Genomic DNA, 142,322 nt, shown 5'->3' on the forward strand with positions numbered 1-142,322 from the left:
ACTACAAAAGGAACGGTCTCACCCGAGTAATGAAGCTGAAGGGTTGTCATTCCACACGTGAAGTCTCTGGACACAGACTGAGGTGAAGCATGATGAGGTGGCAATCGTTGCGTTGGTTAGGTTGTGATCGGCGGATGCAATATTATTTGATATGGATTGGGAGAGGCATATGGGAAAGTGGGCCCTATCCAAGGGTTCCAGGACTGGGGGAAGTAGGGGCTCTATAGTGGAGATGTGAGGTTCCTGCTGTCTTAGGGTTCAAAAAGACAATCGATAGTTAATGTTATCATCACATTATTTGGTAATTGGGTTAACTTTGAAAAGTCCTTTTGTTATGGTTTGCTGTACAGTATCCAGTATCTTGTATATAGCTGTGCTATTGGATGCTTCTAATCTACTTGGTCTAGGCTTTTGAGAGAGTCTGCATATCAAATACACAGCCTATATATTAAAAAGATTCAGTTTGTGTTTTGAAAAACTTCGAGACATACAACTGATTTTCCCCCTCTCATATTAATTAACTACTGATTTATATGTCTACATTTTGCTAGGAGTGTACATAAACACCATTCCCACCACCAAAAGACTGTGACCCATCCCTCCCACCCACTCCCACCCCCCACTGTCCCAGGAAGCTGCATGTCTACCCCTCACCACTGGGTTTTTACTTTGGTGCCCTACTTACAATTTGATCAGGTCCTGCTTTTAGTTTCCCTTTCAGATCTTCTTACTCAACTTCTGTTGATGAGTGGAATCATCCCATACTCATCTTTATCTTTCTGACTTAGTTCACTTAACATAATTCCTTCTAGCTCTATCCAAGATGGGTCAGAGAAGGTGGGTTCATTGTTCTTGATAGCTGCATAGTATTCCATTGTGTATATATACCACAGCTTTCTCAGCCACTCATCTGTTGTTGGGCACCAGGGTTGCTTCCAGGCCTTAGCTATTATGAATTGTGTTGCTATGAACATAGGAGTACACACCTCTTTTTGGTTGGGTGTTATGGAGTCCTTGGGGTATAACCCCAGGAGAGGAATTACTGGATCATATGGAAGGTCCATATCTAGCCTTCTGAGAATTTTCCAGACTGCTCTCCACAGAGGCTGGACCAATTTACATTCCCACCAGCAATGTAAAAGGGTTCCTCTGTCCCCACATCCTCTCCAGCATTTGTTGCTGCTGTCCTTTTTGATGTATGCCATTCTTACAGGAGTGAGGTAGTATCTTAGTGTTGTCTTAATTTGCATTTTTCTGACAATCAGTGACCTAGAGCAGTTTTTCATATGTTTGTTAGCCTTTTGGATCTCGTCTGAGGTGAATGTTTTGTTCATATCCTCTGCCCATTTTTGAATGGGGTCATTTGCTTTTTTGGTGCTAAGTTTGCTGAGCTCTTTATATATTTTGGTGATTAGTTTCTTGTCTGATGTAAGGCATGTGAAGATCTTCTCCCATTCTGTGAGGGCTCTCTCTGTTTGTTTAATAGTTTCTTTGGATGTGCAGAAGCTTTTCAATTTGATGTAGTCCCATTGGTTTGTTTCTGCTTTAGTCTTCCTTGCAATTGGGTTTGATTCATCAAAGATGTCCTTGAGGTTTAGGTGGGAAAGTGTTTTACCAATGTTTTCCTCTAAGTATTTGATTGTTTCTGGTCTGACATCTAGGTCTTTGATCCATTTGGAGTTGATTTTTGTTTCTGGTGAGATAAAGTGGTTCAATTTCATTCTTCTGCATGTTTCAACCCAGTTTTCCCAGCACCATTTATTGAAGAGAGCCTCCTTTTTCCATTTAATCCTTTGGGCCCCCTTATCAAAGATTAGGTGCCCATAGGTGTTGGGATTTATTTCTGGGCTTTCAATTCTGTTCCACTGGTCTGTGTGCCTATTTTTGTTCCAGTACCATGCTGTTTTGATGATGATGGCTTTATAATATAGTTTAAGGTCTGGGAGTGTGATGCCTCCATTTCTGTTTCTTTTCCTCAAGATGGTTTTGGCAATTCTAGGTGTTTTCGTGTTCCAGATAAATGATTGTAGTGTTTGTTCTATTCTCTTAAAGAAGTTTGGTGGAACTTTGATGGGTATTGCATTAAATTTGTATATGGCTCTGGGGAGAATATTCATTTTGATGATATTTATTCTTCCAATCCATGAGCATGGAATATCTTTCCATTTCTTGGTATCAGTTTCTATTTCCTTGAGTAGCGACTCATAGTTTTCAGCATACAAGTCTTTCACTTCTTTGGTCAACTTTATTCCTAGGTATTTGATTGATTTTGCTGAAACAGTAAATGGGAGTGATTTCTGGATGTCTTCTTCTTTAGACTTAGTGTTTGCATAAAGAAATGCCACTGATATTTGTACATTGATTTTGTAGCCTGATACCTTGCTATATTGCCTAATAACTTCCAGTAATTTTCTGCTGGATTCTTTAGGTCTTTCTATGTATACTATCATATCATCTGCAAATAGTGAGAGCTTGACTTCTTCCCTTCCAATCTGTATTCCTTTGATTTCTTTTTCTTGCCTGATTGCTATGGCAAGAACTTCCAATACTATGTTGAAGAGTAACGGTGACAGTGGACAGCCCTGTCTAGTCCGTGATCTGAGGGGGAATGCTTTCAGCTTCTGTCCATTGAGTATGATGTTGGCTGTAGATTTGCTATATATAGACTCCACTATCTTGAGGAATTTCCCATCTATTCCCATTTTTTGTAGAGTTTTGAGCATGAACAGGTGTTGGATTTTGTCAAAGGCTTTCTCTGCATCTATTGAGATAATCATGTGGTTTTTGGCTTTGCTTTTATTGATGTGGTGAATGGCATTGATTGACTTACGGATGTTGACCAGCCTTGCATTCCTGGGATGAATCCCACTTGGTCGTGATGAACAATCTTTTTGATATGTTGCTGTATCCGGTTGGCCAAGATCTTGTTTAATATTTTGGCATCTATGTTCATCAGAGATATTGGTCTGTAGTTTTCCTTTTTTGTTCTGTCCCTATCAGTTTTTGGTATCAGGGTGATGTTGGCTTCATAGAAGGTGGAAGGGAGTATTCCTGTTTCTTCAACCTTATGGAATAGCTTAAGAAGTATGGGTATTAACTGTTTCCTGAAAATTTTGTAGAATTCATTTGTGAAGCCATCTGGTCCAGGACTTTTGTTGTTGGGGAGATTCTTAATAACGGTTTCAATTTCTTTGTCTGTGATTGGTGCATTTAGATTTTATAGTTCTTCTTGGTTCAGTTTTGGAAGGGCATATGCTTCTAGGAATTGTTCCATTTCTTCCAGATTCTCTAGCTTGGTGGCATATAGTTCTTTATAGAAGTTTCGCAGGATTCTCTGGATTTCTGTAGTGTCAGTTGTGATATCTCCTCCATCGTTTACAATTCTATTAATTTGAGTCTTCTCTCTTTTTTGTTGGGTGAGTCTGGCTAGGGGTTTGTCAATTTTGTTTAATCTTTCAAAGAACCAACATTTGGCTTCATTGATCTTTTGTATGGTTCTTTTATTTTCGATGTTGTTTATTTCTGCTCTAACTTTAGTGATTTCTGTCCTTCTGGTTGCTTTAGGGTTCCTTTGTTCCTCTTCCTCTAAGTCCTTGAGGTGTGCAGTAAGGTCGTTTCATTTGAGCTTCTTCTTGGTGTTTAATATGTGATTGTATGGCTATAAGTTTCCCTCTCAGTACTGCTTTAGCTGTGTCCCAAATTTTTTGATAGGTTGTGTCTTCATTTTCATTAGTTTCCAGGAACATTTGAATTTCCTGCTTGAGTGAGTCTCTGACCCAGTGGTTCTTAAGGAGCATGTTGTTTAGTTTCCAAATTCTGTGTCTTTTAATAATTTTCTGTTTGTTGTTAAATGTTAGTTTTACTCCACTGTGGTCTGAGAAGATACTTGGGATGATTTCAATGCTCTTGAATTTATTGATGCTGTCTTTGTGGCCTAACATGTGGTCTATCCTTGAGTATGTGCTATGTGGATTTGAAAAGAAGGTGTATTCCATTTTTTTGGGGTGGAGGAGTCTGAAAATGTCCAAGAGGTCTAGTCTGTCGATCTCTTCATTCAATTCTCTTGTATCTTTATTGGTTCTCTGCTTTGTTGATCTGTCTAAGTGTGAGAGTGGGGTATTGAAGTCTCCCACTATTATTGTATTACTATTGATGTATTTTTGAAATTCTTTCAGTAGGTGCTTAATGTATTTAGATGGTCCCTCGTTGGGTGCATAGATGTTAATGATTGTTAAGTCTTCTTGGCTGACTGATCCTCTAATCATTATGTAATGTCCTTGCCTATCTTTTATTACTTTATTTAATTTAAAATCTATCGTGTCTGAGATGAGAATGGCTGTTCCTGCCCTTTTTTGTGGTCCATTAGCCTGTATGATAGTTTTCCATCCTTTCACTTTAAGTCTGTGTTTATCTTGTTGTGAAAGATGGGATTCTTGCAAGCAGCATATGGTTGGGTTATGTTTTCTGATCCATCCCCCCACCCTGTGCCTTTTGATGGGTGAGTTTAAGCCATTGACATTTATTGATATTATGGATTTAATGTATTGTAGTGCCATTGTTCAAAAAAAATTTGTTTGCTCTGATATACTGCAAGTATTATAGTGATGTTCTTGTTTATAAGAGGTCTTTTAGAACCTCTTTCAGGGCCAGCTTGGTGATGGTTGCCTCCTTTAACTGTTTATCTAAGAAGGTTTTGATCCCTCCATCTAGTTTGAATGAAAGTCTAGCAGGATATATTATCCTTGGTTGAAACCCTTTTTCATTCAGGGCTCAATAGATATCTTGCCACTCCTGTTGCTGAGGAGTTATTCTGATGTAGTCTCCGCCCCCAGGTTTCACTACTCCGCGCGAAACCCTAGCATTGCCCCCTTCAACCAATCCTAGCCCTACACGTCACCCCTGGTTGTCGCCCAATAAAAAGCCCCCTCACCCCCCCCCTCTCTGGGCTCTCAGCTCTCCCTCTCTGAGGTCTCGCTCCCTGCTCTCCCCCCGTGGTCAGATAGTGGGGACAGCCATTGCCGGCTGGCTCCATGTGGTCTGAACCAAACCCCCCCATCCTATAATAAAGATTTGTGTACCCCTTTGCTCTGGACATCCGCTCTCTTCTCCGTGGTGCAGCCCGACAACAGACCGCCACAACAACACACTCCCTTCTGGCTTTTAGAGTTTGAGTGGAGAAGTCTGCAGATAATCTTATGGGTTTTCCCTTGTATGTGTGTTGTTTTCGACGGGTTATGTTGTTTTCACCGGGCTGGCTTCACGGGCGGGTAACAGATGACCAGGGACTCATGGCTGGGTTGTACGCAGTATCTCTTTATTCATGCAGGACACAGCACAATCTAAGACGAGCTAAGGTGAACTCAAGGTAAAGTACTCTAAAACTCACAATGCTGTCTTTATATATACTTCCCAAGTAGGGTGGAAACAGGATGTGACATAGAGAGGGTGGAGAGAAAAGTGACTGGTGAAAATCAGAGTGTGACAAAGAGGGGGCAGATTAGGTGAGAATCCTATCACTGAACCACAAATGCCCTGGAGGGAGGGTGGAACTTGTTAACAGTGGTTATGTAAATAGAATGAAGTGGTTATATAAATAGAATAGTGTTAAGCAGGGGGGATTTAAACCAAATGAAACAGAAGGGGTCTCATGCATACCAACATATGTGACTTCTTGTTTCTCTCTTGCAGCCTTTAGGATCCTTTCTTTATCCTTACTTCTTCTCATTGTGACTATGATGTGTCTTGGTGTCTTCAGGTCTGGGTTGATTCTGTTTGGTACTCTCTGGGCCTCTTGAATCTTGATATCCTTTCTGTTATTCAGGTCTGGGGAGTTTTCTTCTATTATTTCCTCTAGAATATTTGCTTCCCCTTCCTCTCTTCCTCTGGCAGGCCAATTATACGAATGTTACTTCTTTTGAGATCATCCCATATGTCTCTGTTGTTGTTTTCAGTGTCTCTCAATCTCTTTTTAAGCTCTTTCACCTCTTTCTTCGTTTTCTCTAACTCATCCTCTGTCTGACTAATTCTGTTTTCTGCTTCTGTTAGTCTGCTTTCCCTTGCCTCAGCTTCTTTCTTCATTACAGCTATTTCAGCTTTCAGTTCTCTAATTGCCTCAAGATAATCAGTATTTTCCTTGGGGGTCTCAACTGTTGTTTCCCTAATACTGCCATTCCTTTCCTCCAATGTTGTTTTCATTTCTGTGATTAATAAGTTTATTATTGCTTGCATACTTTTCTTATCTATGGTTACTTCTGGCTGATTTGTAGTTTCTTCTGGGCTCTTCTCTTCATTCACTGGAGTAGCAGTTTTATTTGTTTTTGATCTACCCATTTTTTTTATTTATGTGTTTCTTTTTTTTTATGCTCTGTTGTTCCTCAGTTGTTTTGTCTTGAGTACAAGTAACACTGTACTAAATACCTTTATGACAATTGCACTCACCAACCTCAGGAATTACAGTAGCAACTGAAGTAAGTATTGAAGTAGTTTAATCGTTACCAGTTAGCCAAACAATTTCTCCAGTCAGGAAAAAAATAGTAACCAAATACCAGTGAAGAAAGAGAAAAGAAAGAAGGGATAGCAAGAATGGACAGTTATGCAAATCTACTATCCACTGTATATTCTAGGGGTAACAAGAGGGGAAAGGGAACTAGAGCAGAGATACACACATAGAGAGTCTACTCTGAGTCAGATTTCTTCCCCAAAGTAATTCACAAATTCAGAAGGGCAAAGAAGAAGGAAGAAGTGTATGACAAGATAAAAAAAAAAAAAAAAAGAAAGAGAGAGAGAGAGACAAGAGAGAGAAAAGGGAGAAGATAAGAAAAAGAGCTGTAATTAAAGAGCAGTGAAAGGAAATGCCCAAATGTGTATCAGTGAATTCAAAAAAGCACCCTGTTTGGTGGTGTGGGGGATCCTGCTAGGAGCTGATCCCCAGGGACTGCTTATGGGGGGGGGCTGGGAAGGAGGTATGCTTGAAAATTAAAAGGAAGAAAACAAATTTTTTCCCCTTTTTTCCCTACTCTAATTCTTAACCCAAATTAAGTTATAGTCACCTCCTTGGTGTCACCGCTAGGACCCCTTATTGGCTGGCCTGCTAAAGGCAGAAAATCCTACCATTTCCAGGAGATGTGGTCAGAGCTCAGCCACTAGCAGCTTCTCAGTCCGCCGTCTTCCGGGAAACCCCCCAATTTTTAAGTCTTAATTTTCCCTTTTTTGATAAAGACAGAACTTTTTGAGACAAAATTTCTTTTGAAATTGTTATTAATTTTGGATGGAGACAGAGACAAGTTGAGAGGAGTGGGAGAGCTAGAAAGGAAGAGAGACAGAGAAGACACCTGCAGACCTGCTTCACCACTCAGGAAGCCCATTCCCCCTCACCCCCCAAGGCGGGGGAGCTGAGGTTTGAACTTGGATCCTTGAGCATGGTAATGCTTGCACCCACCCTGGTGTACCACCTCCCAGCCTCCTGACCCATCCTACAGATCTATGGCAAACTCACTCAAGTCTAGACAGCTTCCGGTTGGCTCAGGATTCTGCTCAGAGCCAAAGACTGCCGAGGGGTCTGGAGGTGAGGAAGGCAAGGACCCACAGCTGTGCCTCTGAGTAGAAAGCGCCCCGCCCTTCTCTGGTACTTCTGCTCAGCGCCCCCTGAAGAATGTCCCATTACCCAGCCGCAGCCGCAACCACCATGGTTCTTTGTGCGTTTGCACCGCTTAGCGCACTGGTCTGCTCCATTCTGGGTCCAGACTAGAAAAGCTGCCCCTTCCTCAGCTGTGGCTCTGGCTGCAGCCCCCACCCTGGGGTTCCCCCTGCCCAGAGGAGGCCCGGCAGCTGTCCCACCCAACCCCCCCGGAACTATCAGGCTACTTCACCTTCATTAAAGAAAAACAGGGTTGGTTATTGCACCCAATAAAGCACTCTGTGGGGAGGGAAGGTGAGGGGGGAGGGGGGCTTCCAGGCCCTGGCGCATGATGGTGGAGGAGGGCCTAGGCTGGGGGGGGGGAGTGTTTCACAGAAAACTGGGAAATTTTACATATGTATCAACTACTGTAAACCATTAATTCCTCCCAATAATAATTTAAAAATATGGGATCATCTAATAATCCTGCAACACCATCTCTGGTATATATCAGAGGAGATGAAAACACTAATCAAGCCTATCTGGATCCCTATGTTCCTAGCTGCCTTAGCCCCCATATCTAAAATAGGCAATAAACTTAAGTGCCCATCAAAAAAGAAAATAGAAAGGGAAATGGGTATGGGGACGGGAGGTAGCTCACCAGGTAAAATTTACTTCCCAGCTCAGCAGTGAGAGCAGTGAACGCATGACAGCTTCAAGACAGAAGTCTGCCCTCCTTCTTTGGGGGTCCTCTCAACCAGTGGGAGCACACTCACCTGTCTCCTCTGTTGGCCCCTAAGGTCAGCGGCCTTTGGTTGACTCTGCCGCCCCTGAGAGGGGATTTCTACACCCGGGTGCCAGGTGGCAGTGCCAGGTGGCAGTGCCAGGTGGGCAGCCCCTCCTGACTGATCCTTGTGTCCTTGTCTCCCCAGTGGGTGACCTCCAGCTCTTTCTTCCCCTCACCACTCCCTTCTGGACCCCCTGCCAGGGACGCATTACATTATCTCCCCACATTACAACTTCTGTGTATTCACAAAATGCTTTCTGGGCTCCTCTTCTGCCTCCCCTTCTCCCTCTCCCCCCCACACCTCCCTTCAGGTGCAAACTTGCAGGTATTATTTCTACCCCACCTGTCTCCTGGATCTGACCAAAAGGGAATTGGGAAAGTGCCAGGTTCTTCTCAGTGACGAATAGGAATGTTAGCTTCCCTGTAAAACATCAATGCAATGAAACAAGTGTTACTTTGTAAAAATACAAGCTCCCCAGATAGAGCTAATTCAGGGGGGGAAATGTCCTGGTTTACTGCTGTTAACTGTAGTAGGATGCATCCAGCACAAGGGAAAGCAGCTTGACTGTATTGTATACAACTCAGTCACACAGTTCATAAAACCAAATACCTAAACCAGCTTTGAAATATAAAACAATGACATCGGAATCGAAGTGCCGCTGAGTAATATGGGTTTCAAGCTAGTAGTGAGAAGCACCTGTGAACTGACAAGTGATGCTATTGGTTAGAGGCAGTTTCTTCCAGACAACAGTGGCCCAGAGCACTAGCCCCTGAAAAATCCAAATCTTGGTTTTAAAATACCAGCTTTGGGCCAGGAAGGCAGCTCAATAGGACAGGATTTTCATCACAGAGGTCCAAGAAGTCCCAGGTTCAATCTCCTGCACCACCATCAGCCAGAGCTGAGCAGTGCTCTGATCTTTCTCTTTTTCTTTCTCTCTTACAAAGTAAACAAATCTTAAAATTAAAATAAAATATCAATCTTCTCTTAAAAGGAAGCAAAATGACTGATCTCAGGGCTGGAACAGGGTAAAAGACAAGATGACAACTAGGTATCTCTGGATTGAGAAAGTAAGAAAATGGTCAGAAAAGACACAGGTCAGAAGGACAAAGGAGTCTGACAGAAAGCTAAATATGTGACAATCTGAGCAACAAAAGAATCATGGTGACAGATTACAGTCCTTTGATTAAATTAGGAATCCATGACTCCACACTGATGCATTGGATAAGATATTGATTTCTTACGCTGAGTTTGACCCCTGGAATTGTAGGTGCCAGAGTGATGCTCTGGTTTCCTCTTCTTCTTCCTCCTCCTCCACCTCCTTCTCTTCCTCTTCCTTCTATCTCTCTCTCTCTCATTAATGAATATGTAAGTCTTTAAAAATGAATGGTAAAGAGGGGAAACTCTTCCTTACAACAGCATGCCAACTAATAAATGCAAAATCGAGTAATGGAAATAGATAGTCAACGTTTGGCAACCATCACAGTTGTGATTGAATAAGGCTGAAGTCATCAAAGGATGCTGAGGCTGGTGGGTGGAGATTGGATGAGGAACAGGATACTGGTGTGGTCTCAGAGTATTTCCCTACCACGCACTTAAATAAAGATAAAGAAAGAGATAGGGAGGCTTGGTGGAGAAACACGGCAGGCCCTGGCCTGACCTGTACAGGTGTCCTGAAAAAAGCAGAGCATCGTTCCTGCACTTCCTTTGCCAGGAACCAATGACCTGAGAGAGAGCCCACAGGAAAGACATTCTACAGCATACCCTTTTTAGCCAGGGATGGTCCTGTTTGCAGGAAACAAATGAAGCAAATCAACTCAATCCAACTCAGAAAGCTGCCTTGGATTCCATACCAGGAAGCCAAAGGAGGCCCTTGCTGCGAACAGTGGAGAGCTCTAGAATGGGGTCTGCCCACTGGATAATGGTGGTGTTAGGCCAGTCCTGGTGTCCAGATGAGGAGGACCTTTTGGAAGTCATGGGCAAGGGTGTTGTCTATGGGATTACTTAACTGACTGTTTGGGGGGGGTGGTCACAGGAGATAAGTCTATGGCTTATTCCTGAACAGTTCAGGAAAGAAAAGGTGTATTTTCATATACAGATAGGGAGGAGGAGGGGGAGACGTGAGCTGGCACAAAGATGGCAAAATGTTAACAGGGAGCCTCAGTAAAAGACACACAGAGGTTTCTTTGCACTGTTCTTGAAAAGCTTCAGAAAGTTTGCAGTTATGTCTAAATCAGTGCTCAGTGACATCACCTGACACCCAGTGACCTACAGATGGCTAACACACAGCACTGCCAGCAGATGCCACTACAATGTGTGGGGCATAATACTCACTAGGGAAGTCTACATCATCATCATCATCATCATCATCATCATCATCATCATCATCTCCCAGGGAGTGAACCAGGGTCTTGTGAATGGGTGTTGTCACTGCTGAGTGGCCTCCCTGGTCCACTTCTTTTCATTCTTCTTTAAGAGAGTGAGGGGGGGAAGGAGAGGGAAAAGGGCAGAGAAAAGGTAGAGAAAGAGACACGGGGGGGGGGGGGCAGGGAGTAGTGCGCCCGGTTAGGTGCACACATCACCTAAGGATCCGCTCCCTACCTGCAGGGGGGCAGCTTTATGAATGGTGAAGCAGGCCTGCAGGTATCTCCCTTTCTCTGCAGGTGTCTTTCTCCCCCACTCTCTGTCTCCCCTCCTGTCAATTTATCTCTGTCCTGTCAAATAAAAAAATAGAAAAAAAAAAAAAAAAGAACAAATGGCCACTGGGAACAGTGGATTCATAGTGCCAGCACTGAGCCCCAGCAATGACCCTAGTGTCAAAAAAAAGAAAAACAGAAATAAATAAATAAATACAGAAAGGAAGGCAGGCAGGAGACACTATAGCACCACTCCACCACTCAGATGTCCCTGATGCCAGGGCCCAAAACCTGAGCCTCACACACAGTAAGAAAATCCACTTCTGAAGCTTTCCCCCTGCTGGTGGGAAGCAGGGGCTTGAACCTGAGTCCTTGCACATGGTAATGTGTGCACCCTATGACTTTAAAAACACAGACTTATTGTCTTTACTTACTTACTTATTTGTTTGTTTGTTTTTAACAGAATACTCAGTCTGGCATTGAACCCAGAACCTTGAAACCACAGGCAGTCAAGTCATTTTGTGCTATCTGCTTGGCCATGTTGTTCTTGACATTCCTGTTAGGAAGTCTGATTTCATTGTAACTCTTGATCCTCTGTCTATAGCCTGCTTTCCTATCCTCTCAGGAAGATCTTTTGTTCTCATTATTCCCTCTCTGGAATTCCAGTGAGATGTTCCCTCTTTCTTTTTCCCTGCTGGGCATTTATCCTACTGCTCACACATGCCATTTCAGAGAAGTTCAATATTATATTTAATTGTTTTTCTTTGATTATTCTTTCCAAGTTGACTCCTTCATTGTCTCTTTGTAAAGCTATCTATAGGCAGTGGAACTCTTTGACTCACTCTTTAATTTTCTCTCTCTCTCTCTTTGCCTTTTTTTAAATTAATTTTTCTGGTAGTTTACCCAGTTTATTTTCTTTTGGCACATGGGTGCTTCGTGCCTGCACAATCCCAGTGCTCCCAACACATTGTCCTTCTTAACTGAAGATAGAGATGGAGAGAAGAGATGAAACCTCCGCTCATGAAGCAGATCCCCTGCAGGTGGGGAGCCAGGGGCTTGAACCCTAGTCTTTTTGCACTTGGTAATATGAGTGCTTAACTGGGTACACTACCACCCACCCTACCCCACCCCACTATTTCTCAAAGAAAGAACCCTACAAACACAGTCTTGGGTGCAGACCTCAGCCTCCTTCTCCATCAATGCCAGGGCTTTGATGGAAACAAGGGATTTTATAGGAATGCCTGATGATGAAGAAAGACCAATGAGGAAACTGCTTTGGGCAAGAGACATCTCTTGGCTCCCCTCTGTGGTAGGTAGCACATACTCCTCTCTCTTTAGGTAAATGTGTCTCGAAAGACAGAAATGGGTAAGAAATTAGAGGTTAGAGGGTCAAGAATTGAGAAAACTAGCTGATGTCACATTGGTAGCTTGAAGACAGTATTGGCAAGAGAATTTACACCGTGAAAATAGGTAAATGCTATACATCAGGGGTTTTATTGTTTGTTTGTTTTGTGAAGAGTATGTTACCAAACATTTACCACTGAATATCAGTGTCCCTCTGGGCTCTGGTTCCTCCGGGGTGAAGCTGAGAAGCAAGACAAGGGTCTAGAGTAGTGCAAGATGGCAGCCAGGGTGGAGAGTCGCGTCCAGAGGCTGGTCTGGCTGATCGTCTCTGTGAATGGCTGGAGTCCTGTGTTCATTTCAGTCTTTGTATTTGGAACCTCCGCTCATTATGCCAATGAGCACAGCCTATCTCTCAGTGACTAGCTCTGGCATACTTTTTTTTCCCTAGATGAGCCAGGTCCTCGGGCAGATGTGATTTCTCTGTTTCTGGGCTGCTTTTTGATTTAGACAGAGAGACCACGGCACCAGAATTGCCCCCTGGATGATGTAGCAGATGGAGGGAAGAGATGAAACCTCCACTCATGAAGCTCATCCCCTCCAGGTGGGGGCAGAGGGGACTCGAACCCCAGTCTCTGTGGTTGGTAATGAGTGCTTAGCTGGGTGCACCACCACCTACCCACCTGTGTGGTTCCATGGTTCAAAACTGGACCGCGTTCATGGCAAAGCAAGTGTCCTGCCCAGGGAGCTATTCCTTTGACCCCCACTTTTTTTCTTTTTTCTTTTTTCTTTTTTTTTTTTTAATAATCACCATATCCATATAACAGGGAAGCAGGGAACCAACCACAAGCTTGGGGCTCCTGTTGTCTCCAGCAGGCAAATGGATTCCAGAAAGGGTAGAGAGGGACTCCTGTCTGTGAGCCTTCGGGAGGGCAGGCAACCCAGAGCCTCCTCCCCCTGTAGGATGCTACTGGAGGAACAGCTTGAAGACTGGGCTGGCCTTGGTCACCCTAGTCTCAAGGTGATGGGATCCTGCTTCTCAAGGTGACAGGAACTTGAGGAGCTCTGAGAGCAAGGGGGAGGCCATGTCCAGGTCTGTGGAGCTTCTGTGTTCTGACCCTCCCTCTCCCTTTATGCTCTCTCCCTAGCTGCCCTCTTGCCAGTCCCCTTGATGCCAGCTCCAGCTGCCCAGGGCACACTCCCTGGAGTCAGTACAGCAAGGGAAGAATCAGGAGAATCTGAGCCCCTCACCACCCGCCTCAGAGTCCTCGCTGACTGGACGGAAGGCAGACGCCCAGCACTCCTGGGTGCCGAGGGTGCAAATGTCAGAGCAGCAGCAGGTTCTAGAAATCCTGGGCCAGGGCTCACCTCTTCTGCCTTGTTCTGATTTCACCCCTCTCTGTGCCTTGGTTTTCCCATCTGTGAAATGGGACTAATCACCCTCAAAACACCCCTGCAAGCTACTAATTACTGTCTGTCAGAGACTTTGAGCTCTTTGGATGGAATATAACAGTACTAATAATGGATAATAACACTCTGTCCTGCTCCAGGCCTTTCATCCGTGCCTCTCAAAGTCTTTTACAAACCTTAATTAATTCTCACAACACCCCAATGCAGGAGGCTGATGGTCATTAGCCTGGCTTTACTGGTGGGGAAACCAAGAGAAGCCAGGAGATTGGCTGGAGGCCACACAATGAGCAGGCTGCCCGGGGAGGGCTAGAACTCACAGCCCCTGGGGCCCCAGGGGAGGCCCAGGGGAGGCCCAGGCAGTGTGGTTTTGATCTGGTCGAGGCTGAGGTGCCAAGTGAGCAGAGAACCCCCAGCCCCAGTAGCTACCAAGGGGGCTCTGACCTCCCAGCTCTCTGAGATGAGGAAACAGAAGCAGGAGGAACAAGGGCCTTGGGTCTGCTGGCTTGGCCTAGAGACAGGACAGAAGTCACACTTACAGGGGACCCTGTGTGTGCCAGGCCTAGGTCACAGGGGTGCTCCTGGTCTCCTCCCACCTGTGAGGCCCAGCTTCTTGTTCCCATGTCACAGGGGAGGGGACTGGCTTGTCACTTACCATGGCCCCACAGCACACTTTGGCCTTCCTTGTCATCAGGCCACAACCCAGCCCAACCAGGTGGCACTGGGCATTGCTGTCATGCCAGAGATGGGGGAACTGAGAGACCCACAGGAAAAAGTGACTCACTCCAGGGTGTGAAGGGAGCCCTGCTCTTCCATCTGGGTCCTGACTCCCTTGCCACCAGGAAGTACTTTGAAGTGCCTAGAGGCAGCTGCTGGGGTCCTACCCTGAAGATGAAAGCCTGTGGCCTGAGGTCTGGGAGGGTAGGAGCAGGCAGGCTCATCTGGGCTGATCACTGGCAGTGAGGGGACAGTGACCCTACAGACTTCTGGGCTCCAGGGACTGAGGCCCAGCGGTATCCCACCCCTTGGGACAGGGCAGGAGTGGGGTCAGGTCTGCAGATGGGGGTGTCTACTATCCCTCTCCAGAGTGCAAGGCAGGGAACCCTGAGGTCTGAGGTCTGTGGGGTGTGAAGCAGGGAGAGACCCTGTGAACAATGAGCTCTTTTCCTCCTGGTAGAGCATGCCCTCTCTGCTGAGCCTTCCAGTCACCAAGGAGAGAGGGGTTAGCATTCCCAGCTCACAGATAAGGAAACTGAGGCCCCACAAGATGAAATGATCCGCTCAGGCCCTCCAACCCAGGTCTCACTGGGAGACATAGTTATCTAGAAAGCTCCAAGCCACAGAGTCCCCTCTGGAAGCAGGGATGAGGCAAATCTGTCGTCCTAGGTCTGTGGGCCTGCGTCAAACTCACTGGATCCTTTTTCTCCTCCTGGGACCCCTTGGAGTGGTGGGGGCCTGACTCCACTGGAGAAGTCTGGGAGGGTGAGGCCAGGCTGCAGTGGGTGGAAGGTGCTGGAAACTGCAGCTGGCAGGGTGGGTGGGGCAGGGCGGGCCTGGGAACAGCACGACCTGGACGGACTGACCTGAGATCATTGATCAGGGCACAGAGGCCCTGGTGGCAGGGAGGCTTCTCTGCCTGGGGCAGCCTCACAAAGACCAGGGTCCTCTGCAGCCTCCACCACCTGCCCAGCCCACCCCCCCACACACACACCCGCACCCTAGGGCTACAGCCATGGAGGACAGGCAGGCAGCTTCCACAAGGTGGTTCTCTCCCAAGGCTGCCCCACCGGAGAGCCTGCTCAGACCTGCCCTCCTCACAAAGCACGGTAGCAACTCCCTGGGGCAGAAAATGTCTCTCCTGAGAGCAAGACAAGAGCTTAATTAAGCCCTCAATGCACACAGTTGAGCCTGAAATTAGGGTGGTGGAGGGAGGGGGCAAGGAGGCAGCTGAGTGGGGGGAGTTCAGCCCCACCCCAGCTCCAGCTAGGCAAAAACAAAACCAGCTAGCAAACGCCTAGCATTCCCAGGGCCTGGTTCTAGCACCCTTCTGACCCACAGAGGGAGAAGCCATCCACCTTCCCCCAGTTCATGGGTGCACATTGTGGGGTCTGTGGAAAGAGTGTGAGACTGGGGTTCCCTGCTTTCTGGGGGGCTCACGGGCTCCCTGCTGTGCTTGGCCCAAGCCAAGCAGGTGGGAGACCAGCTGGGATGCGGGTGAGCGTGTCTGACAGCACACACAGGTGTGCCAGGCTGCAGCTCCTGCCTGTGGGGCCAGCCTGGCTTGCCTAGGTGGGCAAAGCTCATTCCATGCCCAGAGGAGGGAGGGAGGCAGCTCCAACGTGCCCGCTGGCCAGGCTCCTGGCTTTACACAGAGCCGCCCAGGCTGGCTTTCTGAAGAGTCACAGGCATGTGTGCAGCGAGTGAGCGGGTAGCTGGGAGGGCGGGGCACCGGCTCTCCTGTCCCCAGGTCTCCCTGCTGAGCCCTTCAAACCGCAGGCACAGCCTCTGCCAAGGGCTTGGCCTGACTGCCAGGAACAGCATTTAGGGGGGCAGGCAGGCAGAGATGGGCAGACAGCGTGTTCTTGCTTGTCAGAGGCAGGGAGGCTCTTGCGACAGAGGTACCCAGTGCGTGTGAAAGAACACGCGTGTGGCAGCCAAGGGACAGCTGCATGCAGGGTGTACCCGGTCCTCAGGCCCCAAGAGTGTCCCACTCAGGCAGGGGATCTGAGAACACATTGCCGACTGTCACAGAAGCCCTCAGCCTGCTCCACAGAGACTGGAAGTTGCTTGTCAATATTCTCTTCTTATATGGCACCTCTGTGGAGCAGCCTCCGTGGGCCAATTTTTGTTGTGTTTTATTTAGACGAAGAGAGTGAAAGAGAGAAGAAAGACATCCCAATACTGCTCCACCATCCATGGTGGCTCCAGGGCTCAAACCCAGAGTCTGGCACATGGCAAGACAGGCACTCTAACTGTGTGAGCTATCTCCCTCCCTCAGAGGGCATGCAGGCCTGGTCAGCCAGGGACCCCTCTGTTTGTCCTCCCTAATCTAGGTCTCGCACCTCAGGGTGGTAGGGAATCCTGGCACTGTTTGCCTAGCACTGATTCACAGGTGTCATCCAGAGGTGATGTCTGGTGGGTGGAGACAGGAGGCCTCAGAGCTGGCTCCTCAGCTTCCCCCCCCCCCCTCCCTGCCTGTCTTCCCTCTGCAGGGGCCCCTCCCCCAGCTTCTGGTGGCTGCTGTCAAGGATCACCCACATGGTGGTCAGGAGTGGGAGAAACCTATTCTCTCATGGGTCTGGAGACCTTTAGCCCAACATCCAGGTGTCAACAGGCCTTGACCTGTGCTGTCCTGTGTCTGCCCCCATCTGCAAGTCCTGTGTGTACGTGTGTGTGTGTGTGTGTGTGTGTGTTTAACACTGCCATTGAGTTGGGTCCACCCAGATCCTCAGCTTTTGTCACGCTTTTGTCATGCTCCATTCACAACCTCCTGGGCTGCTATGTGGAAAGGAGCCCCCTCCCCCCGCCCCACCCCCACTCTACCCATCAGTCTGTGGAGACTCCAGCACCTCCAGTGGTGGGAGCTCACTGCTCACTAGCCTGCTCAGCTCATGTTCAGACAGGTCTAGCTAATCATTTTAAAGTTCTCACTTGGGCGGGGTAGCAGTTTGACACAACAGGAACCTCTACCATGACCCTAGCTCCGGCCTTCAGAGAACAGAAAGGAGACTGGAGAAAACAGGGTCGGGCAGGTGGCACAGCAGTTGAGGATGTGCCCTGCGCGCACGTGTGGGGTCCTGGATTTGTTTCCGGGCACTGCATATGACAGGCAGACAGAAGCAGGCGGGACATTGTGAAGGGCAGAACAGTGTCTCTCAGTAATACACCCCCAACAGTCAGCTCTTCCAAATGGCCCCTCCCGGCTACAGTACAGACAGGAGTAGCTGGCTCCATCCTGGTGTCAAGACAGTTTTGAATGCAAGACACTTTTGACTCACTGGCAGCTTGTCCCCAGGTCCTGGTGCCTCAGTTTCCCTACAGGGCTGGCTGAGCCACTGTTGCCAGGGGACACTTTTGTGAAAGGCATCCTGGATGTTCAGAATTCACATGGGCATATAAGTCTTGAGAGAAATCCGGAGTAGAGAATCCCATTTATGTTAGAATTTTCTAAACTTATTTGATAGTAGGGTCTTTTTAAAAAAATTAAATTATCTTTATTTATTTATTGAATAGAGACAGCCAGAAATCAAGAGGGGAAAGGGTGATAGAGAGGGAGAGAGGCAGAGGGACACCTGCAACACTGCTTCACCACTCATGAAGCTTTCCTCCTGCAGGTGGGGACCAGGGGATCGAACCCAGGTCCTTGCACATTGTAACATGTGTGCTTAACCAGGTGTGCCACCACCCAGCCCCAATAGTAGTCTTTTTTTTTTTGTCCTCTCTCTCTCTCTCTTTACCTTAAATTATTTACTGGGCTTGGGAGATAGCATAATGATTATGCAAAATTACTTTAGTGTCTGAGGTTCTGATGTCACAGGTTCACTCCCCAGCACCACCAGAAGCCAGAGCTGAGCAGTGCTCTGATAAAAACAAACAAAGAAACAAACAAATGAAAAAACTACTTACTTTCTTACTTATGTATTTATTTATATATTGTCATGAGGAAGATGAAGAGACTGGAGATGGAGAGACTGCTCGGTTCTGGCATACTGCTGGTATCAGAGCTTAGGCCTGGCACTTCTACCACTGTGCGAGATCTCCCAGTATGATCAGCTGACCAGTATTTTTTTTTTTAACCACCTTGCAGAACTGACACCTGTGGGCCATTTGCAGATTTCGCCATCTGTGGAGTCAAACCTACCGGTTAAATCCTACTTCATCCTCTTTGGTTCTGACCCTCTCCCCACCCCCACCATTGCTGGGAAGGTGACATAAGGATGAAAGTCAAGAATCTGGAGAATGAGAAGCCCCTCCCTGGAGCAGCAGAAAGCCAGGACCAAGTGGACAGTGGACTCCTCTTTAGGGTCCTAGGCCCCTCTGGGTGTCTACCTGCAGGAGGAAGCTGGGGACATGTCATCATCACCCACTCTGCCCCTCAGACCTACTCCCCCTGGGAGTGAGGGTGGGGTGTAGACCTCACCTTGACTTCAGACTCCACCTGATGTTACCTGGGAACTTGGGGAGCAAGAAGAATGAATGTCTGGGCTTTGGAGGAGAGAGACAGGGCTGGGGTAGGGAGGGAGGGAAGGAGGGTGGGAAGGGTGTGGCCCAAGGGACAAGTGGAGAGAGCCTGAGTGTTAGGGGGGAACTGCTAAATCCAATTGTGAGCTCAGAGAAAGAGGGAGTCTTGAAATAAATAGATTGGAGTGGAGGAGAAGGCCACCCTTTATTCCCCTGCCTGAGGGGGGTGGTGGCTGGGGGGGGGGGGCTGAGATTAGTACCCCAAGCCCTAGGCACAGCTTTTAGCACTTAGCTTAACAGCAGAGCACTGAAGGGGCCTCCCCCCTCCCAGTTCTGGCCCATCTCTCCCATGTCTCCAGACTTGGATCCCCCAGGAGAACCAGGTAGGAGGTTGTCCTGTACAACAGCTCCTAGGGTGGGGAATGTTTGCCATCTGTTAATAAGAAAAAAAAGTGATAATAAATAAATGCCCAGCCCAGCACAGTAATCAGTGCGTGACAATAAGGCTCTGTTTTCTGGGGCCTTGGGTCCCTGCTCATTGGCTGGAGTCCCTGTTTGGAGCCTGGGGCATGGCAGGCTGGGTGGGGCCCCAGGCCTTCCTGACTCCCAGGATTCTCTCTGCAAAGAGAGGGCCCTGCGGGTCTGTTTTAGGGAGTACCAGACTGGAGTAAGGGAGACACGCTGGGGCCCAGAAGCTGGAGTCTGGGTGACTAGTTGCTGCTCTGGGCGACTCCAGGCAAGCCCACATCCCTCTCTGAGCCTCAGTTTCCATTTCTGTATAATCATGGATGTGGCTGTCAGTACTCTGTTCCTTGCAGCCAGTAGCTAGGGCTCTTCCCTCCTCTCTGTGATGAAGCGCAGGCTTCCTTGCTAGAGGGCCAGGGACATAAGATCCCAACATCTTCCTCCATAAGGGGCTGAACTTTCCTCCGTAACCCTAACCTTCCTTTCTTCCCTGCTCTGGCTCTGCTGAGTGTGGAACCTCCCAGGCAGCCTCTCCACAGCCTGAGATACAGGCCCTGAAAGGAATGCAGAGCTGTCAGCATTCACCGGGAGACCAGCCTTTCCTATGTCAGCTCACAGGAATCTTCTCTGGGGAGCAAGGCAGCTGGAGAAAAACTCCATGGCAGGGATGGGGTGGGGTGGGGGTGGCGAACCAGATCGGTTGAGTTGGATGCAGAAGGACCTAGGATCCACCCCCTACTCCTCACATGCAGGAGGGAAGAAGTTCATGAGTAGTGAAACAGGCCTGCAGGTGTCTTTCTCTTTCCCTATCTCCTGGGCCCCTCTCAATTTCTTTTATTCAAGAAAGAAAGAAGGAAAGAAGAAAAAAGAAGAAAGAAAGGAAGAAAGAAAGAGGAAGAAAAGGAAAGAAGGAAGGAAAGAAGGGAGGAAGGAAGGAAAGAAGGGAGGGAGGGAGGGAGGAAGGGAGGGAGGGAGGGAGGGAGGGAGGAAGACAGCTGGGAGTGGTAGATTCATACTGTCCTCCAGTGATAACACTGGTGGAAAACAAAAACAAACAAACAAAAAAGCACCTCATGGCAGGTGGGTTTTTCTGGTTAACAGTTCTGTGCAGGATCCTCGCTGGCCTTGAGGTTTTGGTGTCATTGTTCCTGCCACACCCCAGGGCAGAAGAGTAGTTACAGAGCTGCAGAGCAGGATTTGAACCAGGGCCTTTAGACCTCACCCCTGGCCCTTCCTGCACACTGAGCACAGGGCAGATCCACCTTCTCCAGCCCCCTTGGCACGGGAGTGAAAGTGCAGGCAGAGAGGATGTGACTTTGTCAAGGTTTCACAGCCCTGAGGAGCAGATATGAGGGGCTCAGCCTGCAAAAGCAGGTGGGCTGTTTCTGGAAACACCATAGCTCCCTCCAGAGAGAAACCAGCAGAGTCCCTCCCTTGCTTCCTTCTTTCTAGGAACATCCCCTAGCCAATCCTGGGTGCCTCCCCCACCCCCACCCTGCAGGAAGTCCCATGATGTGCTCACTTGGGGGAGGTGCCAGAACCACCCTCTGCAGCTCCTGTGGCTCCACAGAAGCGTGGGGGAGGGGTGTACATGCCGCGTGGCAGCCCACGTGCCCAGTGACCCACAGGTACCAGATAGGGGGTGGGTGCCGATACCTGGGGGAAGGCCTTCCCCCTTTGTAGGGGTATGGCCAAGCACGTACCTGCAAGCTGGAGGGGAGGAACCTGCCCTGGTGGGAGTCTGTAGCTTGGGCCTCCACACCTCCTGCCTTGACTGTTCCCCATCCTCTGTCCCTCCCTCCTCCTCTTCTCTCTGCCTCCACTCTGTGTTCTCTCTCTCTCTCTCTCTCTCTCTCTCCCTCTCTCCTCCCCCCTCTCCCTCTCTCCCTCCCCTGATTCTATCTATCCAGGGACCAGGAGCTAGTTCAGCAGGTAGAGCACACACTTTGCTTGCAGGAAGATCTGGGTGTGAGCACCAGCACCATGTGAGAGCTTCTTGAATTGCTCGGCACCCAGGGAGCCCCATTGATGGAATCAGTGCTTTGGTGTCTCTGTCTTTTCCCCCCACACCTCTTCTCTTTAAAATAAAGGAGGACAAGGAGTCAGGCTGTAGAGCAGCGGTTAAGCGCAGGTGGTGCAAAGCACAAGGACTGGCACAAGGATCCTGGTTCAAGCCTCTGACTCCCTACCTGCAGGGGAGTCATTTCACAGGCAGTGAAGCAGGTCTGCAGGTGTCTGTCTTTCTCTCCCACTCTCTGTCTTCCCCTCCTCTCTCCATTTCTCTCTGTCCTATCCAACAATGAAGACATCAATAATAAGTACAACAATAAAAAAACAACAACAAGGGCAACAAAAAGGGAAAGAAAAAAATTAAAAATAATAAAGGAGGACAAACTTGAGCTGGGGAGACCCCTTAGTGGTATTGTATATGTGTGGGCACCTAGTTGGTTCCCTTCAGAGTTTCAGATTTAAAAAAATAGATTTTTCAAATTTGCGCTGCAAGGCCTGCGTTCTACCCACCAAGCCACTTCACTGCAAGGGGTTTGGAAAACGGGCTTAGAGCCCAACTCAGCTCATGACCTCTTCATCTCTAGAAAGCCTCCTGGGCGAGTCCTGTTGTCCCTGCCAGGCCTGTCACTGCTCAGAGCTCGTTCCTCGTGATTGTGCATGTCATGTACATACACATGATTGCAGGCTCACATGTACCTATGTGTGTATTAAAATATAATTTGCCCTCCCATTTTTTGCTGAGGTAGCTATAAATCCACACCCAAATATTATACCATTCCTCTCCTAAGTTCTTCAGTACACAATTACAACACATAAATATTATCTTATACACAACAAGTGTAGTAATCCACCTAAGAAAATTAAAAACAAGTCCTGGGCATCATCTGACATTCAGTCCATATTCAAATTCCTTCAACTTTATATTTGCAGAAGAAATTCACAGGTGTGGGGGAGGCTGACTCTCTCCCTGCTCCTGCCTCCTTTCTCTTACTACACGAATCGGTATATGTCAGCATTGTCTTTAAGATGAAATCTACCCCATCCCAAGGTCATCTGCCAAGGTCACAGAACTGCAAGGACCAGCTGATTACAGTGTGGTTTCTGAAGCCCCTTTACAACACCCACCAAGGTCCAGCCTCTTTTTCAACTTCTCCTCCAAGTTTCCTGTGATGATTATTAGGCAACCCTGTCTCTCTTAAACTGATGTCAACACTCTCTTCCTCAAGTCTAACATCCACCCTGAGCCCAAGCCTGGTCCTTTGGAGCCTGAACAGTCTGAGCCCAGCCTTCTCTCCATAGGGAATGCCTGCAGGTATCTGGAGACAGTTTAGGACCTTCCTCTCCTCATTTCCCAGGCTACACCTCTGAGGCCATTTCCCTGGCCTCAGTCAATCTCATTCACTATTCTCACCCAACAAACAATACTGTTCTGACCCAGGTCCTCCCTAATGGAGTCTGTCTGCAGCCTCCTTATTCCTACCTGCTCACATCCCATCAGCCCAGACACTGCCAACACCCTCATGAAGCATTTTCTCTCTCTCTCTCTCTCTTTCTCTCTCTCTTCTTCTTCCTTTTTTAATGTTTATTTATCTTATTTTAATGAGAGATACAGAGAGAAAGAGGGAGAGATCAGAACACTGCTCAGCTCAGAGCCTCAGGTGTGAGAGCCCAGAGTCTTTTTTTTTAAGTATTTTATTTTTTTAATTATTTACTTATTCCATTTTGTTGCCCTAGTTGTTTTATTGTTGTTATTGATGTTGCTTGTTGTTGGATAGAACAGAGAGAAATGGAGAGAGGAGGGGAAGACAGAGAGGGGGAGAGACAGACAGACACCTGCAGACCTGCTTCACCGCCTGTGAAGCGACTCCCCTGCAGGTGGGGAGCCAGGGGCTCGAACTGGGATCCTTACGCCGGTCCTTGTACTTTGCACCACGTGCGCTTAACCCGCTGTGCTACCGCCCAACTCCCAGCCTAGAGTCTTTTTGCATAACTACTATGCTGTCTCTCCAGTCCTCAGGAGGCCTCTTCTGATGTATTTCTTCTGGCATAGTTTTATATTCTGAATTAGCCAGAAAACCCTGGTAGTTTCTACCTGGTCTTTATTGTGCTCAGACTGATTTTTATAGCTAGTGAATGTTCTTCCTCATTTCCTCACCAGACTTCAAATGTTCTGGACAGCTATGCACTTGTCTTTGCTTTTCTCAAAATGTATGGCAAGCAGTAAATGTCTTCACAGGGGCCTTTGTTGGGACTCTGTTAACACAGTTTCAAGTGACAGATCCCCAGCTGAGACTGGCTTTAGCAGAAGAGGCCACAGCCTGCCCTGTGATGCGGAGTCCAGGAGTGCAGCCCCTTCAGACACAGCAGGATCTAGGTGATCACTGTCCTTGGAGACCTGTTGTTTCAACAGTGTGGAGGTCTCTCAGAAAAAGGAACACAGGGCTACCATATAATCCAGCAACTGCTCCTCAGTATCTATCTCAAGACCACAAAGACACTTACTTACCTGAGCAGATGCCTGTAACACCTATGCTCACTGCAGCACAAGTTGCAAAAGACAGAACATGGAAACAACCCAAGCGTTCAACAACAGATGAGTAGGCTCGAAATATATGTGGTCTCTTTACTCCTACTCAACTGCAAGGAAAGATGTGATCTTCTCTCTTGCTCCAACATGGCTGGAACCGGAGGAGGACAAGCTAATGAGACAGGTCAGAAATGCTGAGTGATCTCACTCACATGTGGGATATAAAGAAGCAGAGCAAGGGAATTGGCAAAAAGCAAAGGACAAGCAATCCTTGGACTCTGCAGAATGGAGGTCACGTGGTAGGGGGTAGGGGTGGGGGTTTGCAAGAGTGGAGGGCGCCAGAAGGACTGTGGAGGAGGCTATTGGTGCTTGGTGCTAGGTGTGGTGTGCTAACATGCTTCAGGAAGGGGTATGGAGCTGTACCCCTTAAAAATAGCCTTGTAACAAACAAAGTCACCACAATAATAGTTTAATAAAGAGAGAGGGAGAGAAAGAAATAGAAACCCATTTTTCCCTGTCATGGGTCCTGTTATTGGTTCTCAGCAAGAAAGAGAAAGTTTCAGACCAAACCTCAGGGTTCTCTAAGGCCAGCCTTGGGCCAGTTCTGAACCAATTGCTTAGTACAGCCAGGAAGCGGGGTTCTGTTCAGCCAGGACATTGTCCATCCTTAGAGTTCAAGGTTAGATTTCATCCAAGGTACATGAAATATAGGCATAGAGATTTCCCAAAGAAAAATCAGGAGTCCCTCCCAGAAGAAGGGGTTGAGCGCTAATCAAATGACAGAGCTGAACAGGCTCCTGAAACAAGTTGTCTCCTGCCCAGGCCTCTCTCTGAGCTCCTCCTACAGCTCCTGCAGACCCAGCGTGTGAAGGAAAGAAGCAGAAGGCCTGGCCCCTGGGTATCAGGAGAGCTGGGCACTCCATTTCTACATGGAGGCTGCTGTGGCCTGTGTCACTCACTGCGCCTGGGCCACGGTTTCTTTTTTTCCTAGCCAGATAGGCATGTCAAAGCATTTACTGTGAAGCAGCAGTGTATAGCACCTTGTACCCTCCACCCCCACTGCCACCCCCTAACTGGCCTTCCTGGCCTGCTTTTTTGCAGGACTCAGCTGTAGATGACATGTCCTCCATGCTCCCCTAACTGGCCATGGAGTCAAGTCTCAGGGAGAATATGGGTTTGTTCTGCAGCTGTGGGCAACCATAGAAAGTAGGTCCCCACAATCCTGTGAAATAAGCACACTTACTTTCTTTAAAAAAACGTTTTATTGGTAGTTGGGCAGTAGCACAGCGGGTTAAGTGCAGGTGGCACAAAGCGCAAGGACTGGAGTAAAGATCCTGGTTCAAGCCTCTGGCTCCCCACCTGCAGGGGAGTCGCTTCACAAGTAGTGAAGCAGGTCTGCAGGTGTCTATCTTTCTCTCCTCTTCTCTGTCTTCCCCTCCTCTCTCCATTTCTCTCTGTCCTATCCAGCAACGACGACAACAATAATAACTACGGCAGTAAAACAAGGGCAACAAAACGGAATAAATAAATATTTAAAAATGTTTTATTTAGTTATTGGGTAGAGACAGAGAGAAACTGAGAGGACTGGGAGAGACAGAGACAGAGAGACACCTGCAGCACTGCTTCACCACTTGCAAAGCTTTCCCCCTGCAGGTGGGTGCCAGGAGCTTGAACCTGGGTACTTGGGGGATGGCAACATGTATACTCAACCAGGTGCATCACCACCTGGCCCCATGCAACTTACTTTCCAAAACCAGGTCACTTCTCCAAGGAAACACCCTTTCTAGAGGCACTGCAGCACCAGGTCTCAGGCAAGCTAGCCCCCCCAAAACCACTTCATATGTTGTCTTACAGTAGAGGCCACATCAGATTTAAAACTGCTAACAGGTACTGCAGTTGGCCCTCCCCAAAAGGCTGAGAAGCAATGAAACTTCAGTCTCTTTATCTAGACAACAGAGCTGGGGATGCAGCATTGCATGGGCTGTGGAGAGGACCCCAGGAAACCTTGTTTGTGTGCAGGGCTCCCTATGCACAGGGTTAGTTTACAAGGGCTCAACACCATACCCACCCGGAGAGGCAGCGGCTCCTGTGTCCCACGAGTCTGGCGCCTGGATGCCTGTGTTCCAATCCCAGCTATGCTTCTTTGCCCTGGACCCTGTGGTGAGGTCACCTTTCCCAACATGGGTCATCTCCTATGAGGATACTATTTGCAGCTGTATCCCAGAGTAATTGTGAATATTAACTGAGTTACTACACTTGACTTAATTAAGACACTATCTAGTATGAAGTAAGTCCTGTAAACGGTTTTAAAGGGACCCCCATTCTGATTGCCTCATGCCCCCATTATGGTGTATGTCACCTCATTCTGCCCCGGCAGCCTGAGGGCAGGGACCATCGCAGACTCTAGGATGTTCTCTGCAAATCTGCGGGCAAGCTGGAGAGGTGACTGGTCCCTGGCTCTGTCCAGCCTCTTGGTGGCAGAGGAGGAGGCAGGGGTCTTGGCACAGGGCAGGGCTATTCTCGGACCTGTTTCCCAGCTGGAAGTCCAACCCCAAGTGACTTCTGCTAGCGCAGTTTTTGGCCCCGGAAGAAAAGGCAGAATAGTTGCCCTCGTCTTCCTCCCTAGCCCCAACAGACACTCCTCCCAGGAGTGACTCGTGTTCTGACTCACGAAGATGCTGGAATAATAGTGCTGGCCACTATCTCTGGAATGCATCTGGCTGCAACATGGACAGACACCACGGTTGGGGAAGCACCTTCTTCCTGCCAGGCCTTTCTAGGGGCAACAAGCCTCATTTCCATGCATTTTCTGAGAAGTCTTTCGGGATCTTCAATATTACTTGAACCCTGACCACAAAAGAAATGTGATGTTGTTTGCTCTTTGTTCCCTTCTCCATTTTGATATGGTAACATCCAGAAAAGTGTCCTGATCATTTCAGGATAGAGCTTGATGACTTCTTCACCTGTGACCACCAGCTAGGGAGAGAGATCTGAGCTGTGATATCACTGTTGGATCTACCACTCACCTTTCCAGCCCCCAGAAATTAAAGAGAGGTGGTGTGAGGACCCAGAAGAGAGAGTTGCAGCTGCTGATGTGCTGATACCTTCAGCTCTTTCCACAGATGTATGTAACTGGCTCTTGCTCAGTGATTCCCAATAATTTTTTACTAACCTCCCCACACACAGAAGGGGGGGGGGACCTACAACACAGTCCTTTAGAATGTCAGAGATGTTCCAGGAGGGAAGGTGCAGCTTGCAAAAAGCTGTGTGGGCTCTTCAGAGTCTTCAGATGCCCACCTGTGCTCTGGTTGTGTGAAGGAGGGAACAGAGGCTGTATCTTCCCCAGGACTCCCCCACCCCCTTTCACTATCCTATCTGCATGCAGATTCTCTTGTGGGCTGGGCCTCTTCCGTGGTCTCCACGCATACTTGGCGCTAATAGCACACTGTTAGGATGGTCACAGTTTGCAGCTGCTATTGGCTACTGGGGGCCACAAGGTCCCTGGCTGTCTGTCCCCTTGGCCCTGCCCACCTCTCTGGAAGGAGGAGATTTGCCCTGAAAACTATTCCGCCATGAATGGTGGAGCGGCACTGCGGTTTCTCTGTTCTCTGTCTGCCTTTCTCCATCTTCTCTCCCTTTCTCTAAGTATACAGAATTTAAGAAATGGGCTTGATGCACGTAACACATGCATTGGCTCATGGCCCTGCACCACTTGATAACACAAAGCCACTCCCCTTGCACCATCCGGGTTGATGTTTGTTTCCTGATGGACTCCTGGTTGATCTAGGGAGCTCTGAACCAATGGAAGCACAGCCATATGGAATAATCATTGGTTTAAGGATGCATCCAACTTTCAGAAATGTCAAGGCAGCATCCCAAAGCACGGCTTACACTAGAGAAACAATGGCAGCACCTTCCAGACACCAAGTTGCAGATGCTACCATGATTCCATCCTGACTTCTCTGGGCAGATGACCTCACTAGTGTGTCCTGGAACCTCACCTTTCCAGAGCTCTGGTCCACTGGGGAAGGACAGAAACAGGCTGGGGGTATGGGTTGACCTGTCAACACCCACGTCTAGCAGAGAAGCAATTACAGAAGCCAGAACTCCTACCTTGTGCACCCTAAAAACAACCTTGATCCATACTCCCAGTAAGGGAGAAATGATAGGAGGAAGAAGATAAGAGGGCTCTGAACTCCAGCTCCATCAGCACCCAGAGAGAGAGAGAGAGAGAGAGAGAGAGAGAGAGAGGAGGAGGAGGAGGAGAAGGAGGAGGAGGAGGAGGAGGAGGAAGAAAAGGAGAGGGACATACAGAGGTAGTAGTATTGTCATGAGTGGCTTGGAGTGGAGAAGAGGATTGGATCAGGAAGAAAAATGAGGCAATTATGTATAACTGTAGGCAGATAGGTGTAGAGATGATGGCTGGCCCATGCTTATAACTTTAGGGGAACTTTGGTGAATTGCAGGGGGGGGGGGCAAGTGAAGGAAGATTCAGAACCCTGGTGGTGGGAATGGAGTGGATTTATACCCCTGTTGACATGTAATTTTGCAAATAAATATTAAATCACTAATAAAAATTAAAAAAGAGAAACAACAGCAGCATCCTTGTGGTATGGCAGAAGGGACTCTTGTCCTCAAGTAGGCTGGGGGTTGAGGTCCCAGGCAGAGAAGTGGGTGTTTGCAGGCTGCAGGGACTGGAGTCCAGGCTCTGACACCCTGACGTGGGCTGCTCAGAAGCCTCTTCCTCCACCTCATCCAGAAACACCGAGTGCTATCACCTTCCTGCCAGATGTATGAGGACGGGTGAAGCCTTGGGCTTAAAGGGGTTTTCTGGACTGCCCAGAACTCAGGTGTGTGAACAAGTGCAGCTACTCTGATGTGCAAGTTCAGGATCAAGGACAGGGGTGGAGGGCAGGCAGTCCGCTGCTGTGGGCCAGGGAGGTCCCAGAGGCCCCATTCTCTCCCAGCCCAGCTGCCAACCTCCACACCTTCCTGCTGAGAGATGGCGCCGTGTGTGTGTGTGTGTGTGTGTGTGTGTGTGTGTGTGTGTGTGTGTGTAAGGCACAGTCCAGGCTATCCAAAGGCCAGTGTGACAGTGACAAAGGCATTCCAGCCAGGCACCATGCTGGGTTAGGAGGAGGAGCCTGATGTCACAGGCCCAGCTGGGAATCCCACCAGCTCACTAGGCCACCAGCCCATCCTCCTGGGCACATTTCTTCATCTCACCGTCTTCCTCTGCAACCAGGGCGTCATACCAACCTCCCATGTTTGTTGGGAGCCTTGCAAGGATTTCCAGCCTGCTCCTCCCACACATCGTACCTGACTGACTCTGGGTGAGGCTCCAGGCTCTGGTGAAGGTTGGCCTCTAGTGGCACGGGGAAGTTGGGGTAGTGGACAAAGCCTTGGACACTCAAGCATGAGGCCCTGAGTTCGATCTCTAGCATTGCACATGCTAGAGCGAAGTTCCGGTTCTCCTGCTCGCTCATGAATAAACATACCATTAAAATAGAAAAGGCTGCCCTCCTCTCAACGTTTTTCTAGGGAGCAGGAACCCTCAGTCTCTTGGGACAGAGGTGGTAAGGAATCTCCCCCATGAGTGTGGCCTTGAACCCGGGTTTCAGCTGAGCCTCTCCACTCCCCGTGCAGTAAGTAGGTTACACCTTCTAACTCTAGAATGCTCCCCGCTAAGGGGCAGTGGCGTTGGCAGACTCAGCTGGGCCGGCCACAGCACAGCTTCACCAGCCAGCCGGCCAGTCCCGCCTCTGGCTCTCCCAGGGCTGGGGGGCGAGGGCCAGTAGCGAGCTGGGCTTCCGGGCGGGCGGGCTTGGGAGCCAGCGCAGGCTCCCGAGCAGGGGCCGGCGGGATCAAAGCGCGGCAGGCAAGGCAAGCAGTCAGGCAGGCAGGCCGGCCGGGGCGCACCAAAGCGAGGCCGGCGACTTGCATCAACACAGGTTCCGTGATGCTCTGCAGACGTCTCGGGGCTGCGGGGTTTTACTGGAACCCACAAGAAAGGAAAGGGCCGGGGAGCGGGTCGACGGGGGCGGGGCGGGCCGAGCGCGAGGGTGTGCTGGCCGCCCGCGCTCTCCTACCGGCGCCTGCCCGGCCTGGGCGCGCCCGGGACCGCGGAGGCCCGGGAGGAAGCTGGGCTCCTTTTCCTCTGCCCCCGCCCCGCCCCCCGCATTACTGGAAGGACTGCGTGGGAGAGACCCAGACGCACCCGGATTTTAGAGCGTGGGGTGGGGGGAGGGCCGCTGCTACTTACAATGAAAAAAAAAATCAAACGTGCGTCGGTGCGCACGGAGCCGCGCGGCTGCCTCCAAGGGGTGTGTGTGTGGGGGGGTCGCCCCAGCTGCGAACCCCCCAGCCCTCTCCCAGTTCCCCAGCCCCAGGCTGAGCTAGGGCGGCCGCGTGAGACACCCGAGGGGTCAGAGAATAGCCTGAGAAATGTCACGATTTTTTTGTCTCCAGCGCTTCGCCCTCCGTGTCCTGTCCCACCCCCGGCTGGCTGGGTTAGCAGCCGTCGCTGCTGGAAGGGCTGCTGGGTTTTGCGTCAAAGGGCCGCATTTACTCAGCCCTGCTGGGAGGGAGGGAGCGCGGGGAGGAGGGAGCGCGCTGGGCCGGGAGCGCGGGGTGGGGGGGGGGGGACGCGGGCCGGCGGCGGAGGCGCGGGGCCGGTCAGCCTCGCGCGCCCTTGGGGACCCAGCCCGGGACAGAATGTGTTTTATGTGTGTAAACAATGACCCCGAGTATTGTTTGGGATTACCGTATCTTGGGGCCACTGGGGCAGCCAGATGCCGCCAGCCGTCCCGGAAACGCCAGCGCTTTATATAGAGAGCCCCGGGAAAGCTCCGAGTTCCCGGCTCTATTTTTCTTTCCTAGCAAACACCCCCACTTAACAGAAAAGGAAACTGAGGACCGACCGCAACCATGAGACGGATGCAGGGCCAAGCGCTTCGCAGCCTTCACATATCTATCTGCCCAGTGGGTGCTCCCCAGCACCCAAGGGTGTGGGGTTAAGGGGTATTGAAGGCGCCACCCAGAGCCAGGTCTGGACCGCAAGCCATGTTCTTGGACTCCTAGTCCAGTGCTCCTCCCGATCCACTCTGCATAAGGCTGGACGTCTCAGAGGCTTAGGATGCCTTGCTGCCCTAACCCCTTCATTATCGAGGAAGAAACTGAGGCCCAGAAAGGTGAAGGGACTCGGCCAAAGACTCCCAGGTCTTAAGTGGCACAGCCTGGTGTGCGCACTCCCAGGCCAGACCCCCCCCCCCCCAGCCACCGCGCCCCGCCCCGCCCAGTGCAGGGAGGCGGGAAGTCCTGGCTCCTTGCTCCGTGAACTTCGTTCCAACACACTGCAGGGCTGCCTTGGGGCGCACCCTCTCCCTCCTTTTTCTCTTCATTCTCAAGTCTGGCTTTGTGTATCCCGTAGTGCCCGATAGCTGGTAGATGTATCTTAAACTGCCCGCAACCCCGGCCTCCCTTCTCTTTTTAAAGTTAATTTATTATTATTTTTAAATTCTCAAGTCTGGCTTTGAGTATCCCGTACTGCCCGATCGTTAGTAGATGAGTCCTAATTGCCAGCCGCCCAGAGCGGCCGCGCTGTCTTGACTGGTTCATTTCGTCTTTAAAGCAGCTCCTAACAAATTAATAGTAGGGCCCGGGGGATGAGGGGGGAGGGAAGCAATGGGCAGCCCGCCACCTAGGGAAACGACAGCCGGTCGGCCCCGCCCGCGGCGCCGCGCCCGCCCAGACCCGGCCGCAGGGTCCCCAAGCCCAGTGCGCCCCGAGCGGCCGCGCCCTCCCTGCGCCCGGCTGTGCGCGCCCGGCCCACGGCCTCGCGGTGGCGCCGCCTCGCTCTCGGGACTGTGATTACGCTCCGCTCCCCGGAGCCGAGGCCCGGCGGCCGCTCGGCCCTGTGCCCCTTCCCAGGGCGGGGGCGGGGGCTGGGGCTGGGGCTGGGGCTGGGGCTGGGGCTGGGGGTGGGCGAGGGAATCCCTCTCCCTCACGTCACCCAAATGCAAGGAAACCCGCACTCGCGTCCTGTAACGCAAATGACCATCTTTGGCGACGTGCGCCAGTGGAACAGACCAAGTGCGCCGGGGGCCGGGGGTTGAGGCGGGGAACGGGGGGACGACCGTGGTGGCCCCAGGATCCCCGAAGCGCGCGAGGTGCCCGCTCCCAGCTCCGCCACCGCCTTCCTGCTCCGCGCGGGGTGCGCGGCCGGCGCCAGCCTGGGCTAGAACGGGGCGGGCGGGGAGTTCAGCGCCCGCCTCCTCCTGCGCCTCTGCTTCCTCCCCCTCTGCCCCCCTCCGCCCCGCGCTCCTCCCCGAGGTGGAGCCGGTTGACGTGAGTGTATCCACATGGTGCAGGGGAGAATAAAGAGTGTGGAGTTGAACTCGTGCCATTGTAGTGACTCATCTCGAGCTGAGCGCAGGGGCTCCAAGCGAACCAGCGAGCCAGCGAGTGACGCTCAGCGGGGACCGGGAGGGAGAGAGCGAGCCAGCGAGCGCGGCCGGGCGAAGCGGCCCGCCGGGAAAGGGTGCAGGTCGGGGCGCCGGAGCGGCGTTTCGGGGCGCGGGCTTCAGCTGGACCTTTAGGGGCCGGGTGGCCAGCGCTGCCTACTCTTCTCGGTCACGGGTCCGAGCCGCTCCGAAAGTCGGGTAGCCAGTTGACCACAGGAAGTTTATTCTCAGCTCCTATTCTAAAAGGAGGAAATAGAAGTTTCTTCAAACGGAGCAGCCTTTCTTTTTGTCTTAATTTTTTTTGTGGGGGTTCACTCTGAGATCGGGGGTTACCCAGGCTTGGCAGGCAGGGCTCGCCAGGACTCTCTCTCTCTCTTTTTTTTTTCTTTTTCTTTTATTGCTAATCGTTGGTTGGCGGCTTGGTTGGCGGCCCCCGGCTCTGCTCAGCCCGGCCTGCGCGCGGGGGCGGAGGGCGCGCAGGGGAGGGACCGAGGGACGCGCAGACTTTTAGAGGGAGGGACCGGGACGCCCGGCCCGCGGCGCTCGGGGAGCAGCCGGAGAGCGCAGCGCAGGCGCTCGGGGGCCCAGCTCTCGGGGTGTTGCCGCCTCCGGTCCGCGCCTGCCAGCCGGGCGCCCAGACTCAGCCGGGGGCGCGGCCGGCGGGGAGCGAGCGCGGAGCAAGCGCGCAGCAGCCCGTGCGCGGCGAGGCAGGGGGACAAGAAGCACCCTGTTTCCTCTCGGGCCCCCAGCGCGGATCATGTACCAGGATTATCCCGGGAACTTTGACACCTCGTCCCGGGGCAGCAGTGGCTCTCCAGCGCACGCTGAGTCCTACCCCAGCGGCGGCGGCCAGCAGGTAGGAGCCGGCCCGGTGCACCTGGTGGCGCGGGCCCACCTCTCTCTCTCCTCGGCCTCTCTGCCTCTCATTTCCCTTTCTTGGCGGGGTGAGAAAATGCCTGGGAGCCATTATGGAAAGTTAGGGATTTGCGTCTGCTCACGCCCCCCTCTCGCCCCCGCTGCTCCCCCCCCTCTTGGAGTGGGGAGTGGGGTTTGAAGAGCCAACCAGCACTCTCCTTGGTGCGGCTTCGTATCCAGCTAAGCACCTGGAACCCCATCCCTATCCCAGGAGCCACCCCACTTCCTCTCTATTTCCGAGGTGGTAGCAATAATCTTAGCACCCACCTGTACCCCCTTCCCGAGGAACCCCCCCACACACACACACACAGTGCACTTCTGAAAGAGGCTGGGAGGTGGGAGACTCCGTTGCGCTCCTGCAGGTATGGGGAGAGGAGGGGGTAGGTGGGTGGGTGCTCTACAGTTCAGGAGCGAAGGTCGGGAAGAGGGTTGGCTGCAGTGGCGCCTGGGTGCCCGGCGCCCGGCCCACCCGCTGTTGGGGTCTGCGCAGGAGCCGCGTTGCTGCCTGGAAGGTCTTGGGGGTACCTGGTGGGGGGCAGGGGCAAGGGGTCAGGGAAGGGGGCAAGAGGTCGGGGAGAGGGAGAGAGAAGCCTCACTGGGGCTCCTGGGTGGTTCTGGAAGCAGGAAAACAAGTTGTTTCTAAAGCAGCCGGACTGGTTTGCACTAGAGGGCTTGTGCGTGCGATCTGTGTGTCTGTACATACCAGAAGGCTGCTGGGGAGGGGGTGCAGATGGGGCGCCTGCCCTCAGCAGTCCCGCCCCATCCCTCCTTGTCCCCCAGGCTTGTGGGAGGAACTAACTTAGCACATGGAAAGCTGCAACCACCTCCACCCCCCCCCCCACGCTTTGGGGAGTCTCATCTAGCTGGCTGGAGGGAGAGTTTCTCTGTGAGGGGTGGTGGTCTTGGCTTCTAGAAGTTAGACAAAGGGGGCTGGTGGGGAGATGGGATTCTAGGGGAGGGGTGAATGGAACAAGAGAATAAAATGGAAACTATTTGGGCTCTGAAGAGACCCCTTATTCCAAAATGACTCCCTCATTCCTGATAAGCCCCCCCACTCCCTTTGCGGGGTCTTCCCTTTGCAGCCCCCCCCCCAGGACAGCCATATCAATGGGTTCCATGTGCAGCCAGGGCACCGAGGGTGAGGGGTTCTCTGTCTTATCCCCAAAGTCTGATTGTGCTGTGCGTCCCAGCCCCCTTGGTGTGGTCTGTCTGAGATCCAGATATCACCAGGTAGTGAGTTGGGGTCTCCCAGCCCTGTCCCTCTCCTCTCCTTGTTCTGGCTCAGAAAGGGAGCTTTTGTGTCTTTTGGCTACCCAGTCCTCCCTCACCTCCCCAAAATCCTCCTGTCTCACCGCCTGGCTTGGCACTGAAGTGGGGCCCCCAGCAGGATGGGAAGTCAGACACCAGTGGCCCCGACTGAATAATCTGTGTCACTAGGTCTTGGAGCCCAGGATGTGAGCAGAGGCAATTCCCTGTTTTGGAAGAAAATCAGACAGGAAACCAGGGCTAGGAAGAAGGAAGAGACCTCAGTCCAGCAGGGTGTAATGGGGCCTCATTACTGAAGCAGAAAGCAGCTGTTGGCTAATTCCTAGCATGCTGTAACACATGAGGGTTTTGCAATTAGAATAACTAGCACACAGGGTGCTCGAACACACGCCTGCCCGGTTGGCCCTGTCGCTTGGGGCAAGTGCCTTTGGGAGCAAGGGTCTGACCAGATGGGATGCCACTTTAGACAGCTCTTTCAGCCTGTCCCCTGGGGGATGACTGGGAAAGGGGGGATGGAGGTGCTGAGAGAAATGAGGGGGCTCTCCTGCAGTTCTGGGACTCAGATCCTGTCCTGCTGTGCTGATAGCAGCCTGAGAAGCTGTTATTCCACAAGTTAAGTTTGTGCTGAGACCCCACCCTCTCTCATGGGCTCAAGGTAATTTTATTACAGGCCTGATAAAACACATAATCACTTTATTTCTCTCAGCTTCCTCTAACACTCAGCCCTGGGCCTTCCTCTTTTATGGAATAGTCAGTGTAAAGAGTGGTTTGAGGGGGTCTCTAGTTCCTCTTGCCCCTCCCCCAAGTAAATCCTGTTTTTCTCTTGCTGTCATTGTTTGTGGGGTCTGCTGTTCCTGATAACTTTGTTGCAATTGACTCAACCCAGAACTTTCCTTCCTAGACTCATGAAGCTGAACCATAACACATGGCCATGAGTGCAGTATCTAGGGGGAGGGGGTTGGGGAGGGGGTCAGATAATTCTTTTTTTAAAACCTCTGTTCTTGGTACATTGCAGGAACTTGAGGCATGAAAAATATTTCCTGTTCCAGTTATAGTTTTAATCACAGAGGTTGGCCATTGGGCGAGTCTGTTTTGTCACTAATAGTTGCACATACCCCCCCCACACACACACACTCCAGCTTTTTGTTTCTGTTGTTATTTTTTCTCTGTCTTCTCTCTGTTTCTCTCCCAATTTTTCTAGGCAAACACCTTCCAGATAGATGCCCTGCCTGGCTGCTTGCTTGGCTGTTACGGTCTCAGCCCTGAGCCTTACGCAATCCAGCCAGTTACACAAACATAGGTCATTTCATAACTTGTTTTCATCAGCTGCCCCCACCTCCTTCATGCAAAAACAAAACGAAAACAAGACCCAGGACTTTTCCAAGGTAGTTTGTCTCTTCCTCAGATCACTTGTGCAAATAAGTCAAGGGGCATGGTTCCTTTTTGGAATCAAGGAATACCACATTGGCACAGTCAACCTTTCCCAAGACAGAATCACACACACACACACACACACACACACACACACACACACACACACACACACACACACACAAAATTCCCCAGAGTGAACTTTTGCCAACTGTACCAGGCTGGGACATTCCTCACATCAAAGAACTTTTACCAGAAATGACTGTGATTCCCAAGTTAGCCCCAATCACACCTCTCTAGTGCCCCCTACAGGATATTCATAATAATACAAGCTGGAGAATATATATTTCCAGCCCAAGGAATATTAACTTGGTCAGTTTTCAGAATTCTTCGGATTTTTTCCTATCTCTATAACTGAGGATAAATGAGTGTCATGTATATAGTCATGGTTAATTAGAGAACTTTTTGACTCTGAAACGCATTTTCTTTTTTATTTTTTTGTTAAGTTCCTTTATTGGGGAATTAATGTTTTACACATTTTCTTTTAAAAATAATATTGTTCTAAATAAAATCTGGTTGAAAAATTGAGTACTGTTTTCTTTTCCTGTTTTGATGTCTTTTCATGAGAGAGCACTAATAAAGGGGCCCCCAGTTCCCAAGGCTCGTTTCTGGAAGTGTCCATGTGAAGACACAGAATTATTTGGGGGAAGTGATCTTCAGAGTTGGTGGAAAGATGGGGGTGGGGGATTTAGGATTTGGCATTTTATTGCTTAAGGGGTCGGGCAGTGGTGTACCTGCTTGAGCACATACATTACCATGTACAAGGACCCAGGTTCAAATCCCTGGTCCCCAGCAACTGGCAAAGCTTCACTAGCTATGAAGCAGAAGTATAGGTGTTTCTCTTTTTCTCTCCCTCTTTGCCTTCCCTCCCCTCTCAATTTTTCTCTGCCCTAACAAATAAATAAAAAAATATAAATTTGAAAAGTGCTACTGGGATAATATTTTACAAGACACTTGTTGTCTCAAGGATATAACATCAAATCTTCCCCCAAATATATATACCAGCATACTTCAGCTGGTATATATATTCCCCCACAACAAGGCACCGTGATTCCCACCCCCTCCCCCATTATTGTCTGCAGACCTGCTGATAAATTCTAAGGGTTCAGCAGTGTCTCGCCCTATCTTTTTTCTTGCTTTATTTCTTTTAAAAATTTTGTTACTATATTTTATTTATTGATTGGGTAGAGACATCAGAAATTGAAAGGAAGGGGGAGATAGAGAGGAAGAGAGACAGAGAGACACCTGCAGCCCTGCTTCACCACTTGTGAAGCTTTCCTCCTGCAGGTGGGGACCAGGGGCTTGAACCTGGGTCTTTGCACATTGTAACTTGTGCACTCAGCCAGGTGTACCCCACCAAACCCCACTTTGCTTCTTAAATGCCACATATGTGTGAGATCTTTCAGTATTTGTCTTTTTCTCTCTGGCTAGCTTCAGTTAGTATAATGCCTTGCAATTTCATCCAGGTTGTTGGAGCTTCCCCCGCTCCCCAATTAATTATTTTTATGAGACAGAGGGACCTGAGCACTTCTCAGCAGTGGCATTTGCAGGGGGATTGAACCCCAAGACCTCAGCTGTGCGAGTTCTGTGCTATATTGCTGAGTTGTCGGGCCCCAAGGGTCTGGTGCCTTCTTAAAAAAAGATTGTTTTGATCTTAGAGATGTTGTAGATTAGGATCAAACAAAATGTTATCCCAGGAATTTGTCTGTTCTGCTGATTCTTGGTGGAAATCAGACTCACTCCTTCATCATAAGGAGTGGGCAGGCCATCAGTCAGCCCTGTACTATGGAATCCCCTACCTGAGCTCCAGAGTGTGTTTCTAGGACTTCATTTCTGCCTGCCTTGCTACCCAATGGGAGTGTCGAGTTAGGAGGCTTGCTTTTATTTTCCTTTCCTATCTCAGTGCAAACACATCGCCACTTATCCACCCAGATCTCTGTTGTCCCTTCCTAATCGTTCCTCGAGGAGACTAGCTGCTTATTTGAATACTGCAGCCATTAGTCAGGCTCTCAGGCTGTACAGCACCCCGCCTGTGGAATCAGTCGCCTTCCACAAAGTGTCTCAAGAATCCTTCCTGCTAACACAGCTTTTTGGATTTCTTCAAGAGTGGATTAGGTGTGTGGAAATGGCCGGGAGATATGCGGGAAAGGGACCGGGCCTGGACTAGCAGGCGTGGGGAGCAGCAGGCTGGCTGAAGCTGAGACTCATGGGCCTTCTAGGGGGAGCAGTGGCCAGGACAGGGTGCCGCGAGGCTGGTGCTGGTTTAAAAAAATAATATTCTGACCCTTTAAAAAAATGAAAATTAGTTACCTATTTAGAGAGGGAGAATGAACTAGAGCATAACTCAGGCATGTATGGTGCCAGGGTTGGAACTCATGCCTACAAGTCTTGAGTTCTACCCAATGTACCATCTCCCTAAGCATGAAAGTGGACGCCTTTGCTGTCAAGATACCTGAAATATCTTATCCTGTTAAACAGGAAGATAGACACCAGTTTTGAAAATTCGGGAAACTCTCTTTCTGACCTGTCTGTTGAAAGAGAGAAAATGTAGTGTTGTGGTTATGTCTTCTCTCTGTTGCGTGTGGCCTTGCTGCCCTGAGTGTGGCAGAGATCTCTGTCCCAAAGCCCATTGGGCAACTTGATCCCTCTGGGACTCCCTGGGCTGGAGGAATGGGAAATTGCCAGAATTCCTTATCCCAGTGCTGTCCCTCTGCTGTGTCAGGGGCTGTGACCTGGCCCTGCTGTGATTGGAGGGACTGTGAGATGACATGCCTGCCCCATCGAGAGCAGAGCTGTCTGAGTACTGGTAGGGCTGCAAAGGGGTCCACTAAGTAGTAGAGTGACATCCCCCTTCCCAGTGCTTTGGAACATGAATTTCTGAGCAAAAGGGCCTGGGAGGCCAGAAGCTGAACAGTGTGGGACAGAGCTCCTTACCTGCCACTTCGACTAGTGTGGTGTTCCTCCCCCAACGCTGAGGTGGCAGGGGCAGAGTAGGGTTATTTCAGGGAACCTGGGAGAGAGAGAGTCTTGTCTGCTATAAAATGGGGGGGGGGGCACGCACTGAGAGGGATGGTTCTGAGTTCTTTTTTTAAAAAGTTTTTTTTTTAATTTCTTTATTGGGAGATGAATGTTTTACATTTGGCTTTTTTTGAAAAAATATATATTTTTAAATTTATTTATTTATTCTATTTTTTTGCCCTTGTTTGATTGTTGTTGTTGTTACTGATGTCATTGTTGTTGGATAGGACAGAGAGAAATGGAGAGAGGAGGGGAAGACAGAGAGGGGGAGAGAAAGACAGACACTTGCAGACCTGCTTTACCGCCTGTGAAGCGACTCCCCTGCAGGTGGGGAGCTGGGAGCTCAAATGGGGATCCTTATGCCGGTCCTTGCGCTTTGCGCCACCTGCACTTAACCCGCTGCACTATAGCCTGACTCCCGGTTCTGAGTTCTTAGCAGCTCTTTCCAGTGTGGTGGTAAGAATGAGAAGCCACAGGTCCAGATGATGTGCAGTGCAGCATCTGGGAAGTCTGCCTGCCTGCCGAGGCATTGGGGGAGCAGATTCAGGAAAACGTTAGAGCTTTAGTGTCTAATGGGTGTGCTGGAAGGCACTAGGCAGTATTTACCTTTACCTCTCCTACTTCCCCTGAGGATGGTGGGATTCCCTTTCGCCCTGGTGGAACTTCCTTCCCAGATAGTCACACCTGCCTGTCTGTCTGCTAAGGCAGATCACAGGTGTCTGTGGGGGTTCCTGGCGCAGGTGCTTGGTGGCACAGCCAAGAATCAGTGTGATGGAGAAATGACTGGCTGGGGGCCTGGAGTCAGGACAGTAACCCTGACTCTCTCTAAAACCCCTTCTGCCCAGCTCAGCAACTGGGAGAGCCCTGCCCAGGGATGTCTACATGGACATAGGGACCCAAACCCTACTTCCAGAACCCTTTTGCTAAAGGTCAAGATTACGGGGGCCGGGTAGTGGCACACCTGGTTGAGCACAGATGTTGTAGTGTGCGCAAGGACCGAGGTTTGAGCCCCTGTTCCCCACCTGCAGGGGAAAAGCTTTGCGAGTGGTGAAGCAGGGTTACAGGTATCTATCTGTCTCTTTCCCTCACTGTCTCCCTCTTCCTCTCAATTTCTGTCTCTATCCAGTAAATAAATAAAGATAAAAAAATTTTAAAAAAAGATCAAGGTTACAATGCTGTTTTTTGTAGTCCCAGTTTTTTTGCTGTCAAGCTCAGAAAAGTCATCTCCAGTTGCTGGGCTACAGGGACCTCTCTGACCTGGTGTAATTGGTTCTAGAAGTCCTGGGGTTCAGAGCTCCCATCCCCCCACCTTTCCCTCTTCTTAATTCATTAATTTCTTTATTCTGGGAGAGGGCCAGAGCACCACTCAGCTCTGGCATAGGTGGTGGAGGGGGTTGAACTTGCGACCTCTAGGCCCTCAGGCATGCAAGCTGGTGGTGCCCTAACAAGCTGAGCTAGCTCCCCGGCTCTCCCAGAGGCCTTCTCACAGGCAGCAGGAGGAGATCTCTCTCTCTCTCTCTCTCTCTCTCTCTCTGTCACACACACACACACACACACACACACACACACACACACACACACACACACACACACCACACAGCCCCCTATGGACTATGAACACAAATGCACAATGTTGTGTGCTGCTGGTCATGGGATGGGGAAGGGGGTGCCTGAAGATCTCAGGCCATTGGCTCTCTCCTGGCTTTTGCTTTCTGTGTGGTGTCATCATCTACCTCACACACACACACACACACACACACACACACACACACACACACACCCCGCCTTCTACCCCAGCCTCAGCTGAGGAGACAGGTCACCAGGCTCTGACCCAAGTGCTTTTGTAAATAAGATCTAATGGGACTCGGCACGCCTGTCTGTTGACATTCTGTCTGTGTCACTTTCATGCCACAGTGACTGCACCAGAGACTGGAGGGTCCACCGAGCCTGAAATATTCATTCCCAGGCTGTTTGCAGCACAGATTCGCCTAGTTCTGCCCCAGGAGGGCCAGTTTGCCCATTTATAGACATTCTCGCCCACCCAGTGGCGACCAGCGTCTGGTGGCTTTGCCATCTGGAAGCTCCCATCCTATCCCAGGGCGTGGGAGGAGAGTTCCTAAAGGGACTCCCATGGGTGCAAGTGCAGGCCTAGGTTACCTCCTCTGTCTCTCCTTCCTAGCAAACACCTGGTGCTCCAGGGACTAGCCTCCTTCCGTCAGTGCCCACCCATGTGGGGACGCCTCTCCTGGTCTCTGATCTGGGTTTGTTAAGAATCACGACTGATCCGTCCACTTGGTGCCTGACCAGTACTGGGGGCTGCTGGGAGAGAAGAATGCCAGCTGACTTCTGGGGTCATAGGCTCCCCACCTGACTTGCTCGCTCCGTGATCCCTGCCAGGTTGAGACAAGACACACCTGCCAGGTCTTCCTCTCTGGCTGCCTGTGTGTGTTCCCAGGAGACAAAAGCCTCCTTTATCAGCTCAGCCCCTTTGGGGCTGGGACATTGTTTTCCTTGCAGTTTAGGGCCCAGTGTGCTATCCCCAGAAGGCTTTACCTCGCTCTGAAACAAGTTGTGTCTGCATTTAGAGGCGGTCATTACCTGCTGCCTTGTTTTTACTGCCGTCTTGTTTTGTCTAGACCAGGCTATTGCTGCGAGGAGTCTGGCTGCGGGATGGCTGGGTGGCTGGGAGCTCAGTCTGGGGACCTGCTTTCACAGCCAGGGCATTGACACTGGGGGCAGGGAGTCTGCCACTGGGGAGACAGGTGTTAAGTCTTCAAGCCAGGCTTCTCAACCTAAAACTAAACTAGAAGCGAACGTCCCAGGTATCCTCCTGAGAGGGAAGCTGACAGTCCCCAACAGAGAAGCTGGGTCAAGGTAGGACATCACACTGGAGACCCAGAACTAACCTGTGGGCAGAGAAATGGGATAAAATGATGGGTCCTTCCCAGGCATGGGGAACTGGCAGTCTCCCTGGAACACCCCTGGCAGAGAACACAGACATGGCAGGGGGAACTGTGGTGACAATGCCGTTCTCTGTATGTTGGAAGCAGTGTGTATCTCAGCACATTAGAATCACCTCAGTTTTTATTGACTGGGTTTATGCCTTATCAGAATTCTACTCGAAGCTGGTTGTTTTAGAGCTCTTAATAGTGAGGCCTGGCATTTTGTTTTTACAAAGCTCTTCTGAATATCATAATAGGTGGCTGGGATTGAGAACCACATAGCAACTCATTGAGTCCTCAGGATGGTGCTGTGAGTTCAGTGTCAGTGTCAGTGTCCCCAGGGATGTCCCAAGGGTGAAGAGGTTTGTTCTTCAACCTGGGCCTCCTAGCACCTCCACCCTGAAAGCGACAGCTGTCTCACTGTAGGAGTTTCTGCACACCATCAGTGGGCCCACCGCTCCTCTGTACTTTGTCCCTCACAGCCCAGCACCCTTGTCTGCTTCTTCTCCTGGAAGGCCATTTCCCACTTGGCTCCTTGGTGCTTCCTACACACACGCACACACACACGCACACACACACACACACACACGCACACACGCACACACACACACACACACGCACACACGCACACACGCACACACGCACACACGCACACGCACACGCACACACACACGCACACGCACGCATGCACGCACACAGACGCACACACACACCTACCTCTGCTTCTTTTCAGTGAGTCCTGGTGAAACCCAGCTTATCTTTGCCTCCAGGGAAGTAACTAAGAATCAGATTGGGCAGCTCTCCTTGAGAGATCTGAGTCTGCTGATGTGGGCTGTGTTTCTTCTAGAATCCCAGGATCCTTTGTACTAGGCAGTGTTCTTTGTGGAGCCCAGTGCATGAGGCAGGGTTTATTTTTATTTTATTTTGTTATTTTTATGAGAGAGACCCAGACCCAGAGATTAGAGTACTGCTCAGCTGTGGCTTATGGTGGGGTATGGATTGAACCTGGGAAATTTGAGCGCTTCTTAAGAGCTGCCAGAATCTGCCGCACTGGGTGTTATTCTTTCTGAAACCCCAGAATGGACTGCATGGGGCAGTGTTTTTCATGGAACCCCAGATTCTGTTGGACTTGGCTGCTCTTTTCCCTGAATGCCTATGGCTTGGGGTTCCCAGCCAAATCTGTGAGGTGAAGCAGCCACTGGCAGGATGAACAAGGAAGGGTCCCCAGCTCCCTGGGCTACAGGATCACTTGCCTTGCACTGCAGGAATCCACATGCCAGCAGGGACAAAGGCAGCAGTGGTGGCAGCTGCTATTGCTGCTGCTACTTCTGACCCTGGTTGACTTGATGGGACCAGAGTTGGGGGGGGTGTTGCTGTGGCAACCTTGCTAAAGGTAGTGGGATGTAATTAGGGGCCAAACATGGCCTCTCCTTGGTGAAAAGAGGGGTCTGTGGGACCCCTTGGCAGAGTGGGCAGAGTGGGTGAAGTGGGCGGGTCCCAGCACATGGGGCTGGATTTCACGGAGGAAAGAAGCATCAAAGGAAGCCAGTGTGAAGCCAGTGTGGTGCCATGTTTGGGAACCTCAGCCTCTGTCAGGCCCAACGGGTGTGAGTCCTGACCTCACTGCTCATTAACAAGGATGCCCGGGAGAAGTTACCTAATCTGAGTCTAAGCCTCTGTCTCTGGATGGGGATAATGGTAGTTCTTACCTCGGAGGGCAAGTTAATGAGATAATCCAGGTAAAATACCACCATGGGACCTGTCATTTAGCGAGTGTCACTGAGTGCTGGCTATTCCTGTCATCATTCCTGCCATCCCTGGGCAGAAAGGGCTACCAGAACTATTTTTTTGTGGAAACAAAAATCGTCTGAGGGTGAGGCCTCCCCTGGGTCGATTTGGTAGGGGAGCTTCCCCTGAAGCCTTGGAAGCCAGGGGCCTCCCTTCTCCCTCCTTGTCTCACTTTCTAGTAGCTGCCCTGAAAACAGGTCAAGCCCAAGTGCTGAGGAGCATGGCTCATTTTAGCTTGTGTGCTCTGTCATCATTGTCTATCTGAAATAGAATGCTCTCCGCAGTGTGTTCCAGAGATTTCTGCAACGTGGTTTGGGCATAAATTAAGAGGTGGGAGGATCCCTGAGGGCTCCGGGGGAGGCATCTGTGAGCACAGACAGTTCCGTGTGGAGACAGGTGGGGAGGGACAGGGTGAGACACTTGCCCCAAATCAGGTGTGGGAGTCCAGGGACAGGGCAACCAGGGGAAGTTCAGCTGAGATGCCACCACTTCTTAGTCTCTTGGGCTGGGTGATAGCTTTGCAGGGACCTGGTTTTACCCTGTTGCACCATCTAGCCCCATCTGGAGTCTACTTTGAAAGTCAAGCAAACAGGCAAGATAGAATCTGTGGTGATTGCTCCAAAGCTTTTTTTAAAATTTTTTTTAATATTTATTTATTTTCCCTTTTGTTGCCCTTGTTTTTTTATTGATGTTATTATTATTGTTGTTATTGATGTCATTGTTGGATAGGACAGAGAGAAATGGAGAGAGGAGGGGAAGACGGGGGGGGGGGGGAGAGAAAGACACCTGCAGACCTGCTTCACCACCTGTGAAGCGACACCCCTGTAGGTGGGGAGCCAGGGGCTCAAACCAGGATCCTTATGCCAGTCCTTGCGCTTCACGCCACATGCGCTTAACCCGCTGCGCTACCACCCAACTTCCTGCTCCAAACCGTTTAGTGTGCAAATCTGTTAGTGTGCACCTTGGGGAATGACAGGCAGGAGACCCGTCCCCTGAAGGTGTGGGCAGAGCTCACCTTGTGGGGGCTGGTCACCATCATCTGTCCCAGGAGTCATCTGAGCGGTGAACCGAGCTTCCCTGGCCACCCAGACCCCCACTGGGACCCAGATCTAAAGTGAGACCCCTGGAGTTCTTGAATGTGCAGGCCTGGCCACACCTTAATACAGGGAAGCCTTTCTATGATTTCTCTCTTTCTTTCTCTCTTTCTTTCTTTCTTTTTTTCTTTCTTTCTTTCTCTCTTTCTTTTTTTGTCTTGTTCCACTCAATGTTTATCAACTGTATCTTTTTCTGCTCATTTCAGAAATTCCGGGTAGATATGCCTGGCTCGGGCAGCGCCTTCATCCCCACCATCAACGCCATCACCACCAGCCAGGACCTGCAGTGGATGGTGCAGCCCACAGTCATCACCTCCATGTCCAACCCGTACCCCCGCTCGCATCCCTACAGCCCCCTACCGGGTCTGGCCTCGGTCCCTGGGCACATGGCCCTCCCCAGACCCGGTGTGATCAAGACTATCGGCACCACCGTGGGCCGCAGGAGGCGAGATGAGCAGGTGGGTGCAGCTCAGGCCTCTGTGTGTGGGGGGTGGTGGGAGGGGGGCTGGTGTCCTGTGGCACAGAGCGGCTTTCTGCAGCCTGGGGGTGGTGGGCAGGCTCAGTGTCCTGAGGGTGCAGGGGAGAAGAGAGTCGAGGGGCCTGGGAGCACGAGCCTCCTTGGACGACAGAGCTGGGAGCTGAGGACCTGTGTCATCTTGTGTGACTCCCAAAGGGGCACGGCGGCACCTAGCAGGCAGGACACCTGCCCACGAAGAGTCTGTGTGGAGAAGGCGTGCCGTCTGCCCTTTGTTCGCTCCTTCCTCCTTCCTTCCTCCTTCCTTTTTCCTTCCTTCCTTCCTTCCTTCCTTCCTTCCTTCCTTCCTTCCTTCCTTCTTTCTTCCCTCTTTCCTTCCTTTCCTTCCTCCTTCCTTCTTCCTTCTGTTTTTTCCGTCCTTCATTCCTTCCTCCTTTCCTTCCTCCTTCTTTCCTTTCCTTCTGTTTTTCCTTCCTTCCTTCCCTTCCTTCCTTCCCTTCCCTTCCTTTCCTTCCTTCCTTCCTCTCCTTCCTCCCTCCCTCCCTCCCTCCCTTCCTCCCTCCCTCCCTCCCTCCCTGCCTCCTTCCCTTCCTTCTTGCAGAGCCTAGACCTTGCACGTATGCAGTTGGCTCCCTGGCTGGCTTTTTCATTCAGAGAAACACAAGATGAGAGAGAGGGCTCCCCACAGCGTCCTGCTTCTCCCATGTGATGCTAGAGCTAGATCCTGGGCCACACACATGACAGGACACCCTCCCCACCCAGTGAGCTATGTCTTTGATCCCAAGAAAACAGCTTCTAAGAAATAAGGTATCAGCAAAAGGGAAGGACCTGCCCACAGTGGGGTCCCTCAGCACAGGGGCCCTTCTGGGTGCAGCATAGCTGTCTCCCTGACTGAAGCAGAAGAGATGTCCCATCCTAGGCCTCCAGCTTGAAGCAGAAGCCCATACCAAGAGCCTGAAATATGCCTTCCAGAAGCCTGGGGTCTTGGGCATCCGTCAGCTGCATTTGCTGTCCTGGGAGCCAGGGTGGGGAGATCCCCCATCAGCCTGATTTCTTCAAGGGACTCAGCCTTGAGAAGGAGTCAGTCTGGTTTAGCAGGGACTCTGCTCACTGGGCAGTATCTACCCCATGTTCTGAGAAGCCCTGTCAGTGGGCAGGTCTGTTCACTGAGGAGCAGTGATCCTCAAGTCCTGGAATCATAATTGAGCAAATCCCCAGAAAGGAGAGAGCGAGCCTATGCAGAGATCCTTTAAATCTCTTGTCTACAGCCAAGGCCCAGACACACCTGCCTGGGGCCCCTTGGTCAGTGAGCAGAGGCTTGGGCTGGAACCCAGTTCCCTGTCCCCCCTGCGAAGTGCTCTCTCCACGCTGTCCCCAAGAGCTCAAGGAAGGGGAGATACTTCAGCCCCAAAGTCCCCTTTTTCTAGTGAAATGTGAACCTGGAGACCTTTCTGGTTGCTAGCAGTAGAAACCCTCTCTGCCCAGCCATTGCCCCTTTAGTCTGGAACCCCAGGTTCACTGCATCCCAATGCAAGGACCTTTCAAACACACACCCCTGTGAGTAGCCCTGGACCTAGAGCATGCGGTCCCCAGGGTGCTCAGAATGCCAAGCCACCAGCTCCTAGGAATGGTGTCCTTTTGAAGGAGTGTGTTTCTGTGGAGACCAGGCCAGCCTTGTGTCCCCCACGTACTTGATCGTTCTGTTTATGGCAGGATAGTGCAGGGCAGCCTGGGGAGGTGTGTGTAGTGGGCAGGACAAGAGAGGCCACTCTCTATGGCTCTTAGTCTCCTGCTGACCAGCTCTTACTTGCACACGTGCAGTTGTCAGCATGGCGGTGGAGTGATCACAGAGTATTCTTTGTGAATATGCTTCCTTCAGGGACCGCAGGAGACCAAGCTTTAGAATGCCAGTTGTGCCCAGTCCTTCCTGGTGAAAGTGACCCCCATGTCCCAGGAGGGGTCTGGAGGGACAATTCCTACCTAGCAGAGTGAAGCCGGCACATCTTTCAGTCTTCTCTGGTTCCCACTCTCCCCAGACTGAGGAGCTGGTGTCAGGATGGGGGTTTGGAGATCATTTTACAGATGAGCAAATCGAGACCTAGAAAGACGGGGGCCTGGGTCCCACAGTGAGAGTTGGGAGCAGAGTCGGGACTGGACCCCACCTCCTGTGACCTTCAGCCTGTGGTTTTTCCACTGCATGCACCATCTAGGTGTGGCCCAATCGTGTTTGAAGAGCTTCCTTCCTTTTAGAGAGAGAGGGAGAGGGGGAGGTGGAGAGGGAGAGAGGAAAGGGAGAGAGAAGAGAGAGAGAGAGAGAGAGAGAGAGAGAGCACCAGGAACATTCTAAAGCAGTTAGGCATTGGGACCATGGGGCCATCCTGGGCTCTGCATCCTAGAGCCTGATCCTCTGGGTTTCTAAGACTAAGGCTTTTTCTGTGTACTTCGGGCCTTACTGCCTCTCCAGAGTCTGCCAAGGTGGGGTAGGAGTGGCTCCCTCAGAGGGCAGGGCTGTGACCAAGGAGGTGGGGAAGGTTCATGGCTTGTGGGTGGTGATGCTGACACACTCAAGCAGTGATCATGTTGACTATGCCAATGACTTCCACAAGTTGCCTCACACCTCGCCACATGGGCCCAGACTGCTGGGCTCACCTGGAGACTGGCCAGGCATTGTCCAAAGCAACCAGGGTGCCCAGGGTGGTGGTGTGGGGGGGAAGACTAAGCTAGACCAGTTTTATGGCTCTTCTGCTCCTCCTCAGTGAAGGATGGGGTCAGTGGGGCTCCAGGGAAGTCCTGGGAGCCCAGTGAGTGGCAGGTGCTGTTATCCTGGGAGACAGCAGTGCCCTCAGGCCCCAGTGAGTTCTTGGGTCCTGGCTAAGTGGCCTCTAGCCCTAAAGGGGCAGCCACTCCCACAGGAAGTGGGTCACCTGCAGATGGCGGGACTTCAGGTGGTTGGCTCTTCAAAAAAAAATCAGAGGAAAGAGACCAACCAGACTGTGACACAGCTGGTTGAGCACACATTACAGTGTCTCAGGAACTGGGTCGAAGCCCCTGGTTCTCACTTGCAGGGGCAGAAAGTTTCATAAGCAGTGAAGCAGTGCTGCAGGTATCTCTCTCCTTCTCTGTCACTCCCTCCCCTCTCAATTTCTGTCTCTATCCAAACTGAAGAAAAAAATTATATTTATTTATTTATTCCCTTTTGTTGCCCTTGTTTTATTGTTATAGTTATCAATGTCATGGTTGTTGGATAGGACAAAGAGAAATGGAGAGAGGAGGGGAAGACAGAGAGGGGGAGAGAAAGACACCTACAGACCAGCTCACCACTTGTGAAGCGACTCCCCTGCAGGTGGGGAGCCAGGGGGCTTGAAACGGGATCCTTACACTGGTCCTTGTGCTTTGTACCATGTGCACTTAACCTGCTATGCTGCCGCCTGACTCCCCCAGTTCTTCCTTTTTTTAAGCATGACACCCTTGCCGTGCGTCTGCTTCTTCCTGGCATTCTGTTGGAGAGAGGAAGGGAGGGCTCTCACACTGTGTCTTATTAGATTCTCACAGGAACTTGGTAGAAGGTGGAGAAGGTCCTATGAACCTCATTTTGCACATGGGAAGCCTGGGGTTCAGATATGCAATGTGTGCGTGTGTGTATGTATGTGATGTGGAGCTGGGCCTGGTTCTGCATGGGGTGGGCCAGGGTGCTGCAGAGGTGGTGAGGGAGCATGGCATGGGTGACCTTGGAGTGAAGGGGTCCCACTTCCAAGTCAGATACATGAGCACCCTAGATGCCTATCCAGCCTTCCAGGCTCCCCCCTCTCCCTAGCTGCCCCCCCAGACTGACAGAGGAGAATTGGAGAATCCAGAAGGTGTGAGGAGCCCACTGGGCTCTGGTGACCTGCTGCCTCAGAGACTATAAGTCTGAGGGGCACCTTTTCACACAGTGCTGGGAGGATTCAGCACAGAACTCTGGCGTCTTGGGGCTCCAGGGTCTCCTTGGGGTAGATGGGCTGGGGGTTGTCCTCTCTGATGTTGTGCTGCTTTAGAGCAGACCTGCAGAGCTGTAGGGAGTCTCCCGGGTTCCTGCCAGGACTCTGCCAGGGGGTCACTCTCCCCTACCCTCCCTGCCTGGGGCAGCCTCCTTCGCCACCTCCAAAAAGCATCTTCCTCTTCCGCTTTTCCCCAGGCGTTCCTTGAGGACAGGACCCAGGTCCTCTTCCCCTAGGAATCTTCTGGGCCCCCAGCAGGGTCTCCCCCAGTGCATAGTGAGTGTCCGCTCACCAAGAGGGATGGATGGCCTTTCTTTGTGAATTGCTTCACGCCTGGACCTGGGCAGTCAGGGCCCTGGAAGGGTTCTGTGCAGATGGGGTGTCAGCCCTGGACCCCGAGTCACAGCCCTACCATCCTTGGGATCAGGACCTGAGGGTGGGCTCTGCAGGGCCACTTTGTTCCCTAGCTGATCAAACTTATGACCCCCTCAGAGGCCTGTGGTTCCTGAATAGAAGGTGCTAGAATGTTGAATGAGTAGTTGTGGTAGGGACAGAACCCAGGTGTGTGCACTACACTATTGAATGGTCTCTGTGCCCCAATTTCTGCCCCTTAGTTCTGCCAGGAAAGCTATCATCTGCCTCTCATCCGGCCCCCTTTGCCCAGCATGTCCAGCCCGGCATAGTATCAGGCACCCTGATGAGTCCCAGGCTTGAACAGGCATCAGCAGGCTTGGCAGCCTGGGCCCTCCCTCTAGCCACAGCCTCTCCTAGCAGGTTCATACTCTGGACTCTAGCCAGATGAGGCTTGCAGAGCCTGGGGAGGAGCTGGGTGAGTGGGTGGGGCCAGGCTGGCAGGAAGAGACCCCTTGGGGGAAGACTCCTAGATCCTCCTCCCTGGCCCTGGGACTGAGTCAGGGCTGAGGATGACAGGTGGCCATCATGTCTGGGCCAGTGAGTCCCTAGCTGGTGGCTACCTGGCTCTCTCTTCTAACTTGGGACACCCTCTCCCTCAGTGCGCTGGGCTCAGAATGCCCTTCCTGACCCCTGCCTGCCTCGTCTCAAGCCTTCCTGCCAGTTGACTCCAGTCCCAGCAGGGCTACTTGCCCTGCTTCATATGCAATTGAGAGAGAGAGAGAGAGAGAGAGAGAGAGAGAGCATGTGCTGGGCAGTGGCTCAGTTGCCTTGTGATTGTGAGACCCCAGGTTTCAGCTCAGCATCCCCTGAGGGCAGCAAGACTAAGGAACAGAACTCTGTGGCTAGTGGGTGGGGCTTTGCTTGCTCTCAGATAAAATATAGGGTCAAGAGATAGCTCACCTGCTGGAGCACACACCTATGTATGTGTGAGGTCCTGGGTTTGAGCCCCAGCACCACATGGAAGTACCATGGACACACCAGGGGAGCTCCATGGATGGTGCAGAGGTACTGTGGTATCTCTCCTCTCTCCCTGTCTACCTCTCTCCTCTCTCTCCCCTCTCTCCTCTCTCCCCTTCAAAGAAATAAGGAATAATGAGAAGAAAAAAAAAAGGTCCTGGGAGACTGCTCAGGCCCTGGTTTCATTCACAGTGTAACTGTAAAAAGAAAAACCCGGTGAACCATTTCTCCTGAATAACCTGGATGTTCACCCTTGGCCTCTAGCTGTCTCCGGAAGAGGAGGAGAAGCGCCGGATCCGGAGGGAGAGGAACAAGCTAGCTGCAGCCAAGTGCCGGAACCGTCGCCGGGAGCTGACAGAGAAGCTGCAGGCGGTGAGCACTCTGCAGAGGGCAGGAGCCAGAGCCCCAGGGCCTCCAGCAGGCCCCCCATCCTCTGCCAGCACATAAATGGCCTACAGACAAGTCAGTGGAGAGACATCCTGCCTCTGAGCGTGCGGATTGTCCTGCTTCAATCATAGCAAAGAGGCTGGAAGGAGGCAGGTGTTAGGCCCTGGGTTTGAATCTCAGCTCCACTTGGGAGCATCATGGGCATCACCAAGGGAGCTTCAGAGATGGTGGAGCCATGCTGAGAGGTCGCTCCTCTCTAAAAGGAATAAAGACATTGGGCTCAGGAGGCTGCTTGGCAGTATCGCATATGCAGGCAGCCTGCAGCTCACCCCTCAGTGCTGCATGAAGGTGATGAGTGATAGTAGGCAGCTCACCAGGGAGGTGGCTGGGCTCCTCCACTTGTGCCTGCATCCTGGCTGGCAGGCCATGCCTGGGCCAGCTGATTGGACTGCCTCGGGGTTTCCTCACAGCCCTGATGGGCTGGAGAGTCTCCCCGCCTCGGAACCCACAGCCCCTCCTTTTGTCTTTGTGAGTCACTCCCCCGTGCTGCCTGCTTGCCCACACCTGGGCCGTGTGGCCCTGCCCTCCCCTGGTGAAATCCCTGTGATGTGACTGATGGCACATCACCCCCTGCAGAGCCTGGCCCTTGGGGGAGGGCTGAGTTCCAAGTGGTCCACAGCCAAGACGGACAGTCTGGAGTGGAATGTTTACAAAGTGAGGGAATGCTGAGGGAGTCTGTCTTGGTCCCGCCCTTGACCACCCGTCCCTGTCACAGGACACCACACACACACACACACACACACACACACACACACACACACACACACACTAATCATTGGCGGAATCTTCCCAGGCTCCAGCCTGCTACTTCAGTGCTCAGCTCACTCTGGAGCCATGGCTCTTGGGGCTGGCAGGTGACTGCATGGATTCCTCCATGCCTGTGGTCATGAACTGAGCAGGTGTTATTCTGGGGGGCATGTGGGAGCACTTTAGGGATCTGGAGATTCCAAGAATGAACCCTCTCTACTATTAACCTTTCCTTTAAGATTTAATAATAACTTTATTTTTTAACCAGACCATTGCTCAGCTCTAGCTTATGGTGGTACTGGGGAATGAACTTGGGACCTCTGGTGCCTCAGGCATGAAGGGCTTTTTGTATAACCGTTACGCTATCTCTCCAAGCCCCTTTAAGGTATGAGAGATAGAGAATGGGGGGCTAGAGCACTGTTCAGCTCCACTATATGGTAGTGCTGGGGCTTGAACCTGGGGCTCTGGGATTCCGTCTTGCACCCTAGCTTGTCTCCCCCAGTTAACCTTTCAAGGTACCAGTCTCCTTATCAGTCCCAGAAGGGCCCCGCCCTCTGAGGCCACGTCCCTTCTGCCCACTCCCTCCCCCACCCTTATACCCCACTCCCCTGCCTGCCCACCTGCCACCCAGGCCCTGAGCCACATCCTCCACAGGAAACCTCTGTAAGCTCATGACGTTCATCAGACCCTTGAGACTGATGGAAACTTTTTCACTCTGAATATTCTGTCCTCTGCTTAGTGAGGCTGTAAGCCCAGCGCCCTTGGCTCAGGAACAGGTGTCTTGAGTTAGGGAATAGTGGGGAGGAAGCTGGTGACCCACACTGTTCCAACCATTTCTGCTCCTCTGGCTTGGTGGGACAAGCAGCAGCAGTCCCTTTGCCGTCTCCACACGAGAGAGTCTGAGAGATAGCTCACCAGGCAGAGCACTCGCCATATTATGTGCCAGGTCCTAGGCTGTAGCCTAAGGGAAGCTCCGTCAGTGAAGCAGTGTGGCAGTGTTTCTTTAGTCTCTCCTCTCTATGGAAAAAAATTATCACGAATGAGAAGTTGGGCCAGGAGGAAATAGGTTCACTCCTCGCTGTCACGTAAAAGTTAAATAAGAGGGCCAGGTGGTAGCTCACCCAGTGTACGTGTTACGATGTGTGAGGATCCAGGCTCAAGTTTGCGGGTCCTCACCTGCAGGGAGCAATCTTTATGAGTGGTAGAGCAGTGCTGCAGGCGTTTCTCCTCTCTTATTCTCCCTCTCTATTTTTGTCTCTTCCCCTCTGTCAAAAAAAAAAAGTGTCAAAAATGGTGAAGCTGCAGGCAGAAAAAAAATAAGAAGTGAAATTGGGGCAGCAAGGGGGGAGGGGACTGAGATGATGTTGCAGGGGTTGGGCGAGCCTTCAGGAGGACCCAGACTCTGTCCCAGAGTGCTCATGGTCCCCGGGCAGGCTGGGTGGGGCTAAGGAAACAGGAGAAGGTTGGAGCTGTGTGCTATGCCTCCTCCCTCTCCTAGTCTCACCGCTACTCCCCCCCCACCCCTCCCCCCCCAGCTCCAGGGGCGGTCCTGGCCTCCAAGTGTTGAGTGTTGGGTCTCTGAAGAAGAGGCTGTGGGTTCAGACCTGGGCTGCTCTCCATGCTCACTCTATGATCTGCAAAATGGGTTTCAGAAGCGCATTGACCACGTGCCTCACAGAACAAGCAGTTAGGGCTGTCATTTCACCTTTCTCTGTGGGCTCTGTGGCCAGGTGTGCAAGCCAGCTGGTTTCACTGTTGCTCATCTGGGGACGCAGCTGCGTGTCCCTGTATTGCCTGGAGTTGAACCTCCCCTGGGTCCCTAGCCTGCAGAGGGTGGCCCCTGACACACCTCTCTCCATCCCCACAGGAGACTGAAGAGCTGGAGGAGGAGAAATCAGGGCTGCAGAAGGAGATTGCTGAGCTGCAGAAGGAGAAGGAGAAGCTGGAGTTCATGCTGGTGGCCCATGGGCCGGTGTGCAAGATCAGCCCTGAGGAGCACCGGTCGCCCCCGGGCCCGGGGCTGCAGCCCCTGCGAGGTGGCGGTGGCGGCGGTGGCATGGGCTCTGTGGTGGTGAAACAGGAGCCCCTGGAAGAGGACAGCCCCTCGTCCTCCTCAGCGGGGCTGGACAAGGCCCAGCGCTCTGTCATCAAGCCCATCAGCATCGCCGGCGGCTTCTACGGGGAGGAGCCCCTGCACACCCCCATTGTGGTCACTTCCACGCCTGCCATCACCCCAGGCACCTCCAGCCTCGTCTTCACCTACCCCAACGTCCTGGAGCAGGAGTCCCCCGCGTCACCTTCCGAGTCCTGCTCCAAGGCTCACCGCAGAAGCAGTAGCAGTGGGGACCAATCCTCAGACTCCTTGAACTCCCCGACTCTGCTGGCTCTGTAACCCAGCTCCCCAGGGGCCTCCTCACTGCCTCCCTCCAGGGACCAGCACCTTCAAGCACTTCCAGGCCCTGAGTGAAAACAGGGGGACCCTACCCTGGCTCTGGGGTGACCTGGAGGTTGGTGGTGGGTTGGGGGTTGATTGTGAGGACTTGGAAATCCTAGGAACTCCGCCCTCATTCATCTTGCAAAGCAAATCCTGTTTCTTGAAAAGCCTTTGGACAACTGGGTTTGGCAGACTGGGGCATCTTGCTGGCTTCCAAAGAGCCTGAAGCCAGTGTGGACCATTCAGTCCCTCTGTTACCAACCACCACATGTCTCTGGAGCGATAGTCTCCTTTCCTGCCCCACCACGCATGCTCAGTGCCTTTTGGGTTCTCCTACTTTGCCCCTTTCTTTCCCCCACCACCTCCACTCCTAAGTGTCAATTTCACTTCCTCTTGGTTTTTATGGAGTTTGCCATGACATTTCATCTGGGTGGTCTTAATAGTAAAGGCGCTTCGTTTCTGGAGCTGGGGCTGCAGAGGACTTTTCTGCTGGGACTGATTGTCCAGAAGGGGACAATCTATGTGCAATATAGAACCTCCCCTCCCCGATACCCCTGACCCATCACCATCTGCAGAGCACCACGGGGCTCCCGAGCTCTGGAGGGAGAGGGCACTGTCACCCGAGGAGTCTCAGACGACCAGTCCTCTCCATCCTTGGAGGAGCAGCTCAAACAGAAGACAGGGTGCAAGTGAGACAGCCAGGACCCAGCTTTGGGTTTGCCAAACGCCTAGTTACCAGGCCAGAAAGAGTGCCAGCAAAGCCACACGGTGTCCCAGCCAGCTTCCCTGGTGTCTGCAGCAGGACATGTCTGTAATTACTGGCCCTGGACTCTTCTCTCCGACCAGAGAGGCGTGCTCCACCCTCTCCTCTCCTGGCTCCTCCAGTGACGCCACCCATGGAGATTAACAAGCGTGGTCTGGACCCTTCCCATGTGGCCCCTCCCCAGGCCTCAGAGGAACCTTTGCAGTGAGTGGAAGGTGGCAGGTGAGGGAGGAACGGCTCTGCTTGACAGCTGTCAGGTCTCCTGTGGTCACCTGTTTGCTACCTGTGGATCCAGTGCTTTCTCCTTTACACTCCCATCCCGCCCCCACCTACTTCTACCCAGTGTGCTCAGGACCACCCAGCTGTGAACAGCTGGCCCAGAGCTGTGGCTGTGGCTTATGTACCATTCCTGGGAAATGAAGCTGGGATGTGTTGATTGCCACGGCGGGGGGGGGGGGGGGGGCAGGGGGGGGTCAGTCCTCCCAGGAGCATGGCTTAGCATGTTCCCTGCCTCCCTTCCTCAGGAGCAGGGCCTTTTTTCTCCCCCCTGCTTTTTCTGAGTTGACCTCTGCAAAGAGTGAGCCACTGTCAGGACCCACTGTTGCAGGATGACTTAAGACCATAGCGATGTTATTTAAATCTAACTGAATGGGAACCTAAATTTCAGCTTTAGACACGGTTGCTCTCCTGGGCAGTCAGTCGTTCATGTCCACCCAGCGCTGGACACACAGCCTGAGATTCCTGTGAGCCACCCGAGGGAGGATGCAGAGATAGAGGGTCTTGCCCCCAGGATGCTTTAAACGATGTTCTTTTCCACCCCTCCTCAGCCGGGATGCTGTCCTCTTGGTTTCCCAGGGCGTCTGGGGGCAAGAGTGCCCCCGAGCGGGTTGGGCAGCTGGGTCTCTGGCTTCTGCTAAATCCAAGAAACAGAAATCAGTCCAGAGCATCAGGGAAGAGGTGGGGAGCTTACAGCTCTGAAAGGGTCACTCATCTCAAGCGTCTGTGGCAACTGGGGGCCCTGTGCTTCTTTGTGCATATATACATATCTAGAGATTTCTTAAATGAAGCTGCTTTCTGGTGTTTTATTTCTACAAATCCCTTGGTGCCCCACTTTGAACAGCATGAATCCCAAAGCAGGTGGCAGTTTGTGACTTGGAGCCCATTCCTGAGACAGTTTGGCTTGGGGACCAGCAGACAAAGCTTAACCTCCTGACTGGACTTCAGAATCCCCCTCTGACTATGTTCTGGGAGCTGCTTTGGTTACTGGGGGGAAGGCTGAGTAACATCCCCAAATAGGAGCTGGTGCTCAGTAACTTTTTTCTGGCTTTTACTCGCAGCTTTTTCTCTTTCTGTCTCTGCCTCCCTCTCGCTTGCTCTTTGCCCCCCCCCAGACCTACTCTTGAATCGCTGGCCCCCAGCCTGCTTCTTTCTGTCTCTGCCTCTCTCTCTCTCTCTCTCACTCGCTCGCTCTTCCCCCCCCCACACACACACACAGAGACCTACTCTAGAATCGCTGGCCCCCAGCCTGCTTCTTTCTCTTGCTTGGCTCCAACCCAGGGGTAGCTGCCCATGGAGCTGCCTTTATGTCCCCATGTCCTCAGCCCTCAGGCAGCTGGTATGGATTCCAGTTGGGCTGTGGGCAGCCTGGGGCAGGGGTGCCCATGGACTGGCTAGTGTGAACACAGGGTCCTGCTGGCCACCTGGCCAGCCTCTCTGGGATCAGCCCTCTTCCTGGCCTGGCACATGGGGACAGCTGCTGGCACAGGAAAGGGGAGATCCCAGGTGGAGCTTAGGAAGTGAGTGTGGGAGCCCAGTCCCAACAGAGAATTCACCCTGGAGGCTGAGCAATCCCAAAGCCAGGAGCTACCACAGGCTGCTACTTTCCTTCCTTGGGCTTTGGGGAAAGGTATCCCCCTTTTGCAGTGGAAATAGTGAGCTTCAGTCTAGAGTCAGTAAGACTTTTCTCCCTATTCCTGATGGGCCAAAAAAAAAAAAATTTCTTAGTCTCACTGTTTCACTGTTTAACTGGCAAGTTGATTCCCTACCTGAATAAAGTAAGCACCTACTTTGTGCCAGACACTGCAACACTGCTAGGCACATTTATACATACTCTAAGACTAGGAGGTGAGACTATCCCTTATGTAAGCCCCCCTCTAGTAGAAAAAGCAAAGCTGCTCGGCGTGAGGTAAGAAGGTCTTTTCTTCAAAGATCTCAGGCAAGATTGCCTTCAGTCTGTCCTCCAAGACTCACCCTGACACTCTCCTCCCATCCCAGACATCTTCCCCTTTCACCCCTTTACACTCTGTTGGTGGTCCCAGGATAACGTGAGTCCCTCTAGATTTTGTGGACCAATAGAAATAATGTGGCGTGTGTAAGTTCCTTTAAAAACAGAACAAAACAAACAAAAAAACCTTAAGTAAAGGGTGGTCTTGCTACTTCCTGCCTGTGGAGTCTTCTTGGTGTTCATCTTAAAAGCCAGCATCTCACTATTTATTGACTGTGTGTTGTGTGTACATTTCCAAGTGTGTCCGTGCCCTCCTGCAATGTAAAAAAAAAAAAAAAAAAAAAGGAAACCCAGCTTGTGATACCTAATCTGATATCGCCACCTGCTTCTAGTACTTGGGCCCTGCTTCCACAGTGAGTTTTAAATCTTCGATGGGCAATGCTAACTTGTTCAGGAGGAGACGGGCAGATTGAAGGGGGAGTGTGGGGGAATGAAGGGGAAAAGAAGGGGGGATGGGGATGAGAAATTGACCTTTTATTTTATTATTTATTTTAAATGTTTACATCTGTATCCTACCAAGCCTGGTTAGAAACGGAGAGCATTAAAATACTTTTCCTCTTTTCCTCCTTTTCTGCTTCATTATTATTTTTTTAAATTTAGGCCAATCGTGCTTTCTCATCTATTTCTTTCTAAAAATGACGTGTGCTGTATAAACTGTATAAAGAGGTAAAGTGGTTCTGTTTTTAGAGATGGGTAGTCATTCCTTTGGGGACAGTGGTCTCCTCCATTGCAGGAGAGCTCCAGGAATGATATTGCCCTGTTCCTCAAAAACAAACAGACAAACAAGACTTTTCTCTGTATGATGAAAATTTTATTCCATTTATTTTAGTTCTGTGGTCACGTGACGTCAAGGGAAGAAAATACTCACCTTTGTATAAAGAATAGGTATCCGGGTGTCAGCTGTGCATTGGGAGATGTATATATCGTATTTTTGGCATCTAGTGGACAGTTCCTAAGTTCTGTGCATCTGTATTTGAGGTCTGTTAACGGTATGGGGTAAAGTCTGCTGCAAGATCTGGGAGGCAAGTTGTCCAGATCCCCAGATCTCTATGGGGAGTTAGATTACATTTCTGAGCACCTTTTTTTTTTTAAAGTATTGGTGAACTGAACTGAACCTCCTGGAGAGGTCCCCAAACAGCCTCTCCAGGCAGGACCATGAGTGCAAAAAAAGAAAAAGAAAACAAAAGAAAAAAAGAAAAATCTTTGTATAGGTTTGAAAATTGAGGAGTAGCTCTGCTCTGAAGCATCTCTGGTGGTGTGTGATGTTTTGTTGTTTTACTGTAATACAATCCTACAGTATTTGCACTAAAGAAAGCTTGTTAGAAAAAAAAAAGCTTGCTGCTACGGGAGAATGAACATTATTATTAAAACTTTTTTTTTCCTTTGCGGTTTTTATTACTTTTTATTGTTGTTGTTAGTTTTTCCACTTTCAATTGAGTAGCATTTTGTAGAATAAAAATGAATTAAGATCTAAGAGCCTCTGACGGTTTATTCCATCTTTGCTATCTCCCTCTCTCTCTCTCTCTCTCTCTCCTATTTCCCCTTTTCTTCTGTTTCTGTTTCTCCTTTTGTCTAGTCTTTTCTCCCTGTGGGTCCAGTTGGCCTCCCAGGTCAGGGTGGAGGATGGACAGTGGAGTGGGGACACAGTGGATGGTTGGCTTGGAAGTTCTTTCTGTAAAACCATGGGAAGGGCTGAGGGCTCCCCATCTCCTGCTTGGGCATGTTTGCCCCCTTTGGACCCTCTCCCAGCCCCTCCCAATCTTGTTTTCCACCTCCCAGGGGCTGAATCTCAGGCAGCTGTCAAAGTGGGATCCCGTAAAAGAGGAGCTTCCATTTGCATGTCTGTTTCCCTGCTTGAATGAGTTGATTCTGGAGGCCAAGAATCTTCAAAAGTCTGTCTGGGTGTCCAGGCGGTCAAGTGGGAAGGGCTGGGAACACAGTGGCACCCTGTGAACAAACATAGGCCTTCAGGTGTGGAGCACACAGCCATGCAACCCAGTCCTCCACGTCCTGGAGACCTGGAAGCAGGGGGGTACATGGGGAACATCTGTTCTGGGGCACTCTGTCTCCTTGCCGTGGAAATGGCAGATAGGCAAACCTGTCATTAGTGAGTGCTCAGAGCAGTTGACAGCTGGTTGAGAATTAGCCCCTGAAATTACAGCCCTCACTCCAAATCTGCTTCCAACAAGCACCAAGCTTGGCTGGGTGCGGGTCTGCTTCTCTGGGGGATCTGAGGGCACTGGATCATGAGTCAGAAGAACCTGGAATCCTGGGCCTCCCCCTCCCTCCCATTAGTTGCTGAAATTATGAGAAAGTCATCAGGCCTCTGAGCCTCTCTGTGTTTGTGTGTGGGGGGGAGAGGGGGGCGTGAGAGGCAAGGAAGACACACGTCTCCTTCCCCTGCGGCTTTTGCTGCTACTGATTTGTTTTTTTACTGATTTGGGCCTTGCACATGTGTTTTTTCTCCCACTTCAGGCCTTTTTCCCTCTTATTATTATCTTTATTTATTGGATATAGATAGGCAGAAATCGAGAAGGGAAATAGGAGATAGAGAGACAGAGCGACACCTGCAGCTCTGTTTCACCTCTCGCAAAGCTTTCCCCCTGCAGGTGGGAACTGGGGGACTGAACCCAGGTCCATGTGCATTGTAAAGTGCACTCAACCACATGTGTCACCACCCGGCCCCAGGTCTGTTTCTTTTCTAGAAAGCTAGAGAGACCCAGAGAAGGGGAGACATCAAAGCACTGGAGCTTCCTCCACTCCCAGAGCATCTCCCAGCTAGTGCTGGGTATGAAGCTGGGCCATGGGCATGAGCAAGCAGGCACTCACGCAGTGAGATCTCTCAGTCCTATTTTCACTCCTGAGAGGACCCAGAGTGTTAGGAGATGGGGCACTCAGAAACTCAGCCCCTGGCTTCCTGGTGTCCCCTTGTGCCCACGCAGACAGCCCAGCCCAGACCAGCCCAGCCGACGTGTCTCAGGGCACCTGGCGTGCCTCGTGTGCTGCTAAGGTCCAGGCAGCAGGCTGGGGACCATGCTGCCCAGAGAACATGTGTGTGTGTACATCTGTCCACCTCTCCGTCCTGCAGCACATCTGTCATCTTCGGTCACCCTGCAAAATGTGCTAGGCTTGTTTATATGCCCACGCACCCCATGCCCACCCACAGGGCGATCACTGCCATGTGCAGCCTGCTTCCAGCTCTAACTGGAAATGTCCTGAAAGCATCCAGAGGCAGCTTTTCAGCCTGCCCTTGAGAAAAGCAGTGCATGGGCCACCACCACTGGGGCCCCCAACCTGATGGGGCCTACAACAGGACTTGGCAGTCACCGCAAGTCCAGGCCAGCTTGACAGGAACCCATCCAGTGATCAGGGCTGAGAACAAACTCTCGAGTCCATTTCCAACAAGGCTGGACTTGACAGGATTCTCCAGAAGGGAACCATGTCTCAGTGAGTAACTTCTGGAATTCCCCTCCCCCCTTCTGGACCTAGAGTTACCCAAATGGATGCACGTGTGTCACCAGTTTTTCTTTGTTCAGAAGCCACCCGCCCCTCTACTACCCCCCCAAGTGTCTCTGCGCAGTTAGGGCAAAGGCATTTCTCCAGAAGCTAAGACTTTTCAGAGCATCCAGTGGTATTGGTGTCTTGAGCTGTCAGGCAAGGCCATGTGTGTGAAGGCCTATGAAAAGGGAGGAAGTGCAGAATCAGGAGGAAACTGAAGTGGTTCAAACCCTGGACCTTGGTTATCAAGGTGACTGATGCAACTTGGTTATAGTACAGCTGATAGGCTTTGGGCTCCAGTGTCATGTTTGAAATGAAAGGGTATGATTTCCCTCTGTGGCCTGTGTGCTTAAAGGCGGGATGGGATACTTGCAAGAGGACAACCTGTTCCCCACTGGCCCAGGATCTGCCAGGGGCCGGGAAAGGGGGGGAAGGGAAGGAGGGAAGGGGAGTGGAGGAAGGGAGAGAGAAAGGAGGGGGGCTGGGGGAGGGTTTTTTTTTTCTCTCACTGGATCAGTTGAAGCTTGTCCAAACTCTGCTGGGTGGTGGTCATGATAGTGGTGGTAAGGGTTGGGCATCTAAAGCAAGTCTTAGGTGTTTCTCATTAAAAAAAATTTTTTTTAGATTTTATTTATTTATTAATGAGAAACATAGGAGGAGAGAGAAAGAGCCAGGCATCACCCTGGTACATGTGCTGCCAGGATTGAACTAAGGACCTCATGCTTGAGAGTCCAATGCTTTATCCGCTGCACCACCTCCCGGACCACTTTTTTTTTTTTTTAATTTAACTAGAGCACTGATCAACTCTGGCTTATGGTGGGCCGGGGATTGAACCTGGGACTTTGGAGTCTCAGGCATGAGACTCTCTTTGTATAACCATTATGCTATATATTATGATGAGTACCCCTCCCTGCCAGACATGCACCTGACCTAGGATTCTGCTCTTAACACCAGCCCTCTGCACTTTTGTCATCTTGTTTGGGAGGAACTGTTTCCTGAGAAGCAGTGAGCTGTTAGGACAAATGCCAGCCCGTCTCTAGAGTCCCCTGCAGTGGGGAGAAGTCACCCTTTGAGCAGGCTCCTCTCCCCTGGGCTTAGTGAAGAAGGAAACCACCCCCCTAGCAAAGCCTGTGGGACTTTGTCCACAGGTGGTAATTATTATCTCTGGAAAAATTTTCACTCGTATTAAAGGAAAATAAAAATAAGACAGGCTGTAGGTCACACCTCTGAACTGGAAATCCCTCAGACACGTTCACCAGACTTAGTGACAGCGCCTGGAGAAACACAGGGTGCTGACTCAGCACTGCCCTGCTGTGCTGCCTAAGGGGGCAGGTGTGTCTCAGAGGACAGGGCCCATCAGAGGCCAACCTCAGACTGGGGCTATTCTGGAATGTAGCATTGCCTTGTCCTGCAGGACGCCTCATTTATGTAGGGGTGTGAAATTTCTGATTTAACTGAAAGTCACACAGCATAATTTAACCATTTCAGAGCGAGCAAGTCCAGGGGTTCTTGATCCCTTCACAATACTGGGCCAGTGCTTCTTCCTTCCACTTCTTGGACATTTCCATCTCCCACCCCCAAAAGGAACCCTGGTCCATGAAGGACACCCCCACCCTTACTGCAGACCTTGCCCCAGTCCCTGGCACCCACCCATCCTTTTTCTGCCACCAGGGGTTCATATTTAGGGAGCACTTTGGAGAATTCTTGTGGCACTGTTTTCAGAGCTGAAAAGTGCCTTTGTGAAGTATTAGCATGGAAGTAGATTGATGGGTTGTGTTTCTCCTAAGCTCCACACTTTAGAGTTCCATATGCCTTCACCTCTGTGCTTTTGTCTGTCCACTCGATAGATAGATGTAGCCTCACATATTGGAAATTCCTTTTCCCTCACGCATTGGCGAGTCTGCTCATCTGACTCACACAGTCATACCTTGACCCACTGCCTGGAGCAGTATGCATTCATTCCTCAGGGACAAGCCCCACAACTCAGGTGTGCAGTCGTGATGCAAATGGACACCTTCCCATGTTGTGCACATAAGAGAACATCATTCACATTAATTTACAAAGGAACTATGTGGACGAAGACTGTCCCCATGCTATTCTCTTGGGTCCAAAGGAGAAAGGACCTCATTCATGCAATATATTTTTGTTGGGCCTGGGAGATGCCTCAGCAGGGAGTGAGCCTTGAGTCCATCTCTGGTACCACATGAGAGTACCATGGATGTTTGTGTGTGTGTCCCCACTGAGTACATGGCATCCATGACAAGAGGCACTATTAAGGACGGACTCCTGTCTTTACACAAAGGTTATACAAGATGTCTCTGCTCCACAGTTGAATGTTTTCATTGGAAATATTAATTATTCCCTCAAAGAGGTTACACTCTAGGCAGTCTTGGGTCAGGGGAGGTAAATGATGTGGCCAAAGCTACAGAGGCGAGACTGTGATAGGAGGGACTTAGAGAAGTGTCCATGGCAGTGTGGCCTGGCCAGAAGGAGGGATGGGCATCGGCACCAGAATGAGGGGCAGCCTACCCAGAGAAGGTGACAGTCTGAGCAGATCCCCAGAGTGCGGGGAAGCTTTGGGGGACTGAAAAGGAATCCTCCGGTAACTGTAGCATAGGCTTTTTAAATTGTATTTTAAAATTTATTTTTACTGGGGGATTAGTGATTTACAGTAAGTAATTATTGATACATGTGTAAAATCTCTCAGTTTTCTGCAAAACACTCTACCCCTAGTCTAGGTCCTCCTCTGACATCAGGCACTAGGACTTAGTCGCCCCCACTCCCACTCCCCAAAGGCTTTTTTAAAGGAATGATGGAGATTTAGTCTAAGGTCTTGAGGGCCTGAGAGCATGCTTGAATCTTTGTCAGTCATGCAGTGTGTAGTGGCTCTTAGTACTAGGCACCACCTTCCACGCTGGGGAGATAGAAGTGACAGGAAGCGTGTACACACACTCACAGATGGACACATTCATACACATATTCTCTCTCTCTCTCTCTCTCTCTCTCTCTCTTTCTCTCTCTCTCTCTCACACACACACACACATACACACAACCATTGTCCCAATAGGGATTGGGCAGATCAAGTCATTATAGCTCATGAGTGACTGAAAAAAGAGATACAAGGTGCCATGGATTCTGGTACCACTGAGACTTTCCCTCATGGCGGGGGGGGGCTTCCCAGAATGAGTAGCATTTAACTTGAGTGCCCCCCGACACACACACACACACACACATTAGTGGAAACAAGAGCTTTGTTTTGAGCTCTTGGGAGCAGCAGAGGGGTTTTAATAGGAGGTCACTACACTGGATGAATGTGTAGTGCCTAGAGGGAGGGAGAGATGGTGCAGGGAGAGGATGGATGAAACCGGGGCCATAAGCCAGGAGACTCCATGTTTCCCAGGGAGAGCCAGGGTCGGCGGTGGAGCTAGAAGGGCAGGAAGGTGCTACTGGTGTTCACCATGTCTGGTTGTAGGAATAGAAGGGGGAGGGTGCAAAGAGCAGCTGGGTGGGGTGGAGGGGCTGGTCCTGAGTTCAGTCCTAGTGGAGCTGGTCCATGTGAAGAGCTGGACTCATCCCTCTGCTGTGCCAAGGCTGGTTGGCATGTAGCTTGTAACCAGAGCGTGGCGGGGGACCCCATCAGGAGCGTACCCCGAGAACAAAGGGCCTACGGAATCGTACCTCTTGTCTTCACACCTCCCTCCTGACCTGGCCTCTTCTTTGTGTTTTCCTGGCTTGCCCTCTCCCCTGTTCCTCAGAAGCCTTGTCCAGACAGCTTCCCCTCTCTGAGGCCTCCCCCGGCCTCCTTGCTTTCCACAAATGATGTCACCGGCCCTTCACAGGAAGCGTGGGCCACCAGCAGGGTTCTCTTCACCTGCTGTGACCAAACCTGCAAACCCTCCTTCCCTCCTGAGTGGCCCCTGCTCCTTGAATCCAGTCCTACCAGTCAGCCAGGCCACCTTGTCCCCCTCCTCTCAAAGAGCCCCCTCACTCCTTTCTTCCTCTTGTTCCGTTTGAGATGGACTGCTTTAAAGCAAGAGAGGCAGAACATCAAGCTGGCTGATGTTTGTTCTGATCTCCTCTTATCATCCCCAAAATGTGTACTGGGGAGCTGATCCCCCCCAGCTTTGTTCTCATCTCTGCCTACTTCCTCCATCTAGTTCTGGCTGCTTCAGGTTCTGGGACTCAGGGGTCATTTTAGGAACAGTCAAGACTATGTGAGGCTGGAGCAAATGCTTTCTGCTGCTATCCTGTGCACACTTCTGGAAATAAAGCTTAGCAGGCTTTCTGTCTGACTGCTCCTGGCTCACTTCCTATTTATTTTTTAAGTTTTTTTTTAAAAATCTTTTTATTTATTTATTATTGAATAGAGACAGAGAGAAATTGAGAGGGGAGGGGGAAATAGAGAGGGAAAGAGACAGAGAGACACCTGCAGCCCTGCTTCATCACTCATGAAGCTTTCCCCCTGCAGGTGGGCACCAGGGACTTGAACCCGGGTCCTTGAGTGGTGTAATGTGTGCGCTTAACCAGGTGAGCCACCTCCTGGCCCCTCATTTCCTACTTATTTATTTAGGGACAGAGAGAAATCAGGAGGGAAAGGAAAAAGAGAGAGAGGAAGATACCTGCTAGCAAAGCCCCCCCCCACACAGGTGGGCTTAGGAAAGCCCCCAAAGCAGCAGCTTCTGAGCAGCCAGGTGACCCCCAGACAGCTGGAGAAGGTAAACTGTGAGGATTCCCATCTTCCCTGCACCTGGTCAGCTAGTCCATGGAAGCCCTCCAGGCAGAAGTGTGAGAACCCCTCCCAGAGCCCCTGAGGGCTGCCCCATCCTCCCTGCCTTCCTCCCTCCTTAACACCTTAATAGCTTTCTGGGAAGCTGGAGGGTGGGTGCACTCCTGCATCCCTTCTGCGCTCCATCCTCTCTCACCCTACCCCACCCCAACACCTCCAGACCAGAGCAGCGCTTCCTTCTGTCTGTTCTTTAGGGGGAGAAAATCTGTGTTAGTTCTTGCTTTTGGGGAATGGAAAATGGAGGTGACATTGGCATATACATTTTAGGGGTATAACTCTTGGCTTTCTCTTCCAGAGCATCCCTTTAAAAACTTCAGCACTGGGAGTTTGGCAGTAGTGCAGCAGGTTAAGCACAGGTGGCACAAAGTGCAAGGACCAGCGTAAGGATCCCAGGAAACAATGGAGAGAGGGATTTATGTGAGGTCAGGCCCATCAAGTCTGTTTGGGAGTCTCAGGACTCCCCGACTAGGGCCCCAGCTGGTGGAATGACCTGATAGTGACTAAAGAGTCATCGTTAAAGTATGCCAGTCTCTTGCCCTTATTCAGCTTTTGCAGTCCTTGCTTTGATAAGCTTAGCTTTGGAGTGAGTGAGAGAACTGTAATAGGAAGTAGGTGAGGAGGGTATCTAAGTCTAAGTAGACACTATTTCATTATGAATATGATACTGACTCACTAAAGACTATTGTGTATTTTTGCTTTCAGGTATATATTTTGCCCTAATTTATGGATACATGTGAACATATGCTCTATCTCATGGGACCTGGCCTGTATCTAGGTTTTGTGACTTTGTCAGAAAGTGAACCTCCTGGAATGGAATTAGAGACTACCATGAAAGAAAAGGTCTCACCCGAGTGATGAGGGTGAAAGGTTGGCATTCCATGCCTGATGTCTCTGTACACAGTCTGAGGTGAAGCCTGCTGAGATGGTTCTCGTTGCATTGATTAGGTTGGAGTGGGCGGATGCAATATCATTTGGCCTGACTTGAGAGAAGCATGCAGGGAAGCGAGCCCCATCCCAGAGGTTCCAGGATTGGGAGAAACATAGGCTCTATAGAGGAAGCCGGAGATTCATGTTGTCTTAGGGTTTAAGAAGAAAATAGATAGTTATTGAAATAATCACATTGTTTGGCAATTGGGTTAACTTTGAAAAGTCCCTTTCTTAGGATTTACTGTATCATACACACCCCTCACCATATTTTATGTCCTTTGACATTATTGGCATATAGCTATGCCACCGGTTGCTTTTGTTCTCCTTGGACTAAGCTTTTAAGAGAGTCAACATATCAAAGACTCAGCCTTTGTATTAAAAGACTCAGTCTGTGCTTTAAAAATTTTGAGACATATTCAATCAATTTTTCCCCTCTCATAGTAAATAGTGATTTATAAACTATAAATTGATAGGAGGGTACATAAACACCATTCCCACCACCAAAAGACTGTGTCCCATCTCCCCCCACCCCCACCCCATGAAGCTGAACATCCACCCTCACCCTCCACCCAGGGTTTTTACTTTGGTGCCCTACTCCAAATTCAATCAACTCCTGCTTTGAGTTTCCCTTTCTGTTCTTCTTTCTCAACTTCTGTTTATGAGTGGGATCATCCCATGCTCATCTTTATCTTTCTGAGTTAGCTCACTTAACATAATTTCTTCTAGCTCCATCCAAGATGGGTTGGAGAAGGTGGGTTCATTGTTCTTAATAGCTGTGTCACTCTCTGTTTTATTATTTATCTTGGGATTTATTTTTTGCTCTTTTTAAAAAATATTTATTTATTTATTATTGATTCCCTTTTGTTGCCCTTATTTTATTGTTGTAGTTTTTATTGTTGTGGTTACTGATGTCACTGTTGTTGTTGTTGGATAGGACAGAGAGAAATGGGGAGAGGAGGGGAAGACAGAGAGGGGGAGAGAAAGATAGACACCTGCAGACCTGCTTCACTGCCTGTGAAGCGACTCCCCTCCAGGTGGGGAGCCAGGGGCTTGAACCAGGATCCTTAGCCGGTCCTTGTGCCACCTGCACTTAACCTACTGCTCTACCACCCGACTCCTGGGATTTATTTAGTTCATAGGAGATAGAGTTTCACCATGATAGAAAGAGAAGTCAGAGCACCACTCCTTTAGACAAGTAAGACCTGTGCTCTACCAGCTGAGGTCCCCCCCTCCAGCCCAGCCCAGCTCTCTGCTAATGACTGCTGACTTGTCTGTCTGTTTCCCCTGCTAGCCCATGGGCTTTTGTTGAATGCGGCTCTGCAGCTCCCAGCTCTCTGCTAGGGGAAGTAGAAAGAAGGAAGTGGCACAGAATGGATGTGCTGCAGAGGCTGTGGGAGGGGGCACCATCCAGTGTGTGTGTGTGTGTGTGTGTGTGTGTGTGTCAGGAGGGTAGTGAGAGCAGAGGCAAAGGCCTGCTAACCCCTGTCGTATGTGTTACATTGGTTTGTTCTAGCCCTCCCCAAACCAAGAGAATTGGATCAGTCCAATTAATTTCGCGGGCCTGCTTGGCCCCGCCCCAAGGAACCCTGAGGGAGGGTTCCTGAGTTCATGAGTTGGAGAGTGTCTGAGTTCGAGAGTAAGAGAGAGGGTTCCTGAGTTCGAGAGTGCCAGAGTTCCTGAGTTCCTGAGTTCGAGAGTTTCAGGGTTACAGAGTAAGAGAGAGTGCCAGAGAGACAGAGTTCCTGAGTTCCTGAGTTCGAGAGAAAAGAGAGAGGGTTCCTGAGTTCGAGAGTGCCAGAGTTCCTGAGTTCCTGAGTTCGAGAGAAAAGAGAGTTCCTGAGTTCGAGAGTTTCAGGGTTACAGAGTAAGAGAGAGTGCCAGAGAGACAGAGTTCCTGAGTTCCTGAGTTCGAGAGAAAAGAGAGTTACGTGAGCTGCCTGACAAGTCCTCTGCCCAGTCCCACCAAGGACAAAAAGCCAAAGAAGTCTGTGCATCACATCTCCCTGGCTCCCCCTGCTCTGCAGACCACCCCTCTGGGAGACTCACTTGATGAGGCAGGTGTCATGGTAGAAGATGCTGGTTGTGTCACCTGCATGTCTGACAACCGCCAAGGAGCCCCTTCAGTGGCCTCCTCTGGGCAGTGCTCAGATTCTGTCAGCACTTCTGGGCTTGAAGACTCTTGTGCAGAGACCAACTCAACCCCCAGCAACAAGGCCAACACCCTACCACTGCCAGAAAGTACTATACCCTTCAGCAATGGAGTGCTGAAGGAGGAGTTGTCAGACTTAGGGACTGAGGATGGATGGACCATGGATGCTGAAGCAGATCATTCGGGAGGTTCAGACGGGAACAGCATGGATTCAGTGGATGGCTGCTGTGGCCTCAGGAAGACTGACAGCTTCCAGAATGCCCAGGCAGACTCCAACCCTAAGAAAGTTGACCTCATCATCTGGGAGATTGAGGTGCCAAAGCACCTGGTTGGTCGACTAATTGGCAAGCAGGGACGGTATGTGAGTTTTCTGAAGCAAACATCTGGTGCCAAGATCTACATCTCAACCCTGCCTTACACCCAGAACATCCAGATCTGCCACATAGAAGGCTCTCAGCATCATGTAGACAAAGCACTGAACTTGATTGGGAAGAAGTTTAAGGAACTGAATCTCACCAATATTTATGCTCCCCCACTACCTTCACTACCACTGCCTTCTCTTCCAATGACTTCCTGGCTCATGCTCCCCGATGGCATCACTGTGGAGGTGATTGTGGTCAACCAGGTCAACGCTGGACACCTGTTTGTGCAGCAGCACACACACCCTACCTTCCATGCACTACGCAGCCTGGACCAGCAGATGTATCTCTGTTACTCTCAGCCAGGAACTCAGGAACTCTGGCACTCTCGAACTCAGGAACCCTCTCTCTTTTCTCTCGAACTCAGGAACTCAGGAACTCTGTCTCTCTGGCACTCTCTCTTACTCTGTAACCCTGAAACTCTCGAACTCAGGAACTCAGGAACTCTGGCACTCTCGAACTCAGGAACCCTCTCTCTTACTCTCGAACTCAGACACTCTCCAACTCATGAACTCAGGAACCCTCCCTCAGGGTTCCTTGGGGCGGGGCCAAGCAGGCCCGCGAAATTAATTGGACTGATCCAATTCTCTTGGTTTGGGGAGGGCTAGAACAAACCAATGTAACACATACGACAAACCCCCCCCCCCAGCAGTCAAATATTGCAGGTGGTGGGGATGCTTGTGGCTGCCCAGGAATTTCATATGGTCCGGTGATCCAACTTTGGGGCCTTTTCACCCCCAAATACCAAAGCATTGCTTCAAGTACTTTCACACCACATTGATTCCAGCATCATTTACAATTGTCAAGAACTGAAAAGAACCTAAGTGCCCACCAATGGGTAAAAGGATGGAGAAGATGGTCTATATACAAATGGAATACTATTCAGCTATAAAGAAGATGAACACTTGCCACTAGTAACAATATGGGTGGACCTAGAGGATATCATGCCTAGTGAAATAAGCCAGAGAAAGACAAATCCTCTTCTGTGGTAGTTAGGCAAAGCGAATAGATGAACTAAATAACACAGTAATAAACTTTTGCACTATAAGTCCAATTAGTGGTTACCAGAAGGGAAGGGGGAGGGCCAGGGAGCTAGATGGGGTTTGTGCATATGAATCAGGCTGAAGGGGACACATGCTGATTCGCAACTGTGCACACCTGAAGCCCATATGCCATAATTGTGTGATACTGCGGTAAACATTTATATAAAGATTTGTTTACTTATTAATGAGAGAAGGAGGTGGAGCAGGGGGAAGAGGAAGAGAGAATCAGAGAACCAAGGCATCACTCTGGTACATTTGCTGGGGGTCAAACGCCAGGCCTCATGCTTGAGAGTGTAGTGGGTTGCCTGCTGAGGCACCTCCCAGGCTGTACAGTCAACATTTTTCTTAAAAAGTGAAAACAAGGGGCCAGGTGGTGGCACACCTGGTTGAGTGCACATGTTACAATGCACAATGACAGGGGTTCGAATCCCTGGCCCCCACCTGCAGGGCGAAAGCTTTGTGAGTGGCCACGCAGTGCTGCAGATGTCTCTTTTGCTCTCTCCCTATCACTCTCTCCCCTCTTGATTTCTGGCTATCTCTATCTAATAAATAAAGATAGTAACAAAAAAGTGAAAACAAAAACAAACAAATAAGAAAACCCACAAAGACATATGATTGGAGTTGACACTTGAGGTCGCACATTACATGATCCACACTCAGTTTATTCTGCTCCAGAATAGGTGAGCCCTAAAAGACAGAAAGCAGGCTGGGGGTTGCTAGGGGCTAGGGAGAGGGAGAAAAGGGACAGAAAGTTAACAGGTTTGGGCTTCTCTTTTGGGGGTGACAAAACCGCCAAGAGTGAGGTGGCGGTGGCACAATATTGTGGATAAACAAATTCCCACTGAATGGTACAATTTAACATAGGTTAACTGTGTTAGGTGAGTTCCAGCTGGGAGATAGAGGGAGGGAGAGAGGGAGGGAAGGAGAGAGAGAGAGAGGGAGAGAGAAAGAGAGAGAGAGAGAGAGAGAGAGAGGCTGCCTGTGTCCCTCTGCCCATTCCTGGTGAAGTCACAGCAACTCCTGGACCTTAGGGCTGGGCCTGCTCTCCTGCTCTGATGGGGGAAAGGTGCCCCAGGGCCACCTGATTCTTCTCCAGCTGCAATTTAGCTTGGAAGACCTGGATTTCAGCCCTGCAGTGTGGGAGGGTCTGGGCAAGAGGAGCACATACTTCTCAGATGCAGAGACTAGACTGGGACTTTCCTGGGGGAAGGAAGGTGACAAGAAATGTCTCAGGACACCTCTGCACCTAGAACTAGTCTCAGAACTGAGGACATGAGACTGGCTTGCCCAGCTGATGGACAGTGTAGCCAAGGGCAAGCACCGAAAGTATGTAAGCAGGAGGACCTGTCCAGGTCTCTGCTCTGTCTTGTCATCTTAAGCAAACCATTTGTCATCTCTGATGAAAAATCAAAGTCTCAGTCATTGTTACTGGGAATTCCAAATGGCGCAGCTAATTTGGAAGATGTCTGAGCAGTTCCTTACAGAACCAAAGCTACTTTCACCACACAACTCTGCAGTCAGGCAGTAAATGCAGCCATTTCCCCACAGGAGCTGAGAACTTATATCTGCACCCAAACCACACGAGGATGTTTGCAGCTGCTTTGCTCATACTTTTCCAGACTTGGAAGCAACCAAGCTGCCCTTAGTTGGTGAATGGATAAATCTGATCTGGTAAGTGAGCAAACCTTGAAAAGATAGGAAAGAAGCTTCTATGCAGATTACTAAGTGAAAGAAACCCATTTGAAAAGGGCTGTGAGATTCCAACTCCTTGACATTCTGGAAAAAACAAAACTATGGTGACAGTTCTAAAAAGGAGTAGGGGCTTGAACCCAGTGGATTTTCAGGGCAGTGAAATTCCTCTGCATGAAACCTGAATGGTAGATACAAGCCATTGCAGATTTGCCCAAACTCAGAATGCACGACAGCAGGAATAGAACTGATTTGAACTCTGGACTTTGTGTGACAATGAGGTGTTAGTATAGATTCACAAATTATAACTGACAGATGTGTGTGTGGAGGGGTAGGGGGCTCAATGGTAAGGGAGGCTGTACATAGGTGGGGCAGGGAGTCTAGGGCAAATCCCTATACTTTCCAGTCAATGTTGCTGTGAACCTTAAACTACTCTATGAAATAAAGTCCATTAAAAAATGGGAGGCATGGGTGGGGATAGATAGCATAATGGTTATGCAAAATGATTCTCATGCCTGGGGCTCCCAAGTCCCAGGTTCAAGCCCCAGCCCCACCATAAATCCAGCTGAGCAGTGCTCTGGAAACACATACACATACACACACACACACACACACACACACACACACACACACCAAGTCATTATTGCACCACAACTGCCTCCAGACCACAGGGGAGGAAGTGCAGGCTTCTGTTGGATGGGGCAATTGTCCAAGGCCACCTGGCGGGTTACTGGAGAGTCACAAGTAGCCCTGCAGCTCCTATACGTTGATACCTATTGACCATCGACTGTTGATGGTGCATCCCCTGCCTGGGAGGACCTGAACAGAAAATGAACTTCGAGTGAAATTTCTCTTAGGGACTGGGGAAAGGGATGCTCAGTGCATCAGAATGCAGAGTTTGTCAGAATACAGAGTTTGTGTGCTGAGTCCCCAGCACCCCCAAAGCATAGAAGCAAGAAAAACAAACAGAAATCCATGGAGAGTGGAGCCACCTTGCTCCTTCTCATGAAATATGATAATAAGGCCAGCAGGGAGCTTAGCATATAGCATGTGTATGGGACACTGTGTTGTTTTCTCCTCTTCCTCTTTCAGGAAGACAGTGGGAAATTGAGAAGGGAGAAGGGGAGATAGAGAGGAAGAGACATAAGACTCTGGCAGCACTACTTCACCTCTCAGGAAGCTTCCCCCCTGCAGGTGGGAGCGGGGACTTGAACCTGGGTCCTTGCTCATGGTAACATGTGATCTCAGCAAGGCACACCACCACCCAGCCTCTGAGTTGTCTTGGTTTTCATCGTTGCCACCTCCTCTTCTTTTTCCTCTTTCTGTGTGTGTCTGGGGAATGGGGGGGGGGGGGCTGCAGGGGGAATCCCTTGTAGAGATTTTCATCAAAGCTTCAGATTTTATGAAGTGAAAGATTAGGCAAATGCTGTGAGGATGGTTTGTGAGAGCAGGAGACAGATGAGGCCTTGTGTGGAATATGAAGGAGCCAGGTCTTGCACCCCTTCTCTGTCTGCTTCAGGTTGGGTTAGGGTTAGGGTCCTGGTGGAGACGGGCAGCCCCCACCCCACTTCCTGAACAGAGGCAGAGTGCACCCTCCCAGCTGTGAAGCGCAGCACAAAGGGATCCCAGCAGAGGGATCCTGCCTGAGGTCAGCAGCCCAGCCACTTTGAAGCTGGCCATCCAAGGGTTTAAACCGAGGTCATTAATTGGGTGACCTTGGACAACTGACGAAACCTCTCTGAACTCCCAATTTCTCCTCTGCAAATGAGGATTCAAATAGCGACTTCAAAGGGCTATTACATGCGATAATGTGCTTTGAGTGACTCACACATGTAAGCCCTGCATAATAGACCTCCCCAGCCTGCCTTCTCAGACCGTGAGGGGGGGGGAGGGCGAGTCAGGGCAGCTGAGTCAAGGCCAGGCCTCTTCTGGAGTCATTGTTCATCCCTGTCAGGGCCAGGCCTTTGCTGAGCATGTCCAGCAAGTCAAATGACTGGCTAGAGCCTTTCACACCTCACCCTGCCCCCACTCCCCACTGGACAATGGAATTAGAAGTCACCCACAGGATATCACTGTTTGCCAGCTCCTGGGCCATTCATTTGCAAACTAGGCTGATTCTGCTGAGTCCTCTGGCACTGGCTCTTCTGGGGGAGATGGGTCTTCCTGTGGGAGTGACTGTGGGCTCAGCTTAACTCCAAAGGGGCCACACACCTTTCCCTCTCCAAGGGTGATTTTTAGCATCTCAAAGGCCCTGGCTGGCAAATCCAGAATCCAGATGCTTTTCCCTACCCCAGCTCTCAGGCACTGACCACCAGTGTTTCTCTGACTTTCCTCCCCTTCTCTCTCCTTCTCTCCTCGCCTCAAAAGTGTGGCTGGCTTGCAGATCTTTCCTACAATTAAATTGAATTGAAAGTCATTCTTTCTGGAACATGTCACAAGGGCTCTGCGCACAAGGGCAGGCACCCCAGCACTGTGACACAGGGCGGAGGAGTCCTGGCCCTGACAATAACTATCCATTGTCATAGCCCTGGCTCTGTAACCCCCTAACCAGGCACTCTAGGTGATCCCAGCAGGTGGCCCCAGCTCTCTTCACTGGTGCCCCTGCTCCTCAGGGGTCCCAGAGTCCTCCTGTCCCCTCCTCCAGCCCCAGGGCCCATCACAGGTCTCTCTGGGACCCAGCTCCCCAAACTCTGGACACATGTTGACCAATGGGGTAGAGCCTGGCACCAAGAAGGAAACAAACAAAAACAAAGTCAGCAGTCTGTAACCCTGCCAGGTACTGGGGGTACCCTCAGCTGGGACTTCCAGCCTCCAGAAATGTGAGGAGCACATTCTGTTGTTCATCAGCCAGCCTGTCTGTGCTGTTTTATTACAGCAGCCTCAACAAACATGGCTTAGTGCCTTCACCTTCCTTGGTATGTGGCATTGGGTCCCATAGAGACCTGACAGGCGTGTGACCCATCAGTGAGGTCAGCCTACCTGGTCCTGCCCTCAGTGCCAGTGGAGATGGCCACTTGGGACTTGTCTTAGGGTTGAACTAACCCAGAAGAGGTGGCGGCGGGGGTGCGGGAAGGCACTGCCTCCAGCTTGGGCCTTCCCAGCGCTCCTCAGCTGCCTCAGAGCTGTCCCTACCAGCTCCTCTGCCCCCCCCCCCCCCACTGGACTTCAAGATCACCGTGCTCAAGGGCTCAGTTTCACCCAATGCCTCTCTCCCTGGTTAGTAGCCAGCCACCTTTCCTGTTGCCTCTTAATTTGGTCTTTTCTGTGTGCCCCTCTCATATAAGGACACAATCAGGTTGGCTAGGACCAGTATATTTTCAACATTTAAAGGGCAACAAAGTAAAAACTCTGTGGTGAGGGGAGGGTGGACATTCAGCTTCCTGGGCGGTGGGGGTGGGTAGGGGTGGGTGGGTGGGTGGGATGGGACACAGTCTTTTAGTGGTGGGAATGGTGTCTATGTACACTCCTATTAAAGTGTAGTCATATAAACCACTATTCAATTAATATGAGAGGGGAAAATTAATCATATGTCTAGAACTTTTTAAAACATAGACTGAGTCTTTTTAATACATAGGCTGAGTCTTTGATATGTTGACTCTCTCAAAAGCCTAGACCAGGAACAACAGAAGCAACCGGTGGCACCGCTATATACAAGATGCTGGGTATTATACAGCAAACCCTAACAAAGGGACTTTTCAAAGTTAACCCAATTACCAAATAATGTGATGATAACAATAACTATCCATTGTCTTCTTGAACCCTAAGACAACAGGAACCTCACATTTCCACTATAGAGCCTATATTTCCCCCAGTCCTGGAACCTTAGGGTGGGGCCCACTTTCCTGTATGTTTCTCTCAATTCATATCAAATAATATTGCATTGGCGGATTGCAACCTAATCAACGCAACAAGTGCCACCCCAGTATGCTTCATTTCAGACTGTGTCCAGAGACTTCAGGTGTGGAATGACAACCCTTCAGCTTCATCACTCGGTGAGACCTTTCCTTTCATAGGATTCTCTAATTCCATTCCAGGTGTTCCACTCCCCAATAAAGTCCCCAAACCTAGATATAGACCAGGTCCCCTGAGATAGAGCATATGTTCACACGTGCCCATAAACCAGGGGAAAATATACACCTGAAAGCTGAAGTACACAGAGTCTGCAGAGAGTACCCCCCCAACACTTCATCTGCACTATTCCAGCCTTTAGGTCCATGATTGTTGAACAATTTGTTTGGCTTTGTATGTTAACTCTCTTTTCAGCCACTAGGTTCCGGATGTCAGCATAATGCTGACCAGACTTCCCTGGACTGACTACCCCACCAATGTGTCCTGGAGTCCCGCTTCCCCAGAGGCCCACCCTACTAGGGAAAGAGAGAGGCAGACTGGGAGTATGGATAGACCAGTCAACGCCCATGTTCAGTGGGGAAGCAATTACAGAAGCCAGACCTTCCATCTTCTGCAACTCACAAGGACCCTGGGTCCATACTCCCAGAAGGATAGAGAATGGGAAAGCTATCAGGGGAGCGGATGGGATACAGAGACTGGGTGGGTGGTGGGAATTGTGTTGAGTTGTACCCCTCCTATCCTATGGTTTTGTTAGTGTCTCCTTTCTTAAATAAATAAATAAGTAAAAAGTTCTTTTTTAAATTTTTAAAATATTTATTCCCTTTTGCTGCCCTTGTTTTATTGTTGTACTTATTATTGTTGTAGTTATTATTGTTGTTGTCGTTATTGGATAGGACAGAGGGAAATGGAGAGAGGAGGGGGAGACCGAGAAGGAGAGAAAGATAGACACCTGCAGACCTGCTTCACCACCTGTAAAGCGACTCCCCTGCAGGTGGGGAGCCAGGGGCTCGAACCAGGATCCTGACACCAATCCTTGCGCTTTGTGCCACCTGAGCTTAACCCGCTATGCTACCACCCAACTCCCTTAAAGGATATTTTTAAATTATGAGGCAAGGGGGAGAGAAAGAGAGGAGGCCAGAGCACTGCTCCCTTCTGACATATGACAATTCTGGGGGTTGAACCTGCGATCTTTGGGTATCCCCTGCAGTTATCTCCCCAGGGTCTGGCCTCATTTCAATTTAGTCACCACTTCCAAGGCCCTGCCTCCACATTCAGTCACATTCTGAGGCATGCAGGGTGAGGGCATCATCATTTGGATTGGGGGGAGGGGAACTGGAATAGATGACATGGATACAATTCAGCCTAAAACAGGTAGAGGACCCCATTCAGTCTCCACTCTAACCCAGTGAACTAAAACCATACCGACCCTCACTTCACAGGTCAGGAAACAGACACAGGGGCTGGAGAGACAGCATTATGTTTATGCCAAAAGACTTCCATGCCTGAGTCTCCAAGATCTCAGGTTCAATCCCTAGCACCACCATAAGCCCGAGCTGAGCAGTGTTCTGGTCTTGTTCTTTACCTATATCTTTGTATACCTCTCTTATTAAAACAAACAAACAAACAAACAAACAAACGGAAGTGGGCACAGAGTGGTTGAGTTTTCTGCCCAAAGTCACACAGCAAGTAGGTAGCCAGGCTTGGTCAGGGGGATTTGTTGCCTTTTGCAATGCTCTGCTCATTTCCCCCTGGGGTCTGTCTGTTCTTTCTGGTTCGCAGGGGTGCTGAATAGTGAGCAGCGGGAGTGGGAGTGGGGGTGAAAGAGCCGTCCCCTGGTTGTGGGTGACCAGCTCCAAGGGAAAACCAAAAGCCAGGCAGAGGAGCGTTATTAGGAGGAAAAGCTGGGAGAGGGAGGGAGTCACCCTCTAATCACCCACCTAGCAGAGCCCTGGAGAATTCCTGGAGGACAATGGCAGACAATTCTGTGATGGGGAGGTGTCTGTGTGTGGGGAGGGGTGGTCCTGTGGTCAACGCTGGAATGATTGGGTTATGTCCCCCCACCTGTTGATCTGGATTCCACCTTCCAAGTATTCAGGGATCCCAAGACAGGTGCCTCCTCCAGAGAAAGATCCAGGTCAGTTGGGGGGAGTGACAGGCCACTACACAGCCAGCTGTCTCTGCACACAGGTGGCTGGCCAACACTCATCCCAAGCCTGGACCTGGCACAGCAAGTCATTTGGTCACTGTGGCAAAGGGGACAGCTGACCTGTCCTCTGGCTAGCTTCCAGAATCTATGGTTCTGCCCCAACTCCCTCCCAGGTGACCTCAGAGCACACAGGGCGCTCCAGAGGACACTTTTCAGGTTAGACTCTCTGCTTACTGTGGTCTGGGAGCTACCCTGCCCCCTCCCTGCATTTCCACATCCTAATCTTTAACAGCCAGAGCTAGAGACTCTCAGCAATAAAGCCATCCTGGTCCAAAAGGGGTCAGTCACCCAAGGGAATCTGGGGTCTCTGTAGAAACTGAAATGTATGGCCTAGGAGGTGGCACAGTGGCTAGAGTGCTGGACTTAAATGCACGAGGTCCTGAGTTTGATTCGCGGTGTCACATGTGCTGGAGTACTGGAGTGAAGCTCTGATTCTCTCTCTCTCATGTTAATAAATCTATCTGTCTGCCTGTCTGTCTGTCTATCTATTTGTTACTGCTGCCAGGGTTATTGCTGGGGCTCAGTGCCTACATGACAAATCCACCACTCCTGGTGGCCTTTTTGTCTTTCTTTCTATCTTTATTAGGTAGGACAGAGAGAAATTGAGAGGCGAGGGGGAAAAAAAGAGGGAAAGGGAAGGAGAGTCACCTGCAGATGTGTTTTCCTGCTCATGAAGAGCCCCCGCTGCAGGTGGACAGTGGAGTCTGGAACCCGGGTCCTTGCTCATGGTGATGTGTGTGCTCAACTGGGTGTGCCACTGCCCAGCAACCAGTAGGTGTGTTTTTTTTTTTTTCTTTTTGGCTGCAGTTCTCTCCATGTCAAACCACAGACCCCTGGCAAGAACCAGTGTGACATGTAGCCCCTTCCCACTCAGCAGTCCAGGGCTTGTGTTTCTCCTGTCCCTCCCCTAGCAGAGTGACTGCTCTGTCTTTGCTTGAGTGCTTCCAGGTATGGCTCATTCACCTGGCAGCAGCTGGGGACATCCTTTCCCCACCCTCCCACTGGAAAATTATCCTATGCTGTGACCCTCTGCTCTCTAGTCCCTTCACCCCTGGTCCCCCCAGGTCATGACCATCCCCCATCCTTGTGAATTTTCAGAGATTTCAAGGCAGCAGGTGGGTCTCTGCCTTGAAGAGACAAGGTGCTGGGAGTGAGCAGGAGTCACAGTGGCCTAGCCCATTCCTACCTCAGGCAAGGTTTGTTCCCAGTGCCAGGCGTGTCACAGAGGCTTGGCTCCTGCCCACCTACACATGGGCCCACGTCTGCAGATGCAGCGCCTCTGGGACCAGGAAGCCTTAACCCACTGCCTGTGTCTAGCAGAGCCCTTCTGGGCCCCTCAGCCTGGGGGCAGGAGCATGGGATCCTGGAGCAGGCACTGTCCTTTGAATGCCACCATCAGGCTCCCTCCTGGGCCCTGGCTGACCACTTTTTGCGTGGGAGCCTTTAAGCTAATGACTTAGATTCCAAGACTTATTTTTCAGTCTATGAACCAGGGAGCTACTTTATTGAATTGTTAGGAGGGTCCTATGACATCACAGGCAGGGAGGAATGTGCTCTGTAAGCCAAAACCTTCTGTCCCCTGTGATAGGCCAGTGCAAGCAGGGAGGAGCTTGCTGAGCTGGGCCCTGCTTCTGCCAGGGTCTTCCTAGTGGGTGACTGGGGATTCCTTCCCAAGGCCCATGCAGACCCCCATCTGCATTCTACCCCACAGTGGCTCTGTGCCCACCTCTGCAGGACAGGACCTTAGCATGGAAGACAGTAGGCCAGGGTCAGGACTGGAAGGGCTGGGCAAGGCCTCCTGCTTTCTAGCTGGTTCTCCTCTCTTCTCAGGAGGCCCTGAGGTGCATGGCCTCTGCCATCACAGCTGGCCATCATGTCCTGCCCGGCCTGTAATTTAGACCAAGGGTAATTTTAGTCCCCCCAATTAGGATGGGTTTTATTGAAAGATGGAATGGAGGGGTTGGGAGTTGGAGAACCTGGCCTAATGACAGAGAAGGAATTAGGAATGAGAGCAGCCATCTAACCCTGCCCCTCTCTGAGTAGGTGAGGCCCTGGTGGGGGAGACTAGCTGGCTGTGTGCTGCCTTGGGGGTCTCCCCTGTCCCAGACAGCCTAGGGACACTCCTGCACTCTCTGTAGACTATGCCTGGGGCCTGCAGCCCACTGCGCCATCTTGGCAGTGCCCTGTGACTAGGCAGAGGTGGCTGGTGCCCTCATCCTCCTAGTGTCATGGGAGCCAAAAGGCTAGGAACTTCTGCAAATAGCAACGTGCTGCTACCACCTAACCCCAATCCGGTTTGTCCTGAGTTAGCAAAGGCACCGGCGATGTTCTTCCCAAGCAAGCGGGGCTGGGCAGCAATGCCCTTCCACATGCTGCTGGGTTCCTGAGGGGGCAGTACCACAGGTGGGAGGAAGGAGAGCAAACCCTAGACTGGTTTTCTCTTTTCCTTCCTTCCTTCCTTCCTTCCTTCCTTCCTTCCTTCCTTCCTTCCTTCCTTCCTACCTACCTTTCTTTCTTCCTTCATTCTTCCTCCCCCTCCTCTGCCTCCTCCTTCTTCTTTTTAAATACTTTGTTTTATTTTAACAAGAGACAGAGATACAGAAAGAATGACACAGATAGAAGGTCCAGAGCACTGCTTAGCTCTGGCTTATGGTGGTGCTGGGGACTGAACCTGAGACCTTGTAGCTTCAGGTATGAGGGTCTTTTGCAGAACTATTATACTGTCTTCCCAGTCCTAAAATTTAGAATTTCTTAGGGAGCAAGGTGTGTTTATATGTGTGTAGGGTCACCTGTCTGCTTCAGGGGCCAGCCCTGCCCAAGGGGGCAGCCCTGGCTCCAGGGGTCAGCAGAAAGGCCATTTATCCAGCTGTGATCAGCTGACAGGCAGGTGCTAGGCTAAGCAGGGGTCCCTTCTCTCAGCCACCCCATTCTTTCCCCAAGGGCTCCCCAGCTGGCAAACAGGAACAAGTCCCATCTTTGCTCTGCCTGGAGGAACATTGAGCTGGAGTGAGGTCATGTCTGCACAGCTCTCCACAGGGGAGACAGCCTTTAAACACACATCTCATTCACCCAGAGCTTAGCTGGCTCCCTTTGTGGGGAGCCCTGCACCCCCCAGTCCCCATGGAGTCTCAGGAGCCCAGCCAGCTTGCAGGTCCCACAGGCCTATCCTGGGTACGACTGAGTCCAACACACTCTGGGGTCTGAGTCCAACATACTCTGGGGCCTAAGGCCTGGAGCCTGGATTAACTCCGCAGCCCATTGTTCAGGGTTCAAGGAGCTGCCTGTGCCTGGCATTCTGGTTCAACCAGGAGTCTGGGCTGCTGCAGGGTGTGGCCCAGGCCTAATGAGCAGGGTGTGCCCCCAGGAGTTGTTAGGAGCTGGGTGACAGCTTCGGGCAGGTCCCCACCCACGGTTGTGGGTGGGTGGCTTGCACAATAGTCACCTGTGCTGGGGGGGGTGTTGAGCTGGCCAAGTGTTTACTTGTGAAAGAAGCAAATGTTCAACTTGAAGGTGGGGTGGAGTGGACGGCTTCTAAAGATTTAAAACACATCGTGTCAACAACTTCCTAGTCCCCAAAGTGGTTCTGTTAGGCAAGCTTGTGTCAGTTTATGGGATGGACACTAATTATAAAGGGGGGAGAAGGCCCCATTTTCCACAATTTTCAGAGGAAGAGACTTCTGCCTTTGTGGGTAGAATTGTGGGCACAGGAGGTTCCCCAATTTGTCCATGCCCGCCCCCCCCCCTTCTAAGCCACCAGAACTTCACCCTGAGGGCTGGGTGGTGGTGCAACAGGTTGAGTGCAGATGTTGCAGTGTGCAAGGCCCCAGGTTCGAGCCCCTAGTCTCCACCTGCAGGGGAAAGCTTTGTGAGTCGTGAAGCAGTGCTGCCAGTTCCCTCTCTCCCTCTCTCTCTCTCTCTCTCTCTCCCTTACCTCTAGATTTCTAGCTTTGTTTATCCAATATATAAACAAAGATAATAAAAAGAATTTGAAAAATTAGGGGCTAGGTGTTAGCACAGCTGGTTGAGCGTACACGTTATAGAACTGCAGCCCGGCTACCCCCTGGTCCTTCCTGGGGACGAACGTTGGCTGAGCTTGCTGCCTCGAGGGGGACGTGTGTCCCTGGGTCTCCATGCATTTCTGGTGGATAGATTGTCACCCCAGCTCTAAGGCAGCTCAAGAGCTTGGGCCCAAATCAGCCCTCCAGCTAAACACCAGGTGGACTCAAGGCTCCACACACAGAGCACTGTACCCTTCCAGCAGTGTGGTGTGTCCAGTATGTCATCAGGGCATGGATCAGTGGAGACCACCTGTGGAGGCTCCTGGAGCTATCTGTCCCCCATTTTACTGTTAGCTGGCAGGGTCCAGTTTAAAAACTGGACTGTGGGGATGAAAGGCCTCCTGGAAGCAGAGAGGACAAGGACAGGTGAGCCCGAGAAGCAAAGTGAGATGGTCCAAGTGTGTTCCTGTGCCTGGGATAAAGAGGCAACTCAAGGTGAGAATCTGGAAACACCACATTCTTCGCTGGTGCTCGGGATAGAGGATGTTCCTCAAGAATCTCTAGCATCAAAAGTATCCGGGCCATGTCAAGAGCTCCTGGTGTAATGCAGCCAGTCAGCCTTATCCTCCATGGAGGGTTTTTGCAGTCAGCTCCCTGTGGCAGGGCCTCTACCCCTAAGAGATCAGGGAACTTTGGGAAAGCTCTGTGTCCAAATCCCGCCCCCCCCCATTTTTAAAGATAGACAGCCAGACAGCCAGGCTACAACATCAAAGCTTCCTTCAATGAGGTGGGGGCCAGGCTCAAACCTGGGTCTTGCACATGGCAAAGCAGCGCACTATCCAAGTGAGCTATTCCACCAGCCCCTGTGCAACTTCTCATGTAGCCCCAGCCCAGCTCTCCCTCTGAGCCCCAGGACCTGAGCATCACTTGTCAGTCTTGGAAGAGCAGTAGGGGACATACAGACAGTTGTCTCAGCTGGAGACACTCAGGGAGTCAAATACAACCTCTTTCCTGTCTCTTTTTTCAGTCATTGCTGGAGTTTTACTGCTCTGGGTTGACTTTTTAAAAAAAGATTTAAAAAATATTTATTTATTCCCTTTTGCTGCTCTTGTTTTATTGTCGTAGTTATTATTGTTGTTGTTATTGATGTTGTCCTTGTTGGATAGAACAGAGAGAAATGGAGAAGAGGGGGAGAGAAAGACAGACACCTGCAGACCTGCTTCACCACTTGTGAAACGACTCCCCCCAGGTGGGAAGCCGGGGGCTCAAACCGGGATCCTTATGCCGGTCCTTGTGCTTTGCACCACCTGTGCTTAACCCGCTGCGCTACCACCCGACTACCTTTTTTTTTTTTTTTTTAATCAGATAGAAAGAGACAGAGACAAAGAGGGAGAAAGACATTACAACATTGAAGATTCCTCCTAGGTCGCAGGGAACAGGCTTGACTCAGGGTCACACGCATGACATAGCAGGCACACTATCCAGGTGAACTGTTTTGTCAGCTCTTCCTTGCGTTCTAAATCCTCCCATCCCCACCCCATGCTCCAGACACTGCCCCTTTCCACACTGGGACATGCCACACTTTTTCTTCCATCTTCAACTGTGCTCTAAATGCCATTTCCCCCCACACACATATACACCCTAATTTGTCTCAGAGAAGTTAAATAAAAATATTCTCTTAGCAATTACAGAAGCCAGACCTTCCCACCTTCTGCACCCCACAATGATCCTGGCTCCATATTCCCAGAGGGATAAAGAACAGGGAAGAAGATATCAAGGGAGGGGATTGGATATGGAGCTCTAGGGGTAGACATTGTATGGAAATGTACCCCTCTTATCCTATAGTCTTGTCAATATTTCCATTTTATAAGTAAAAATTAAAAATCTTCTCTTGCCTGGAGAGCAATCCCCAGTCCTTAAGTTCTGTCTTGGTGCAGGAAGTTTCCATGTCCAGCCAGGAAAGAGGACAGTTGGGATGCCCACAGCCACAAGTGATGGAGTCGAAGCAGATAACCTGAATGTACATTCAGTTCTCAAGTCAGTTACAGACTGTGATGGAGGCAACAGGAGAGGAGAGCAGAGGTGACACCAAGGCTATAGGAAGATTGCACATGCTCACTCCCTATCCCCAGCCTCAGTTTCCCCCTGGGAAAAAAAAAACTACAAATCATTAATTATGGACATGTTGATGGACACTCAGTTATTTTAAGTTTTTGTTATTATATGTAAAACAGTTGTGAAATTTTTGAATAGTTTTTTTTTTTATGTGAATGCTTTTATTTCTCTTGGGTAAATATGTGGGGGATGGAACTGGTGAATCATAGGGGAAATACATTTTTAACTTTACCAGAAACTGCCAAATGGTTTTCCAAAATGATCTGAACGCTTCACTCCCCCACCAGCAATGCCTGTGTTTGAATTGTTCCAGCATTTCGTATTGTCTTTTCAAGCTGTTCCTGTGGGTGTGAAGTGTCATGGCACTGTGCTTTTAACTAGCACCATGATGTTGAGTAATTTCCATTTGTATATTGACCACTTGTAATTGCATGACATGCCCGGTCAAGTCTTTTTCTAGCCTTTACTTATTGGTTTTTTGTGTGTATGTGTGTGTCTTTTTATTGATTTATTAGTGTTCTTTATGTATTATGGATACCGGAACACTGTCAAGTATATACTTTGTGAACTTTTTTTTTGTAGGCTGGTTTACAGTCTTAGCTTGTGTTGAAAATATCTTTTGATTTGAAAAATATTTTTGATGGAATTCAGTTTATGACTTTCTTTTTTAAAAATTTGTTTATATTTATTTATTTATTTTCCCTTTTGTTGCCCTTGTTGTTTTTTATTGTTGTAGTTATTATTGCTGTTGTTGTTGCCATCATTGTTAGATAGGACAGAGAGAAATGGAGAGAGAAAGGGAAGACAGAGAGGGGGAAAGAAAGATAAACACCTGCAGACCTGATTCACAGCTTGTGAAGCGACACCCCTGAATGTGGGGAGCTGGGGACTTGAACTGGGATCCTTACGCTGGTCCTTGCGCTTCACACCATGTGCGCTTAACCCACTGTGCTGCCGCCCGACTCCTGCTGGGAAATTGTGCCAATGCAGTCACATCTGCCATGTTGTCCCCTCAGGCTACTGCTAGTTCCTGAGAGAGTTGGGACATTCTCGGAGTGCCTGTTCAGCCATGTTGTGCCCTCAGGGCATTGTCTATATCCCCCACGATATTTGGAGTGCTCTGGTTACTCCTCCCCCCTCCCATTCTCACGAGAGTTATTATCCTATCCTGGAGTGCTATGGTTACTCCTCCCCTTTCCCATTCTCGCGAAAGCTACTTCTATAAAAGCCCTTCTTCTTCCACACCTCGCTCTCTTGCCAGCGCTTCACTCTGGTGTTCAGACGCAGGAAAGGTTACTGCGTGAGGCGGCCATTTTCGCTACCTGCACGTGGCCCAACCTGCCTCTCTAGCACCCAACTCTGAGGTGCCAGTGCAAATAAAGATTTGTGTTTCCTCTTCGCTCCGGACCCCCTCTCTCTCTTCTCCGCGGCCCGCGCACAACAACAGATTCCCAGTTTATAACTTTCTTAAAATATGGTTTGTTGTTGGTTACCATATGTATCATTATTTAGTGAACTGTTGAGGGGAACATTGCCTGCTAGAAGGCCCTCTTTTCTTTTGTAGAAGTTTTACAATGTGAGTTTTTTTATGTTTAGGTCTATCATCCATCTCAAAACCATGTTTGAGTGAAGTGTAAGGTAACGTAATGTCCACTGTTCATCTCATTTTTACATAAATACCTGGTTTTAGCACCATGTATAACTGTAAAAAAAAAAGTTCTTTCCTCTCCACTGAACCACCTTGGTGCCTTTGTTGATGGCCAGTTGGCCCTATGAGTGCAGGTAGACTTCTGGCCTCTGCTCTGCTCCTTTGATCCTATTGCCCATTTTCATGCAATGCTACACAGTCTTGATATACAGCTTTATAGCAAGTCCTAAATCAGGGAGGGAAACTCCTCTCTGGGGCCCGAATTTCAATATGCCAACCCATTTCTCCCAGTATGTATCCTTTGCCCATTTCACCTACTGGATGATTTGACACTGACTGCCAAGGGAGGTGAGCATGACAGAGTCCTCTCCATTGAGCCCACGGCACTGTCCTCTAGTCCTGGAAAGATTATTGTCAAGATACAGAGGGTACAAGCTGTTTCACTATAGCTGGAGTCAGGACCTCTGGGGCCATCTGGGCCTCACAGGTTGGGGGCAGACTTGCAGAACCTCCCCTGTCTTTGCTGGTCTGGAGTCACCTGGGACCCTCACCATGCTTAGGTCTATAATCCGTCTCAGAGTCAGGTTTGAGGGGCCAGGTGGTGGTGCAGCTGGTTTAGTGTACACATCATAGGGTGCAAGGACCTGGGTTCAAGCCCCTCACTTCCCACCTTCAGGGAGAAAGCTTCACAAGCAGTGAAGCAGTGCTGAAGGTATATCTCTCTCTCTTCCTCTCTCTCTCCCCCTTCCCTCTCAATTTCTCTCTATCGGAAAACACAAGTTAAAAAAAAATCAGATTTGAGTGTGACATAAGGCAAGGGCCATTGTTTGTTTTGTTTTAATGACTATCTAGTTCTAGCATCATGTACAGTTACAAAAGACCTTTCTTTTCCCTACTGAATTACCTTGGTGCTTTGGTTGATAATCAGTTGACTGCATAAGTGTGGGTGTCTTTCTGGATGTATTTTGAGAGCTGCTGTCTGAAGGGGCCTTGGGGGCAGGACTGTGGGCATCCCAGCAGAGACTTGGACAGGTGGCCCTGAGGAACTGCCACCCCCTCCACCCCCAGTGTGCCCTGACTCTCTGTTAACCTCCCAGAAAATCACTCCTGATGCTAAGGAGTAGAAGGGCGACCTTGAATTATCTGTGTTCCATGTTCTGCCACTCAGTTGAGCTCTGGAAAAGGAAAGAGAGCTTTCCTGAACCTGTCCCTTCCTACACCTGGATTTGTGGCTTCAGGTTTATTTCAACTCTGTATGACACATCTAACAAACTCCTTTACCTGACTAAGTAGAATCTTAATAAGGAGGGATGATGGTGCTTCGGAGGCCTGTCTTTCATAGGAAAGAGGAGCTGGGGGAGGAACCTGGGGTGCCCTGACCAGTGTGTTGCCTTGTTTCTGTTCTGTGTTCAGACCTCCAAGTGTCACCTGATGAGTCATCTCCTTAATGTGTTCTTTCAAGATTCTTTTCCTTCCTGCAAGAATGCCTCAGTGAATGCCTCAGTGAAGTCCTTCCATTGAGCAAGTAGACGACGTCACAGTGGAGTGAGCAGAGTTTGGGAGTCATCTCTTATTTCCCACCTGGAGTGAGTGACTTGCCTACGGAATAGAGACTCTGAGCTAGGACACTGTCTTGTCCTGGTTGCAGAGACCATGGGTGGGGCTGCCTCGTGCTTTGATCCCAGCATTATATTTCAGGTCATTCGTGTCCTGACGACGCCCATTCTAGGTATGGGGAAACCGATGCTTCCGCCCTATTTGCTAAGTGCCAGGATGATCTCGTTTGCATGTTGCTTTGCTTAGATGAGCGTGTTTGGCTTGTCTCTCAGCTCCAAGAATGTCAAGTAGACCTTTGAAAACACATTGCTGCATCCCAGCTCCACTGAGAGTTCAGCTCTGAGACCCATGGAAAATGGAACACAGACTGAAGCTATTTGCTTGACTGGCATGGTGGATTAGGGTGTACTGGAGAATGTAAACACACACCCACTGCACACACGCACCATCGGGTGGGGCCCTGGATTAGGGCTCTTTCAAAACAGTCAAGGCAGGGCTGCCAAGTTGAGGGCAGCCCGGGGCCTGGCTGTGTTGGGGGTGAGGCCAGGGCTGCCTGGGTCGGAGAAGTGTGGTATCTCAAGCAGAGTAATATCCCTTGCACCCACTGCCTAGGTAGAACGTTTGGGGGCTTCCACACCATGCAGAGAAGGTCAATTTTACTCAGAATTGGAGGAAGGTACAAGGGTCAGAGGACTTTTGGCTGACTGCTAAATAAATCCTTGTTCCTCCAGGGCCCCCAGGATCCCTCCCCAGGCATGGGCTCTTGGCACATGCCTCGGTGGTGGCCTTACTCAGGGGAGCACTGAACTCTCTCACCCTCCCGGCAGCTGGCATGACACGCAGGCCTCTTACTCATCCTGAGGTCACCAGTCATACTGCCAGGCATGTGAGTAATTTGGGCATGGTGGGGGGAGGGGATAGCACTGGCTGGTATGTGTGGGGTGAGGGGGGGGCTGACGCTGAAGAGGTGCTGTGGCCCAGACTGAGCCTCCTTTTCCAAAGCTGGGAGCTCTGCTCTATGGGAAGGGCACATGATGCATGCATGTGTAACTGTGTGTGTGCTCACATGTCACAATCCAGTACACACCACACATACATATGTGTGTGCACACATGCATGTGCACCATGTGTGTCTATGTGTATACTTGTGTGAGTCTGCATGTGTCCCCAGCTGTACGTCAGGCTATGAGTGCATGTGGTGGGGTGGCGTGTGCATATCTGCGGACGGGCCTGTGTACATGAGAATATGAGAGTGCATGTGTGTGGGGAATGCTGGCAGCCTGAGGACACTGGGAACCAAAGCTACCAGGCCTCCACCTTCATTCCCAGGAGTTGGGAAGGCATGATAGTTCTGAGGAAGGCCTGCAGTAGTACTCCTCCTGTCCTTTTAATAAAATACAAACTGGGGGCCGGGCAGTAGCACAGCAGGTTAAGCTCACATGGTGCAAAGCTCAAGGACCAGCATAAGGATCCCGGTTCGAGCCCCCGGCTCTCCACCTGCAGGGAGGTCGCCTCACATGCTGTGAAGGAAGTCTGCAGGTGTCTTCCTCTCCTCCTCTTTGTCTTCCCCTTCTCTCTATTTCTCTCTCCTGTCCAACAACAATGACAGCAGTAATAACAACAATAATAACAATAACAACAATGATGGGTAACAAAAGGAAAAAACGGCCTCCAGGAGCAGTGGATTTGTAGTGCAGGCGTCGAGCCCCCCAAAATAAAATAAAACACAAACTCTCATTGTCATCTAGCATGCTATCTCATTTGACCCTGGGGAATGGGGGTGGTGAGCAAGCTTAGAGAGGTCACCTGAGCATGTGATGTTCCACCCTTGGAAAACCAGAGTGGAGATCAGGACCCAAGGCCCTTGTAAAAAAGTCAGGTCTCTGACTGCAGGGCCTCCTCTGAGCAGAGGGACTCAGACTTGATTTTTCTCCCCGTTGTGCTGTGCTCAACTGGATGCTCTAGCCTGATGGTTAGTCCTTGCCCTTTCTACACCCACCGTCACACAGGTCCTGGCAGTGGGCACCCAGGTAAGGCTCAGTCCCAGATCCATATTCCTTCTCCTGCTCTGAGGCCATGACAATGGAAGAGACAGGAGGACACACACAGGATGGCAAGAGGGTGAGCTTGTCAGGAAGACTCAGAGGTGACCAAAGACACTTCTGGTCTGGGCCTGAGGAGTTAAGTGCCATGGCCAGGGACTTCCACTCTGGGTGGTCCCAGGGACCCGGTGCTCTTTATTTTGTTTTATGTATTATATTATTATTTTTAAATTGTCACTAGGGAGGGTTATTTCTGGGGCCCAGTTCCTGCATGACAAATCCACTGCTCCCAGTGGCCTTTCTTCCTTCCTTCCTTCCTTCCTTCCTTCCTTCCTTTCTTTTTTCTTTCTCTCCTTTCTTTTCTTTTTTTTTTTTTACAGTGAAAAGTTATATTTAGAATTAGGCAGCTGGACTCAGTTTAGATGATCCCAATTTTGTTGGCAACATCCAAGGCATCGTAGTCAGGAGCCAATCGAACATATGCCTTCTTCTCTCCATCAGGTCTGATCAGGGTGTTGACCTTGGCCACATCAATGTCATAGAGTTTCTTTTCAGCCTGTTTTATCTGGTGCTTATTGGCCTTGACATCCACAATGAAAACAAGTGTGTTATTGTCTTCTGTCTTCTTCATGGCCGACTCCGTGGTCAGGGGGAACTTGATGATGGCATAGTGGTCAAGCTTGTTTCTCCTGGGGGCGCTCTTCCGAGGATACTTGGGCTGTCTTAGGAGCCGCAGTGTCTTGGGCCGACGGAAGGTAGGGGACTTGTGGATCTTCTTTTTCTTATGACTGTGGACGCCTTTCAGCACTGCTTTCTTGGCCTTCAAAGCTTTGGCTTTAGCTTCAGCTTTGGGAGGGGCAGGGGCTTCCTTCTTTGCTTTTGGCGCCATCTTCGTAGAAAGGGTTTCTGTCTCCTTTATTTCTTCCTCTTCTTTTCTTTCTATTTAATAGGATAGAGAGAAACCGAGATGGGAGGGAAAGGTAGAGAGGGAGAAAGGAGAGATACCTACAGCACTGCTTCACTGCTTCTGATGCTTCCCCCCTACAGATGGGGACCAGGGGCTCAAACCCAGGTCCGTGTGCACCACTGCTCAGCCCCTGAAACCTGATGTTTTAACCCTGGCACTCTTTCCCCAAGAATGGGTGGAATGTATCTATTCTCTGGAGGAGAAAATCAGACAGGAGACCCAGCTGGAAATGCACTCGTCTTGTGAGCGCTCTCTGTTCCCAAACTGTGGGCAGGTTTACAGAGAACATCTTTTCAGATTTTCACAATCCCAGGTGAGGCAGCTCATATTTCCCTCATTGCACTGATGAGGAAACTGAGGCAAGTGGGCAGGGGCAACACATTACCCAGGAAGTGAAGGAGGCAAAGTCTGACCACTCAGAGCCAGCCCCATCAAAGCACCTTATCTCAGGAAGTTTCCAACAGCCTTGGAAATTCCCATCCCCCCAAAAAACAAAAACAAAAACAAAAAATTTACCTCACCTCACCTCACCTCACCTCACCTCAGGCACTAACCTCTGCTGGAGATCAAAGGGAAGAAAGACATTGTCTGTGAGAGGGATTTCTTGAGATTGGAGCCTCTTATCACGGGAACCAAGGCCCCAGGTTCCCATGCTCAAGTTCTCCTGTGATTGACTGTGGAGATATGGTTTTCAAGAGTTAATTAAGTGCAAAGGAAGTGATTAGGGCCCTCCGCCAGAGCACTAGTGTCCCTATAATAAGAGCAGGCCAGGACATAACACACAGACAAGGCAGCCTATGAAGCTTTATTTTTCTCTTTCAATATTTTATTTTAATATTTTATTTTAATATTTTAATGAGTGAGAAAGATACAGAGAGAAAGACCAGAGCACTGCTCAGCTTTGGCTTATGGTGATGCTGGGGATTGAACCTAGAACCTCAGAGCTTCAGGCATGAAAATCTTTTGTATAACCACTGTTCTGTCTTCCCAGCCCAGAGAGAGGCTTGAAAAGAAACTAATACTAGGCCAAGAAATCATCACTCATCCAGTAGAATGCATTCTCACAGACCTGGGTTCCAAGCCCATGTCCCATGTGGAAATACTTACTATAGGAACACTGAGGGAATCCCTGTAGGTGGTGGGACAGTGCTGTGGTGACTCCTTTCTCTGTCTGAGATTGAAAGGAAAAGAAAAGAAGTTCTCTGGTAGAAGTGTGATCACAGTCCCAACAAGCCAAAAAAACGGAATCAATCCTGCAGACACATTGATGTTAAAGTTCTCACCTCCAGACTCTAGTAAACAGTCTGGATTTAAGCCTGTGATATACTGTGAAGGGAGCCCTAGCAAGTTAATTCAAATCACTTTCAAAGATCATTTGGCTGGGAAGACAGCATAATTATACAAAAAGACTTTCAGACTTTCATGTCTGAGGCTCTGTGGTCCTAGGTTCAATCCCCAGCACCACCATAGACCAGAGCTGAGCAGTGTTCTTGTCTTCCCCACCCCTTATTAAAACCAATCAATTGACGAAATAAGCCATTTGTGTAGGGGTCAGGAGATAGCTCACCTGGTAGAGTTTGCTTGCAGCTTACTGTGCAGGAGGTCCTGGGTTTGAGCCCTGGAATCACATGGGAGCACCATGGATAGCACTGGAGGTGAGGAGGGAGGGATATCAGGGGTGGTGGAGCAGTGTTTCTCCTATTTGTCTCTCTCTCTTTCTTCTCTATGTCCATTTCCCAGCACTACATAAAATATAAGATGAAAACAAAAGCAAAGAGATGTCACCTGCATCCCTAACTGTGCCTCCCTCCAACAGGCACTAAATCCACTGAAGAAAGAAAGAGCAGGGACCACTAGGCCCCTCTCACATGCAGAGGGAATTTTGAATTTTGCAACCAGACTCTGCCGTCCTGTTGAAACTTCCTATTTCTGCAGAACAGAGATTTTACAGATCCCAGAGGGCATCCAGTAAACCCAGCAGCTATTACCAAATCATCTGGTTTGGATGAGCTCAGTGGTTATGAATCAGAAGTGGACAGAATGGCATTTCCCTTGAAATATACCCAAGGTTAAAAGTTGGAGGGAGAAGTAAAAAAATCTGCTTGGGACTAATTGCCAGTAAGGAAATGTGGCAAGGCCAGCACCCAAGGCCAGGTGGAAATGGCTTTTCCTTGCAAGAGAAACACGAGTCCAGCAGGCCTGAGCAAACCTGGTACTGGTATAACATGTCCTGCCTGGGGTGATAACTCACTACTGAGCACCCCATGCCACCCCACCCATCAGCCTACACCATCTGGGTGGGCTGTGGCCTAGAAGATAGCCTGCCCCTGCTGCCCCTAAGAGAGCCCTGGTGGCTTCCCTGGCAATGTGGAGAGAATATGGACATCAGCACTGCTAGGAGCCTCCCACCTCCCAGTCCCTGACTTAGGGATCCGGGTTCCTCATCCTGTGATGACATCAGATGGTAGGGGGAGACTGAGGCTGGTCATGTGCCCGTGAAGCCTGATTTGAAGAGCACTTCCTGATATAGGCCCCGGGTGGGAAGGAGCTGGCAGCAGTGCGTTCATGCTGGAGGTTCTCAGAAGGCCTGTGGCAGCCAGATTTGAAGGGGGCTAAAAGGGCCCTGGCTGCAGATTCTGACTCTGGTTGCTCCCTGGCTGAAGGAGCTGGGTGAACTCAGTCACCTACTGCCCCCACTGCCTTCTCATCAGTTTGCAGGGAGGACTAAGTCCACCTTCCAGCTCTCTGGGGGCATAGCATGGGGGAGAGGTATGACAGGACCTCCAACTCAGGTGGGTGCTGTCACAGCTGTAAGAACGCCAGCCCAGGGAACCAGGTGGTGGAACACCAGTTGAACACACATGTTATGGTGTACAAGGGCCTGAACCTCTAGTTCCCCAGTGCCCACTTGCAGGGGGGAAAGAAACGTCACAAGCAGTGAGGCAGTTCTGCAGAACTATCTATCTGTCTGCCTATCTGTCTATCTATCTGTCTGTCTGTCTGTCTATCAATCTATCATCTATCTATCTATCTATCTATCTATCTATCTATCTATCTATCTATCTATCATCTTCCCCTCCCTCTCAGTTTCTCTCTGGCCAATAAATAATCATATGAAAAAGGAGCGGGGGAGGAGGCTGCTGGGAGCAGTAGATATATTGTGCAGGAACCTAGACCCAGTGATAACCTTGGTGGCAATAAAAAGATACATTAAAGAAAAGAAGAGATGAGGAGAGAAGAAAAGGAAAGAAGAAGAGAAAGGAAGAAAAGAGAGAAAAGAAGAGTAGAGCAGCAGTCCTGTCTTCCGAGCCCACCAGTGTGGGCAAGGGGTCTCTTTCTCCAGGGCAGTGTCTGATCAGCCTGCCTTCAGGGATCTCACTGCCTGGAGAACAAATGTCAGCGTCTAAACTCCTTTTCAGGTCTGGCTTTCCCTCTTCTGTTTTGATGTCCCTTTCCACACCACAGCCTCCCCACTTTCAGCAACCACTTCCAGTTCCCCAGCGCTCCTCCCCACACTCCTTCCTCTGCCCAAAACTCCCTTCCCTCTGTCTGACTCTTGCCTCTACCTCCCACAGGGCTGATCTCAGACACCCCCTCCTGGGAGGCAGTCCTTCCAGGGAACCAGGCTCTCTGCACTGAAACTTCCTTTTGCTTCTGGGCCCATGAGTTCTCTCTCCCTCCTTCCTTTCCTCTCTTACTTCCTCCCTCCCTTCCCAGAGCCTAGTCCAGGGTCTGAAATACACACCAAGAAGGCTCAAGGAGCTTGTGTTGAAAGAAATAATGGCTTACTCTGTGAATGACTTCTGGATACGGAGGCCGGCCTCTCTTGTAAATGAGTCACAGGGCCCGAGTCACCCAGCCTTCCCCACACCCACTGACCCGGTGACACGTTCCCTGATGACGTTACTCTTTGCCTGAATTCCCAGAATCACCCAGGCCTTGGGCTTTCTTCTCCTTTTGCTCCTATCTGCCTTTCATCCCCCTCCTCTTCCTTCCTTTTTGGGCCTCCGCTGGGGGCGGCACAGCTAAATAAGGCAATGCCTCTCTGCCTGCCTGCAAGTGCTTTTCACCTCGTGAGGACTCCTAGGTCAGGCTGAATTGGTCCCCAGAAGAGAGGTGGGACAGATGAGATGCCTGAGATTCCTGTGGGATGCCCAGGAGGGCTGGGTAGACACTCAGATTCCTCCCCTGCACTTGGAGGTCCACTGAGGAAGAACAGTGAGAGGGTGAGAGGACTTGGGTGGGGACAGGAGAAGGGGATCCACTGAGAAGTTGGAGTGAAGAGACAGAGCGAGGGGTGTGTGGACCTAGTTAAAAGGTTTGGGCCTCTTGAAGCTACCACATTCCCAGGAAACACTGGTTCTGACCCAGCTAGGGAAGGGGCACTGCCCTCAACATCCACCCAAACCTGGCTGCCTTGTGGGAGGGGCTGGGTGGGAAGCTGACCCACTCCTAACCCCCCTCATATGAGTCCAGCGGTGACTGCTCTAACCATGACTCCTGGCCTCCTCAGGGGACATCACAGCATCTTTCTTCTCATTCTTTCTTCTTTGTCTTTCTTTTCTTTTCCTTTGCTTTCTTCTCCTTTCCTGTCCTCTAAGATTCTCCCCTTCCCCAGCCCCCTGATCAGATGCATCAGATGCCAAGTGGCAAGTGGCAAGTGCCCAGCAGAAGTTACCAGGGAGTCCTTTGGGCATTGCCCTCTTCCTGAGCTTTCCTGTGTAGACAAAAACATAAAATAGGCCATTGTATTTTGGAAAATTTGTGCTTATAGGATCAGGAAGAGAACAGATGGGATATAGGTGACAGAAAAAAAAAGCCACAGTTATCTTTTGACTTTTTTTTTTTTTTTTTTTTGCATAGAGCAGATAGGAAGCAACACAGAAGCAGTCTCAAGTTTTGTGGTTCCCCCCATTTTATGGACAGGGCAGGGAGAAATTGAGAGAGGAAGGGAGGATGGGGCAAGGGGAAGAAAGTGATATCTGCAGACCTGCTTCACCACTTATGAAGCGGCTCCCTGCAGGTGGGGAGCCAGGGGGCTCAAACCCAGATCCTTGTGTTGGTCCTTGCACTTCACGCCATGTGCACTTAACCTGCTGTGCTACCACCCGGCCTCCAAAGCCGCAATTATCTGAGGATGGAGAAATATATGTGATACTACAAGAGATAAGCACACAGCTACTGCATGTATCTAGTGGGAAATAAGTGGCATGAAGTGACTCCAAAAGTTGTCTAGTAAATAAATGTGAATAATACTAAACAGAACGAGGAAGAAAGGAGCCACTGAAAGATGCTTCTTGGGAGGTTTCTGGGGGCAGGGGGCTTGTGGGCAATGGGACAGAAACTCAGTTCCACCTCCCACTGCAGTTCTATCACCTTTTCTGAGTCCTCACATTACAGGAGTCCCTGAGGGCAGGACTATGGATGTCACCTCTCTCAATCCCATGTCTGACCTGGGGCCTAACAGAGTAGGTGCTCAAAGGTGGGGTCACCACAGAGCTTACCACCCATATTGGGATACTTCAAGAGTGAAAGGAGTGTGTATGACCCAGGTTCGAGCCCAGCTCCCACCACACTGAAGGAAGCTTTGGTGCTGTGGTTTCTCTCTCTCTCTGTCTCTCTCTCTCTCTGTCTCCCTAAAAATAAAGGGCACACAGGGTAGAGCATACACGTTAGCATGTTCAAGGATCAGGTTCAAGTCCTTGGTCCCCACCTGCAGGGGAAGTTTCACAAATGGTGAAGCAGTGTTGTAGCTCTCTCTCTCTCTCTCTTTCTCTCTCTTTCTCTCCTCCCTCTCTATTTTGCTGTCTCTGTCAACAAAAGAAAGAAAAACCAGAGTAAAATAAATCAACACATTTTTAAAAAGTGAAAGGGAAAATTCATTGTCATGTTCAGATAACAGCTGGAAGCTGAGATAAATAAGTAAACAAAGGGATGAGTAAGTGAGTCTTCGCAAGGTTGAGGGTGCTGACCCCAGAGCACTTACAACTTCAGACATCTGTTGTTGTCCTCATGATTACATAGAAACACTTGCTTCACACTTCATTTGAAAGTGGGTTTTAGGCCCTGGGTTCAATCCTGGAACTGTACAAAACGATGGAGTAATACTCTGATGTCTCTCTCTCTCTCTCTCTCTCTCTCTCTCTCTCAATAAAAACATAATAAAGCCCACCTTTCTTCCAAGGCAGACAAGGATTCTACCACTGAGAGAAGGCTGGGCTGGGATTCAAGGCAATGTGGGCTTCACTCTCTGGGGAATCTGGATCCAGATTTGCTATTTATATTTTTGGTCAAATTGAATCCACACACCAACCTGGTCAGTGGAGGTTCAGAGAAGTTACTGTTGTGCCCAGCCTCACAGATTTAGTGACTCCAGAGCTGAAATCCATGCCCAAATCTGCTTTGAATAGTCCCCAACACTGGCTTTGGTGTGCTCTTCTTTCTTGGTGTCCTCCTCAAGTGAGAGCCCCCCCCCCAGCAGTGAAGACCCTCCATGAGTGAGGATCCACCACAAGTGGGTACCCTTCACAGGAGAAGCCCCCTCAGAGATGAAGAAGGCCCTCCACAGGTGAGGGGAGGCTGAGACCTGAGTGTCCTGGGAGCCCCCCCAGCAGTGAAAACAGTGGGGGAAAGAGAGAAAGCAGACCCCACTCCTAACCAAGTGCTTCGTAGCCGCCAACACCCACCTCAGGCAGCGGGGTTTCCCTAGGACCTGCTTTTTTCTTGTTCTTTTTTTCCTTTTTCTTTTTTCCTACAGCCCAGTCCCATAAGGAGAGCAGGCTCAGAAGGTCTGAGATTGCAGGCTTAGGGTGGACCACACCACACCTGAGGGCCCCAGGAAGAGGCAGGCAGGGGCCAGACAGATTGAAATGGAGGAAAGGGGAGGCATGGTCAGAACCCTTCTTCCCTACAGGGATCCAGGTACCTGGGGAAGAAGAGTCACTCTGAGGGCAAATGGGGAAGGAGGGGGCAGGCTGGGCCTGGGCCAGAGCTCTGCCCTCATCCTCCACCCACCCACCTTTCCAGACCCTCCTTGACCCTGGAGCCAGTCAGTTAGCCAAGCACAGCTAAGCAGCGCCCTCTAGTGTCTGCCTGTCAGAGCCCTGCTCCTCCAGGAAATGGGGTTGTTGCACAACTCCCCAGAGCCAGAATCTGGACAGTCCTCAAACCTATGGAACCAGGACACTCCTGAGAGTGATAGGGGCTGTGCTGACAATGGTTCAGGGACAGTGGATCTAACACAGGACTACCCCGGACCACCAGAAGCAACTAGTCAGAAGCATCCCCTCTCCGGGTGCCACTGACTCCCCACCATCCCCGAGCAGCTTTAAGGAGGCCCTGAGCTCTGCTGGCTGTCCTGCGGGATCAGCAGGTGAGTGTGTGGGCACCACCTATCCTGTGACCCCTCCCCCTCCACTCCTTCATCACTGGCTCATGGCTTCTGGGGGCCAGGGAGTCTGGGCTACTGCTGACTCCAGGGGCTTCTAGCCAGAGCTGACAGGGGGTTTGACACCTCCTACCACCACCACCAAGCCAGGGGGGGTCCCAGCATGGTGACTCGAGTATTACAAATCTCTGGGAGCCATTAAACACCCTAACAAAGCTGTTGGACAGCCCCAAAAGTCAGACAGGACAGAGGAAGCAAAGGGGCTGGGCAGGGCAGATAGTGCCCGAGAACGAGAAAGCACAGAGATGGGGCAGGGTGCAGCAAAAGAATTTCCACAGCTGGGGTGGGGTGAGTGCATAGCAGCGAGAGCTGGGGTGGACCCTGTGTGTGCATGCGCGTGCGTGATTTGGGGAGACATCTGGCAGAGTTGGGCATGCAGAGCTGAACAAAGGTCGTTTTGAAGAGTTCTCCTGAGCTGGACCTGGAGGTGACAGGTAAGGCCTGGCACCTTGTCTGAGAAAGAGAAGACATCTCAGAGTTGGGCTTTGTGTTCCTCAAACCAGGTGGCCCACTTCCTCGGCCTCTGTGCCTCTATGAAGGGCCTGTTTGAAGTTGAGTGTCTGGACCTGAGGGGCGGTCCTGCCAGCATGAGAACAGAGGTGCTCCTGCCCTGGGGTCACTGGCCACCAGGGGACGGTAGAGAGGCCAGCTACATTCCCCTGTTCCTCCTCATCCCCCAGATGCCAGGTCCCTCACAAGTGCAAGCAGCTTCTCCATCTCACATAAACTCAGTCAGAGAGGGGTGTGGCCAGCCACATCAGAACCAGAGGGGGCAAGCTGGGTTTGGGGCCAGGAGCTAGTGCAAGCTAGAGTATCAGCTTGGCTGTGCACAAGGCCCTGGGTTTGAGTGCTGGCACCACAGATAGCACCAAAGGGAGCTACAAGCATAGTGGTGCCTGCTATGGTGTCTCTCATCTCTGTATCTCCACCTCTCCCTTCTGCCTCTAAATAAGCGATGAGGTTAGGGCAGGGTGGAGGAGATATATGGTTAGGCAAAAGGCTAGGATGCTGGAGACTCTGAAGTCACAAGTTCAATCTCCTATACCACCATAAGCCAGAGATGTGCAATACTCTGGTAAGGAAAAAAGAAAATAGAAAATAAAGAAAGAAAAGTTGGGACAGGAATGCCAGTCAGCACTGGTATTGCTCATGTGTGAGTTCTCCATCCGTTTACTAGAATGGCATTAAGATAGGTTTGAGATCAGACAGCCATTTCCCAGCTCTATGGCCTTGGGCAGGTCACACTGTCTGAGCCTCAGTCATCCCATCTGTAAATTGGGGCTAATGACCTTTAATGGTGTTTATCTCATGGGGTGTCATAAGGCCCCAATAGCATGAGGTGTCTGCACACACTTTGCAAAGGGCTCTGCCAAAGGGAGGCTCAGGCTTGCTGTCTTCACACTACTCAGCCCCTCAGAAAACTTCCCCATCGTGGAGAGAGCTGGGCTGGGTGCCCCTCACGTGTTGGCCTAACTCCTGCTCTCTGCAAGCAGCTCTCTGTCCAGCCTACAGAGTGCCAGACACTGTCCCAGGCATGTGGGCTATTCCAAAATATAATGCCAGGTCTCAGCATTATAGGAGATTATAAGTCTTGCATTATATAGGGCATTATAGGTCCTGCATTGTAGGGGAGCAACACCCCACCCCAATCTACCCAGCACATTCCTCTCCTGTGTCCAGAAGCACAGCCTGAGAGGGCAGGAACATGGCGTCTCCAGGAATTCTCTTGCTAAGCACCTCCCAGCCCTGCTGGCTGGTGGGCAGAAGCCCTCGAGTGGAAAAACAGGTTGTTCGGACACTTGCTGGAACTCTGGGAGCAGCAAGGAGCCAGCACCATCATTCAGTCTAATTGTCCATTTCACAGATGAGGAAATTGGGGTCCAGAAAAGTTTAACTGCCCTGCCTGGGGTTATGAAGCTGGGCAGTAACCAATTATTCTTTCAGTAAGCAAACCCTGACTGAGCTCCTGCTCTGGGCCACCCATGGTTCTGGGTTCAAGATTCTGTCTCAGTGGGCTCACTCTCAGTTAGGGGTGACATGAGAGATTTAAATGTTCAGGGAGGTGATTCTTACAAGTGTGTGGTTCTGGATCTTTCATCAACATCTCCAAAAGAAAAGGGAAACCCTGATGCCAGGTCCATACTCCCAAAGGGATAAAGAATAGGAAATCTTCTTTGTAATTGGATTCATGTCATTGAAGGTGCCTTTAAAATTTAGATGGAAAACTGCCAATATTTTCCTCTAAGTATTTGATAGTTTCTGGTCTAACATCCAAGTCCTTGATCCATTTGGAATTTGCTTTTGTGTTTGGTGAAATATAGTGGATCAGTTTCATTCTTTTGCATGTTTCAACCCAATATTTCCAACACCATTTGTTGAAGAGACTCTGCTTTCCCCATTTAATAGTCTTTGTCAAAGATTAGATGTCCACAGATGTGGGGGCTTATTTCTGACTCTCAATTCTATTCTAGGCATTTTCTGGTTCTAGATAAATATTTGTAGCTTTTGTTCTATTCTACTAAAAATTTGTGTGGGACCTTGATAGGGGTTGCATTAAATCTGTATATTGCTCTAGGTAGTATATTCATTTTGATGATGTTAATTCTTCCAGCCTATGAACATAGAATATCTTTTTACTTCTTTGTGTCTTTTTCTATCTTCTTGAAGAGTGACTCTTAATTTTCAGTATATAAGTCTTTCACTTCTTTTGTTAGGTTTATTCCTAGATATTTTATAGTTTTTGTTGCTATAGTAAAAGGAATTGACTTCTGGACTTCTTCTGCTAACTTAGTGTTTGTATAAAGGAATGCCACTGACTTTTGTATGTTAATTTTGTAGCCTGACACCTAGCTATATTGTCTGATAATTTCTAAAAGCTTCCTGCTGGATTCTTTAGGTTTTTCTATTCTTTTTAAAAAAACATTTATTTATTTATTTATTCCCTTTTGTTGTCCTTGTTTTATTGTGGTTATTATTATTGTTGTTGTTATTGATGTCATTGTTGGATAGGACAGAGAGAAGTGGAGAGAGGAGGGGAAGACAGAGAGGGGGAGAGAAAGATAAACACCTGCAGACCTGCTTCACAGCTTGTGAAGTGACACCCCTGAAGGTGGGGAGCCAGGGCCTCGAACTGGGATCCTTACGCCGGTCCTTGCACTTTGCGCCACCTGCACTTAACCCACTGTGCTACCGCCTGACTCCCAGTTTATGACTTTCTTAAAATATGGTTTGTTGTTGGTTACCATATGTATTTATTTAATGAACTGTTCAGGAGAACATTGCCTGCTAGAAGGCCCTCTTTTCTCTTGTAAAAGCTTTACAATGTGAGTTTTTTATGTTTAGGTCTATCATCCTTCTCAAAACCATGTTAGGTTTTTCTATGTATACTATCATATCATCTGCAAAGAATGAGAGTTTGATTTCTTCTTTTGCAAGCTGTATCACTTTAATTCCTTGCTTTCACCTGATTGTTATGACAAGAACTTCCAACACTATGTTGAATAGTAATGGTGATAGTGGGCAGCCCTGTCTAACACCTGACCTGAGGGGGAATGATTCTAGTTTTTCACCATGTTGGCTGTAGGTTTGCTCTATCTGGACTCCACTAATTTGAGCAATTTTCCATCTATTCTCATTTTTTTCGTGGCATTTTGATCATAAAGGGATGCTGAATTTTGTTAGAGGCTTTCTCTGCACCTATTGGTATAATCATGTGATTTTTGGTGTTGCTTTTGTTGATGTGGTGGATCACCATGATTGATTTACGTATATTAAACCAACCTTGCATCCCTAGGATAAACCTCACTTAGTCATGATGAACAATCTTTTTAATATACTGCTGTATCCAGCTGGCTAGAATTTTGTTCAATATTTTAGCATTTGTGTTCATCAAAGATATTGGTCCATAGTTTTCATTTTTCCTCCACCCCCCCCCTTTTTTGGTGTGTGTGTGTGTTCCTGTCTGCTTTTGGTATCAGAGTGATGTTGGCTTCATAGACTGGAAGGGAGTATTCCTATGTCGTCAGTCTTTTGGAAGAGTTTTAAAAGTTAGAGGTATTACTCTTCTTTGAAGGTTTTGTATAATTCATTTGTAAAACCATCTGGCCCAGGACTTTTATTGTTGGAAAGTTCTTGATAACCATTTCAATTTTTTTTAAAGTTTTTTTTTTTTTACTTTCCCTTTTGTTGCCCTTGTTGTTTAACATTATTGTGGTTATTGATGTTGTTGTTGTTGGATAGGACAGAGAGAAATAGAGAGAGGAGAGGAAGACAGAGGGGGAGAGAAAGATAGACACCTGCAGACCTGCTTCACCGCCTGAAACGACTCCCCTGCAGGTGGGGAGCCGGGGGCTCGAACCGGGATCCTTATGCCGGTCCTTTTGCTTTGCACTACCTGTGCTTAACCCGCTGCGCCACTGCCCAACTCCCAACTATTTCAATTTCTTTGCCTGTGATTGGCCTGTTCATGTTTTCTAGTTCTTCCTTAATTTTGGAAGTTTGTATGTATCTAGGAACTCATCCATTTTTTCCAGGTTCTCTAGCTTGGTGGTATATAGTTGTTCATAGAAGCCTCACATGATACTTTGGATTTCTGTGGAGCCTGTTATGATATTTCCTCTTTCATTTATAATCCTATTTACTTGATTCTCCTCCCTCTTTGAAGTCCTTTTTTTAAAATCTTTTTTTTGTTTATTTTAAATAGATTTAATTTTGTAGCACAGTTTTAGGCTCCCAGCAAATCTAAGCAAGTAGTAGGGAGAAGTCACATGATGCCTCCTCTGTCCCCACTGCCAGCACCCCTCTTACTGGCCTGATTTGACACATCCATACCTCTCAGAGTCCTTCATCTCCATGAGGTCTCACTCTTGCTGGTGAGTGTTTTATGACTTTTGGGCGAATGTGTAATGACACACATCCATCATCATACCAAAGTAGTGTCGCTACTCTCAAAATCTTCTGTGCTCCTCCTGTCCATCCACTTCTCCTTTCTAATCCTTGGCAGCCACTGATATTTCTATTGTCTGCAGAGTCTTGCCTTTTACAGCAGGTCTCATGGTTGAAATCATACAGTAGTACATTGTCTTTTCAGATGAGCTTCTTTCTCTCAGCATCTGCAACAAAGGTACTTTCACTTATAATCTGCATTCTTGGTTTTTCCTGACTTGAAGGCTCATTTCTTTTTAGCAATAAATAACACCCTATGGTCTGGATGTGTGGGAACTTCTCTGGTTTTAGTCTTTACTTAATCTTTTATCTAGTCTTTCCTGCAGTGATTTCAACCCATAAGTCTTCAGTTCTCCTGTTTGCAGCTGCTCTCAAGACTGCACCACCCCTGGTGTCCGACAGGTGGCCACACCACCCAGTTTCAGCTGCTTCTAGCTGCAGTGACTGTGTAGGGCAAGGGCCTTGCAGAAAATGTGAAGGACCACTGTTGTACCCAGGGGACACCTATCTCTCACCCCCTGAGCCAGGTAAAGTGAGAATCTGAGTTAAATTTTTGGGATGGGGAATGGACAGGACACTAGAGCATTTTGCTATTTCTGTTCTTAAAGAAAGAAAAGCTCTAATGCCTCTGATAATATTGTGTTCTAGAAACTTCCATGACATCTGCTTCTCACAGTGGGATCTGACCCTGAGTAGGTAGTTTGCTGTGAAAATAGCCCCTTTTGCATGGGTGAGCTTCCTAAGGTTAGGAGAAAGAATGCTAGTATATTTTGTTCTTCAGGCTGTCTGCCTAGAGAGAAAAATATCTCTACTAAAGGAGGCTGTTTCTCAACAAGATGAAACCATGGCAAGAGTGAATGGCTGCTCCAAATGTGCCTACACACATAGTGTGATGACATTCAGGTCAACGACAGATTATGGTCCCAAAAAATGACCCTGCAGAGCCAAAGTGTATACTAGACCACACCATCTACATTTGGGCAGTTTCACTCTTCTGATGTTTACACAGTGATGAAATCACCTAGCAAAACATTTTCTGGAGTGTATCTCCCTTGTTAATTGATGCACAACTGCACATATAATAGAATATTATTTAGCCTTAGAAAGAAGGGTAATTCAGGGGACCAAGTGATAGCTCACCACATAGGGACCTGGCTCAAGTTGGAGCCCTGATACCACATGGGAGCACCATGGTGCCATAGGATCTCTCTCTCTCTCTCTCTCTCTCTCCTTCTCTCCTTCTCTATATGAATTGGAAAAAATTCAGCCCTAGGAGTGGTGAGATTCTGATAAATGAAACAATATGTAGGAGTCTCAAAAAAATCTCTTCATTAAGTGAAATAAGCCAGACACAAAAGGATAACAATGGATGATTCCACTCATGTGAGGTTCCTGGGATGGTTACATTCACAGAGGCAGAAAAGTGAAACACATAGAGCTAAACCACTCAGCAGGTCAGGACCAATGCTAGGGTGACAGTGAACTCCCAGTCTGTGCCGGGCTAACTTCGTGGGCAGGAGAGAGAAGACCAGGAACTCATGGCTGAGCTGGGAACGCAGTTCAATCTTTATTGATGAGCGAGAATGCAGTGCAATCAATCTCATCTCTCTTCATTGGAAAATCCTGTCCTTTATATCTCCTGAGGCAGAAGTGTGAGGAAGAGGAAGTACGTAGGATAGGGGGTGGGGAGAAGGAGAAAAAATCACATGAACCAGTGGGGATTAAATGGTGGAAAACAGGATGTGACCAGGAGAGGGGGCAGAGTGGAAAAAGAGCGTGAACCAGTGGGGATGAAACCAGTGTGGGTCTCAAACAAAACAATGATTATGTAAATAGACCACAGCGTTAAGCAATGCAAGTGCACCTAACGTGATGATCAAAACAGATCAAAACAGAAGGGGTCTTAGAAGCAGAATTAGAAGCAGACCAACAAGTCCGCCCAGGATGTGGAGCTATAGGGGACTCAGAGTGTGCTATGCACACAGAAAGGGGATGTTGGGCTCTCCCATGGGTGCTTCATGCCATGACACTTGTGCTTGTGGGAAAAGAATAGAGGATGAGCACTTGCCACAGGACCCACAGAGCCCTGTGATCACATGGGAACTGTCCCCCACCCCACCTTGGAAACAGAACCTCTTACCAGTCCACTCAGTTATTTCATAAAGGATAAAGTGAGATTTGGGATCACACCCTGTGCTTGGTCCTTGGGGGAGGCAAAAAAGCAGAGTACTGGTTCACTGCCTGCTTGGAGCTTGTAGTCCTGGATACAGAGAAGAGTCTTACCTGCAAGTAGTTAGGAATCAAAGCAGGACAACTCACATACTAGTGAAGGGCCCAACCATTCAGGCTCAGAGAGAGGAATGGTCCTAGGTCCTGAAGAGATAGCAAGGACTTGATGGAGCAGAAGGACAAAGGAAGGGTTTAGATGAAGGAGGTTTGGACTTGGAAGGCAAGGAGAATGGAGAACATCAGAAAGGATCTGGGATAACAGAAGGTAGCTTCATCTCCCTTCCAAATTTTGGTCTATATCTGCCTTGTGAGTCATGAATTCACTCAGACCAACACATTTTTACTGAACAATTACTATGCACCTAAGATGCTTTCATTTGGTGTTACAGAGCAAATCTTTCCAAGAGCTCTGCTTTTGTGTTGAGACAGACCTACCACTACTCAGAGGTTGAAAATAGGACTGTTGTGGAAGCAAACACGTAGTGTCAGCAGGTCCAAACAGAGGAGGGAGCCCAGGGAGGGCAGAGTGAATATAGTGGCAGAGCACATGAAAGTTATATTTGTACTATACTGTAGCCTACTGAATATGTACTTGCAGTGTTTGAGATATACACATATCAACTGAAAAATATTTATTGCTAGAAAGTGTTCACCAGCATCTGGGCCTTCAGCAGCAATAATGTTTTACTGGTGCAGGGTCTTGCCTCAAGCCCATGGTTTTGACTGATCAGAGTGAGGGTTGCCAAAAGTTGGGGTGACTGTGGTCATTCCTTCAAATAAGACAGCCATGAATTTTGTTGCATTTGGTTGGCTCTTAACAAAAGATCTTTCTATGCCACACAATGCTGTTGGTTAACATTTTGCCCACAGCAGAACTTCTTTCAAAGTTGTAGTCAATTCTTTCAAACTCTGCTACTGCCTTATCACCAAAGTTTGTGCCCTGGTCTAAAATCTTTGTTGCCATTTTAACAACAATGCACCTTTACTGAGAATAGAAGATATCTCAAATACCTTCAAGGGGCCAGGTGGTAGTATAACAGGTTAAGCGCACATGGCACTAAGTGCAAGGACCAGTATAAGGATACTGGTTCAAGCCCTGGGCTCCCCAGCTGTAGGGGCGGGGGTCACTTCACAAGTGGTGAAGCAGGTCTGCAGGTGTCTATCTTTCTCTCCCCCCTCTGTCTTCCTCTCCTCTCTCCATTTCTCTCTGTCCTATCCAACAACGACAACAGCAACAATAATAACAACAACAGCAACAAAACAGAAAAAATGGCCTCCAGCAGCAGTGGATTCGTAGGGCAGGCACCGAGCCCCAGCGACAACCTTGGAGGCAAAAAAAAAGAAAAGAAATTACTTTTTTTGCTCACCTGTAGAAGCACCTCCTCACCTGGCCAAGTTTTACCTGCATGTATATCCACACAGTTACCTCTTCAGCCTCCGCCGCTCACTCTAGATCCTGCGTTGTTTTCATTACATCAGCAGTACTGACATCTCAAACTTGTACATGAAAGTTGCAATCAACTTCCCCAAACTCCTGTTAGTGTTGATGTTCTGACCTTCCCATGACTAGAGGATGTACTTTATGACATCTCAAATGCTGGGTGAATCTTTTCTACAAAATTTTCATTTGATTTCCCCCAAACTCATCCATGGCAGCAACAGAATTATGAGGTGTATTTATTAGACAATAAAAGTTGAAATGACTCCTTGATCCATGGGCTCAGAATGGATTCTGTATCAGCAGGTGTAAAATAACACGAATCCCTTTGGACATCTCTACCAAAGCTCTGATCTTGGGTGGCCAGTGCATTGTCAATGGCTGGGAATATTTTGAAAAAGAATCATTTTCTGTTTGCATAGTAGTTTTCAACAGTTGGTTTAAAATAATCAACAAACCATGTTGTAAGCAGATGTGCTGCCACCCAGGTTTTGTTTTGCCATTTATAGAGCACAGACCATGTAGATTTGGCACAATTCTTTTATTTTAATAATTAGTGATTTAATGATGATTGACAAGATTGTGGGATAGGAGGGGTAAAATTTCATGCAATTCAGTTTCTGCTACCAGAGTTTTATTACTACTCACCCACCCCCACCATACACACACCTATAGAAGTTTCCCTGTTCTTTATCCCTCTGGGAGTATGGACCAAGAATCTTTATGGGGAGCAAAAGATAGAAGGTCTGGCTTCTGTAGTTGGCTTTTCCACTGGACACAGGAATTAGCAGGTCAATCCATACTCCCAGCCCATTTCTGTCTTTCCCTAGTAGGGTAGAGATCTGGGGGGTAGAGTTCCAAGACACATTGGTGAGGTCATCTGCCCAGGGAAGTTAGGTTGGCGCCATGGTAGCAACTGCAACTTGATGGCTGAAAAGCATTAAGGTGTAAAGCAGAACAAAGTGTTTAATAATCAGGAACCTAGTGGTAAGAGTATAACAGGTGAAATTTGGGGTCTTCATTATGGAAAAAGCTAGGAAGTATATTTGAGGTATATTCCAGGGGACCCATGACTTTGTTAATTTTCACCTGAGCCCAATAGCTAACATGCAGATGAGCTAAAAGTATTGTCTGGGAAGATGGTGTCAGAGTTAAGAACAGGACTAGGGAGCTAGATCAGGGCAGAGAGAAGCCCCCAAATATGGGGAAAGAGTAGTAAATGAGCACTGGCTTCAAGTCACCAGCTGCACTGGCCCCTGACAAGAGAGCCAGCTTGTACTTGACTTCTCTCTGCCCCTGAAAGTCCTGGCTGGCCTCTTCTTCTTCCTAAGACCGTGTCCTCTACAGGGAACATCTGTTCTCCACTGTAGCCACCTTCATCATGACCTTGACCATGACCTAGAGAACTTGCTGCAGCTTCTCCATCAGCACCGGTGTCTCACACTGTGCTTGCCTGCCTGCCTGCCTGCCTGCCTTCCTTCCTTCCTTCCTTCCTTCCTTCCTTCCTTCCTCCCTTCCTTCCTCCCTTTCTTCCTTCCTTCCTTCTTCCCTTCCTTCTTTTCTTCTTTCCTTCCTTCCTCTTCTTTCCTTCTCTTTCTTTCACCCTTCCCCTCTCTTCTTTTTCATTTAGAACAATTTATTTTTTAGTTTGTAGATTTATTTTTATTTATTTCATATTAGATAGAGTTCCACATTGAGAGAAAGCAGAACACCGCTCTTCTTCTTCTTCTTCTTCTTCTTCTTCTCCTTCTCCTTCTCCTTCTCCTTCTCCTTCTCCTTCTCCTTCTCCTTCTCCTTCTTCTAGCGTTTGCCCTTCTTCCATAGCCAGTCAACAGCATCAGGTTGAGCCTGATGTAAAGTTTCGAGGCCTCCTTTGAATCTGGAGAGGTGGCAGTTGTTGACTATGTGGGTCATAGTCTGTCTGGAGCCGCAGGGGCAGTTCGGGTCGTCTCTGGCTCCCCAGCGGTGGAACATAGCGGCGCACCGGCCATGGCCTGTTCCATAGCGATTGAGGAGGGCCCAATCATAACGTGCTAGGTCAAAGCCGGGTTGACGCTTGCTTGTTGCTGCTTGTTGCTGGCTTTGAAAGTGACTGGGATCCATGTGGATTCAGTCGGCTAGGAAGGATCGTCAGTTTCCCCAATGAATGGGTACTCACGGGATGCACCACGGGAAGGTCGATCCAATGCAACACCGCTCTGATGATGCATTTCTGGCCTTTGCTCTACCTGGCGAATCTGCTAGTGGCCTCTGGGTACATTCTTTAGGAAGGCTAGACTTAAACAAGAGAGACTTTCCTGAAAATGTTCATTACAGACTCAAAGCAGTTATTTATTTATTACATATTTTTATTTATTTATTAATTAGAGGGCTAGGAGGAGAAAAAGAACCAGACATCATTCTGGCACATGTGTTGCTGGGAATCAAACTCAGGTCCTCATGCTTGAGAGTCCTATGCCTTATCCACTGCACCACCTCCTGGATTGTAAGTATTTATTTATTTATTTATTTATTTTTTATTCATTCCATTCTGATCATTACATACAGACACTTCTAAATCTTGCTTTTAAAAAAAATCCGTGCACCTGGAAGGTGCTGCAGTGGTAAAGCACAGACACCACCACGTACACCGGAGTGACGCACTGGCTCAGCCCTCACTTTCTTTCTTATAAACACATTTTTGAAAAGTGCCTAGTAATGGTACCGCAGGCTTTCCCCAAATCAGCTCATGCGAACCCAGCTCTGTGTGTCTGGCACGGCTTTGTCTGCATATAACAGAGAGCTGAGGACATGGTAGTGGCCAGGCTGGCTATGAAGTATCTGTGGGCAAAACTGCTGCTTCCCTGTCATTGTTGGGGGTCTCTTTGCTCAACCAACCTCCCTCCTGCCCATGGCCTTTGTGTTGGAGGGACAGGAGGAGCCCTAAGTGCTCTGATGCACTGGGACCAGGTGTGGGGCTCCAGGAAGGCTGGTCAGAGCAGAGCAGGTGCTGACAGTAGGAGGCTTTGGGGCCCCTCCAGCTTCAGGGCAGTGTGTGTGCTTGCCAGCAGGGTTCACTCCAGGTTCACCCTCATTTCCATTCCACAAATCCCTTTTGTGTGAGGCCCAAAGGGGCACAAAAGGCCTTGCTGCTCTAGCAGAGTCTGCTGCCTGGACTAGATGGCCAGTTTGGGTGTTGACAGAAAGACCCCCAAATGTTCTAGAACTTCGCAGGAGGGGGGTGAGCTCACAGCTGGTGGGAGGGGTCTGGAAGCCAGCTCCAGAACAAACATTCTAGAGTCCTGCCAGGAGCCAGGGGCTGCTCAGAAGCTGACCCTGCTTCCTCTTCCTTGAATCCTCAGTTATCTCTCTTTATAGATTTGGAAAAAAGAGTCTCAGAAGACACTTGTTTAAGAGTGCACATAACTGGAAAACACCCAAGCAAAAACAAAGGTCAGTTGTCTCTGAATCTTCACCTGCATTGTGCTTGGCTGTCACATGTGACAGATGGGGTTTGAGGTGAGTCTAGAGGTGGGAAGGAGCATGGAAGGTGAAGGTAGAAGGACGACGACATGTCAAGCCTGGGCTGTATCTGGCAGAAACCTGCCTCCAGCAACTGCGTTCATTCCTGGAAGTGAGTTACCATAACAAAACAGGGTCATATAAATCCAACAAAGGGAAAAACCCCAGACAGTCCCTTCTGTTTATACAGTGTTCAGGCATCTTTATCAATAAGAGATCAATGAGAATTTGGTCTCTCTCATTTTTCCTTATACCAATCCATGCATTTATTTTGAATTTTCTCCCCAACCCTTTTCAAAGTATCCCACTAGATATCATAGTTTAGACAGTGGGACTCTTGTATTTTCCTTTCTTTTCCTTGTAGAGTTAGGGCTTCACATGTGCATTTTCATGCCAACCAGCTCCACCCAGGCTGCTCTTTCATTCAGAGAGAGACAGAGAACAAGAGATACCATAGCACTGTTACTTTTGTGGGTACTCTAACATCTCATATATGGTTTCAAGGTTCAAACCAGGGTCACACACATGGTAGGGAAGAATGCTATCTGGTGAACTATCTCTCCTGCCAGTCTATTATTTGCTTGCAAAACAGGTCTCAAATTTCTGGTCTAACCCTATTCACACCTTGAGATGTGAGGACTGTTGTCCCATCAAATTTGAGATTAATTCCTGAATCTTATTGGATGGTAACTCCATGTTTGCCCATAGATCTCTTTTTGTGATTCTTTTCCTTCTTCCTTTCTTTTATACAATTTTATACAATTTCCACCACCATGGTTTCATACACCTCCCCTCTATTGGAAGTTTCCCTAGTTTTTATCCCTCTGGGAGTATGGACTAAAGATTTTTTTTTTTTTTTGCCTCCAGGGTTATTGCTCAGGCTCAGTGCCTGACCACAAATCCACTGCTCCTGGAGGCTTTTTTTTTTCTTTTTGTTGCCCCTGTTGTTTTTTCCTTGTTGTGGTTATTATTGTTGTTGTTATTGTTGTAGGATAAGACAGAGAGAAATGGAGAGAGGAGGGGAGACGGAGAGGTGGAGAGAAAGAGAGACACCTGCAGACCTGCTTCACCTTTTGTGAAGTGACTCTCCTGCAGGTGGGGAGCCGGGGCTCGAACCAGGATCCTTATGCCAGTCCTTGTACTTTGCTCCACCTGCTCCTAACCTGCTGTGTTACCACCCAACCCCCGGATCACAGATTTTTATGAGGTGCAGAAGGTGGGAGTTGTAGCTTCTAGAATGGCTTCTCTGATGGACATGCACATTTACAAGTTGATCTATACTCCCAGCCTATTTCTATCTTTCCCAGGGCTCTGGGGAAATGGAGTTCCAGGACACATTGGTGAGGTTGTGTGCCCAGGGAAGTCAGGTTGGTACTATGGTAGAATCTGGTGACTGAAATGCATTAAGATAAAAAGCAGGACAAACTGCTTAATAATCAGGAACCTATTGGTCTGGGAGGTGGTGCAGTGGATAAAGCATTAGACTGTTAAGAGCTGAGGCTACGGAGCAGGAACAGCTGTGTTTCTCTCCTCTCCTCTCCTTCCCTCTCTTCTCTTCCCCTCTCCTCTCCTCTTCTCTCCTGGGTCAACTAAGAATACCAAAGGAGATCATCTGGGACCACAGCAAGGCAGGACTAGAATGGCTTCAGGAACCCACCAAATCACTGGTGAGTGCAAATACATGTGGCTCATGGACAGAGACAAGCCTAGGAAGAGATTAAGTGGCTGGTAACAGTTTGGCAGTTTACCAGTTGAGTCACCATCTCCAGTCTGTTTTACCAACACAAAAACTTTTTAAGGGAGGAGATTTCCCCAAGATTCACCAAATACAATGGTGAGCCTTCATTTCTACTGCCCTGAGAGGCTGGAGCAGCAGGGGGGAAGCCATGTGCTGACCCAGGGGACAGAGAACTGACCAGGAAACTCAAGAGAAGATCTACAACTTCATGGCCTAATGGTGGGGCTGTATGGTGGGAGCCTTCCCATGTTGTTCTCCTGATGAGAACATAGTGAATAGTTGCCTCAGAACCTACAGACTATAAATGGGACTTGTTTAGAAACTCACAGGGTCCAGCAGTGATGCCTGGCTTGGCAGAGAAGCTGAATTGAGCTGGGAGTTTTAGATCCTTGGGGCATGAGAGTCTTTGCATAACCACTGTATTATCTCTCTCCCACCCTGCTTTATCTCTTGTTCAGGAGTGAGGGATTAAGCTAAGAAGCCTACTTATAATTTAAAAGCCCTCAGGTTCCCATAGCCTACAGGAAAGAAAAACAACAAAAGAGGCTTTTGAAGCAACTGTGCTGCAACTCAAGGATTAAAACAATATTGAAACAACTGTCAATTTCCACAACTGTGAACCCTTTAAATACTTTACTTAGACACAAGTCAATACAGGCAAGAGTGATCAGTAATTTGAAAAATACTGAGAGAGGGACCTCATAACATACTATATAGAATGGTTAAACCAAAAAGAAAAAATATTGGAGAAATGAACCAGGACAAGAGTCCAGCTAAAAGCTCTGCAAAGGGTGAAGCACAAAATAATGAGGTCAACATCCAAACACTAGTTAAGGAAATAATCACAGGAGTGAGTAAAGAGTTTGAAAGAATTGTCATCAGAAATACAGGAACAACAAATGAGACTCTGGAAGAAAACATTAATTATCTCAAGGTTAGTAGAGAGCTGAAAGCTGAAATAGCTGAGCTAAGAACACAACTAGCTGAACAAGCTAAAACAGTATCAGAACAGGGTAACAAAATAGATGGACTCCAGAACACAGTAGAGGGGAGAGAGAATAGAATAAATGAGACTGAAGACAGAATTAGCAAGATCGCAGATAAATTAGAGACAACTAAAAAAGAAGTAAGAGATCTCAAAAAGAGATTAAGAGATACTGAAAACAACAACAGAGTCCTATGGGATGACTTCAAAAGAAGTAATATACACATTATTGGCTTACCAGAGGAAGAAAGAGAGGGAGAGGAAGAAAGAATTCTTCAGGACATAATAGCTGAGAACTTCTCTAGTCTAGACAACATAGAAAAGATAAAGGTTCAAGAAGCCCAGAGGGTCTCAAACAGAATTAACCCAGACTTAAAGACACCAAGACACATCCTATTTAGAATGGAAAGGAATATGGATAAAGAAAGGATCCTGAAGGCTGCAAGAGAAAAAACAAAGAGTTAACTATAGAGGAAAACATGTAAGGTTAGCAGTAGACTTCTCCACACAAACACTACAAGCCAGAAGAGAATGGCAAGATATCTATTGAGTGTTCAATGAGAAAGGCTTTCAACCAAGACTACTGTATCCTGCTAGACTGTCATTCAGACTAGATGGAGGCACAAAAACCTTCTAAGACAAGCAACAGTTGAAAGAATCAACTATCACCAAGCCTACCCAGAAATAAGTTATGAAAGGTCTCCTATAAACAGTCAGACCACCATAAATATGCCATCTATCAGTGAGTTGGGCAGAAGCACAGAGGGTTAAGCGCATGTGGCGCAAAGTGCAAGGACCTGCATAAGGATACTGGTTCGAGCCCCCATCTTGCCACCTGAAGGGGAGTCACTTCACAAGCAGTGAAGCAGGTATGTAGGTGTCTATCTTTCTCTCCCCCCTCTGTCTTCCCCTCCTCTCTCCATTTCTCTTTGTCCTATCCAAATACAACAATAACTACAACAATAAAACAAGGGCAACAAAAAGGGAATAAATAAATATTAAAAAAATATGCCATCTATCTGCACACTCTAAAAATCTACAAAAATGGCATTAAAATATCTTCAATCTTTGATATCAATAAATGTCGATGGCCTGAATTCACCTATTAAAAGGCACAGAGTAGGAAAATGGATCAGAAAACACAACACAACAATATGTTGTCTACAGGAAACCCACCTAACTCAACAAGACAAACACAGACTTAAAGTGAAAGGATGGAAAACTATCACACAAGCCACTGGCCCACAAAAAAGGGCAGGAACAGCTATTCTCATATCTGACATGATAGATTTTAAAATAAACAAAATTAAATAAAATAGGGATGGACACTACTTAATGCTCAGTGGATCAGTCACTCAAGAGGACTTAACAATTATTAATATATATGCACCCAGTGAGAAGCCATCTAAACATCAAACATCTACTGAAAGAACTACAGCAATATATTAACAGCAACACAGTCATAGTAGGGGACTTCAACACCCCACTCCCTCAACTGGACCGATCATCCAGGCAAAAAAACAATAAGGACAAGAGGGAGCTAAGTGATGAGATAGATAAATTAGAACTATAGGACATTTTCAGAGTCATTCACCTCCCAAAAACTGGAATACACATTCTACTAAAGTCTACATGGGTCATTCTCAAGGATAGACCATATGTTAGGCCACAAAGACAGCATCAGCAAATTCAAGAGCATTGAAATCATCCCAAGCATCTTCTCAGACCACAGTGGAATTAAACTAACACTTAACAATCAACAAAAGATTAGTAATAGTCCCAAAAAGTGGAAGCCCAACAGTACACTACTTAATAACTACTGGGTCAATGAGGAAAGAAAGGAAGAAATCAAAATGTTTTGAGAGTTCAATGAAAATGAAGACACAAGCTATCAAAATATTTGGGACACAGCTAAGGCAGTACTAAAAGGGAAGTTCATAGCCATACAAGCACACATTAGGAAACAAGAAAAAGCACAAATAAACAGCCTGATTGCACATCTTAAAGACCTACAAGAAGAACAACAAAGGAACCCTAAAGCAACCAGAAGGACAGAAATCACTAAAGTTAGGGCAGAACTGAATAACATTGAAAATAAGAAAACCATACAAAATATCAACAAAATTAATATTGGTTCTTCAAAAGAGTGAACAAAATGGACAAAACTTCAGGCAGACTCACAAAACAAAAAAGGGAGAAGACCCAAATAAATCGGATCATAAATGAAAGAGGAGATATCATAACAGACACTGCAAAAATTCAACATATCATGTGAGGATTCTAAGAACAACTATATACCACCAAGCTAGAGAACCTGGGAGCAATGGGCAATTTCCTCAATACCTACGAACATCCAAAATTAAGTAAAGAGGAACTAGATAATATGAACAGGCCCATCACAGCTAATGGAATTGAAATAGTTATCAAAAACCTTCCCAAGAATAAAAGTTCTGGACCAGATGGTTTTCCAAATGGATTCTACAAAACCTTCAAAGAAGAACTAATACCTCTACTTTTAAAAGTCTTCCAGAAGATTGAAGACACTGGAATACTCCCTTCCAGCTTCTATGAAGCCAACATCACTTTGATACCAAAAGCAGACAGGGACACAACCAAAAAAGAAAACTACAGACCAATATCTCTAGTGAACATAGATGCTAAAATACTGAACAAAATTCTAGCCAACCAGATACAGCAGTCTATTCAAAAGATTGTTCATCATCACCAAGTGAGGTTTATCCCAGGGATGCAAGGTTGGTTAATATACATAAACCAATCAATGTGGTATACTGCATCAATAAAAGCAAGACCAAAAACCACATGGTCATATCAATAAGTGCAGAGAAAGCCTTAGACAAAATGCAACATCCCTTTATGATCAAAACACTACAAAAATGGGAATAGATGGAAAATTCCTGAAGATAGTGGATTCTGTATATAGCAAACCTACAGCCAACATCATACTCAATGGTGGAAAACTGGAAGCATTTCCCCTCAAATCAGGTACTAGACAGGGCTGCCCACTATCACCATTACTATTCAACATAGTGTTGGAAGTTCTTGTCATAGCAATCAGGCAGGAGCAAGGAATTAAAGGGATACAGAGGTTAAGTGCACGTGGTGCAAAGCGCAAGGACCAACATAAGGATCCCGGTTCAAGCCCCTGGCTCCCGACCTGTAGGGGAGTCACTTCACAAACAGTGAAGCAGGTCTGCAGGTGTCTATCTTTCTCTCCCTCTCTCTGTCTTCCCCTCCTCTCTCCATTTCTCTCTGTCGTATCTAACAATGACAACATCAACAATAGCTGCAACTATAATAAAAAACAAGGGCAACAAAAGGGAAAATAAATATAAAAAAATTAAAAAAAAAAAGGGATACAGCTTGGAAGAGAAGACATCAACCTCTCCCTATTTGCAGAGGACAGGATAGTATACATAGAAAAACCTAGAGTACAGCAAGAAGCTTTTGGAAATCATCAGCCAATACAGTAAGGTGTCAGGCTACAAAATTAACATTCAAAAGTCAGTGGCATTCCTCTGTACAAACTAAGTTGGAAGAACATGAAATCCAGAAATCAATTCCTTTTACCATAGCAACAAAACCAATACAATATCTTGGAATATAGCTAACCAAAGAAGTGAAAGACTTGTATACTGAAAACTATGAGTCACTACTTAAGGAAATTGAAAAAGACACAAAGAGGTGGAATGATATTCCATGTTCATGGGTTGGAAGAATTAACATCATCACAATGAATATACTACCCAGAGTCAAATACAAATTTAATGCTATCCCCATCAAGATCCCAACAACATTTTTTAGTAGAATAGAACAAATGCTACAAATGTTTATCTGGAACCAAAAAAGACCCAGAATTGACAAAACAATCTTGAGAAGAAAGAACAGGACTGGAGACATCACACTCCCAGATCTCAAATTGTATTATAGGGCCATTGTCATCAAAATTGCTTGGTACTGGAAGATGAATAGACACACTGACCAGTGGAATTGAATTGAGAGCCCATAAATAAGCCTACACACCTATGGACATCTCATCTTTGACAAAGGTGCACAGACTATTAAATGGGGAAAGCAGAGTCTATTCAATAAATGGTGTTGGAAAAAATGGGTTGAAACATGCAGAAGAATGAAACTGAACCACTAGATTTCAGCAAATACAAAAGTAAATTCCAAGTGGATCAAGGACTTGGATATTAGACCAGAGAGTATCAGATACTTAGAGGAAAATATTGGCGGAACTGTTTTCCGTATAAATTTTAAAGACATCTTCAATGATACTAATCCAATTACAAAGAAGATTAAATAAAAAATAAACCAATGGAACTACATCACATTAAAACACTTCTGCACAGAAAAAGAAACCACTACCCAAACAAAGAGATCCCTCACAGAATGGGAGAAGATCTTTGCATGCCATACATCAGACAAGAGGCTAATATCCAGAATAAATAAAGAGCTTGCCAAACTCTACAACAATAAAACAAGTAACCCATGCAGAAATAGGGGGAGGACATGGACAGAATATTCACTACAGAAGAGATCCAAAAGGCTGAGAAACACATGAAAAAATGCTCTAAGTCTTTGAATGTCAGAGAAATGCAAATAAAAACAACATTGAGATACCACTTCACTCCTGTGAGAATGTCATATATCAGAAAGGTAGCAGCAGCAAATGCTGGAGAGGGTGTAGAGTCAAAGGGACCCTCCTGCACTGCTGGTGGGAATGTCAATTGGTCCAACCTCTGTGGAGAACAGTCTGGAGAACTCTCAGAAGGCTAGAAATGGACCTACCCTATGATCCTGCAGTTCGTCTCCTGGGGTTATATCCTAAGGAACCAAACACACCCATCCAAAAAGATTTGTGTACACATATATTCTTTTGTTTTCCTTTCTCTCTTTCTTTCTTTCTTTCTTTCTTTCTTTCTTTCTTTCTTTCTTTCTTTCTTTCTTTCAGAAAGGAGAAATTAACAAAATCATGGGATGGGGGGTACAACTCCACACAATTCCCACAACCCAATCGCCATATCCCACCCCCTCACCAATAGCTTTCCCATTCTCTATCCCTCTGGGAGCATGGACCCAGGGTCGTTGTGGGTTGCAGAAGGTGGGAGGTCTGGCTTCTGTAATTGCTTCCCTGCTGAACATGGGCGTTGACTGGTCGATCCATACTCCCAGTCTGCCTCTTTCTTTCCCTAGTAGGGTGAGTCTCTGGGGAAGCGGAGCTCCAGGACACATTGGTGAGGTCTTCAGTCCAGGGAAGCCTGGTCGGCATCCTGATGGCATCTGGAACCTGGTGGCTGAAAAGAGAGTTAACATACAAAGCCAAACAAATTGTTGAAGAATCATGGACCCAAAGGTTGGAATAGTGGAGATGAAGTGTTGGGGGTGGTGCTCACTGCAAACTCTAGTGTACTACTGCTTTCAGGTATATAGTTTATGGATATGTGTGAACATATGCTCTATCTCCTGGAACCTGGTCTATGTCTAGGTTTTGGGACTTCGTTAGGAAGTGAACCACCTGGGATGGAATTAGAGAATACTATGAAAGGTCTCACCCGAGTGATGAAGCTGAAGGGTTGTTGTTCCACACCTGAAGTCTCTGGATACAGTCTGAAGTGAAGCATGCTGGGGTGGCACTAGTTGCGTTGATTAGGTTGCAATCAGTGGATGCAATATTATTTGATAAGAATTGGGAGAAGCATACGGGAAAGTGGGCCCTACCCTAGGGTCCCAGGACTGGGGGAAGTTTAGACTCTATAGTGGAAATGTGAGGTTCCTGCTGTCTTAGGGTTCAAGAAGACAGTGGATAGTTACTGTTATCATCACATTATTTGGTAATTGAGTTAACTTTGAAAAGTCCCTTTGTTAGACATACAATCAATTTTCCCCCTCTCATATTAATTAAATAGTGATTTATATGACTACAATTTAATAGGTGTGTACATAAACACCATTCCCATCACCAAAAGATTGTGTCCCATCCCTCCTCCCCACCCCACCCCCGTGCCGGCCCAGGAAGCCGCATGTCCACCCTCCCTCTCACCACAGGGTTTTTACTTTGGTGCCCTATACACATATGTTCTTAACAGCACAATTAGTAATAGCCAAAACCTGGAAGCAACCCAGGTGTTCAACAACAGATGAGTGGCTGAGCAAGTTGTGGTCTATATACACAATGGAATACTACTCAGCCATTAAAAGCAGTGATTTCACAGTTTTCAGCCGATCTTGGATGGAGCTTGAAGAAATCAAGTTAAGTGAAATAAGTCAAACAGAAGGATGAATATGGGATGATCTCACTCTCAGGCAGAAGTTGGAAAACAAGATCAGAAGGGAAAAGACAAGTAGAACCTGAACTGGAATTGGCGTATTGCGCCAAAGTATAAGACTCTGGGGTGGGTGGGGGGAGAATACAGGTCCAAAAAGGATGACCTAGAGGACTTAGTGGGGGTTGTATTGTTATATGGAAAACTGGGAAATGTTATGCATGTACAAACTATTGTATTTACTGTCAAATGTAAAAAATTAATTCCCCAATAAAGAAATTTTAAAAAAAGTATTGGACTCTCAAGCATGAGGTCCCAAGTTTGATCAACAGCAGCACATGTAACAGAGTGATGTCTTGTTTCTCTCTCTCTCTCTCTCTCTCTCTCTCCTTCTCTCATCCTATCTTTTTCATAAATAAACTTTAAAAGTCTTAAAAAATAATCAGGAACCTAAAGGTAAGAATATGGCAGATAAAATTTGGCTTTATTTATAGAGCAGTTTAAAATTCACCACAAAATTGTGGAGAAATCCAGAGATGGTCTAGACCATGCTCTCTTAGGATGTCCTAGTAACACCAATCAGAGAACAAATGTTTCATAGGAGTGACGGAGCTTGTTTCTGACTTGATGGGTACTTCCACTTGATTCTCACAGCTGACAATTGGTGACAAAGATTTTTAGGCATCGATTAAGCATGTGATGGTCTGCAGTGTCCACTGAAGGCCAGGTCACCCTTGGTGAAGTTCCTCATTTAGAGACACAGAGGAATTTAGTGATATTGCAGTGTCTGTGAGAGACAGGAATCTCCCTGAGGGCGTGGGCACACAAATTAGACAAAAACTCCTGGCTCCCAGTAACTAAAATTTTGGTCAGGTGAAGTTGCTGACATAATCTTGTCTTTTGCCCTGACCTACTGGTCAGTTTCTGATAAACACAGACCCAATAATCACTTGCTTGAGAGGTGCCAGAGATGGAATCTGATGTGCAGCAGCGCTCTATGGCAGTTTTACTGCCAATCCCAACTCTAACTTACCTAAGTGTGTGTGGGGCCTGTGAATGCTTATTCAGTTCAAGTGCTGCTGCTCAAAGTTGTTGGGGAACCCTGGTATCTTTAGCAGAGGGACAGAAACTTAGGGTCTCTTGCTGAATTCATGGGCCCCTTGGTGATGCTTAGAAGTGTTTAGAATCTCAGGAGCATCTATGACTCAATGACCCATACAGGTCTCACTATGGGTGAATTTTCTTCCTCTTTCTTGGAGTGCTACTCTCTGCCAGACTCTGGGATCCACTGATAGTCAGCTGGGCTACAGTCTCCACACCATGCTGGGGTGGCCTGCAACCTCCCAGCATGCAGAGGGATCCTTTGCTCTGACTTATGCCACTGATTGTTCATGTTTCTGAGTAGATAAGAAAGGAAGGCAAGTTCCTGAGATCAGCAAGCTGGGAACAAAGTGCTGTCCACTTAGTCTCCTTGTTATACTCAAGAGCAAGCCACAACTGTGGATTTTTAACACATGAGTAAGATGTCAGCAGATCAAAGTCAAGGTTGGGAAACTCAGCTAGATCCCCAACTGCTTCAATTTCTGTCTTGCTGTTGCAAAGGTGGCCAAATTTGCACGTGATTTAAATATGCTTGCTCATCTTAACCAAAGGCATTTATTCCCCCTAAATATTGTTGGGAAATATTTAAGATGTCACCCTCCCAACTCATGATACCACATTTAATTTTCAGCTCTCTCTGCCCAGTTTTGACCTGATGAGCATTCCTGACTTAGTTTACCTAAAGGAAATTGCTAACTTTAAACCTTAGCAGCAATGAAGGAGGTAGCATAGAGGGAGAGTGCAGGTGTTGTATGCCTGAAGCCCTGGTTTTGATCACCAGCAGAACTGAATGGTGCTAAGGACTCTCATAAAAGCAAATAAACAAAAACCTTAACTGAAGGGCTTGCATCTCTGGCTTATACAGTTCAAATCAGCATGTAGACAGAAAATACGTGGTGTGTGTATCTCCCCAAAACTCTTGGCCACATGGCTTTAAGTATGCAAGGTTGTAGGGTAGGAAGGCAGTAGTGAAAGCAGAAACAAGTCTGTGTGTCACTCAGAGCAGGCAGCCCAGAGGCACCACAACCCTGCAATCTCATCAGAGTCCATGCCCCACTAAGTGATCTCACTCAGAGGTAAGGTTGTCAGAAAGTGCTTTCACTCTTACATGGGCTTCATTTTCACGACTTGTAGCTGAGACAGCCAAGGCCAAGTTAAGGAACACCCCACTACCCCCACCCAAGTTCCCCAGCTGGAATTTGAGTCTAACCTCTAGGAGTCTCAGTTTGGTATTTCTCTGAAGAAACTAGTCCCCTGATACTGGCAATCTAAGGACACCTGCTGTTCTAGAAGATCCAATAGAAGGGGCAGTGTGGTCTTGGTCTTAGTCTAGACATGCGCTCTGTCTTTGACCTAAATAAAGCACCTAAATGCTCCTGTTTGTCTTTTGCAGACAGCCACTTCCCCCTTTTGAAGGTGAAGACAGTAAAATTTATGACAGGTGTTCTGCCAGAAACAGAGGAATATAGAAGCCAAAGGAAGAGTGACGACCACCCATCTGCAGGAACAGTTCACCCGAGGCCCAGAACACCCGGAGGACTTGGGCATGGGGCTACCGCCCTGCGTCCTCCTCCCAGGGCTGCTGCTGCTTCTGGGGGAAGGTAAGTGTGCCTTTTGCTCAGAACAGTGAAGGGGCAGCCCTGACCGTGTCCCATGTTGCCTAGGCACGGAGTTTGGGAGAGGACTGTGTCCTCTGGGTGAGAGGAGGCACACATGCACCGCTCAGACCAAGAAGGCAGCTGTGCTGGGGTTCCAGAGCCTGAGGCAGGTGTTGATACAAGTGAGAAGAACAAGGACTGGAACAGGTGAGAAATAAAGGTGCTGGAACAAGTGTGAAGTGAAGATGGTATTTGAGTTAGGGTGGTAAAATAAAATAGTTTGTACATGCATAACATTTTCCAGTTTTCCACATAACAATACACCCCCCCACTAGGTCCTCCTCTGCCATCATGTTCCAGGACCTGAACTCCCACCCCAGAGTCTTTTCTTTGGTGCAGTACACCAGCTCCAGTCCAAGTTCTGCTTAGTGTTTACCTTTCTGATGTTGTTTTTCAACTTCTGTCTGTGAGTGAGACCATCCCATATTCATCCACTTGTTTCTGACTTATCTCACTTAACATGATTCCTTCAAGCTCCATCCAGGATGGGGTAAAGAAGGCGAATTCACTATTTGTAATAGCTGAGTAGTATTCTATTGTGTATATATACCACAACTTGCTCAGCCACTCATCTGTTATTGGACACCTGGGTAGCTTCCAGGTTTTGGCTATTACAAATTGTGCTGCTATGAACATAGGCATACACAAATCTTTTTGGATGGGTGTGCTGGATTCCTTAGGATATATCCCCAGGAGAGGAATTGCAGGGTCATAATTGCAGGGTCCATTTCTAGCCTTCTGAGAGTTCTCCAGACTGTTCTCCACAGGGGTTGGACCCATTGACATTCCCACCAGCAGTGCAGGAGGGTTCCTTTGTCCCCACAACCTCCCCAGCATTTGTTCCTGCTCCCTTTTCTGGTGTATGACATTCTTAGAGGAGTGAAGTGGTATCTCATTATTGTCTTTATTTGCATTTCTCTGACCGTGAATGACTTGGAGCATTTTTACATGTTTGTTCGCCTTTTGGATCTCTCCTACGGAGAATATTCTGTTCACATCCTCTCCCCTTTTTTGGATGGGGTCATTTGTTTTCTTGTTGATGAATGTAGTGAGCTCTTTATATATATTTAGTTATTAGCCTCTTGTCTGTTGTAAAGCTCTTCTCCCATTCTGTAAGGGGTCTCTTTGTTTGGGTGGTGGTTTCTTCTTCTGTGCAGAAGCTTTTTAATTTGATGTAGTTCCATTGGTTCATTTTTTATTTAGTCTTCTTTGTAATTGGATTCATATCATTGAAGATGCCTTTAAAATTTAGATGGAAAACTGCCAATATTTTCCTCTAAGTATTTGATAGTTTCTGGTCTAACAGAAATTGCATTTTTAATATTTATTTTTCTGATTTTTATAAAGGAAGTCTAATATCTTCATATATTACTGCTTCTACTTCTATTATTTACTATTATTATTATTATTCTCTGCCAGAGCCTGATTTTTTTTTTCTGATTGCATTTAGTAAGACTCCAATAAATGCTAACTAGCAATAGAGAAAGTGGGAATTCTCATCTTGTTTCTGATATTTGAATATTTCCCTACTCAGTCAGAGAGAAACCTTTGGAAATCACGCATGCCACTCATGTAAGTGTCTGTATATTCCCATCTGAAAATTCTGTATTTGACTTGGTGTTTTCATTTTGTTAGGAGTTTGTTAAAGGTATTTTTTAACATTATAATTTCCTCCTTAGACTTACTGTTTTGCTGAACGATATTAATAAATTTGCCAATACTGAGCACTATATCCATGCATTCCTAAAATGAATCCAGTTCAATCCTGGTGCACTTTGTTTTTAGTTAATGCTGTATGTATGGTCAAGACTACTTGTGTAAAAGATGCCATCTATGCTTTCTTTCATAAGTTGCATAGTTTCACATCTTACATTCAAATTTTTAATCCAAGTCCAACTTTTTTGTATTTTTTAATTTTTTTACTTTTGTGTATTTTATAAGACAGTCGTCCACTTTTATTTTTTTGTGTGCCACTGCACATTTTTTTTTTTGCTACAGTTATTGAGGAGACTATCTTTTCCCCAAATTATATTCTTGGCTCCTTTGTTATAAATGAGTTGATCATCTAACTGGGGCTTGTCTGGGGGCTCTCAGTTCAGTTCTACTGATCTATGTGTCTGTTTTTGTTCCAGTACCCTTACTGTTTCAATTACAATAGCATTGTAGTTCTTCTTCTTCTAGCGTTTGCCCTTCTTCCGTAGCCAGTCAACAGTGTCAGGTTGAGCCTGATGTAAAGTTTCGAGACCTCCTTTGAATCTGGAGAGGTGGCAGTCATTGACTATGTGGGTCATAGTCTGTCTGTAGCCGCAGGGGCAGTTCGGGTCGTCTCTGGCTCCCCAGCGATGGAACATAGCGGCGCACCGGCCATGGCCTGTTCGATAGCGATTGAGGAGGGCCCAATCATAACGTGCTAGGTCAAAGCCGGGTTGACGCTTGCAGGGGTCTGTGATGAGGTGTTTGTTCTTTACCTCAGCTGACTGCCAACTCTGTTTCCAAGAGACTGGAACAGAGAAGTTCAGTGTAGGCGTAGGGGACCAGATTGGGTGACGAGACGTCAAGCGTTGGACAGGGTGGGCGAAGATATCCGCGTATATTGGCAGGTCCGGTCGAGCGTAGACGTGGGAAATGAACTTAGATGATGCCGCATCCCGACGAATATCTGGCGGGGCGATGTTGCTAAGAACTGGCAGCCATGGAACCGGGTAGTATAACTTGTAGTATAACTTGAAATCAGGGAGTATTAGAACTCCTTCTTTGTCAAGGTTAATTTGGCTATTCAGGGTCTTTTGGAGTTCTAATAATAAACTTAAGGTTTTTTTCCTATTTCTGTGAAAAATTCCATTGAATTTTTGATAGTTATTATATTGAATCTATGCCTTGCTTTGGATAGAATGGCAATTTTGACAACATTTTCCCAATCCATGAGCATAAAATCTTTTCTAATTCAGTCATTTTAATGATTATAAAATATTTATATATTGTATGTGTTCTTCCATTTTGGAAATATTTATCCTAGGATTAGATCTACTATAAGCAAATTTTAGGTGTTTTGCGAAACTATAAATGAATTTGTTACTACTTCTCTGATGCCTGTAGTTTCTGTTGTCACACTCTTCATCATTTACAGTACCATTTGTGACTTCTTTTCTCTTTGATTAATTTTATAAGAAGTTTGTCTACCTTGTTCTTTTAAAGAACACATTTCTGTCTATTGACCTCTTTATGTCACTATCTATTGTTGCACAGCACACTCCCTAAATCTGAGTGGCAACAACCTTTTCATTTGCTCACAATTCAGGGGTCTACAACCAGAAAACCCTCTTTAATCTGTCTCCCAGATAGTGTTGCCTGGGATTGACTTGGGTAATCTAAAATGACACATCTGAGGACTGATCACTGGAGTACCTTGTGCTCATCCACATGCTCTTTCTCTATGTATGCATGGTGGCGACTCAGCATCCGCAAAGTAGAAAGACAGAATCCACGTGGTCTTTTAGTACCCACATCCAGAGTAACTTACACTGCTTCTACTAGTCCATTTCAGAGCCAACTTGGATTCAAGGGGAAAGAAAGATGACAAGCCTTGATGAAGGGAGTGGAATAAGTCACACTGTGAAAGAACATAAAGGGTGGGAATATATATATATATATGGTTGTCTGGAAAGTTGTGATGTATCTTTCCATGCAAAAATGTCTGACAACCCAATACTATGGCTATCTTTTGGAAAATACGTAGTCTGCACTGTGCTTTTGTTTGCTTTTTATTTCATTATATTTCCTGAATTTATCTCACTTGGTAAAGATAAAATATCTTGAATCCATGGCTTAATATTTTTCACCAATCAAAAAATTCTCATTATTTATTTATGTATATGTAAATTCCCATTATTTATTTATGCATATCCTTTTGTTGCCCTTGTTGTTTAATTGTTGTAATTATTATTGATGTCATTGTTGTTATATAGGACAGAGAGAAATGGAGAGAGGAGGGGAAGACAGAGAGGGAGAGAGAAAGACAGACACCTGCAGAACTGCTTCACCACTTGGAAGCAACGCCCCTGCAGGTAGGGAGCTGGGGGGTTGAACCTGGATCTCTGCATGGATCCTTGTGCTTCCTGCTGTGTGTGTTTAACCTGGTGCACCACCGCCCAGCCCCTTTTTTGATTATTTCTATCCCCACCCCGGTTAAAGCTTTCTCTTGGATATCTTCTTTATTTATGTTGATGGCTTTTCTAGTTGTGCGCTGCTTTGATACCTGAATTTATTTGTGAAATTCTTTGAGGCCTGACTTCAGAGAATATGTAAATGTCATTTGCTCAGCCACTGGTAAAAATGCCAGTCCAGGATCACTTCAAACTTAATTCATGGTGTGAAGTTCCCTAGAATAGACAAGTCTTATGCTAAATATGGTGCTTACATAGCAATATTAAGATGTATGCACAGGGCTGGGGAGATAGCATAATAGTTATGCAAAAAGACTTTCATGCCTGACTCAATCCTGATTTCTACCATAAACCAGAGTTGAGCAATGCTCTGATATCTCTCTTCCACCCCCTCTCTAAATTTCTCTCATTAAGATATAATATTTAAAAAAATGTATGTGTAGGGGAGACAGCATAAGTTATGTGAAGAGACTCTCATGCCTGAGGCTCCAAAGTCCAGGTTCATTCCCAAGCTTTGACTCAGAAAATTAAAAAACTTGTCCAAGTTATATCCAACTCATAAGTAAACAAGGTAGAATTTAATCCTGTGTCTGAGTCCAGAGCCTGGGATTTTCACCACCACCCTGCAGTGTAATAGGGCCCAAGAGAGAAAAGAAATTAATTTGGGGGAGCCGGTAGAAGCACACATGGCAGGAAGCTCAAGGACCGGCCTTAAGAATCCAGGTTCAAGCCCCCAGCTCCTGACCTGCAGGTGGTTCACTTCACGGGCGGTGAATCAGGTCTGCAGGTGTCTATCTTTCTCTCCCCTCTCTGTCTTCCTCTCCTCTCTCCATTTCTCTCTGTCCTATCCAACAAAGATGACATCAATAACTACAACAATAAAACAAGGGCAACAAAAGGGAATACATAAAATAAAATAAAATAAAAAAGAAAACTGAAATTTCACTGTCTCAAGACTGCAATTAGCTGAGGCAAGTTGGCAATAAGTTTCTGTTTCTCCAAACATACCATTTTCACTAGAATTTTGTTTTTCTGGGTTGGTCCAGAAGTTCTTCAGGGGACTGTCTCACTTGTGAATATAAACTCATTATCTTAGTAATGCACCCGTACCTGATCTGCCAATGCAAAACAAAGGTGAGGAAAGGAATGCCTCTTTCATTATTAGAACAAGTGAAGAAAGTCAACTCTTTTTTTCATTTGCTGCAAAGACCCAGAGTTCTTAGAGATTTCCAGTCCAGATTTCTAGAATTATTATCTTTCCAAATAAGAGTAAAAAACTACTTTGGAGACTTGTGGTCCAAGACTTTCTAGTTACTGATGAAAGAGGAAGGGGTCTTTCAGAAGTTATTATGTGTGCTAAACCCAGTGCGCCACCACTGACTCCCAAGGAGTTATATATCTAGTTGGTGGCAGAGACACCCCTGGAACTTTGGTGACAGAATTTAAATCAGATGCCTGGTTCTCCAGCAATTCCCCACCCCCCCCACACACACACGCCACACACACACACTCCAAATAGGCAGAAGGTTACCTCCAGGGATTTAGAAGTTCTGCTTTTCTGGGATGACATCTGTGCCTGGTAGACTTTTAGAGATTTATTGTCAATCATTTTATCAGGTTGCATTTTTGCTCCTGTCAGTTATCTGTCTGAGCACCCTTATAAGAACCAGAGTAGGATAAGCCTGTCTGAGCCCTACTGGGGGATAATACACTAAATGTCAAGAACCCTCTGGGAGAGATAGTTGAGGTGCATAAAATCACTGGAGAAAAATTAAGTACTAAAATAGGTGCGAGTAGTTGTAATAAAAGCAACTGAGAGATGAGTATGGGCTGGGGAAATTTCCTGTGGGAGGGGAAAGTTGGGGTTGAATGCAGAAGCTGAGGGGGGTGGCTTAGATAAATACAGAACAGGGAGGGTGGGGAGCACCATGTGGGGGGCTCAACTTGGTGGGTTCAGGAAGAAAGAAGGTCCCCAGTTTAGCTGAACTGCTGTGCAAGTTGGTGCTGGGAGAAGTGACAGGTTAGATAAAGTGAGATTTTAGGATCCCAGGAGGAGAGCAGTAGAGGTGATTGCAATTTCCTGACTTGGAGACACTTATAAATTTATTTATTTATTTACTTATTTTATTTTTTATTTAAGAAAGGATTAATTAACAAAACCATAGGGTAGGAGGGGTACAATTCCACACAATTCCCACCACCCAATCTCCATTTATTATTTGACAGTACAGAGAGAAACTTGAGAGGGGCAGGAAGAGACAGATGGACACACACACACACACACACACACACACACACACGCGGGGCTGCTTTACTGTTCATGAAGTGTCCCCCCTGCAGGTGGGGAGTGAGGGCTCAGACATTTTTTAATTAGTGTTTTTGTTATATATATGTGGGAGTACATATACCTTTTTGAATTAATGTTTTTGCATTCTATGATTAGACTCCTAGGAGTGGAATTGTTGGGAACGCATGGTAATCTTTTTCCTTTTTAATTTTTATTATCTTTATTTATTTGATAAAGACAGCCATATGTTGAGGGAAGGGGGAGATGAGAGAGAGAGAGAGAGAGAGAGAGAGAGAGAGAGAGCAACCTGCAGACCTGCTACACCAGTTGTAAAGCTTTCCCCCTGCAGGTGGGGACTGGGGGATTGAACCCAGGTCTTTGCACATTGTAACAGTGCGCTCAACCAGATGCGCCACCAACCGGCTCTGGTAATCCATGTCTATTATTTTGAGAAACCTTCACACTGTTCCAAGTTTAGGATCATTTACATCCGCACCAACAGTACACAAGGAAGGTTCCTTTTCCTCCACACTGGATGTTTAGTCTCTTTGTTATAGACACAGGTGTGAGGCGCAGCTTGTTTGTGGTTTTGACTTGCATTTCCCCTATACAGCGATGCTGAGCATTTTTTGTATGCCTGTTGGTCACTAGTATGACTTATTTGAAAGTGCATTTACACACCTCCACCAGGTCTTTGTGCATCTATGCAGGGACCAGGGACGCAAACTTGGGTTCTCCTGCATGGCCAAGTGTGGGCTCAGCCGGGTGAGCTTGCCTATTCAAGTCTATATATGAAAGCAAAATCAAGATTTTTTTTTTTTTAGATTTTAATATTTATTGCCTTTTGTTGCCCTTGTTGTTTTGTTGTTGTAGTTACTACTGTTTTTGATGTCGTTCTTGTTAGATAGGACAGAGAGAAATGGAGAGAGCAGGGGAAGACAAGAGAGGAGGAGAGAAAGACAGACACCTGCAGACCTGCTTCACCGCCTGTGACGCGACTCCCCTGTAGGTGGGGAGCCGGGGGCTCGAACCGCGGTTCTTAGGCTGGTCCTTGTGCTTTGCACCACCTGCGCTTTACCCGCTGCGCTACCGCCCGACTCCCAAAACGAGGATATTTTGCCTCCTTACCAGCAGCAGCCTTCTGGCCTCACCACCCCTTGTTGTATTTGCATATTGATGCTTGCACTTCCATTTCTTCTCAAAACCCTACAGCTCCGCACACAGCACACGCTGTGGACCCGTCTCTTGCGTGCCAGCACAGCTCATTCGGAGGACTGTAGCCTGAACAACGCATTCTGGTGAGCAGGTGTCGGAGCCAGGGCCTAGCCCAGTGGATTTTGGGGACCAAGTGTACACAACGTGGCCTCGCGCGGTGCATTCTGGGACCCAGGCTAGACTCCATTTAGAGCCTCGCGCGGTGCATTCTGGGACCCACGCTAGACTCCATTTAGAGCCTTGCGCGGTGCATTCTGGGACCCAGGCTAGACTCCATTTAGAGCCTCGCGCGCGCGGTGCATTCTGGGACCCATGCTACACTCTATAGCCTCGCACAGTGCGCTCTGCATGCCAAATGCCCACAACGTGGCCTCACGCCCCAGTGCATTCTGGGAGCCAGGCCTAGACTCCATTTATAGCTTCCCACAGTGCATTCTGGGAGTGAAGTGTACACAACGTGGCCTCGCGCAGTGCATCTTGGGGGGCAGGTCCACGGGCCACCTGGCTCGGGCTCCAGCTGAGGGCATCCAGCTCGCCCCGGGGCAGGTGCCCCTGAGAGGCCCACCAGTGGGCGTGCACTCTGCTCAGGGCGAGTCCGGCCATGCAGCCCCGGAGGGAAATGCCCGGGAGGCAGAGGCCAGGGCCTTGTCCGGTTAAAGGCGCTGGAGGACAGTTTCCGGACCGAGGCTGTGCTGCAGCCTCGGGCGCCTCCTGCGCTGCTGCTTTTTGGGGCGGCGGGTCCCTCCAGGCCCCCGGGGGTGGAGGTGGTCCCGGGCCCTGGCGGCCCCCTGGCCGAGGTGGAAGGAGCCCGAGGTCCCTCGAGCGACTTGCAGGGTGCTGTCCTCCGTCTCCTGGCAGCCACTCCGGCTGCGAAGGGCTGAGCGACCGCAGGTTCTTCGGCAGCCTTTGTTTTATTCTGGTCAGTGGGGAAAATCCTGGTGGTTTTGACTGAATTAAGAATATTGGGGGAGGGCCATGTGGTGCAAGCCCCGGTCCTGCCCGCAGGGGGAAGCTTCACAGGTGGTGAAGCCCGGCTGCGGGGGTCCATCTCTCTGACTGACTGTCTCTCTCTCTCTCTCTCTCTCTCTCTATATATATATAATAATTTTTATTATCTTTATTTATTTATTGGATAGAGACAGCCAGAAATCGAGAAGGAAGGGGAAGGGGGATAGCGAGAGAGAGAGAGAGAGAGAGAGGAAGAGAGAGAGACAGAGAGACACCTGTAGCCCGGCGTCACCACTTCCAAAGTTTTCTCCCTTGAACCTGGGTCCTTGCGCATTGTAACATGTGCACTCAACCAGGTGTGCCACAACCGGGCCCCTCTCTGACTCTCATTTCCCCATTTCCTCTCGATTTCTTTCTGTCTTTAGCCAATAAACAAACAAACAGACAAAAAAGCTTGGCAGGATGGAGCAGTGGTACACTCTTTTGAGCGCACGTATCACCATGTGCAAGAACCCGGGTTCAAACCTCCAGTTTCTACCTGCAGGTGACTCTCTCCCTCTCTCCTCTTCCCTTTTAAATTCTCTCTATTGTATCAAAATGCCGCACGTGTTATAAGAAAAATTTGATGTTTTCATGCGTGAGGAAGTGCTGATTTTGGTACTAACTGAACTCTAAAAGTTGCTGTGGAGAGCTTATCAAGGCTATATATAACATCTTATTAAAAATGCAAAAAATCAAAGGTATGTTCAGTAGACTAGTAATATTGATGGACTGTATATTGGACTGTAAATGAATAATAGGTTTTGCTTTTCCGTTTTGAAATTACTACCCCAAATAGTTTGAAACTGTCTGAGGAGGAAATGAATCCTCAGATAAATATGCTGCTGTTTAATAGACAAACATTTTGCCAAGGAAAATATCATTCATGTCAGAAAACTGTGTTTAAAATGATTTGAATTAGAAACACTCCGTGGCAGTTATATGAAATATCAATAGTAAGTGGGCAAGAAAATTAAAGTTATGATATAGACACATTAAGAGGTCAGATGATAAGTATAACAGTCACTATTCCAGAGAGAATGATCACCTTTGTCAGAATGCTACTTTAAAAATGAACATTCTGAAAAGACTGCTTACTGAAAATATTCAGTGTATTCTGTGAATGAATGTACAAAGGGAATTTTATGATTCAGGTATTTGATTTAAGAAACAAATGTCGAATAGCTCTTTCAGTCTTAAGAAGAATATTTATGGGAGTTGGGTGGTAGCACAGCGGGTGGCGCTAAGCACAAGGACCGGCAGAAGGATCCCGGTTGGAGCCCCCCCCCCACCTGCAGGGGAGTCACTTCACAAGCTGTGAAGCAGGTCTGCAGGTGTCTGTCTTTCTCTCGCTCTCTCTGTCTTCCCCATCTCTCTCCATTTTCTCTCTGTTCTAACAACAATAGCAATAACCACCACAACAATAAAAAACAACAAGAGCAAGAAAAGGGAAAATAAATATAAAAATATCTTTTAAAAAGGCTTTAATAAAAAAAAAGGAAGACTGTTTATTTTGTTGATGTTAGTTTTAAACATTTCCTTTAGGTATTGTATACCTTCTTCTTTTTCTTTCTTTTTTTTCCTCCAGGGTTATTGCTGGTGCTCAGTGCCTGCAACACAAATGCATTGCTCCTGGAGGCCATTTTTCCCCCTTTTGTGGCCCTTGTTGTTTAACGTTGTGGTTCTTCTTATGGTTGTTGTTAATGTCGTTGTTGCCGGATAGGACAGAGAGAATGGAGAGAGGAGAGGAAGACAGAGGGGGAGAGAAAGGTAGACACCTGCAGACCTGCTTCACTGCCTGTGAAGCGACTCCCCGCAGGTGGGGAGCCGGGGACTCGAACCTGGATCCTTATGCTGGTCCTTGCACTTCGCGCCATGTGTGCTTAACCCGCTGCGCCACCGCCCGGCTCCCCAGTATTGGTTCTCTTATGGAGGTGTTTTTTTTTCTTTCTCTTTCATTTGAGTGCTTAGCAGTGACTTTCTAGGTTAGTTTCTTTAATTTGTGTTTCATTGCACTCATTCCCCCATCCCTATTTAAGATCTGCTCTGACCTTCCTGTAGGGGGTGCTGCTGTTCTTTTTGGTTCTAAGTTGGGCTCATTAACAATAGGTAAGAATGAAATGTTTTATATAGTTTTGAGTAAGAAAAAAAAAGTATCTATTCAGCTCTTTTTTTTCATTGTTTGATGGGGTGATTAGTTTTGTTGTGGCTGAGTTGGGAAAGTTCTTTTCTTCTTCTTCTAGCGTTTGCCCTTCTTCCGTAGCCAGTCAACAGCGTCAGGTTGAGCCTGATGTAAAGTTTCGACCTCCTTTGAATCTGGAGAGGTGGCAGGCGGAAAGTTCTTTATAAGCCTTGATGTGTGGTGTGTTTTTTCCCCATCCAGTAAGATGTCCTTTCATTGTAGTGAGTTTTCTTTCCCTTGACTTTGGAGCCAAGTTCTAAAAGACATTGCTGAGGCCAGTGCTGTTTTTGCCTATGCTGTCTTCTTTATATTCTTCTTTATATTCTGTGGTTTGTAACCTTCTTCAGGAAAGACTTTAGTCTGAATAAGGCATAGCCAACCCAGGTGAGGAGGACCCTGTTCCACATGTGGCCCTTCTTCTTCAGGAAAGACTTTAGTCTGAATAAGGCATAGCCAACCCAGGTGAGGAGGACCCTGTTCCACATGTGGCCCTTCTGGTCACTTGCTGAGTGGTTTATGGCCAGTGTGCTAACCTTGCTGTGCCATAGTCTACTCAGGTGTTAAATGAGATGACCTCAAAGATCTGCTCCACAGGCCATCTAGAATTCTCAAGTCCGCATTTGGAGGTCAGTCCAACAGTCTCAGAAAGGCTCTGTGGTGCTCAGTGTCAGTCACCTTCTTTCTGATCGCACTAACAAAAGGACACTGACTTCGGTCTTGCAGCAGCAGTCAGCTTTGATTCAGTGCCACAGTTCTTTGTGTGGTATTTGCTCCCAGGTCAACAGCAGCAGCACAGAGACCCTGGGTGTGGGGTAACAGAAAGTGACCAAGAGACCTTCTCACAGTCCGAGACAGCACAGGGGACAGAAGCATTTGACTGCTTGTCTCCTCTCTCCCCAGCTCGCCAACACACCTTACCCAGCACCTAGCGGTGGTGGAGCCAGTGGGTGGTCTGACCCTTCCTTCCTGTGTGGTCTGTATGGCAGTCCTCTAGCCTCTCTGAGCCTGCTTAAAGGTTAACAGGGTTAGAAATCCTGCTTCTGCCTACCTCTCTGGGTCGTCAAGAATTTAATGTGCAGTATGTTTATTCCCACTTACCTGGCAGGAAGCAGAGAACTGGACTGATGGCCCGTTTGCCCCTGGAGTCAGTAGGACCAGGACATGCAGTCCCAAGTGTCTTCCTGTGTCTTGGGTCTGGACCTGAAGCTTATATTCCAGCGTAACTCCTTTTTTTTATTTTTATAAACTGTATTTATTCATTTTTTCCCCTTTTGTTACCGTTACCCTTGTTGTTTATCATCATTGCTGTTGTTATTATTGTTGTTATTGCTGTCACTGCTGTTGGATAGAACAGAGAGAAATGGAGAGAGGGAGGGGAAGGCAGAGAGGGGGAGAGAAAGACAGACAGCTGCAGACCTGCTTCACCGCCTGTGAAGCGACTCCCCTGCAGGTGGGGACTAGGGACTTGAACCTGGGTTCTTGCGCACTATAACAGGTGCGCTTAAACAGGTGCGCCACCACCCGACCCCCAATAAATATTTTAAAGGTATTTTATTAATATTTATTAATTCCCTTTTGTTGCCCTTGTTTTATTGTTGTAGTTATTATTGTCATCGTTGTTGGATAGGACAGAGAGAAATGGAGAGAGGAGGGGAAGACAGAGAGGGGGAGAGAAAGACAGACCCCTGCAGACCTGCTTCACCGCCTGTGATGCGAACCTTCTGCAGCTGGAGAGCTGGGGGTTTGAACTGGGATCCTGATGCTGGTCCCTGCACTTTCCACCATGTGCGCTTAACCCGCTGCGCTACCTCCTGGCTCCCTCCAGCATAATTTCTTTATAGTACCCCGCACAGTCATCACGGATACTTTTAGATCGTTTAGTTACAAATGTGAAACCATGTAGTTATAAACATAGAAGTTTTAAGCTTTTAGTTAAATGAGGAAACATTGAAATGTCCAGAACAGAAAGATCTAAATGATTATGCCAACTGGTTTTTCTTCCTTTATTTTCTCTGTCTCTCACTCTCCACTCTCTCTCTTTTTTCACTGAGCATATAGAATTTAAGAAACACACTGGAAGACCACTTGGCAGTACGAACATACGTAATATGCACATTAAGAAACATCCTACTTAGTGTTGAATTTCTACCTTGCTAATTCATCTACTCACTACTCTCAGAGTCATGATCATTTAAAATACACTTAAAAAACCCATTTCTCTCTTTCTCCCCCCCCCCCAGAGTACTGTTCATCTCTGGCTTATAGTGATGCAGGGGAACGTCAGGCATGAGACTCTCTTTTATAACCATTATACTGTCTTCCCTGGTTAAAGCCTATTTATTTTTTTAAAAAATCTTTTAATTTATTGATTATTGGATAGAGAAAGAGAGAAATTGAAGGGGGAGGGGGAGATAGAGAGGGAAAGAGAGATACACCTGCAGCCCTGCTTCACCACCCATGAAGATTTCCCCTTGTAGGTGGGGACAAGGGGCTTGAACCTGAGTCTTTGTGCACTGTAATGTGAGCACGTAACCAGCTTTTAACTGCCTGCCCCCCTGAAGCCTATTCTGTCAAATAATAATCATGGCTCACTGTTGCTCATGGAGTACCTGGCCATGTAACTTCATCTTTCTTGTCCACCCTTCCTTTGCTGCTCCTGGCTCTGTCCCCTTCCCACCCCCTCCTCTCCTTTCTCCACCTGCCCCTCCCTACTCACGTCTTCCTCATCTGCCCCTCCCCATCACCCTTCACACACACCCATTTCTTTCTCTCATCTTTGTACATTCCCCCCCCCCATGCCCCTACCCCACCCCCGCCAGCCTTCCATTTGCAAACTGTATTCCAGCCTTTCCCTGTGCCCAGGTGTATGTCTGCATTGTGCACTTTCCCATCAGGTGGCGTGTTTCTCTTCCCCCCTCTTCACAGAAAGCTCTCTTTTGGGAATTGTAAAAGAGTCTCTGAGGTCTGGGGGCAGGTCGCAGCCATAATTCTTGTCACTTGTTCCAAGCAGGAAGTCAGTGCTTGATCTCACCTTTGGTATGAAACAGAGATAAGTCGTTGCTCCTCCTGAAGCCCCTGTTGGTGGGTTAGAGAAGAAGGCTGGGGGTGGGGAAGAGATCAGGCCCTCCCTGCTAAATCTGACCCCTTTTGGTACTACCTCGTGCTGGTGGGGCTTTGACATGGTTTGTCCTTGCAAGGAGCACACAGCTCTGGGGAGACTGGGGGTGGGGAGAATTCTGAACAAGCCAGGAATCGGGTCCTTAATTACACTTCAGCTTACAAATGCATCCTGAAACTGGAAACACACGTTTGAACTTAGAAAAACATGAAAAGTGCTCTCACTGTGACATCCGAGGGGACTTGCCTGTTAAGAATTTGCATCTCCGGTGATCACAACTGAATGGAGGACCTGAACGAAGGCTCCAGCCCAAGCACACATGCAGGAATTTGGCTGTCAGAACAGTGGCACTGTGGGAGGTTTTTAGATTCCTTAGGTCTTGCGTATCATACTGTACTCCTACTCAGTTCAGGCTTCTAGAACACCAGCTTACGGGCTGCAGACTCCAAAGGTCACAAGTTACATTCTCAGAGCTAACTCATGCCAGCGTTTTGGCCCTCATTCTTTTTCCCTATCCTCTCACATTCTTTCTCACTTTCTCATACAAAGCAAATACATAAGCTTTAAAAAAAAAAAGAAAGAAAAAGAAAAAGAAAAGGAAGGAGATTTCGTGTCCCCAAAATGGAAGTAAAAGTTAGAGGATTAGAATCTGTATTTTCCTAATCAAGGCACACTATAGGCACATAGGTAGAACTGGGAGGGAAGGCATGGACGTTGAAAATCTAGGCTCATTTCAACTAAATAACAGGAATTATTTTTGGTTTCTTTTAGGAACCACTCAGATCCATTACTCTCCTAAAGAGGACACATCAGAAAAGGAGCAATGGCCAACGGTGAGGACTTGGTCCTAATGGAAAGGGTGTGTGTGTGTGTGTGTGTGTGTGTGTGTGTGTGTGTGTGTGTGTGTGTGACAGGGACCTCTAGCCTGTAAACCCAAGGCCTTTGTGTTAGTTTGTTTATTGCAGTGCTGGTAAGCTAACACAAAGCCTTGTGCATGAGCAATACCACGGGGCCTCCTCCTGGCCTGATCTTTCTTTCTCCCTTCCTCCTTCCCTTCCTCCCTCCTTTTGTTTCCTTCCTTCCTTTCCTTTCCTTTCCTTTCCTTTCCTTTCCTTTCCTTTTTTCCTTCTTTTTTCTCTTTCAAGGGGCAGATGGAGGGAGAAAGGGAGAGACACCAAAGCACCTTTCCACCATTCCAAATTTCTGGAATTTCTTTGGTGCTGTCCGTGGCTCCTGGTGTTGAACCTAGCACAGTCCATGCACTCAACCCACCCAAATCTCAGGCCCCTGAGTTAACATCTCAACACAAGATATCAGGTACCTCCAGAGGCCTCAAGGAAAGACCTGAAGAAGTTGCTTCTCCAATGACGGTGAGCTGAAGAGCAGAGATAGAGTAAACATTTCCTGGAAATAGGAGTAGTTCCTCGAAGTGTCCAGAAAGAGGTATAAAATGAACTTGTTATCTCGGTGGCCCTCTAGGAAGGTGGTGGGAATTATCTGAAGGCAGCTGGGTAAAGTTTTCTCAGTACATCACAAGATGAGAGTTGAGAGTAAATGCTCTCATCACAAGATGAGAGTTGAGAGTAAATGCTCCATCTCTTCCTGTATCAGTAATTCAAATGAAGTGAACCTGTGTCTTCTTGTAGGACTGAGATGTGCTTAGATGCCTCACTGACTCTTCCCTGCTGGTTTCCACTCCGTCCTCAGTTATGAAGAGAGAACTTCTCATCTCCCTTCCAAAGTTTCCCTTCCATGTGAGGCATCAAAATAGAGACATCTGAGCACGAGTGGAGACCCCAGTGGCCTTGAATACCCCATTACTGGACCTGAGTTCCTCCTCAGCTTTCAGCAGGTCCTCTGGGTTTAGGACACACTGATCCAATGAGAACAAGTCTCCCGCTACAAGTTTGCCTTGTTTCCTATAGCAGACAGATCTAATGCTTCATGCATATGCTTTTGTGTAACATAATCCTATTAAACAAGGAGAGATAGATAACACAAATGTTAGAGCATAGAGTGGCGTTTTGGTTTTAGTTGAGCTACACTAGGACTCTCAGTGACTTTTTTTTTTACAGTGATCTAATATCTGCAACATGTAGTTTGGCACTTTAACTGTCTTTAAATTCACAGTCCTATAGTATCAGGTACATTCACATTATCATGTAATCTCCAGAATCCTGTCATCGTACCAATAATTGATTTTAATTCATCTTGATCATACATTCTTTCTCCCAATCCCTCTGTGTGTCCTTACCTATCACCTTCTGAGGTCATTGTCAATAGGCCTGTTTCCCCTTAGACTAGCTGGGCAGGGAGCTAAAGGGCACAACTATGGACACTTACTGCTTTTCCATTTTGAGTCTACATAGAATGAGCACATGGTTCTTCATACACCAAGTTTTCAGGAGCTGCAGTCCTTTCATTCAAGGCAGTTGATGATGTCAATGTTTGGTTTTAGTTGGTGGTACTGAAGAGTTTACCATTCTCATGCAACCCGAAAAAGATAGGCTCCAAGGAAACTTCTACGTCAGGTATGTAAACCCAAGTCATGAGCCAGGAAAGCAAGGCGTCTTCTCTCTGCTATGGCTGGTGAAGGTTCCAGTCCTCCTCCTCTTTTACCTCTTCATTATTCAATTCTTCACTCCCCCCTCACACTTTCTCTATCCCTACCTCTCATATTTCTGTGTTAGGACACTATCTGACACACCTCACTCAGAGATAACAGCAAAATGTCTCTGTAGTGACTTGTCTGGGTGAGGACCTCCTTTAGGCATTTACCTCCTGGTGGGTGGACAGAGTCCTGCAGCTGTGGGCAAAAGCCTGGCCATTCGTGTGTCCTCCCTGTCCCTATAATACTGTCTCTGTAGTTGTTCTTGATAGTGCTTTCCGACAATGGACTAAGCCCACAATACTATGAATGTCTCTCTGAGCTGATCCTCTTCTCTGGCTGTGTCTATGAAATACCCACACCAAAGACTGTGTTTAATGGCTTTCTTCATATTTTTTGTTGTTGTTGTTTTTCTTTTTCTTTTTTTAAAAGAATTTATTTATTTATTCATGAGAAAGATAGGAGGAGAGAAAGAACCAGACATCACTCTGGTACATGTGCTGCCAGGGATGGAACTCGGGACTTCATGGTTGAGAATCCAATGCTTTATCCACTGTGCCACCTCCCGGACCACTTTCTTCATATTTTCATTGCACTCACTCAGCAGGGTCTTTAATTAAGCATGCTCTCCTTACTATTTGGTCACATAAAGAGTGTAAGCATAAAAATTGATGTATCTCCCTTTTGTAAATTGACATACTCTTTAAGAAATGATTTCAGTAGGCATTTTACTTTTTTTTTTTTTTTTGGCCTTCAGGGTTATCGCTGGGGTTCGGTCCCTGGACCACGAATCCACTGCTCCTAGAGGCTATTCTTTTTCTTCCTTTTTGCTGCCCTTATTGTTTTATCGTTGTTGTTGTTATTATTACTGTCATTGATGATGTTGTTGTTGGATAGGACAGAGAGAAATAGAGAGAGGAGGGGAAGACAGAGAGGGGGAGAGAAAGATAGACACCTGCAGACCTGCTTCACTGCCTGTGAAGTGACTCCCCTGCAGGTGGGGAGCTGGGGGCTGGAACCGGGATCCTTACACCAGGTCCTTGTGCATTGCGCCACGGGTGCTTTACCCACTGGGCTACCGCCCAACCCCTGACATTTTACTTTTAATCCCACCCACCACCAGCCGACCACCCCCCGACTCCTACTACACCCAGGGACTGTGTCAGTGCTTTCTAGAGAGACAATATCAAATTTCTGGTAGCTTACGTGGGTCAAGGTGGTTCCTGGAGCACTGTTTGCATGCAAAGGGCATTCATGCAACTGACACCTAGTATTTATGTGCTCACACTTTTTGGGTGCTGTTTTCTGACCTTCTCTGAGCAGACAGATCCCCTTTGGTACCCAGCTGTTTTCTTTTGATCCAGTGTTCCTCTACTGATTTGTGGTGATCCAGAAATGGAAGCTTAAGGGAGAGAGTCAATCGAGGCAGAGAGAGGCTCCAGAGAGAAGGGAGATGGGGAATGTGGGTAGCTGCATTGGATGTGGCTCCAGTTCCTGGTGTGGCCATCAGAGAGAATAGGACCCTTGAATAGAGTTCCTGGGGGCTCTCAATAACACCTCTTCAGCTCCCACCCCCACAGACCCAACCTCAACAGTGATCTGTGGGCTAGGGGCCATGAGTCACATGGACCTGACCTTCACACATAGCTTCTTGTCTTCATAGTCCACTCCCTGAGACCTTCTGATATTAAAATTGTGGCATCCATCGGCAATGTCGAAACTGTGAGTATTTCTAGCAGATGGAGGTGGGGGTGGGATTTGGTACTAGAAGCCCTCAGTGTGAATTCCTGGTAATCAGGCAAAACATTTCATCTGAGGAAAGAGTATTTTGTGAGTCAGAGAAATTATAAAGTTCAGGGACTTCTGAACTATTTTTCTCCAAATTAAATGTATGTGTACCACTATATTAGAAAAAGGAAGCTTTGTAAAGTTTCTTTTAAATAAATTAAACCTATTTATAAGCTAAGATCACAGCAAATTAAAAAACCTTTTAAACTTGATATATATGAAATAAAAGGAAATAGTCGTACTTCATAGAATATGTATCTTTGATAGTAAGTTTATTTTTAATTCTTATTAGAGATTTAAAAATGATTTACCAGATTATAAACTTATAGTGATATAGCTCCACCAAAGTTCAATTCCTTCCTCACCAAACAGTAATCACCATAATTCTTAAAGTTTAGTTATATTCCAAAGGGCCCATAACTATACTAGTTTATTTTTATTTATTTTTGAATAGAGACAGAGAAAAATTGAGAGGGAAGAGCAGATAGAGAGAAAGAGAGAGACATCTGAAGCACCGTTTCACCACTTGGGAAGCTTTCTCTTGCATGTGGAGATGAGGGGACTTGAACCAGGTTCTTGCACACGGGAACATGTGTGCCCAATTGGGTATGCCATCACCTGGGCCCCCTTCTCTCTTCCTTTCACTTTTATTTCCTTTCCTTTCCTTTCTCCCTCCCTTCCTTTCTTCCTTGCCAGAGCATTGCTCAGCTCTGGTTTATAGGGGGATCCAAGTTCAAAAGGAAATTTAGACCATGAACAGTTGTAATAAACAGTTATCTACGTTATAGAGTTGGCAGTTGGCTCACTTGGCAGAGCATACATGCTACCACAGGAGAGGATCTGAGCTTGAGCCCCAGGCCACCACATGGGAGTGCTTGCAGGGGAAAGCTTCCTGAGTGATGGAGTAGTGCTGTACTGTCTCTTCTTTTTTCTCTGCCTCTTTCTCCCCTCTGTGTCTCACACTCTAGAGGAAAGAAAAAAAAATAGCCACTGGGAGCAAGCATCATACAGGCATCAATTCCCAGTGATAACCCTGATTAAACAAATAAAAAGAAAAAAGGAAATCACCTCTTTTGTTCCATGTGAAATCTAAGCTCATCTGTTCCTGATTTCTCTGAGGGAAATATTCACGCATTCTTTTACTGTGACGCCATGCCTAGGAGAAAGCCTGTCATTCTTCCCTCTCTGCAAACCCAGCCTGTGTGGACCTGGCCTTTTTCTGAACCCTGATTCCCTTTTACCAGTGGGAGTGGTGCCCAACAGGCATCTGGGACTTACAAGGACAGACTCTGTACCCTTCCCCGACTGAGTAGTTTACACCTCATGTTTTCCCAGTTTCGAAAGTCAGAAGTCAGCAATGTGGAGAAGCAAAATAGGTAAGTGCATTGGCCCTGAATGCAAGTGCTGAGGGCACCACAAATGTGTCCAACTGCCTTCTTGCTCACTGATAGGGAACCCTGAGGCTTGGGATGTGGGGAGGCCTGAATGCAAGTGCTGAGGGCACCGCAAATGTGTCCAACTGCCTTCTTGCTCACTGATAGAGAACCCTGAGGCTTGGGATGTGGGGAGGCAGTGCCTGGCCCCAGGCTCCTGAGGAGGAGGTGGTAGAGAACCCACCCACCTCCTGGGCTGATACTCTAGGTTGGGTGGCCTTGGACCCACCACCCCTCTCCTGCTCTGGGTTAATAACAGAGAGTGAGGAAGGCTGGACGTAGACTTCGTGCGCCCCTTCGCCTGGCCTCTTTGCTCTGCTGGAGTGGGGAGACTGGGGCCAGTTACCAGCTACTTCCAGGGTCAGCATTCCCTTCCAGCCTAGAAACAGAGTGGGGATCCAGATGCGTTCTTCACCCCGTCTTGGCCACTCCAGTACCCTCAGCAGTGTGTTGTCTGCTCCAGGAAGGAGGCTGCGCCACAGCTGGGGGGGAGACCACAGCCGCCAAGACCAAAGGCAGTAGATGGGGCTAGGTGCATCTTGACGCTTGTATGTTTGTGTCACTTGCAGGACTGGAACAAAGGTGTGCATGGGGATGGTGACAGGTGAGTTTTCTGTTGTCCCAGGAGCCCATGTTGCCCCATCTCTTCTCATGCAGCAGCATTTTGCTTAATGAAAGAATGAGACCAGTTGGCAACCTGGTTTCAGATTCTGAGGAGGAAGGGCAGGTATTCTGAGAAGACAGACAGAGCCAGGGGTAAAAAGTCACTTCCTGGAAGGTATCTGGGTACCAAGAAGGCAGGAAGCAGTGGGGTAAGGGCAGGGGAGGAGCCTGGGAGAAGGGTCATGGCTGCCCCAGGATTTGAGGCACTTCCTCCCTGAGGATTCCAGGACTAAACTTTTGTCTCTTCACCTAGGGAGATTGTCAACTTTTTCCTAC

The 142,322-nt window shown here is 48.5% G+C and overlaps 3 protein-coding genes and 1 long non-coding RNA gene across 4 annotated transcripts; 2 read left to right on the forward strand and 2 right to left on the reverse strand.

Moving 5' to 3' along the window:
• Positions 1–32,381: 32,381 nt before the first annotated feature.
• On the forward strand, positions 32,382–54,798 carry FOSL2 (FOS like 2, AP-1 transcription factor subunit). The gene is made up of 4 exons (XM_007531487.3): positions 32,382–33,285; positions 45,090–45,341; positions 50,971–51,078; positions 53,768–54,798. The coding sequence occupies exons 1-4, from the start codon at positions 33,187–33,189 to the stop codon at positions 54,290–54,292; spliced, it is 984 nt and encodes a 327-aa protein (XP_007531549.1). The 5' UTR covers positions 32,382–33,186; the 3' UTR covers positions 54,293–54,798.
• Positions 54,799–58,372: 3,574 nt separating this feature from the next.
• Positions 58,373–80,334, forward strand: LOC132537580 (A-kinase anchor protein 1, mitochondrial-like). Its single transcript, XM_060188419.1, has 3 exons — positions 58,373–58,377; positions 68,508–69,482; positions 80,172–80,334. Exons 1-3 carry the CDS (start codon positions 58,373–58,375, stop codon positions 80,332–80,334), a joined length of 1,143 nt encoding a protein of 380 aa, XP_060044402.1.
• Positions 80,335–89,661: 9,327 nt separating this feature from the next.
• LOC103120998 (large ribosomal subunit protein uL23-like) lies at positions 89,662–90,211 on the reverse strand. Its single transcript, XM_060186790.1, has one exon. It carries the CDS (start codon positions 90,194–90,196, stop codon positions 89,726–89,728), a length of 471 nt encoding a protein of 156 aa, XP_060042773.1. The 5' UTR covers positions 90,197–90,211; the 3' UTR covers positions 89,662–89,725.
• Positions 90,212–91,109: 898 nt separating this feature from the next.
• LOC132537448 (uncharacterized) lies at positions 91,110–95,357 on the reverse strand. The gene is made up of 3 exons (XR_009548880.1): positions 94,064–95,357; positions 91,842–91,923; positions 91,110–91,445 (listed from the first exon to the last, which is right to left on the reverse strand). It is a non-coding gene; the product is annotated as an uncharacterized LOC132537448 (long non-coding RNA).
• Positions 95,358–142,322: the final 46,965 nt, after the last annotated feature.

This window comes from Erinaceus europaeus, chromosome 3 (assembly GCF_950295315.1).
Source record: "Erinaceus europaeus chromosome 3, mEriEur2.1, whole genome shotgun sequence".
Classification (NCBI taxonomy): domain Eukaryota; kingdom Metazoa; phylum Chordata; class Mammalia; order Eulipotyphla; family Erinaceidae; genus Erinaceus; species Erinaceus europaeus.

Excerpts from the sequence above, each read along its gene's own strand:
- LOC103120998 (XM_060186790.1), bottom strand. The coding sequence starts at position 90,196 with ATGGCGCCAAAAGCAAAGAAGGAAGCCCCTGCCCCTCCCAAAGCTGAA.
- LOC132537580 (XM_060188419.1), top strand. Across the intron at positions 69,483-80,171 it reads CCAGGAACTCAGGAACTCTG|TGTCATGGGAGCCAAAAGGC; the intron begins GCACTCTCGAAC and ends TCATCCTCCTAG.
- FOSL2 (XM_007531487.3), top strand. The coding sequence starts at position 33,187 with ATGTACCAGGATTATCCCGGGAACTTTGACACCTCGTCCCGGGGCAGC. Across the intron at positions 45,342-50,970 it reads GCAGGAGGCGAGATGAGCAG|CTGTCTCCGGAAGAGGAGGA; the intron begins GTGGGTGCAGCT and ends CTTGGCCTCTAG. Across the intron at positions 51,079-53,767 it reads TGACAGAGAAGCTGCAGGCG|GAGACTGAAGAGCTGGAGGA; the intron begins GTGAGCACTCTG and ends CCATCCCCACAG.